This window comes from Phyllobates terribilis, unplaced genomic scaffold (genome assembly GCF_046119375.1).
Source record: "Phyllobates terribilis strain yellow unplaced genomic scaffold, ASM4611937v1 Scaffold_4__5_contigs__length_816908805, whole genome shotgun sequence".
Taxonomy (NCBI): domain Eukaryota; kingdom Metazoa; phylum Chordata; class Amphibia; order Anura; family Dendrobatidae; genus Phyllobates; species Phyllobates terribilis.
Window position 1 is genome coordinate 639,910,198 of NW_027362764.1, and position 144,179 is coordinate 640,054,376.

At 44.8% G+C, this 144,179-nt stretch overlaps 1 protein-coding gene across 6 annotated transcripts; it reads right to left on the reverse strand.

The window, feature by feature from the left end:
- Nucleotides 1-27,101: 27,101 nt before the first annotated feature.
- PDE7A (phosphodiesterase 7A) lies at nt 27,102-114,684 on the reverse strand. Of its 6 annotated transcripts, XM_073679373.1 has the most exons (15): nt 113,841-113,953; nt 75,414-75,451; nt 64,199-64,259; nt 60,221-60,253; nt 59,750-59,833; nt 49,174-49,325; nt 48,984-49,047; nt 46,936-47,031; nt 46,139-46,239; nt 42,389-42,520; nt 40,592-40,683; nt 37,800-37,944; nt 37,625-37,721; nt 37,077-37,157; nt 27,102-27,709 (listed from the first exon to the last, which is right to left on the reverse strand). In XM_073679373.1, exons 1-15 carry the CDS (start codon nt 113,866-113,868, stop codon nt 27,540-27,542), a joined length of 1,374 nt encoding a protein of 457 aa, XP_073535474.1. In that variant the 5' UTR covers nt 113,869-113,953; the 3' UTR covers nt 27,102-27,539. The 6 variants fall into 6 exon arrangements, with proteins under 6 accessions (XP_073535474.1, XP_073535470.1, XP_073535475.1 ...); XM_073679369.1 differs by lacking the exon at nt 75,414-75,451 and having other exon boundaries at nt 113,841-114,684; XM_073679374.1 differs by lacking the exon at nt 60,221-60,253 and having other exon boundaries at nt 113,841-113,952.
- Nucleotides 114,685-144,179: the final 29,495 nt, after the last annotated feature.

The following is a 144,179-nucleotide window of genomic DNA, read 5'->3' on the forward strand; positions in this document are numbered from 1 at the left end:
TTTTCCCCCACATATGGGGCATCAGTGTACTCAGGAGAAATTGTGCAACAAATTGTATGGTTCATTTTCTACTTTTACCCTTGTGAAAATGAAAAATTTGGAGCTAAAGCCTCATTTTTGTGGAAAAAAAAGTAAAATTTTCATTTTTCCTTCCATATTGCTTTAATTCCTGTGAAGCACCTGAAGGGTTAATAAACTTATTAAATGTGGTTTTGAGCACTTTGAGGGGTGCAGTATTTAAAATGGTGTCACTTTGATGTATTGTCATATAGGCCCCTCAAAGTCACTTCAAATCTGACGTGGTCCCTAAAATAATTGTTTTTGTAAATTGTGTTGGAAAAATGAGAAATTGCTGCTCAACTTTTAACCCCGCTAACATAAAAATTTGTAAAAAAAAAATAAAAAAAAAAAATGTTGTGGTAAATGTTATTAACCATTTGTGTGACATAACTATCTGGTTTAAGGGAATAAAAATTAATAGTTTGAAAATTGCAACGTTTTCGCCAAAAATCCAACATTTTCACAAAAAAACGCATAAGATATTGACTTTGTAAATTGTAAAATTTGGCCTGGTCAGAAGGTGAAAACAGGCTCCTGAGTGAAGGGGTTAAAGACAGTGCTGACAAATTCTCCATTACTTCACTGAAGTACTCTCGCACACCAGACCCATTCTGGCTATCCGGATAGGAAATGGCAGCAGTCCCATTATTGCTATGCTTTCTTGCATAGCTCACAAGCTGAGCATATATGACATTATCTAACTATACCAATTATATTTACAATACTACAAATGTGAGCACGCTTTGAGCATGTGCCACAGATGCTCCGCCCCCTCATATTAAAATGGTTGTAAGAAAGAAAAATCTATTTTAATCCTAAATTCTTTAAGCCAATGTAATAATCTAATCACGTTTCTAATACATTTTAATTAAAAATTCCCTACCATTCCCTCTACTTCATAAGTGATGACAGTTTCAGGGGCTGGGCTAGTCCCTGTTATACAGAGCATGCGTCAGTTGTCAATTCTGACAGTAAAGTCACACCAGTTATCTTCAATCAATTTGCAATTGTAAAAGTTCTTTGATTTAGATTTTTAGTAGATGCTGCCACTATGCAATATGTGACATCACTTGCGGTTGTCTTTGCTCTGCCTGCAAAATGCTGGGTGATCTTTCAATGCGCACTGACCAAGCACTCTGTGAAGATCTGAGGTTGTGGGTTGTAATAATCATCTAGGCCGGTTAACGTTGCAGCAATATTTTATTTCTTACATCCAAGGTTTTACAACTCCTCCAGATAAATGGACAAAATTCATTGCCTCCAGTCCACAAGATCCCCTCCCCTGGGTGGTAGTCCCACTGCCTCTGTACCAAGCGATACTCACGGTCTCTCAACTTTTGGTTGGCCCACAGATTTCGTATCTCCAGCCAGTATAGTCTGTATTCACATTCCACGCTCCTCCAGACAACAGATAAAACGATAGAAGCACGGGTATCCAGTAGCAATAGTTCTTAAGAAAATTCATAAAATCCAGACAACAGATCCCACAACTGTAGCATGTTTTTCCAGCCCAGTCGGCAACCGATCTCCAAACTCCATAGGCCATCCATCCATGGCTCCAGGACCTCAGCCTAGATTCTATCCCTTCGACATTATTCCACCAACTCCTGACTAAACATGTGGCTTCTTTTCCTCCCTCCCTGGGATCAACCCCTTGAATGGGTAGAAGTGTTCACCCCCTCCCCTTTAAACATTTGCTTTTAGCTGAAAGACTGAAGAATATTTCAGAAACCCTTCACCTGGGACTGCATGTGAGCCCCCTGTGGTGACAACTGCTTTGGGTCTACTTTCCCGATTCACACTATGGGATTAGTGGCTGTTCGAACAATGGCTTGAGGCCCCATAGATACTAACAAGATTAATGAAATGATGGCTTTCCTTGATTACCAATCTTGGGTTTGGCCTTATGTATGCATAAGATTCAGCCTGCATGTCTTCCTCTGCTTACTGTCACTGAATGGAAACATTTATAGGGCAGAACAGTGACTCAGTGGTTAGCACTGCAGCCTTGCAGATGTTGTCCTTGGTGGGATTTGAACCCAGCGCTGCAAGGAAATTGTATGTTCTCCCCGTTTTTGCGTGGGTTTCCTCTGGGTTCTCCGGTTTCCTCCCACACTCAAAAGGCATACTGATAGGGAATGTAGAGTGTGAGCCCCAATGGGGATAGTGGCCATAATGTCTGTAAAGAGCTGTGGAATTAATGGCGCTATTAGTGTGTAAAATAAATAAAAAATGTATTTCCTGAAGCTGAACGGACGAGCAAGCAAATGTCTCATAAAAACACAGCAATAGGATTGGCGTAACCAATGCTGGAAAAAGTCTTTTAGAACAAGGCCAGCTCCCCAAATGCTCTCTTCCCAACTCATTATTTCTGCTCAGAGTCAATGAGAGAGCGCACTGTCACTGCGCATATTGCATAGTAGTAGAATCTAAATCTAAGGAGAACTTTTACAATAGTAAATTGCTTAAAGACAGTTGGGGTGACAGTACCAGAGAAATAAACAAAAAAGACTTATCGTCACTTCCAAAACAGGGATGCTGAGGTAACACGAGGCTGCTCACACAGCTGTCCACCCTGTCTATCTGATCTAATACTGGAGATACCAGAGGTGCTGAGGTACGAAGAGGCTGCTCACGCTGCTGTCCACCCTGTCTATCTGATCTAATACTGGAGATACCAGAGGTGCTGAGGTACGAAGAGGCTGCTCACGCTGCTGTCCACCCTGTCTATCTGATCTAATACTGGAGATACCAGGTGTGCTGAGGTACGAAGAAGCTGCTCACGCTGCTGTCCATCCTGTCTATCTGATCTAATACTGGAGATACCAGGGGTGCTGAGGTAAGAAGAGGCTGCTCACGCTGCTGTCCACCCCGTCTATCTGATCTAATACTGGAGATACCAGAGGTGCTGAGGTACGAAGAAGCTGCTCACGCTGCTGTCCACCCTGTCTAGCTGATCTAATACTGGAGATACCAGGGGTGCTGAGGTACGAAGAAGCTGTTCACGCTGCTGTCCATCCTGTCTATCTGATCTAATACTGGAGATACCAGGGGTGCTGAGGTACGAAGAAGCTGCTCACGCTGCTGTCCACCCTGTCTATCTGATCTAATACTGGAGATACCAGAGGTGCTGAGGTACGAAGAAGCTGCTCACGCTGCTGTCCACCCTGTCTATCTGATCTAATACTGGAGATACCAGGGGTGCTGAGGTAAGAAGAGGCTGCTCACGCTGCTGTCCACCCCGTCTATCTGATCCAATACTGGAGATGAAATTCGGTCGCTGACACTGTGGTCCACTCTGCCTTTCTAAATTACAGTAAATGGTATTTGTATCATCAGGTGACTACAGTGGATGTCCTGTTAACATTTTAGGACATGTTTCTGTCAGCGTAACAAATAGATGGCAATTTTAATTCTATAGAGATTACCTCCCTAGAAAAACAAATTAAGATTTGCGAAAACTATTTAGGAATCCATTTATAATGACATTTCCTTTTTCTATTCAAGGAGAATCCCTTTAAAAAGTGCCGAGTTTTTTAATCTCATTTAGATCCTGTTTTTTTCCAGGAGTATTCCTTTTTTTCATAAATTCGTTAAGATTCCAAACATATGGGCCTTTTTATTTTGTGCTAATTTTTAGAATCTCTACCAGATGTGGCTCACAGGATTCTCTGGGGGCATGTATTTAGGCTGCTCTGTATTATCTTATGAGCACCGCCGCTTGGTAAAGCCCATAAAAAGTAGAACTAAACAAAAAGGCTTATAACTAGTGTTGAGCGATACCTTCCAATATCGGATCGGATTGGATCGGACCGATACCCAAAAAGTATCGGATATCGCCGATTCTGATACCGGAAACCAATGCAAGTCAATGGGACAGAAATATTGGAATGAAAATAAACCCTTTCTTTCCTTGTAGGTTAATTCTACATGAAGGAAAACAACTAAGAATAATGTAGAATGTATTGGGGGATGTGGGGGAGACAATAAAGGCATAGAGGTTTAGCCCAATCAAATGGAATAGCAGGAATTAATATTTTTTTTAAGACGTTCTGAGTTACGGAAATATTGACTATGTTAAGTATTTTTATATTTTGTCAGATATTTATGTTTCACTACTTCCATGCTCTTCACCTTCTTTTTTTACTTCTCCCACACTTTCTCCTTCATCATCCTCAGCATCAGCATCTTTTTCATCAACTTCTTCACCTTCTTCATCTTCTTCTTCTTCACCTTCTTCGTATTATTCTTTTTTTCTTTTACATTCTTCACATTCTTCTTATTCAACTATTATTCTTCTTCATATTCTACTTCTTCATCTTCTTCATATTCTTCTTCTTCATCATGTTCTTATTTGTGACAGGCATTCCTGTAGTTGTTATCTATAAAAGTTTGAACATTACACCTTTCGTTCTGCTTGTCACAAAAGATTTACAACAGGATTTGTCCGCGTTCAGTTTGGCCTGCAGCAGCAGGTCTTTTCCAGGGGCACCACGAGGAGGAACGGACTCACCCCCATACACTGCTTAGTCATCTTCTGCTTATAATTTAGATATTATCTTTTGCTCTGATTTTTAGTCTTATGCTTAATGTTCTTCCCCTTTTTGTTCTGCAGCTTCTTGTACTTCTGCTTCTTGGTTTTCTGTCTCTTGTTCTTCTGTATCTTGGTGGTTGTCTTCTTCTTCTTTGTCCTCTTGGTCAACTTCTTCAGGGTCATCTTCTTGGTGTTCTTCGGGGTGGTCTTCAGGGTCGTCGTCTTCAGGGTCGTCGTCTTCAGGGTCCTCGTGTTCAGGGTCGTCGTCTTCGGGGTCCTCGTCTTCTTCGGGGTGGTCTTCAGGGTCCTCGTGTTCAGGGTCGTCGTCTTCGGGGTCCTCGTCTTCTTCTGGGTCGTCTTCAGGGTCCTCGTCTTCAGGGTCGTCGTCTTCGGGGTCCTCGTCTTCTTCGGGTTCGTCTTCGGGGTCCTCGTCTTCTTCAGGTTGGTCTTCAGGGTCCTCGTCTTCAGGGTCCTCTTCAGGGTCCTAGCCTTCAGGGTCCTCGTCTTCAAGGTCCTCGTCAGGGAGATCCAGAGTGATTACCAAGAACCATTTCAAAAAGCTTGAACTTGGAAATGTAGCAGAAGGTACAAGAAGGCTGAGGAACTACCGAGGACCAGCTGATGGTACTGGAACCCGGATGGGTAGCAGAAGGTACAAGAGCCAATGGAACTACCGAGGACCAGCTGACGGTACTGGAACTCGGTTACTAAGCAGGAGGTACCTGTGCCAGAAAGCACTACCAAGGACCAGCAGACGTTGGTGGAACTTGGATACCGAGAAGGAGGCACCTAAGCCGAAGGCACTGCAGAGAACCAGCTGACGGTACTGGAACCCGGATGGGTAGTAGAAGGTACAAGAGCAAATGGAACTACCGAGGACCAGCTGACGGTACTGGAACCCAGATGGGTAGCAGAAGGTACAAGAGCCAATGGAACTACCGAAGACCAGCTGACGGTACTGGATCTCGGTTACTAAGCAGGAGGTACCTGTGCCAGAAATAACTACGAAGGACCAGCAGACGTTGGTGGAACTTGGATACCGAGATGGAGGCAACTAAGCCAAAGGCACTGCCGAGGACCAGCTAACGGTACTGGAACCCGGATGGGTAGCAGAAGGTACCCATGTAAAAATAAGTTTCAAGGCCGCGAGCCGGCCGCAGTTACCAAAACCCACAGTCCTACAGGGGGTGCTTGTCCTATTGGCATTATGGAACCAGCCTTCATTGCCAGATCCCGCAGCCCACATAGGAGTCACCTAAACTGCAGGCACCATAGAGTCGGCTAACCCGACCGCAAAACGACAGGACAACGCATTGGAGGCAAAGTGACGTTGACACTACCGGGAAACAGCTGGTGAACTGCAACCAGGCTGGGCAGGAGGGAGTACCCGTGCCAAAGACACTGCCGAGAACCAGCTGACGGTACTGGAACCCGGATGGGTAGCAGAAGGTACAAGAGCAAATGGAACTAACGAGGACCAGCTGACGGTACTGGAACTCTGTTACTAAGCAGGAGGTACCTGTGCCAGAAAGCACTACCAAGGACCAGCAGACGTTGGTGGAACTTGGATACCGAGAAGGAGGCACCTAAGCCAAAGGCACTGCCGAGAACCAGCTGACGGTACTGGAACCCGGATGGGTAGTAGAAGGTACAAGAGCAAATGGAACTACCGAGGACCAGCTGATGGTACTGGAACCCGGATGGGTAGCAGAAGGTACAAGAGCCAATGGAACTACCGAAGACCAGTTGACGGCACTGGAACTCGGTTACTAAGCAGGAGGTACCTGTGCCAGAAAGCACTACAAAGGACCAGCAGACATTGGTGGAACTTGGATACCGAGAAGGAGGCACCTAAGCCAAAGGCACTGCCGAGAACCAGCTGACTGTACTGGAACCCGGATGGGTAGCAGAAGGTACCCATGTAAAAAAAAGTTTCAAGGCCGCGAGCCGGCCGCAGTTACCAAAACCCACAGTCCTACAGGGGGTGCTTGTCCTATTGGCACTATGGAACCAGCCTTCATTGCCAGATCCCGCAGCCCACATAGGAGTCACCTAAACTGCAGGCACCATAGAGTCAGCTAACCCGACCGCAACACGACAGGACAACGCATTGGAGGCAAAGTGACGTTGACACTACCCTGAAACAGCTGGCGTGCTACAACCAGGCTGGGCAGGAGGGAGTACCCATGCCAAAGACACTGCCGAGAACCAGCTGACGGTACTGGAACCCGGATGGGTAGTAGAAGGTACAAGAGCAAATGGAACTAACGAGGACCAGCTGACGGTACTGGAACCCGGATGGGTAGCAGAAGGTACAAGAGCCAATGGAACTACCGAGGACCAGCTGACGGTACTGGAACTCGGTTACTAAGCAGGAGGTACCTGTGCCAGAAAGCACTACCAAGGACCAGCAGACGTTGGTGGAACTTGGATACCGAGAAGGAGGCACCTAAGCCAAAGGCACTGCCGAGAACCAGCTGACGGTACTGGAACACGGATGGGTAGCAGAAGGTACCCATGTAAAAAAAAGTTTCAAGGCCGCGAGCCGGCCGCAGTTACCAAAACCCACAGTCCTACAGGGGGTGCTTGTCCTATTGGCACTATGGAACCAGCCTTCATTGCCAGATCCCACAGCCCACATAGGAGTCACCTAAACTGCAGGCACCATAGAGTCGGCTAACCCGACCGCAACACGACAGGACAGCGCATTGGAGGCAAAGTGACGTTGACACTACCCTGAAACAGCTGGCGTGCTGCAACCAGACAGGGCAGGAGGGAGTACCCATGCCAAAGACACTGCCGAGAACCAGCTGACGGTACTGGAACCCGGATGGGTAGTAGAAGGTACAAGAGCAAATGGAACTAACGAGGACCAGCTGACAGTACTGAAACCCGGATGGGTAGCAGAAGGTACAAGAGCCAATGGAACTACCGAAGACCAGCTGACGGTACTGGAACTCGGTTACTAAGCAGGAGGTATCTGTGCCAGAAAGCGCTACCAAGGACCAGCAGACGTTGGTGGAACTTAGGTGCCTCCTTCTCGGTATCCAAGCCAAAGGCACTGCCGAGAACCAGCTGACGGTACTGGAACCCGGATGGGTAGCAGAAGGTACCCATGTAAAAAAAAGTTTTAAGGCAGCGAGCCAGCCGCAGTTACCAAAACCCACAGTCCTACAGGGGGTGCTTGTCCTATTGGCACAATGGAACCAGCCTTCATTGCCAGATCCCGCAGCCCACATAGGAGTCACCTAAACTGCAGGCACCATAGAGTCGGCTAACCCGACCGCAACACAACAGGGCAACGCATTGGAGGCAAAGTGACGTTGACACTACCCGGAAACAGCTGGCGTGCTGCAACCAGGCTGGGCAGGAGGGAGTACCCGTGCCAAAGACACTGCTGGGAAACAGCTGGCGGTGCTGGAACCTAGGGTAAATACTAAAAACAGAGTGGAGCCAGAGGCGTAATTGAAGCAACTTTAAAATCTGTAGTACAGTGGATGTGGACAAAGCAGGAGAATTTGCCGGACACACAGCTGGGGATCAGCTGACGTTACTGAACCCCAATAACACTGGAGCAAGCGTTGACTGTGCAGACGGCACTTCTGAGCAGCAACTAGCGGTATTGGAGCCCAGGGTAAATACTAATAACAGAGGAGCCAGAGGTGTAATTGGAGCAAGTTTTAAATCAGTAGTACAGTGGATGTGGACAAAGCAGGAGAATTTGCCGGACACACAGCTGGGGATCAGCTGACGGTACTGAACCCCAATAACACTGGAGCAAGCGTTGACTGTGCAGACGGCACTTCCGAGCGCCAACTGGCGGTGTTGGAGCTCAGGAATAATACTGAAAACAGAGGAGCCAGAGGTGTAATTGGAGCAACTTTAACATCTGTAGTAGTGAGAATGTGGACAGAGCAGGAGAAATTGCCGTCCGCACAGCAGGGGAACAGCTGACGTTACTGAACCCCAATAACACGGCAGCAAGTGTTGACTGTGCAGATGGCACTTCCGAGCGCCAACTGGCGGTGTTGGAGCTCAGGGATAATACTGAAAACAGAGGAGCCAGAGGTGTAATTGGAGCAACTTTAAAATCTGTAGTAGTGAGAATGAGGACAGAGCAGGAGAAATTGCCGTCCGCACAGCAGGGGAACAGCTGACGTTACTGAACCCCATTATCATGGCAGCAAGTGTTGACTGTGCAGACGGCACTTCCGAGCGCCAACTGGCGGTGTTGGAGCTCAGGGATAATACTGAAAACAGAGGAGCCAGAGGTGTAATTGGAGCAACTTTAAAATCTGTAGTAGTGAGAATGAGGACAGAGCAGGAGAAATTGCCGTCCGCACAGCAGGGGAACAGCTGACGTTACTGAACCCCAATAACACGGCAACAAGTGTTGACTGTGCAGACAGCACTTCTGAGCGCCAACTGGCGGTGTTGGAGCTCAGGGATTACAGTTCAGGTGGTAGAAACATGAACACAACAGGAGACCTGGATACTGTTGCCAACCAATTATTTATTCTGGAACAGGACTGGCAAATTCATGAGAGATCCAGGCCTTGTTCATTTTGAGAAAAGTAAGCCGGTCAACGTTATCGGAGGATAGTCGCATGCGGCGGTCTGTTTGTACACCACCTGCGGCACTAAAGACGCGTTCCGATAATACACTAGCAGCAGGACAAGCTAGCACCTCCAATGCATACTGACTAAGCTCTGGCCATGTATCCAGCTTACAGACCCAAAACTTGAAGGCAGAAGAGCCGTCTGGGAGTACACTGAGAGGGCAAGACATGTAGTCTGTCACCATCTGACGGAAACGTTGCCTCCTGCTGACTGGAGCCATCTGTGATGGTGTAGACATTTGTGGCGGTGGGGACACAAAACTTTGCCACATTTCGGCCATACTGGTCTTGCCTTGTGCTGAGGCGCTGCTTCTGCTCCCTCTTTGTGCAGAGCTTCCTCCACTGCCTCGACGCACTGAGCTGCTTTATAAAGCACTAGCAGCACTGCTCTCGGTTGGAATGGAGAACATGATGGAATGCACCAGTGCGTCTTGGTACTACCGCATTTTACGCTCCCGGTTCAATGGTGTTATGAGGCTTTGTAAGTTTTCCCGGTAGCGAGGATCTAGGAGGGTGGACACCCAATAATCAGCCGCGTTGAGAATGTGGGCAATGCGGCGGTCGTTTCTCAGGCACTGCAGCATGAAATCAACCATGTGCTGCAGACTGCCAACTGGCCAAGAAGCACTGTCCCCTGCTTGAGGCGTGATCTCTCCCTGCTCTGCATCACCCCACCCTCGCTCTAGATACTGACTACTAGAGCATTGTGTACCTCCCTCCTCTGGACTTTTGTCTTCCTCCTCATCCTCCTCACAAAGTGTCCCCTGCCTAGGCCTTTGTGAGGAACCACGTTGCGCAGACTGTAGAGAAGCAGATGGCATTTGTGACTCCTCATCCTCCACCTCTTCCAAAACCTCGTCCCTTAGTGCTTGCAGTGTTTTTTCAAGCAGGCAAATAAGGGGGATAGTCATGCTGACTAGTGCAACATCTGCACTCGCCATCCGCGTGGAATAATCGAAGGCACGCAAAACGTGGCAAATGTCCTTCATAGAGGCCCACTCAGTGGTGGTGAAGTGTGAACGGCGCGCACTGCGACTTGTTTGCGCCTCCTGCAGCTGGTACTCCATTACTGCTGTTCACACAACCTCTCCAACATATGTAACGTTGAATTCCACCTGGTGGGTAGGTCAAATATGATGCGATGTTCCGGAAGACGTAATCGGAGCTGCAATGCGTGATCTAGCGTTGCTGGAACGCCGCAAGTGAGCGCACTCTATGCGGACCTTGTGAAGCAGTGCATCAAGATCCGGATAGTCCCTCAAAAAACTCTGCACGACCAAGTTGAGCACATGTGCCAGACATGGGATGTGAGTGAGGTTGCCTAGGCCCAGAGCTGCCACCAGATTTCGGCCATTGTCACACTACCATGCCTGGCTGGAGATTCGCTGGCACAAACCACACGTCGCTCTGCTGCTTGATGGCATTCCAGAGCTCCTGCGCTGTGTGGCTTCGATTCCCCAAAGAAATTAATTTTAATACGGCCTGTTGACGTTTGGCCACGGCTGTGATCATATCGGTCATCATAACAGGTAACCATTCACGGGTCGATGTGGAGGTAGACCGTGATGGCTCCTGCAGCGCTGATTCAGAGGAACTGGAGTATGAGGAGGAGTCCATGTGTACAGACTAGATTCCTGCAATCTTTGGAGTTGGCAGAACACGTACAGCGCCACTCTCAAGATCTGTACCCGGCTCCACAACATTTACCCAATGGTCAGCGAGGGAAAGGTATCGTCCCTGTCCATGCTTACTGGTCCACGCATCGGTGGTCAGGTGGACCTTGCTACTGACGGCGTTTTGTAGCACATGTTTAATTTTTCCCTCCACATGATGTTGCAGGGCAGGGACGGCTTGCCTGCTGAAATAAAAGCGGCTGGGCACGTTGTATTGTGGGACTGCCAATGCCATAAAGTTACGGAAGGTGTCAGTCTCCACCAGCCTGAATGATAGCATTTCAAGGGCCAGTAGTTTAGCAATGCCAGCATTCAGAGCCTGTACTCGGGGGTGGTTTGCCGAGTATGGGTGCCTTTTCTCCCATGCCTGTGCTAACGATGGTTGTAGACTGGCCTGGGAGTGTGAGGATGACTGGGAAAGTGGTGCTGTGGGTGGAATTACACTGTGTCTCTGTACAACAGTGCCAGAGATTCTTCCATGGCGATCCTGTGGGGAAGCCGAACCAGCTGTGTGTGAGCTGGAGGAAGAGGCTACAACACGAGCTGAAGAGGTGGTAGGTGGCGCTGTAGGTTGGCCTAGGTCTTCAGTGTGTTTTTGTAACTCCACCATGTGCTTGGTCTGCACATGTTTCCACATATTTGTGGTATTGAGGTTGCTGACACTTTTCCCTCTTTTCACCTTCTGATTACACAGCTTGCATTTGACAAAGCAAATGTCATCTGCAACTGTGTCAAAAAAGGACCAGGCACTGCAAGTCTTGGGAGCGCCCGCTTTGGATTTTGGAAGAACCATGCTCCTAATGGGTGCCGAAGTGGAGGCTACAGGCAACCAAGTCTGCCCCCTCCCTCTCCCTCCTTTTTGGGCCATTCGGGGAATCTCTTCCTCAGAGCTGCTCCCACCACCTTCCTGTCCCTCACGCCATGATGGGTCAAGGACCTCATAATCTACACCACCCTCTTCAAACAACTGCTTCTCCTGGGTAGTCTCGACAGCACAGTACGCACCAGAAAGTGGCACCCGAGTCTCATCATCAGATGCGTACTGAGGTGTGCTGCTGACCATAGACACTGGCCCACCCGCCTCTTCAGATTCAGAGAGACAAAACGGTTGCGCATCACTGAATACTACCTCTTCTTCATATTCTCGAATTCTGCTTGGCTGGCCCCCTCTTTCCATGCCAAGAGATTCAGAGAACAGAAGTAGAGATGGCTCCTGTCCAGGGCTCTCTGACTGCCTGGGCAATTTTGCAGGTGGTGAAGAGACAGATGGGTGCTCTTCAGTGCTCAGGACCTGAGAGGATCTGGAACTAATTGAAGTCGATGCGTTAGCTGCCATCCATCCGACAACGGCTTCAATTTGGTCCTCCCGCAGCAGTGGGGTACTGCTAGCTCCTACAAAGCTGCGCATAAAGGACTGTTCCCTGGTAAAACTGGGGGATGCTGAGTCACTGGTGCCCGCAGCAGGCACAGAATCCCCACGTCCTCTCCCTGCAGGCACAGAATCCTCACGTCCTCTCCCTGCAGAAACTCCATGCCCACGACCACGACCACATGCCTTACTCCCTGCCTTCTTCATCTTGGTAGACTGATAAAGATAGGCAGAAAAGTACTAAGGGCTTAGTGTGCTTATTCCTGAACAGCTGCTAACAGGTATAAGAAACACTAATTTTATAAAGTGTGGACTAGACTTTAATATGAGCTAATGTGGCCTACACAACTGTAAAGTGGAGTGTTTGGTGAACTTTATTTAGGTTTTTTTTTTGTCACTAAAAGACACTGGATGTGCCCAAAGATGTAATACCGATAGTATCACAAACTTTTTGTAGCTATTACAATGTAGGAAGGTAACCTACAATGCAATAGATGAGGCTACAAAAAATAGGCTAATACTAATCTGGCTGGGGCTGCAGGGCACAATGCTGCAGAAAGGCTCCTCTAACTACTCCTATATAGTGTGTTTGGAACCAATTTAGCTGAATACGGATGGAACCACCACACTAATAGGAGAAATCAGGAAAAATTATGAATTGGCAAAAAAGGACAATGTATGAGGCAGTGACACACACTGAGTGCACTACAACCAGACGTGGCTGAAGCACACACTACAGGGTGAGCTGCACTCACACATACAGACCTTGCAGAAAGCGGTGAACAGCACAGAGAACTGTGCACTAGCACTGCAAGGCACAGCGATTTATAAAGTAGCTTGGGTAAAGCAGAATAGACCAAATAGGTAGCTAAAACTGTCCCTCAGAACAACAGCGTCCTATCCCTAACTGAATTCACAGCAGAGTGAGCTCAAAATGGCGGCGGTGGCTTTTATAGTGCATCATGACATCATTTCAGCAGCCAATCACAGCCATGCCATTAGTTAAGATGCCTACATGCCTAACAGGATGTGCCCACACTTCTTAGGATCCTCATTGGCTGAATAAAATGAAACTGGCTCATTGCATTATGGGAACTTCCGATTCCGGTATACGATATTGCAAAAGTATCGGAATTAAGTATCGGAATTCCGATACCACGAATATCGGCCGATACCCGATATTTCAGTATCGGAATGCTCAACACTACTTATAACTTTGAAACTGTATGGCGGATGTAGAAAAACAAACACCCCTCCCCCACACACAGTACGCATGGAAGCAGCAGGAATATAATGAGAGCTAAAAACTGGCAATTTTTCACTGAGTGATAGACCCTCTTTAAAGTGATCATATCTCAGCCTTAAAGATTGACACATTTTATAAAATGTCCTTTAGTCCATGTTATATTATGAAAATATTCTCTGCTGCTAGGTATCAGATTGTCTGTGTTGACTTTAATATTACTTCGCACAAAAGAAAAAAAAAAGCATATACAATACTGTTCAAATGTTTTAGGCAGGTGTGGGGAAAAAAATGCTGCAAAGTTAGAATGCTTTCAAAAAATAGAAGTGTTAATTTATTTTTATTAATTAGTAAAATGCAAAGTGAATGAACAAAAGAGATCTGAATCATATCAATACTTGCTTGACTGTCATTTGCCTTCAAATTACCATCAATTCTTCTCAGTACACTTGGACAAAGTTTTTGAAGGAAATCCGCATGGAGGTTGTTGTAAAAATCTTGGAGAACTAACCACAGATCTGTGGATGTAGGCCTGCACAAATACTTCTGTATTTTCGTGTAATTCAAGACAGACTTGAGAGATAAGTGCTCTGTGGAGCCATATAATCACTTCCAGGACTTATTGTCCTTCTTTATGCTGAAGATAGTTCTTAATGACATTGGCTGTGTGTTTGGGGTCTTTGTGACCAGGGCTGTGGAGTCTGAGTCAGTGTCCTGTTTGGTGGAGTCGGATTAAAATGAACAGACTCCTAAAATATATAATAAATGGGGTTCAGTAGTACAATGCAGGATGTCCTGTAAATGTTTTCATAAGAATTTGGGAAAGTTATGAAATGTCCTATAGAGGTCTTTTCTATTCCTGATCTAGGGATTTAAGCTTTTAGTGGAGATGAATCTGAGCTGCACTTTATGTACACGCTCAGTAGTGAGGCAGGGCTGTGGAGTTAGAGTTGTGAGTCAGGGAAATTGAGGAGTCTAAGTGGTTTGACTTACCGACTCCACAGCCCTGGTTGTGATGCTACGGAATAAATTTGGAGCCAATCAGAAGCCTCCCTGATGGTACTGCATGATGGATAGGTATTGGCTTGTTATTTCTCAGCATTGAGGACACCAAGAAATGGCCAATGTTGAGGACCATGAAAGTAGTTAGCCAAGGAAACTTAGTGCAGCAGAAGACACATCTGGTTTACTTCCCTTCTAAATCAGAATATGTCCAGCAGTGCCATCAACACCGAACAGGAAGCAACACCCACCTACTTTACAACAGTCTGACCAGAAGTGGTCTTCATGAAAGAATTGTGACCAAAAATCCATATTTTCAACATGGAAACAAGGTGACATTACTCAACTATACCTGAAACCATAGCTACCAGGGTTAGAAAAATGGCTGTCACAGAAGGCAGTGAATAATGAGTATCTGCAGAAAACAGTGAATGTGGTGGAGATGGAATACTTAAGGCTGGATATATACAAATGGATTTGGAGATTTTATTAGGATTGATGATGTCCTCAATGCAGAAAGACACTTATCCATCATGTAATAGCATCAGGGAGGTGACTGATTAGCTGTATGTTAGGGGTCCTTGTTCTGCTGCAGATTAACTTTGAAGCCAATGTCATTTACTCTTTTGCGCCAGACCCTGTTTTCACCTTCCTGTACAGGCCAATTTTTTCAATTCTGACCAGTGTCACTTTGAGGTAATAATTCTGGAACGCTTCAACGTATCACAGTGATTGAGATTTTTTTTTCATGACATATTGTATTTCATTATAGTGGTAAAATTTGTTCGATATAAACTTGTGTTTATTTTTGAAAATATCAGGAATTTGGTGAAAATTTCACAATTTTCAAACTTAACTCTCTGACTTAAGGGCCTAAAAATGTCACAAAAATAGTTAATAAATAATATTCCTACAGATGTACTTTACATTAGCACAATTTTTAAAACAATTTTTTGTTAGGAAGTTAGAAGGGTTATAAGTTGACCAGCGAGTTCTCATTTTTCCAACAAATTTTACAAAACCAATTTTTTAAAAGACATCACATTTTAAGTGACTGAGGGGCCAATATGACAGAAAATACCCAAAAGTGACACCATTCTAAAAACTGCACCCGTCAAGGTGCTCAATGTCACATTTAAGAAGTTGATTAACCCTTCAGGTGCGTCACAGGAATTAATGGAATGTGGAAGAGAAACAAATAAATAAAAATGAACGTTTTACCTTTTACCACAAAAGTGTTACTTTAGCCCTAAATTTTTCATTTTCCCAAGGGTAATAAGTTTGTTGTGCGATTTTTCCCCGAGTATGCAGATATCCCATATGTGGTGGAACACTACTGCTTGGGCGCCTGGCAGGGCTTGGAAGGGCAGGAGTGCCATTTGATTTTTGGAATGCAAAACTCTCTGGAATCGATAGACACCATGCCACGTTTGGAGAGCCCCTGAGGTGCCTAAACAGTGGAAACCTCCCACAAGTGACTCCATTTTGGAAACTAGACCCCTCAAGGAATTTATCTAGATGTGTGGTGAACACCTTGAGCCCTGGGTGCTTCACAGAAGTTGATAGTGTAGAGCCGTGAAAATAAAAAAATCAAACTTTCCTCAAAAATTATCTTTTAGCCTCAAATTTTTTATTTTCACAAGGGTAAGAGGGGAAAATGGATCATGAGAATTGTTGTTCAATTTCTCCTGAGGATGCTGAATTTTATAAAAAAAAAAAAAAAAAAAAAAACACATTCACACAAATATTTCAGCCCCAAATTTTTTATTTTCACAAGGGTAACAGGAGAAAATGCACCATAAAACTTGTGCGATATCTCCTGAGTACAATGATACCCCATATATGGTGGAAAACTAATGTTTAGGCGCATAGCATGGCTCAGACGGGAAGAAGCGATATTTTGGCTGGAATAGGTTGCGGACATCATGTCACATTTGAAGAGTCCCTGACATGCCAAAACAACAGAAACCCCCACAGATGACCTCCATTTTGTAAACTACACCTCAAGAAATTCATTTAGGGGAGTAGTGAGTATTTTTAACCCTCAGGCGATTCACAAACTTGTATAACATTGTGCTGAGTAAATGAAATACTACAATTTTTTTCCACTAAAATGTTGCTTTGATCCCAAGTTTGCAATTTTCACAAGTGGTAATAGGAGAAAACAAACAGTATAATTTGTTACACAATTTCTCCCGAGTACATCAATACCCCAAACGTGATCGAAAACTACTTCTGAGGCACAGTCCAAAGCTCAGAAGGGAAGGAGCGCCATATTAGAGTGCAGATTTTGCTGTTATGGTTTGCGGGTGCTATGTCACATTGGCAGAACCCCCTATAAGAGACCTCATTTTACAAACTACACCTCAATGAATTCATCTAGGGATGCACTGAAATTTATACCATTGGGCGGTGAAAAAAAATAATTAAATTTTTACCACAAAAACATTGTTTTAGCCCCAGATTTTACATTTTTACATGGGGCAATGGGTAAAAATGGTGCCAAAATGTTTCACACAAATATTTGCTAAACGTGGCAAAACCCCATATGTGGCTGTACAGTCCTGATTCGCCACATGGCGAGGTTCAGGAGGGAAGGGACGCTATTTGACTCCTGGAGACAAATTAATGAAGAATATTTTGAGGACTCTATATACAGAGCTCCTAAGTGCTAGAAGACCCTCCTCAAGTGACCCCATTTTGGAAATTACACCCAGTGACCAATACATTGTAGTGACCAGTACATTGTGCCCAGCTCATGCTTCTGGAGATACACACCCGTAAATTAGGTGGGCTCTCATTGCTACAGAAATGCCAAACATGTGGACGCTAGATGTGGTTTAGACATACTGGGGCTCAGAAGGAAGTGCAGCATTTGGATTCGGGAGTGCAGAATTTGCTGAATTTCTTTTGGGGGCCAAGAAATCATAGCACTTTTCCAGAACCTTTGTGCTACCAGTAACGTGGAAGCCCCCCTATATTTCCATTGACAGACGACGGACCTGAATGGGGAATTGCTCTTTTGTGGATTAAGTTTATCAGGAACATTTTACATAAAATTTGGGATCACATTTATCCTGCGCTCTACGCTGAGCACTTGCAACAGGGTTTCGGTCTAAATCTCTGAGTGACGTAATTCAGATGAAACCCCCAAGAGATCTGTCTATTCACTATAATGAGGCAGCAGAGTTACTCTGGACTCAGTCTGGCCTCTCTGTTCAGCGTTGTTCTTTTCAGAAGTGCACAAAACTGGGGGACCACACTTTTATGCACACTTCAAAAGACGGACACCGCTGGATCACAGGTCAGAAGGCGTCCAGTGCCTCCATCTACCCCATTATAGGGACTCTGCTGCCAGGGGGTCCATCTGAATGACGAATTTCAGAGATTTACACGGAAACAGCAGTATAAGCGCTCCGCGCAGAGCACAGGATAAATGTGACCCGTGCCATACTGCGATTTTTAGAAGAAAGAATGAACAAATCAACAGCAGGTGAAAAATTAGCTTTATTTTTTCTGCCATTCATGCGGTATAAGTGATATGATGATTCTTTGGGTTGTTGTGATAACAGCGATACCATATTTATATCGGGTTTTTATGTTTGGTTGCGGTCACACTAAAAAAATGATTTTGTTTTTGAAAAAAAAAAAAAAAATTTTTGCATCGCCATATTTTGAGAGCTATAATTTTTCCATATTTCGGCCAACAGTCATGTGATGGCTTGTTTTTTGAGGGACAAGTTGACGTTACTGTTGGTACAATTTTAGGTAACATGACTTTTTTGATCACTTTCTATTCAGATTTTTGGAAGGCAGAATGAAAAAAAAATCCTGAATTGCTGTTTTTTGATGTCGTTCCGCGTGTGGTAAAATTGATAAGGCAGCGTTATTCCTCGGTCAATACGATTACAGCGATACCACATTTATATTATTTTTTTATGTTTTGCCGCTTTATACATACACTATTTTATATAAAAAAAAAATATTGTTTTTGCATCGCTTTGTTCTGAGAGTTATACATTTTTTATTTCTCCACTGAGAGCTGCATGGCGGATTGTTTTTTGCAGGACAAGATGATGTTTTCAGCTGTACCATTTTTATTTCCATTTGACTTTTTGATTGCGTTTTATTCCACTTTGTTCGTCATTATAATGAAAAAAGACTAGATTACTTACCGGTAATCATGCTTTATGGAGTCCACGACAGCACCCACTTGAGAGAGGGGATCCGCCCATAGGGACAGGAAACCTACAGATAAAAAGGGGCGGTCCCCCTCGCCTCCTCAGTTTGTTTTACAGAGCATGAGAGGAACCGCTAAGTTAACAATCAACAATTACTATACCATATAAACACAACCACCACTAATAGTGAATCACACACAAGGTACACCAGAAGTCAGTGTTAAGTAAGGGAGGAAAGTGAGTGGGTGCTGTCATGGACTGCATAAAACACGATTACCGGTAAGTAATCTAGTCTTTTCTTCTCGCCACGACAGCACCCACTTGAGAGATTTTCAGAGAACCATCACTTGGGAGGGACCACCGTTTTGAAGACAGATTTCCCGGAAACCAAGCCAGAGGACAAGTCAAGTCTATGGTGGTTGTAAAAAGTGGATGGTGAAGACTATGTAGCTGCCTTACATATCAAGTCGATTGGGATGTGGTCCTTCTCAGCCCAGGAGGAAGCTATGGCCCATGCTGAATGGGCCCTCACGCCCTCTGGGGAACTTTCACCTTTCGCTGAGTAGGCCAGACATATGGCATCCCTGATCCATGGAGACAAGGTGCTCTTTGTAACTGCAGACCCCTTCCTGTGGCCCTGAAAGGACACAAACAGAGCCCTACTCTGCCTCCAGGACTGGGTTCTGTCTATGTAATGTAGGACTGACCTCCTTACGTCTAAAGTGTGAAACTTGTGTTCTTCAGGAGTAGAAGGGTCGAAAAAAAAAGGAAGAAAGATTTCCTGACTTCTATGAAACCTGGTAGCAACTTTAGGAAGGTAGGATGGATCAGGTTTAAAGGACTACCCTATCCGGAAAGGCCGACAGAAAAGAGGATCAATAGACAAAGCCTGAATATCACTAAGGCTGTGTGCCCACGATGCGTTTAAGAGTTTCCGCAGCAGCAAAAACGCTTAAAAAACGCATGGTAGAAGGTCTGCCATGTTCCCCAATGATAATCCGCATATGCTGTGCACATGCTGCGGAAATTTCCGCTGCGGATTATCATTGCGGAAAAAAACGCAGCACTACCAATTATTTTGCGGAAGTGCTGCGTTTTCGCCGCCATTGACTTGCATTAGAACGCATGTATTCCGCTTCACTAGATAAGCACATGCGGAATACATGCGTTCAATGTGCGGATGGTACCCAGATCTAGAGGAGAGGAGACTCTCCTCTGGACCCGGGTACCATAGAAACTGTAAAAAAAAAAAAAGAAAAAAAAGAAAAAATAAATATGACACTTTCCTTCTGACGGCCCCCGGTGCGCTCCTCCTCCCTTGCCGGTAGATCATGATTGACTGGAGGACCTGCGCTGACGTAGTCATGTGACGGGTCACGCGACGCTGACGTCGGCAGGTCCTTCAGTGTACCGCGATCTGCCGGCACTCAGCACCGAGCGAAGCAAGACTCCAGGGGCCATCGGAAGGTAAGTATAGATTTATTTTTTATTTTTTGACATTCTCTCGGGTCACACTAAATAAATCCATGCTGTTTGCATGGATTTATATAGTGTGACCAAGTTGACAAGCACTTTCCAAGTGATGCTAAAATCGCTTGGAAAGCGCTTGTCAACCCACATGCGAAGTGAAATGCATTTGAAGAACGCTTCACTTCCGCATGTTCCTGGCAGGAAAAACGCATGTACAATCCGCATGCGTTTTTTTCTGCCAGGGAGATGCAGAAACGCTCAGGAAAAATCCAGAGCATTTCTGCATCGTGGGCACATAGCCCAACTCTTCTGGCTGAAGTTAGCGCCACTAGCAGAGCTGTTTTTAAAGATAGACAGTTTAGAGAGGCTGACTCTAAAGGCTCAAATGGTGGACCTATGAGAGCCTCAAGGACAAGATTTAAGTCCCAGGGAGGAAAACGAGCTATGTGGACACGGGTGATACGCTCACATGCTGCGATGAAACGAGACACCCATCTATCACCTGCGATATTATAGCTGTATAATATTCCTTGAGCTCATGTGTGAACCTTCAGGGTGCTAACTGAAAGACCCAGATCTCGACCCTTCTGAAGAAACTCCAGAATGGTTTAGTATTGGCACCTCATTGGAGAAAGGGGCAGTATGAAATTCTAGGAATTTCCTCCACACTCTACTGTATAATCTGGTTGTGGAGTCTTTCCTACTTTGGAGTAAGGTGTTGATCAGGTTGTCTGAAAACCCTCTTAAAATTTTAACTGCCTCTTAAGTTCCACGCCGTCAAGTGGAGACCCCTCACCAGAGGATGACGGAATAGACCCCGAGATAGCAAGCCAGGACCTGATGGTAAGATCCAGGGGTCTGACAACGACATGGTTCTGAGCAATGAAAACCATGGTCTTCTGGGCCAAAAGGGGGCAATGAGGATTACCCTCGCTCCTTCCTCCCTGATAACTACTGGAAGCAGGTTCATCGGTGGAAACGCATAAGCGAGATGAAAGTCCCAAGGAGTCTGGAGAGAGTCGACCATATCCGGATGGTCTGCCATGTTCAGGGAGGCAAACCTCTTGACTTGCCTGTTGGCCCTGGTAGCAAACAGGTCTATCTCGGGAAGACCCCACAACTTCACTATTTTCCTGAAGATCAGGTGACAGAGGACCCACTCTCCTTGGTGGAGAGTATGGTGACTTAGGAAGTCATCTCTGGTATTGTCCACGCCTCTGATGTGAAGGGCTGAGAGAGAAGATGGGATTCCACCAACCCGAGGATCTCCACTGTAGTAGACATCAGAGTCCTTGATCGAGTTCTGCCTTGTCGATTGACTATGTGACGGACATGGCGTTTCGGACAGAATTCTGACGCGAGACCCCAACAGCTGTGGAAGAAAGTGATGCAATGCCTGTTTGATGGCTTTTAATTCTCTCAAGTTTCAGGAGTCCTCTGCTTCTTCTAATGACCATCGACCTTGGGCTAGGTTAGTCCCCAAATGGGCCCCCCATCCTACAGGACTAGCATCTGTCACTACTACTCTAGAGGGCTTAACTACCCACGGAACCCCGTGGAAAGATTATTCAGATCTAACCACCAGGACAGGGATCTGACTTACGAAATTTAGATGTAGACCCAGAAATGACTGAAGAGACCGTGGGACCAGTCTGGATATTTCCAGGTTGATTATCCAGCCCAGAGCCTGCAAGGATGAAACCGTGTTAGCCAGGCAATCTCCGCATTGTGCGGCAGGGCGTCCTACCACCAGAAAGTCATCTAGGTGCGGCACAACGAGTGTGTCCTGATGATGTAAATAGGCCATCACCTCTGATATTATCTTGAAGACACGGGGAGCCATAGAGAGGCCAAACGGCATTGCTTAGAATTGAAAATGGTAGAGATGTTCGTCCATGATGACTGCCATTCTGAAATACTGTTGATATTCTGTATGTATGGCCAGATGGTAATAAGTATCCTTTAGGTCTAGGACAGCCATGAAACATCTAGGAAATAAAAGCCTAAATTGTAGATCTTATAGACTCCATTTTGAAGGTATGGAAATGTAAAAAGGAGTTTAATTTATGATAGTTCTATAGGAACCATCTGGCTTAGAGACCAGGAACAAAGGGGAGTAGAACCCCCTTCCTTCCTGGTCTGCTGGAACTTCTATCAGGACATTTTTGGGTAACAGGCTCTGGATCTTAATGCAAGAGCTTGCTGTTGTCTGGGAGAGGATGGAGAAGTTACTATAAAGGAGTCCTGAGGGATCTGACGAAATTCCAGCTTTAATCCTGATGAAACTAGACTAAGAGTCCAAGCATTAGAGGTAATTTTCCCCCATTGTTGGTCAAAGAACTTTAGCCTGCCTCCCACCGGGATATCAGGTCTAGTGGAATTTTTTGCCGTTCTTTGAGGAGGATCCTCCAAACAGGGCCCCTTTTTGTTTTGTCTCCTTGGTCTCCCACCGGTCCCGGTCCTTGTAGGACTTTTTTTGACCAAACGGACCCCTTTTGAAGGCCCTCCAGTAGGATGGAACAGATGTGTTAGGGAACCCCTTTCTGCCGCTTTGGTTAGAATCTCATCCAGTACCTTGCCAAACAGGTACTCACTTTGAAATGGCAGTGCGGACAATTTGGATCTTGATTGTGAGTCCCCCTTCCAACCCTTTAGCCAAAGGGCACGACAAGCAGAGTTTGTAAGGCATGCTGATCTGGCTGCCAGCTGCAGGGAATCCGCCGAGGCATCTGCTAAGTAAGCAGAACCACCTCGTATCAACGGGATAGAGGACAACAACTTCTCCCTGGAAACCCAGTTATTGATCTGGTCTTCCAGCTGATCTACCCAGACCAACATAGATCTTGCTGTACATGTGGCAGATATGGCTGGTTTAAAGGCTCCCGTGCAGGCTTCCCATGAGCGTTTGAGCAGCATCGCTGCTTTACAATCTAATGGATCCAACAGTGGCCTAGAGTCTTCCACAGGCAAGGTAGAACGTTTGGAACTTTGGACCAGGTCACCAAATGCTCATCATTGAAGGGGTATTTCCTTTTAGAGGATAAAGGAAGGGAACCCCGTCTATCCTGTCTGTCCCATTCCCTTCGGACCAGATTCTTAATAGCTGTAATAACTGGAAAGGACCGTCTCCTTTTCTCAGAGAGTCCTGCAGACATAATATCCTGTGTTGACCCTGACGTATTCCTTACTGATTTGACTAGCTTATCCATGCTCTCTATGGGACTAGGAGATCTAGCCTGGTCACTATCTGAAGAGGAGGTAGAAGGGGAAACGTTTTTCGATTTTGACTTATGCTTCCCAGGGTGAACTACCTCCCTGGGTGAATGGAATTCCTCCCTAATCATGGCACGTATGTCTGTGGATTTAACTGACGACTCCTCCTGCAGTGTCTGGTCTATACAATGCCGACACCGCCACTTAGAATAAATATCAGGAAGGGGCTGCGAGCACAACGCACATTCCTTGTCTTTGAGATTTTTGGTTCTTTCAACCTAAAAAAGGGGGGTACACAAAGTAGGGGAATCAGCTTAATAGGTAGAGACTAATAACACTCACCCAGTGAAGCTTGTTAATGTGGTACTGGTTCTGGAGGTGGAAGCACAGAATGAGATGAAGGCGGACCAGATTTCTTATTCCGCTCACTCCCATCAGTGAAGTCACCTTCTTTGGAGCGTCCACTGCTGCTCTTAGATCTGCTCTGCATCTGCACATCCACCACAGGTGGGTGCACCTCTGAAGGCCCCTGAAGAGGACATCTTGTGGGCACAAACTCTGCAGCCAAAACACAGTTTTAACACTGCAGCCCGCCCTCTCCATGCCGGGGCACACCTCCCCGGCCCGCCCGAAAGCAGTATATAGCACTTCTGGGTTCATAACGCTAAATGGCCAGTGTGCATGCGCTGTGGCCGAAACCCAGACGTCCCGGCCACTGGAGGCGCAGGGCGGCTGATGCCGATGTCCGCACCCTGTGCCTCCTGGATGAGTGCAGCCTGTTCCTTTGCTGCACCGAGTTCCCACGAGTCAGGAAGGCCTACTGCGAATGCTGACTTCATGACATCCATTCTTCAGACGAGGGGAGAGTCTGTCAGCCAGGGCTCTCCCGACGCTGCATCGGATGTCCCAAACCCTGCCGAAACCACAGAGACAGCACAGAGGCTGATTGGACCCAGGTAAGCCTTCTTACTGCAGGTTCCCATAAGGACAGGAAACCAAACTGAGGATGCGATGGGGACTGTCCCTTTTTATCTGTAGGTATCCTGTCCATATGGGCGGATCCCCTCTCTCAAGTGGGTGCTGTCGTGGCGAGAAGAAAACATCGTTTTTTGCAGTTTTTTTTTTTTTTTTACGGTATGCACAGAAGGGTTAACTAGTGTGACAGTTTTATAGATCGGGTTTTTCTGGACGTGGCGATACCAAATGTGTACTTTTGATTTTACATAACTATACTTATTTATTGGTTTCATATTGTGATATTTTTTTTTTTATAGCTTTAAAACATTTTTAAACTTTTATTTTTTTACTTAGTCCCTGTATGCGATTTAAATTTGTATATTTCTGATCACTGGTCTCATGCATTGCAATACACATGCATTGCATGAGACCTGGCAGTTTTACACTGGCAGATCTCTTGTTAGACTCAGCTTCTGGCTGAGTCTAACAGGCCACCCATACATGGCAGACTCGGGAGGTCATCATGTGACCTACGGCTGCCATTACAACGCTCGGACCCCCATGTTAACATCATTGGAACCTGATCCAAACAGGTCCCGATGTCGTCACCTGTCAGAGCTATCGCTCTGCACTGGAATCGCAGCGCTTGCAGGACCCTGGGGGTTCTGAGCTTTGCGAGACTGCCGACAAACGCTGGCGCTGCACAGAGCCCAGGAAGAACAGACGTTTATGTACAGGGGGCGGTCAGGAAGCCGTTAAAAGGGAGTTTGTCAGCAGGATTTCACTCCTTAAACTATTTGTGTGTGCAAGTAGCTCTTTCAAAGACCTGTCCAGCAATACTTTTTTTTTTTATAGTAATTAACACTTCTATTTTTTAAAGCATTCTTACTTTGCAGCATTTTTTCCACACCAGCCTAATACTTTTGCATGTTACTGTATACAGAAGGGTATTAGAGACATGAATTAAAAAAAATTCAGTTTAAAGTAAATTTGTCCAATAGAGCTGGCCAGTAGTAGTTACAACTCACAAAATCATCAGCCTCATCCGATATATGCATCAAGAGATTAATGGCAGACTAGAATGTGATATTTTAAAAGTTAAAAACACAAAAAACTTTTTTTCATTTTTATTCATCAAAACTGAACAGCAACAGGCACGTATTAAAATGAGTATGGCAAAGCCGTGTACAAATGGCTTTACGCTTAAGCCGTCTCCCAAACAAATGTCTGTTGCAACAAACTGTAAACAGATGATAAACAGTCTTTAACAGCAATACCAAGGAAAATACAAATCAGCTAAAAAAGCACCATTTTTTTTTTCTTTTTTTTATCTAGATAACAGTTGTGCTCACTATACTTAAAACAAAAATTACAAAATAATGGAATGTTTAAGTTTAAAATTAGTCCTGGAACTGGTCCTAAAAACAACGTATCATACAACGAAATCTTACAAACTATTTCACTAAATAAAACAAAATCTAGGGGAGGAAATTAGTGTTGAGAAAGTATGTTCCGTCCGAGTAGTTACAGCTGCTCGGTGATATGGTTGAATCGCTCCCGTGTGCATGATTTGCGACTGTTTGAGTGTTTTAGTACATGTAAGGAATGTCTATTTCTTACACATTCCTCACATGTAATAAAGCTGTCAAACAGTCGCAAATCATGCACACGAGCGATTTAACCATATCACCGAGCAGCTGTAAATACTCGGAGATCGGCCCGAGCATACTCGGACAGAACATACGTGCTCAACACTAGAGGAAATAAAGAAAAAAATAATAAAAAAAAAAAAATCAAATAAAAACAATACACAACACGTTTGGTCACTTAGCTTTGTGCATAGATTAAGGCATTTTAGCAATTCGTTACATTTCACTCATCCTTTATCTGTGACAATTAGATAGGCCGTGGGATTGCAGAGCCGGACTATCTGCTTTTGTTGACCTACGACTCCCAATATCTATACAGGGCTGCTAAACATTAGGAAATTTGTCATCCAGCAAAAAGCCATAGTGCGCAGCTCTCCAAACCCGCGGTGCAGATGTGTAACCAATCGCATGCACACACTCACACGTACGCAATTCAGTCCTCTCATTCAAACTCACAGGCACGCTGCAGCAAAAGAGGCATTTGTACCCTTGTCCGAACAAAATTTTTTCCCTTCCCTCTTTATTTCAGATTGGCAAATACCCTGAGCTGAATATGGTGTTTTACAGAAATTCCACCCTTTCCGTGCAGTTCAAGTGTTCAGTAGTGGAAAAAAATTTAATAAAAATAACCCAGCATGCAATGCGTTTCACTATAGCCTAGCAAAACAAACCAGGAACAAAGTCCTTGCAATCTGCCATTAAAAAAAAAATAAAATAAAATGATGCTGCCAAATATTTCAACCATGGAGAGATTGAAGCCTGGCTGTATGCTAGTGAAGATATTGCAAAATGTGAAAAGTGAGTGGCGCTGTGAGGGAGAGGAAGGGTTGCAGTCAACATTTGTTCTCTTAAATAACCATACAAAAAAAAAATAAATCAAAAAATAAAAAAGATCCATTCAGTGGTTCCTTCACGACCATGCTTCAAGGCAAGCGTCAGTCAGTATCTTCAGTGTATTTGTAAACAGCATTTCTTGCCGAGGCAGCAGAGCAGTGCGGCACTTCACATTTCCAAACGAGAAGTCAACACAAAGTGGAAGTTAGGACATCAGTCTTCAAAGTCTGGCAAATTCCCAATAGTAGCTGGAAAAATAGTCTTCCAATTATTAAAAGAGAGGTTTCCTTTAAAGGATTTAAAAAAAAAAAAAAAAAAATTTAAAATAAAAAAGGGAAAAAAAAAACAAACAAAAAACCTGTGGCACATGAAAAGCTTCCTGCAGTTTTCAGTCATTGCTGTGCTTTGCATATTCAAGCTTTCAGAAAATTAAAACCCAACTGAGGTATGTGCATATTGCTCTATGTTCAGGCTGTGTATACAAGGGAAAAAAATTAAAGATTGACAAAAATGGGAGCGTGTTAAAGAAAACATTGGAGATAAAGAATGCTGGCATTTTTTTTTTTGTTTTTGTTTTACAACGTAACCTTGGCAATCAGGATAAATTCTCTCTCACCAAGACCTTTTCTGATCATTCGCTAAAAAACTCCACCAAAAAGCTGTTGCCATGCATGCTCTAGGTCATGGTGCGCAGTCTTCCTGAGGTTTAAAAAAAAAAGAAAGTACATATATAGGTCAGTCATCAAAGGCAGGGTCGGCCTCCTCACTACTGGACCGCTCCTGCAGCATTCCCTTCCAGCTGGCCTTATTTAGCCCCACGTGGCCCAGCATGGTCTGCGACAGCCTGGTGTTGCTGAATCTGGCCCACTCCACAAACAATGGCTCCACCAGGTAGGTGATGAAACCTGAGGACAGAAGAAAGCAGCATGAGATACGTAGGAAGAAAGATGGGCAAAATGTGATACGTAGGCAGCTGAATATTTTTTTTTATATTTTAAGCAAAAGTGCAAAGTAAGAATGATCTAAAAAGAAGTGTTAATAGTTTGTTCTTAGCAATAAAATGCAAAAGTGGATGAATAAAAGACTAATCTAAATTGAAATAATATTTGGTGTGATCACTGCTTGCCTTCAAAATAGCATTGATTCTTCTACAGTAGGTAAACCTCCCTAAAGTCCACGGTGTTGTAGGGCTATTGTTAGGTGTACGAGTAACCAATTATAATAAACAGATGAGAATGATCACCATTTTCATATGGAGGTTGAAAGTCATTAACTGAATCAGTTGTGTAGGAGGTTAAAACTGGGTGAGGAAAAGCCAAACTCTGGACGAGGAACTGTTTTCCACAACCTCACCTTTTGTAGCAGTTTTAAGCCCCTTAGACAGCGGTTTCTATTTCAGTTAATGACTGGGCTACGACTTACATATAAAAATGATGATCATTATCCCACATTTGGTATAACTGGTTACTCATACAGCTGACTATAATCATACAAAATCCATGACTTTGTGCAAGCGTGCCTAGAAGACTAGATCCCGTTTTGAAGGCAAAATGGTGGTCTCACCAAATATTGGTTCCTGTTTTTTTCCCCTTTGCATTTTATTAATTGATTGCAACAAAATTATCACCTGTATTTTTTAAAGCCTTCTTACTTTACATACAGACAGGACTGGGAAATGCTGCAAAGTAACTGGAGAACGGTGCAGTCTAAGGCTGTGTGCCCACGTAGCGTTTTTCAAGCGTATATGCTGCGGAATTTCCGCAGCGTAAACGCTTGAAAAACGCATGTATATCCGCACCCCATGGTCCCCAATGGCATTCCGCAATGTCAATGCCCATGCTGCGGATTTTTCCGCAGCGTATATGCTGCGGTCAAAAATCCGCAGCATGTTCATTAATTTTGCGGAAGCGCAGCGGAATCAATGTGCGGATGGTACCCAAGTCTGGATGAGAGGAGACTCTCATCCAGACCTGGGTACCAAAGAACCTGTAAAAAAAAAAAAGAATAAAATAAAGTTTATACTTATCTTCTGATGTTTTCCCTCCGTCGCGCTGTTGTCTGAAGGACCTGCCACGTCATCGAGTCATGTGACCCACCACATGACTCAATGACGTCACCGCAGGTCCTGCACACAACAGCGTGAGCCGCTCAAGACTCCGGACGGGGCAGAGAATGCATCAGAAGGTGAGTATAAAGTTTATTTTTTTAATTTTTACCATTCTGAACAAGTTGTCAAGCACTTTTCCAAGTGATGCTTGGAGAAGTGCTTGATAACCCGCATGCGGAAATGCATGCAAAGACGCCTCACAAACGCTTCTACCTGGCGGGAAAACCGCATGTAATATCCGCATGCGATTTTCCCGCCAGGGAGAAGCGTAAAAAATATGCTTCAGGTCCGCAACGTGGGCACATAGCCTAACAGTTCCATTGCACAGAAAAGAATCACAGCACTTTAAGCATTTCTATTTTTCAGTAATGCTTATACAAGTATGTATCAACCACTAAGGACTCTAAAATGTTAAATATTTTTCTATGTATTGGCTAATACGAAACAAAGATATATTTTATCTGTACACCAGTTTACAACAAGCGGTATTGTATCTTTCCTCTAGTATTTGGGGTTCTTGGGTAATGACTAGTGTTGAGCATTCCGATACTGAAATATCGGGTATCGGCCGATATTCACTGTATCGGAATTCCGATACTTAATTCCGATACTTTTATAATATCGAATACCGGAATCGGAAGTTCCCATAATGCCTGCGCTCTGCAGTGTCTCTGAAGGATGACAAGCTGGATGGCAGCGCTCAGCTGCGATCCAGCTTGTCATCAGAATGCCATCCCAGCGTGGGAGAATTCTCCTGATTGTTTAAAAGCCGGCGCGCGGTAAAAAGCCGCCGGCTTTTAAACAATCACGCAGCCCCATACTGCTTCCCCGCAGCCTCCCACCCCGATCCTCCGCTCCCCTCACCACCTCCCATCCCGATCGTAAATTAGGACCGGGCGGGGAGCGCAGCACCAAGGAGCGAAGGACCCGGGCGGGGAAGCCGGCAGTGAAAAGACTTCACCGCCGGCTTTCCCGTTCTGTGCTGCGCTTTCCCGCCGGTTATTTCAAATGAACAGCTGAGGTATCAGGTGATGCCGATCAGCTGTTCATTTGAAGTAGCCGCGGTGCCCTCAGAGGGTTCATGTGAGTTCATGCTTGACTGCATGAACTCACATCAACTTTCCCACGGCCGCACAGGTCAGCCTCACCTCCCGGACCCGTCATGATTAGTGTGTGCGGGGTGTGTGTGCGGGGTGTGTGTGCGGGTGTGTGTGCGGGGTGTGTGTGTGCGGGCAGACATAGGCCGATGTGACACTACTACTCCCATCGGCCTATGTCTGTCCCCCGTCCACTCCTGCCAGCAGGATCAGCTCGATGGGAGCAGTAGTTCCCATCAGCCTGATCCTGCTATTTAAATTGCCCTACTGTGTCCCCAATAAATGTTAAATACATGTCATTGGTGGCCAGTGGTTACCTAAAAGAAATTAGTTCATACATTACCTGTCCCCGCCGATCGCCACCTAAAATAAAGTAAAAAATAAAAAACTACACCTATACTCACCTAGACACCTAATTCCCCGAAGCCATCGATCTCCTGTAATAAAATATAAAATAATAAACCACAACCTTATCCTTACCCCTCCGTAGTAGTCCACGAGTGTCCCACGAAGATCTCCAGTTCAGAGCAGCCACATAGAATGTGACCGCTCTGAACCGCTGCCGCCGCTAGAATGACGGGGCCGTAAGGGTTCACCGGAGTTCAGGCAGCGCTGCTCCGGTTAGCTCCTTTACGGCACTGCTGTATCGTGAGAAATTCCCACGGTACAGCACTGCCGTAAAGGAGGTCTCCGGAGCTGCGCTGCCTGAATGCACTCCGGTGACCTCAGTCAGTGGCTCCCGCTGCCGGGAGCGGACGTGTTCCCGGCAGCGTGAGCTTACAGCAGCCATGCACAGCTGTCACCATCTCCAGATGTGACAGCTGTGCATGGGAGATCAGCGCAGGAACGTGGACAGGTAGCTATTTTTTTTTTAGTAAACTAAGAATTAAATAAAATGGTGTTTTATTTCAAATAAATTATTTTTTTCTGGGTGTAGTGTGTTTTTTCTTTTTAACACTTTGTAGGTTAGTAATGGGGGTGTCATATAGACGGCCATCATTACTAACCTGGGCTTCATGGCAGCTGGCGCTGACATGAACCCCACCACTATTACCCCCTGCCACCGCACCAGGGCAGCGTGGAAGAGCGAGGCTAAGTGCCAGAATTGGCGCATCCTATGGATGCGCCATTTCTGGGGCGGCTGACGGCTGGTGTTTCTAGCCTGGGAGGGGGCCAATATTCATGGCACCCTTCCTGAGCTATTAATATCAGCCCCCAGCTGTCTGCCTAGCCTTTGCTAGCTATTAAAATAGAGGGGACCCCACGTCATTTTTTTTTGGGGGGTCCCCCATTTTAATAGCTAGTAAAGGCTAGGTATTCAGCTGGGGGCTGATATTAGTAGCCTGGGAAGCTCCGTGGGTTTTACCCCCTTCCCAGGCTTCAAACATCTGCCCCAGCCGTCTGCTTAACCTCCGCTAGAGACTAAAATTATGGGGGATCCCACGCCATTTTTTTTTTAAATAAATCCTTTATTTTAACACTAAATGACATTTGAGGACTTAATAAAGATGCAGTCCCTAAATTATTATTTATTTTTTAATAAATTTTTCCCAAAACTTTTGACGTGGGCTTCGCCATATTTTTGTATGCCAGCCAGGTACAGCATCCAGCTTCTATGAACGCGCCATTTTCCGGGGCGGCCGCGGACTGCAATTTTCAGCGGGGGGGGGGGGGGGGGGGGAGGGCAAAAAGCTTGGGCCTCCCTGCGCTGCAGATTCCATCCCCCAGCTGCCTAGTTGTACCTGGCTGGACACAAAAATAGGGAGAAGCTCCACGTTTTTTTTTTTTTAATTATTTCATGAAATTCATGGAATAATTAAGAAAAAAAGGGCTTCCCTATATTGTTGTGTCCGGCTAGGTACAAATAGGCAGCTGGTGGTTGGGGGCAGCCCGTTCCTGCCTGCTGTACCTGGCTGGACACAAATATAGTGTGAAGCCCCACGTCAATTTTTTTTTAATTATTTCAGGAAATTCATGAAATAATTAAAAAAAAATTATGTGGGGCTTCGCCCTATAATTGTGTCCAGCCAGGTACAGCAGGCAGGAACGGGCTGCCCCCAACCACCAGCTGCCTATTTGTACCTAGCCGGACACAACAATATAGGGAAGCCCTTTTTTTCTTAATTATTCCATGAATTTCATGAAATAATTAAAAAAAAAAATGTGTGGCGCTTCGCCCTATTTTTGTGTCCAGCCAGGTACAACTAGGCAGCTGGGGGCTGGAATCTGCAGCGCAGGGAGACCCAAGCTTTCTGGGTCCCACCCGCTGCAAATTGCAGTCCGCAGCCGCCCCGGAAAATGGCGCGTTCATAGAAGCGCCATCTTCTGGCGCTGTACCCAACTCATCCAGGGCCCTGGTGCGGTGGCTCACTGGGTAATAAAGGGGTTAAGGCCAGCTTGGCATTATCAGCTGGCCCTAAGCCCGAAATTCATGGGGTCACGCCAATATTAGACATGACCGCCATGAATTTCTAGTAAAGTATTTAAAAAAAACACAAACACCCAGAAAAAAGTCCTTTAATTGAAATAAAGACACAATTCTTTATTGTTCTAAATTAAACCATACTTACCGCCACACCCATTCCAGCTGAAGCCAACGATCTCCTGCAATAAAAGTAAAATAATAAAGCAACCTCATCCTTACCTTTCCATGGTTCCCAGGACAGCTTCAGCTCTGCTACATCGAGATGACAGGCTGGACCGCAGCAGAACGCTGCCATCCAGCCTGTCATCCCGCGGACACTGAGAAGCGCAGGCATGCTTGCGCTCCTCAGTGTCTTTCTGTGACGTCATCCAGATGAGCCGAGGTCATGTCCAATGAACTCAGCTCACCTCATGCACGTCACTGACAGCGTGGGAAAATTCTCACGCTGAAGCGCTGAGTGCAGGAGAAATCTCCCACGCTGTCAGTGACGTACATGAGGTGAGCCGAGTTCATTGTCGGCTCATCTGGATGCCGTCACAGCCAGACACTGAGGAGTGGAAGTATGCCTGCGCTTCTCAGTGTCTGCGGGATGACAGGCTGGATGGCAGCGTTCTGCTGCGGTCCAGCCTGTCATCTCGATGTAGCAGAGCTGGAGCCGTCGTGGGAGCCATGGAAAGGTAAGGATGAGGTTGCTTTATTATTTTTCTTTTATTGCAGGAGATCGTTGGCTTCAGCTGGAATGGGCGTGATGGTAAGTATGGTTTAATTTAGAACAATAAAGAATTGTGTGTTTATTTCAATTAAAGGACTTTTTTCTGGGTGTTTGTGTTTTTTTTAAATACTTTACTAGAAATTCATGGTGGTCATGTCTAATATTGGCGTGACCCCATGAATTTCGGGCTTAGGGCCAGCTGATAATGCCAAGCTGGCCTTAACCCCTTTATTACCCAGTGAGCCACCGCATCAGGGCCCTGGATGAGTTGGGTACAGCGCCAGAAGATGGCGCTTCTATGAACGCGCCATTTTCCGGGGCGGCTGCGGACTGCAATTTGCAGCGGGTGGGGCCCAGAAAGCTTGGGCCTCCCTGCGCTGCAGATTCCAGCCCCCAGCTGCCTAGTTGTACCTGGCTGGACACAAAAATAGGGCGAAGCTCCACGTTTTTTTTTTTTTTAAATTCATGAAATTCATGGAATAATTCAGAAAAAAAGGGCTTCCCTATATTGTTGTGTCCGGCTAGGTACAAATAGGCTGCTGGTGGTTGGGGGCAGCCCGTTCCTGCCTGCTGTACCTGACTGGACACAAATATAGGGCGAAGCCCCACATCAATTTTTTTAAATTATTTCATGAATTTCCTGAAATGATTTAAAAAAAATTGACGTGGGGCTTCGCACTATATTTGTGTCCAGCCAGGTACAGCAGGCAGGAACGGGCTGCCCCCAACCACCAGCTGCCTATTTGTACCTGGTTGGACACAACAATATAGGGAAGCCCTTTTTTTCTTAATTATTTCATGAATTTCATGAAATAATTAAAAAAAAAAAATACGTGAAGCTTCTCCCTATTTTTGTGTCCAGCCAGGTACAACTAGGCAGCTGGGGGATGGAATCTGCAGCGCAGGGAGGCCCAAGCTTTCTGCCCCCCCCCCTCCCCCCGCTGAAAATTGCAGTGCGCAGCCACCCCGGAAAATGGCGCGTTCATAGAAGCTGGATGCTGTACCTGGCTGGCATACAAAAATATGGCGAAGCCCACGTCAAAAGTTTTGGGAAAAATTAATTAAAAAATAAATAATAATTTAGGGACTGCATCTTTATTAACTCCTCAAATGTCATTTAGTGTTAAAATAAAGGACTTATTTTAAAAAAAATTGATGTGGGGCTTCGCCCTATATTTGTGTCCAGCCAGGTACAGCAGGCAGGAACAGGCTGCCCCCAACCACCAGCTGCCTATTTGTACCTGGCCGGACACAACAATATAGGGAAGCCCTTTTTTAAAAAAATTATTTCATGAAATAATTAAAAAAAAATTGACGTGGGGCTTCGCACTATATTTGTGTCCAGCCAGGTACAGCAGGCAGGAATGGGCTGCCCCCAACCACCAGCTGCCTATTTGTACCTGGTTGGACACAACAATATAGGGAAGCCCTTTTTTTCTTAATTATTCCATGAATTTCATGAAATAATTTTAAAAAAAAATGCGTGGGGCTTCGCCCTATTTTTGTGCCCAGCCAGATACAACTAGGCAGCTGGGGGCTGGAATCCGCAGCGCAGGGAGACCCAAGCTTTCTGGGCCACCCCCGCTGCAAATTGCAGTCCGCAGCCGCCCCAGAAAATGGCGCGTTCATAGAAGCGCCATCTTCTGGCGCTGTACCCAACTCATCCAGGGCCCTGGTGCGGTGGCTCACTGGGTAATAAAGGGGTTAAGGCCAGCTTGGCATTATCAGCTGGCCCTAAGCCCAAAATTCATGGGGTCACGCCAATATTAGACATGACCACCATGAATTTCTAGTAAAGTATTTAAAAAAACACAACACCCAGAAAAAAGTCCTTTAATTGAAATAAACACACAATTCTTTATTGTTCTAAATTAAACCATACTTACCACCACGCCCATTCCAGCTGAAGCCAACGATCTCCTGCAATAAAAGTAAAATAATAAAGCAACCTCATCCTTACCTTTCCATGGCTCCCACGACAGCTTCAGCTCTGCTACATCGAGATGACAGGCTGGACCGCAGCAGAACGCTGCCATCCATCCTGTCATCCCGCAGACACTGAGAAGCGCAGGCATACTTCCACTCCTCAGTGTCTGGCTGTGACGGCATCCAGATGAGCCGAGGTCATGTCCAATGAACTCCGCTCACTTCATGTACGTCACTGACAGCGTGGGAAAATTCTCCTGCACTCAGCACTTCAGCGTGAGAATTTTCCCACGCTGTCAGTGACGTGCATGAGGTGAGCTGAGTTCATTGGACATGAACTCGGCTCATCTGGATGACGTCACAGAGAGACACTGAGGAGCGCAAGCATGCCTGCTCTTCTCAGTGTCTGCGGGATGACAGGCTGGATGGCAGCTTTCTGCTGCGGTCCAGCCTGTCATCTCGATGTAGCAGAGCTGGAGCCGTCGTGGGAGCCATGGAAAGGTAAGGATGAGGTTGCTTTATTATTTTTCTTTTATTGCAGGAGATCGTTGGCTTCAGCTGGAATGGGCGTGATGGTAAGTATGGTTTAATTTAGAACAATAAAGAATTGTGTCTTTATTTCAATTAAAGGACTTTACTCTGGGTGTTTGTGTTTTCTTTTAACTTTGACTATGGGGTTAGTAATGGGGGTGTCTTATAGACGCCTCTCCATTACTAACCTGGGCTTGATGTCAGCTGGCATTATAAGCTGACATCAACCCCAACCCTATTACCCCCTGCCACCGCACCAGGGCAGCGTGGAAGAGCGAGGCTAAGTGCCAGAATTGGCGCATCCTATGGATGCGCCATTTCTGGGGCGGCTGACGGCTGGTGTTTCTAGCCTGGGAGGGGGCCAATATTCATGGCACCCTTCCTGGGCTATTAATATCAGCCCCCAGCTGTCTGCCTAGCCTGTGCTAGCTATTAAATTAGGGGGGACCCCACGTCATTTTTTTGGGGGGGTCCCCCATTTTAATAGCTAGTAAAGGCTAGGTATTCAGCTGGGGGCTGATATTAGTAGCCTGGGAAGCTCCGTGGGTATTACCCCCTTCCCAGGCTTCAAACATTTGCCCCAGCTGTCTGCTTAACCTCCGCTAGAGCCTAAAATTAAGGGGAACCCCACGCCAATTTTTTTTTAAATAAATCCTTTATTTTAACACTAAATGACAAGTACAGTAATCAACACTGTCACTGTACTTCATATATATGTGACTGACATGTTTCTATCTATCTAATCTATGTGTGATTCTCTATTCCTTCTATTCTAAATTGTCGGGTACAGATGCTGAATTGCCGGCCGGCTTTCTTAAAGAGACGGTGCATGAAAACACTATTATTTTTTTAAATAAATCCTTTACACTAAATGACAAGTTCTGTAAGCAACACTGTCACTGTACTTCTTATATATGTGACTGACATGTTTCTATCTATCTAATCTATGTGTGAAGCTCTATTCTGTCTGTTATAAATTGTCGGGTACAGATGCTGAATTGCCGGCCGGCTTTTTTAAAGAGACGGTGCACGAAAACACTAATATTTTTTTTAATAAATCCTTTACACTAAATGACAAGTACAGTAAGCAACACTGTCACTGTACTTCATATATATGTGACTGACATGTTTCTATCTATCTAATCTATGTGTGAAGCTCTATTCTTTCTGTTGTAAATTGTCGGGTACCGGTGAATGCCGCTGATGAATTGCCGGCTTTTCATGTCATTCTACATTATTCTTAGTTGTTTTACTTCATGTAGAATTAACCTACAAGGAAAGAAAGGGTTTATTTTCATTCCGATATTTGTGTCCCATTGACTTGCATTGGTTTCCGGTATCGGAATCGGCGATATCCGATACTTTTTGGGTATCGGCCCGATCCAATCCGATACGATATTTCCTGATATCGGAAGGTATCGCTCAACACTAGTAATGACAACATCTGTTCAGTACATTCATGGCTTCTCCTTACCAATCTGAATGTTTGCTATGTTTGAGGAGTTACGATCGCACAGAGGACTGATATCCAGGTTGCACTTCCGCTCCACATCTCCTAAGAAAGAAAGACAAGCATGTTCATTTCCCAATGAAACACATAGTAATGATCTACACAACAATGTTCATTTTCTGGTACAAAGGACTTTATACTGCTCAGCAGACTAAAATAATACGAGCCCACCGATATCGGTGGGATCGGCCAACTGTAAAGTGTTGGGGCCTCCTGACTCTCCCCGACAGATGATCTTGTGGGAGACACATAGCAGATCCTTTCATTATCCTGGAGTCCGGTAGCAACCCTCCCACGGAGAACACAGCCGGCATCTACTGAGCATTGTGCAGGCTCAGTGCTGAGCGCACCCCATACACCCGCCCCACGTGCACGGCAGATGCTGGGAAGGGGTTAACAGCTATGCTCTGCCCCTATAATGCAAGGACGGGACAGGTCCACCGGAGCACCTGACATGAAAATTGCTTTCCTAAATTTCATTAAACCATCTTCAGCTTTAACCTTCATCTTACCTTGGTAGAAGAATTCTTCTGTTACTTTCTCACTCCACTGCTTGCTGAGCTCCCAAGTCCGACATGGGTTACAGATGTCTGCACACTTTAACGCCATCTATCAGAAAAGGAGGAGGATTAAAATGCAATCACAATGCAGGCAGTAACCAGGCATGGATGCCATTTGTGGCCTTACCTGCAGAATAAAATGCCGATGCCCAGCATTCTCCAGACATAAGTCGCCTCTGTCCAGGTGGGTCCTGAACTCTGACAGGTATTCATTTTGTCGACTAATGTCTGTAGCAAGAATAATTGATCCTAACTGGCTTTCCATGTGTTGCCTAAAACACAAAATAACCAAATGATTCTATGCACGGTCCACAAAATACCCCCACCCACAACAAAAATACACTACATCCACGCTGTGATCAGGCGAGGGCACCTATTAGGACCCCCAACTGTACTGTATAACCAGGCACTGCGTGTTTACTACCGCAGCTCAGCCGAATAAATGTAACGGTGTTACAGGGGATGTCTGAGCCTAGGACATCGGGGACTTATCCTACAGCTCCGCTCCTATAGTAGTCAGTAAGCTGCAGCCCTCGATGACCGCACTACAGTGCACAGGGCCGTCGCACACCACATACCATTTGCTTCTGAAAGTAATAATAGGTGCTGGGCGGTGGAAACCCGCTGATCATGAGCCCAGACTATCCCTTTATGCTGCAGTAACAGGCAAAGTCACACTCATACAGACATGGCTGCGCCTGGATATACAGGAACTTATTGTTATCTTTTATATAAGCATTTGATTTCACGAGTTTAATTTATTTATTTTTTTTTTTTAATTCCATGGAAGCAGGCTTGTAAAGCAATGTCTGACTTCCACTTGTTCATTTTCATAGATTTTTAATTCATTATTTCTTTTGTCAGATTCAAGTTATTTCTGTGACCATTGTGGGTTTTTCTTTCATTAAATGAGGGGTACCAACAATTTTGACTGTGTATCTGTGTTTTTTATAATATATATTATATACACAGACATACATAAGCACATAAATCTCTCTACACTGTGTTCCAAATTATTATGCAAATAATATTTTCTCAGATTTTCCCAAATTACCTATATGAATTGCAGTCATTGTAATTTTCCAGTCAAATAACTATTAGAGTACAATTGAAAGGTCTTTGTACAAACTGCCTATGATAACAGTATATTTAAAAAAAAAATAAAAAACTCAAACTGCACTCAAAATGCATGTTCCAAATTATTATGCACAGCAGAGTTTTCAACCTTTTCATTTTAATAAAGAACAAAAAAAGGTCATTTTTGAAATTCTAAGCATTAGCAGGTTATTACAAACTGAAATCAAACAGTTTTCAACTCAAAACTTTATTCTAGGTGATGTTACATTTGCACATAGGACCGCTTGTTCGAAAGGAGCTTCTGAACTCTCTCGTCCATTGAATTTGTCAGGTTTTGGATGGTTTCAATTGTTTTGCATGAGGACAGAATACCCTCCCAGAGCTGTAGCTTAGATGTGAACTGCCTCCCGCCATCATAGACACTCCTTTTGATGATGCTCCAGAGGTTCTCAATGGGGTTGAGGTCAGGGGAGCATGGGTGCCACACCATAAGTTTGTCCCCTTTTATGCCCATAGCCAGAGATGCAGATGTGTTATGTGCAGCATGAGACGGGGCATTATCATGCATGAAATGATCTCGATGGTCCAGATGGATGGAGTGGAGGGTGGCTGGTTGATGGACACCCCATGCAAACACGGCTGCGGCACCAACAAGGAGGAGGTGGAGTAATGTTTTGGGCTGGAATCATGGGGAGAGATTGTCGGCCCCTTTACGATCCCTGAAGGGGTAAAGATGAACTCCATAATGTATGTAGAGTTTCTCAAACAGCACTTCCTTCCATGGTTCAAGAAGAAGAACCGTGCATTCCGCAGCAAGATCATTTCATGCATGATAATGCCCCGTCTCATGCTGCACATAACACATCTGCATCTCTGGCTGCTATGGGCATAAAAGGGGACAAACTTATGGTGTGGCCCCCATGCTCCCCTGACCTCAACCCCATTGAGAACCTCTGGAGCATCATCAAAAGGAGTGTCTATGATGGCGGGAGGCAGTTCACATCTAAGCAACAGCTCTGGGAGGGTATTCTGTCCTCATGCAAAACAATTGAAGCAGAAACCATCCAAAACCTGACAAATTCAATGGACGAGAGAGTTCAGAAGCTCCTTTCAAACAAGCGGTCCTATGTGCAAATGTAACATCACCTAGAATAAAGTTTTGAGTTGAAAACTGTTTGATTTCAGTTTGTAATAACCTGCTAATGCTTAGAATTTCAAAAATGACCATTTTTTTGGTCTTTATTAAAATGAAAAGGTTGAAAACTCTGCTGTGCATAATAATTTGGAACATGCATTATGAGTGCACTTTGAGCTTTTTATTTTTTTAAAAATATACTGTTATCATAGGCAGTTTGTACAAAAACCTTTCAATTGTACTCTAATAGTTATTTGACTGGAAAATTACAATGACTGCAATTCATATAGGTAATTTGGGAAAATCTGAGAAAATATTATTTGCATAATAATTTGGAACACAGTGTATATACACATATAGATCTATCTCTCTATATACACACACATATAAAGGCTTCTCGCACCATTAAACCGTAAAAAATGGACAGCACTCTGATACACACGGACGGCATCAGAGTGCAGTTTTTGTTTTGCTTTTTTTCACAGAAAGAGCAAGTTTGAGCTGCAAATTGGATCACAAACAGACATGTCTATTTTTCTGTAGACAATTTTTTTCATTAAAAACAAAGCATGTTAACAGCACCTTAGAACATGTACCCATTATAGTGTATCTGACACACAGACATCTGAATGAAGCTTTACACATACTAATGCACACTTACTGGCACAAGACATGGCATTCTAAAGATAAGACACAGGATAACATACCTTTCCTCCAAAGTCATATGTGCAAACAAACCAGATTCCCGCAGCAAGCCCACTGCTGACCTCCAGTGGTGGTTTTCTAATACTGAGGTATTCTAGACAAGAACATAGAAACCATAAGCAGAGCTGGAAACAATCAGTATGCCAGGAATTAACACAGATACAGGTAGTTAGGGTCCAAGTCCCAAGTACAAGGGTCAGCATAAGAATATTCTTTAATTAGTAAGAACGATCATGAACTGAATGTTATGCTTTATAGACCAGGGAAAATCCATGACCTCCATTGTCCAATGTTCCTCACAGCAGCCATACATTTATCATTGGGATTATTGCATTTTGTGAGGAAAACCCCTCCAATGCCTCATAGAAGCCAACAGAAATAATTTCATTCTTGTATAGAAGCAGATTATTAGAGCTGCACTAAGCTGTAGGCTTTCTCAGCTCATTTTAATATGGTTATACATGTATTAAATGACAGCTTACAATGTATTTGCTTAAAGGGACACAAAACATAGAAAATGTCCTAAAGAAAAAACACAAAAAAACCCCCATAAAATTCCAGCTCTTCATCCCTTAATAGAAATCTGTCAGCAGGTTTTTGCTCCCTCATCTGAGAGCAGCCTAATGTAGGCAAAGAGAAGCTGAATCCAATGATGAATCCCTTAGACTACTGGGTGCAGCCGTTCTCACACAGCCCCCGCCTCCACCAGGCTCTGTATATACAATGTCCATAGACAGTGAGCAGCTGATCACATTAAGGGGCGGAGTTGGATTAGCAAGCGTGAGCCAGTTGTCTAAGCAATGATAATGTCCTGGTGATAAAACGTTGGTTGTAAGTAAACAGCAAACAGCCTGATAAGTGACATCTTGAATTCAGTGTTTTAATCCATACCTCATGCTGTCCTCAAATTACATAGCATAAACCCGCTGACAGATTCCCTTTGATCTTATTTTGTCTACTATTATAAATAAAACAGAAAGCTGAATTGGAATATTACCTTAAGTGTTTTTTCCGCACTGCAGATTGAAATCCACAGGAAGGATCCAGGACACGCGGGAGATGAAACAATGTGGTTTTATTATCGACGAATTTAGAAGTTTTTCAACTTCTCGCTCAGGATACAACTACAATGGGGCTGAGGAACCGCATAAAACCGCATTGCTTCATCTCCTATGTGATATGGATCCTTCCTGTAGAATTCCATCAGCAGCGCGGAAAAAACACTTAATATTCCAATTCAGCATCCTCCTTCTGTTTTGCGACCCGTGGATCAGCAGCAGCAGCTGACGTACCAAAGCTCTCAAATTGTTGTGGGTACACAAACCTAATAGGTGAGCCAGCACTCCCTACATATATGCCTGTTATAAAGTTAAAACCCTTTTACCCTTTTCTGCTCCCCAGCTCTTGTTGAATAAATAAAACTGAGAAATATATAAAGAAATCTTCCCAGGAGCTGAACCACATTCCCCTCTGGCCTCCTCACTGTCTTGTGTGTGGCCATAAGACAACTAGCTACAGAGGAAGACTCCATGCTGTGCCGCGTCTGTGGTAGGGCAAAGAGCTCATTGCCCCCTCAGCAATCCCATAGCCGAAAATACACACAGATCAGCGGGAGATTAACCCCTGCGTGTTCTGGAAGTATGCAGAATTTTCTGCGCGTTCCCAATTCAAAGAGTGAAAGTTTATCTCTTGTTCATCTTTCATTTCCAGTTTTAGGGTTTAGTATTCCTTTACTTTCTCAAACTGGCAACAATCTGGGGAGAATATGGCTTTACCACAAGAGAAATCTGTCCATTTACCTTGTATAAAGTTGCTAAGTAGTGGTTTGTGTTTATTAAAAAAGACTGATTCACACCGGGATGATCCAGATCGTGTGTTGCAGCTGCAATTAAACCCAACAGGACATCCCATGGAGTGAGAGACTTGGCAAGCTGAAAGAGAAGTAATGACAGATATTACAGCAATGCTCACTGCTCTGCTCACATCTCCACAACAAGAACTCATTTTTCTCCATTCTACTCTCACCTGTATGTAATATGCCGAGATGGAAATATTACAGTCTTACCTTGTACAGTGGCACACCAGCATATTGTGCCAGTGACCTGCAGCATACAGCCATTCACAGGAATAGTTACCTGTTCCCTGCAAAGCCACAATCCAGGGGACTAAATGTGGCACTAAATGTTGGCATATCCCAGCAACGTTAGTTTATGAGATGAGAATATTTCAAGACTAACTTTTTTGCTTTATATAATTATTGATCAGTCTTTGTAAAGTTCTGAATCTTTATAATATTTTCCATTATTTTGTTTTGCTTTCTTCTTTCTCAAAACACTATGCTCAAAATTCTGTTTTACTGCCTAGTTTATACTTATTTTTGGAAGCTGCTTTGAACTGCTGCTGCTGTAGCAATAATCCACACTAATTACAAATACTCTCACTCAGCATGGGATAGGAGCAGAGACGCTCACATAGTGAGTGGTTGCAAATAGTGAGTACCGATTCTTGACAGAGCAGCAGTTACAATCAGCTTCTGAAAGAGCACGATCTAGGCAGTAAGACATCAATAATTAAAGGCGTCATTCAGACATCAGTGATTTTTATAATACCCAAACACAGTCCTAAGTTTCATCAGTGTTTTGGAAAGGATTTTTATGACTGTTTGGTCAATGTTTCAGCGGTTTTCTAGTATGAGAAAAATAAAATTGTAAAGCTTCTCCTACCCATTGTAATGCTAATCACAGAGAGCACAAAGATGGCAGTGTGTGCTACCAGTAATTAACAGACCTATAGTCTTATAGGGGTAATTTTGATCAGCGAATAGTCAAAAACAGACAATTTTTTTTGTAGACGCATGGTACACAAAAAAAAAGCAGGTAAACATGTTTGTGTGAAGAGCTCCATATATTATAATGAGGTATGTGTTCTGTGAAAAGAGGGACAGAACACGTACGGTGATGTTCTGAATGAGACTCAACTGTAACAACACTTTAATTATTAAGGGACATGGGTCAGTTTTAGCGCATTTAGGCTTTAATTTAAACCACAGAGTATAGACCCCCCTCCCCCAAAAAAAACACACACATTCTGAGAATATTCAGAAATGCCAGAACATAATATGGATGAGTTTTTTTTCTTTTAAGCCGAGACCCCACTGATGCCTGTTCCAAGTGATACAAGCATTCTGTAAGAGACCTAACCTGAATGGTTCTAGATTTCTCAATACATGTCCTTAAAGAGCACAAGACCTCATTCCAACATACAAATAGTCATTAACCCCCTAAGGACCCTGGGATTTTCAGTTTTTGAATTTTCGTTTTTTGCTCCCCTTGTTCCCAGAGCCATAGAGTTTTTATTTTTTGGTCAATATGGCCGTGTGAGGGCTTATTTTTTGCAGGACGAGTTGTACTTTTGAATGGCATTACTGGTTTTACCATATCCTGTACGGGAAAACGGGAAAAAAAGTCCACGTGCGGTGAAATGGCAAAAAAAGTGCAATACCACAGATTTTTTTTTTTTTTTTTAAACTACGTTCACTGAATGCTAAAACTGACCTGCCATTCTTATTCTCCAGGTCATTACGAGCCTGTAGACACCAAAACATGTATAGAATCTTTTTTACTTAAGTGGTGAAAAAAAAAAAAAAAAAGTTTGCTTTAAAAAAAAAAAAAAAAAAAAAAAAAGGCGCCATTTTCCGAGACCTGTAGAGTCTCCATTTTTCGGGATCTGGGGCCAGGTGAGGGCTTATTTCTTGTGTGCCAAGCTGACATTTTTATTGATACCATTTTGGGGTAGATCCAATGTTTTGATCGCCTATTATTGCACTGTTGCGGCGACCAAAAACGTAATTCTGGCGTTTAGAATTGTTTTCTCATTACGCCGTTTACCGATCGGATTAATTATTTTTTTATATTGATAGATCGGGCGATTCTGAAAGCGGCGATACCAAATATGTGTATGTGGGTTGTTGTTTTTTATTATGATTTTATTTTGAATGGGGTGAAAGGGGGGTGATTTAAACTTTTATACAGTTTTTTTTAAATCTTAAAAAAAAAATATATATATATTATTATTATTTATTATTTATTTTTTTTTTTTTTTTTTTTTTACACTTTTTGCTTGCTTCTACAGTTTCCATAGGAGACTACAAGCAGAAACAGTCTGATCGCCTCTGCTGCATAGAGGTGATGAGCAGATCACCTCTATATAGCAGAAATGCTCCTGTGCTATGAGCGCCGACCACTAGGTGGCGCTTCTAGCGATCTTTACATGAAAATCACTGGGGTCTGCTGCAGACCCAGGGTTGTCATGCCCACCTATCAGTGACCCGCAATCACGTGACAGGGTCACCGATGGGCAGGGTAAGTGATGCGCTTCCGGCGCTGCGCTGTTAAATGCCGCTGTCAGAGATTGACAGCGGCATTTAACTGGTTAACAGCCGCGGGTGGATCGCGATTCCAGCCGCGGGTGGATCGCGATTCCACCCGCGGGTGGATCGCGATTCCACCCGCGGCTGTTTCCGGGCACATGTCAGCTGTAAGAATCAGCTGACATGTGGTCAGTTCAGTGCGGGCTCACCGCCGGAGCCCTCACTGAATCGGGGGTGATGGCCTGGGGCTTACTAATACGCCCCAGGCTTTAAAGAGGTTGTACACTACTATTTAAAATATGCCAAAGCATTTTTATGATGAAAAGCAACTTCTTTAACATTACCTCCCTCTGCCTTTTCTGTCTGTGAGTGGCGCTATCACTCTCCGCTCACAGGCATGACGTGACCCCCGGCTGCAGCCGGCTCTGACATCCGCTGACGTCACGACAAGTCCAGGCTGCAGCCGGGGGTCTCTGTCTTCCTGGTTCCACGGTGGCTGCTGGGTTCTGGGCAGGGTTACCCCCCCCCCGCGTCACACCCGGCATCCACCGCACGCTCTCCCTCTCCTCATTCATTGGCAAAGCGCGCGGTGGATGCTGAGTGTGATGTGGGGGGTAATCCTGCCCACAACCCAGCCGCCACTGTGGGGACCCCAGCGCTGAGTCACGCCTCAATAGACGGGACTTCAGCGCAGGGTCACGTGATGCCTGTGAGCGGCCACCGATAGCGCCGCTCACAGGCAGAAAAGGCAGAGGGAGGCAATTAGAAAGTTGCTTTTCATCATAAGAACGCTTTGGCATATTTTAAATAGTAGTGGACAACCCCTTTAATGAGAACCTTGTGGCCCTGAATGAATGGTCCTAGTTTGTAAAATGCCCAGTTTAGAGCACTTCAGGACCTGTATCCCGACTAATGCCCTAATTAATACCTCCAAAAATCACACCGATTTCAGAGGAGCAAAAGCCCATTCACAGTCATCACTCACAAAATCGGCATAACCGCTACTAAACCCAGAGTTACGTCAGAATGATGATGAAACTGGAGACCCCAGATTTATTAGGCAGCTGCAGGACAGGATGCTTCTCATACTGGCACTCTCACCTGATAACAAAAATATCATGTCCTCTAAAGTGATCAATCACCAGAGAAGAGCAGCTGGATGGTCAGAGGCTTTCCTTACCTTGGGTTCTCTTAAATAACAGTACATGGCCTGAGTCACATCAGCAGCGTGCACTGCATTGTGATAGGGGTTCTGACTATGGTAGTCTTCTTGAACCATAACTGCAAAAAAAAATGGAGAAAAGAATCCTTAGATCAGGAACAGAACAGACATTTATAGGACATTTCATAACTTTCCCAAATTCTTATGAAAACATTTACAGCACTTCTCGCATTGTACTACTGTACCAATTTATTATATATTTTAGGAGTCGGAGTCTATCCATTTGATACCGACCCCACCGGCCTGATGGCCACATGGTTTTTCAGTAGATAGGGCTAGAAAGGAAAACATGTAAATATTCCACATCCTTAAAAAGGGGTCCCCCCCACTTTCAAAAAACATGGTCCCAAATTCCATAGCAGGCATTCACCTTCCCGGGGTCCAGCACCAGCTCTCCACTTTTCCGTGTTTTGTGTCCTGGTTGCAGCAGTGATGTCACAACTACAGCGCACATCACCGCTGCAACCCTTCACGGAGCTCAGTGGCTCTGCTGTCGTACACGGCACAAGCTGCTGAGCTCCGTGATTGGCTGCAGTGGTGATTCACATTGTAGTCATGAGGTCACTGCAACAACAATTACACAGAGACCAGAGCTGCGGCAGAAATATACACACACATACATTTGTGGCCGCAATTTTTTGAAAGTCGAAAACCCAGAAGGGTTACACTATTTGTAGCATCCTGGGCTGTTGGCTGAAAACTCTAACTGGTGACATGCTTACCATATGTAGATCACCACAAGTTTCATAACTTACCTAGAAATCTACGCAGTTTCACCATATCCAGGTGAAAGTGATCTATTAGACCATTATGACTCAAGAGGTGAAAAGTTAAAGAAACCAGACTGTTTCCTAAAAACAAGTGCAATCATAAGTTAGTGTGTGGATCAGTAAAGGATGAATCAGTAACTAAAACAACATCATAAAGCAATAATGCAAGAAATGTCAACACCCCCAGCCAAAAAGAGTGGGAAATGTGGGAATGACAAGGTGTCTGAGTAGTGCACAACCCCTTTAATTCACTGTTTCCCCCAGTAAAATGTGAACATTTGTACTCCCCTCCGGTGTTGGCACTGGCTCTCCCGGGGCTTGTCTGACACTGTAATGTCACATGATCTCTGCGGCCAATCAGCGGCTGCTCCACTGACGGCTCCTTCGGACGCAACTGACATCCCGAGTAAGTGAGAGCCAGTGCCGACACCGGAGGGGAGTACAAATGTTCACATTTTACTGGGGGAAACATAATGATTGAATTAAAGGGGTTGTGCACTACTCAGACAACACCTTGTCATTCACGCATTTCCCACTCTTTTTTGACAACTGCTATTATTTTAACAGGGAAAGGAAGGGGGAATACATTGTGATTGAGAAGGGGTTGTCCGAGTAGTGGACCACCTCTTTAACACACCTGCACCCCAATGGTTCAGGTGTATGCACAAAGCTTTTTTTTTTGTTATTTTTTATTTTTTTTTAATTTTATTTACCGCTTTTTAATCACAGCCCCTCAACAGGCACAGTATGGCCAGTTTCCCACTTGAAATGCCTAATCATGCTTTTCTGTGCAAGTTCATCACCTGGCAAAAGCTCAGATTTGGAGCGGAAACACCGGTTTGAGCTGTGACCTTTTATACGGATATTTACAAATAAGACAATTTATTTTCACCACTATGTAAAAGGATCATCTATTTTAACCTCAGGCGATAAAGAGCTCAAACTCAGGCATCCTTATCCACTGGGGTTCACTTACTATACGGTAGTTCAGAAAAGCAATGGCTTTAGGAGGAACAGCAGTGGTTATCCTTATTGCTCAAAATGCAGCCTAGCCTTTGAAAATGAATGCCTATCATCCTACCAGTATCGCCCCCTTATATGAATCACTGTCCTTTCTATGAAAGAGGCCTTCTATGGTTTCTTTTTGTACATATGTAGGTCACAGAAAGATAAATAAAAGGATACAGTGATATCTGCGATCCAATGTTTTATTCCAGAGAAATCCACTATTTTTCTTAATATGTAAATCAGCTGTTATGATCCATTGGCCGGGAATAGATCTCCCCAAGAACTTGCCTCCAGATGTTACCAGTGTGATGTGTAATGACTGACAGTCTGCTCTCCTGATCTCACTGAAGAGCTTTGCCTGACTATAACTAACAAACACATTACAGCCGAGTTGAACCTTGTCTCATTACAAACACATTAGCAGTTGTCCTCTCACAGTGAGGTCACCTCTGCTGTACTGCTCTCCCCCATTCACTGGCTGCCTGTGAGATGGAAGCTGAAGCACTATGAGATGACAACTGCAGCTGCAAATGTGTGTGTGATCATAAAAGCTCAGTTCTGCTATACTGTGTAAGTTATAATCACACTCAGCTTTGCAGTGAGATCAGGAGAGCAGACTGTCAGTCATTCCATGTCTCACATTGGTAATGCTCCTTTTCATAGAAAAGAAGCTCTGGAGACAGATTCTCAGGGAGATTAGTGTATGGCCCATAGATCGTAACAGCTCATTACATATTAAGGAAAACATGGATTTCTCTGGAATAAAGACAATGGATCTCAGATATCAAGGTACCACTTTAATTTTCTATGACCTGCATGCCCATATAGACGGATTAAGAGGGTTGATCCTACTGGCAGATTCCCTTTAGGACTCAAAATTTAAAGTCATAGCATGTTACATGTATCCTTGGCAGCAAAAGGTTTAAAGAACCTCTAAGTAGGATATTGTTAAATTGCTGTTATGTTAACCCCAAAAATGAATTATTAGCAATCATACACATTTCACCATGACATTATTTCCTTACCATTAGTCAATCTATCAAAAAGAAAAATATCAAAATTCCAGTTCCCGACTTTTTCCAGCATACACTGAAAAGAGGAAAGAAGAATTAACCACCTGAGAGCCAGATCAGAGAGGGGACATAGGGGGTGTATGTTATAGGAGGGGCAGGGTCGTAACATACAGGAATTGGATAATTTAATGTTTGCACCTACCTTGGCTTGTCCATTGTAATCATCATCCAAGATGTACAATGAATTCTGTGCAGTGACACCCCGGAAAAATCGTGAAGACCTTAGGTACCGCTGAAAACTTAGCAACCTGCGGATGTTTCTTGCAGACAAGGAGAGTTCGATTTCGGAGTGTGCTGGATAGAAGAACAAAGTCTGATCAGACTGGATGCAATCACTGCAAATGGGTAGTAACAAAACGACTTAACTTTTCAGAAACTAGATATCAGCGCAAATCGTGAAATTACCAGGGTATTTATGTGCCGTTTAAAAGCACCACACTGCAGTGTTTTGTTTTTTTTACATTTCAGAACTGGAGTGGTGCTAGTAATCCAAGTTCCCTGGGCCTATACTGCCTGACAGAAGTTATGTCGCTTATCCATGTTATGTAAATAAAAGCTTATAACCGGACATTAAATTCATCCATTGGTTTTATAAATTACTCTTTTGAAAGCTGAAACCCTCCCAAATTTGGTTTAGGTTAAGAAAATAAATTGGCATCAATGCTGAAATATTGATCATTTAATGAACACCAAATGGTCAGATTTTGGCAAGACAAAAGTTGTCGCCTGGTCATATAATGCACCCAATCCTAGTTTACATCCTCACCAGTGCTCAGTAAATGATCGGTTAATTAGTGGGTGTGTATAAAACAAAACCCAGCACCCCAGACCTTCACTTGAACTGCAACTTGAGCTCTGACAACATGCCAAAAATCCACCCTGCGACCAAAGCCTTGATTATCAAGAGGCTGAAGACCAGATCCACTGCAGAGGTGGCTGGCACCTTTAATGTGCCTCAGCATCAAGTACAAAGAATTAAAAAAAGACTTGAAGAGACTGGAGATGTGTTTGACAAGCCCTGGTCCGGCAGACCCCGCAAGACAACTGCTCAGGAGGAACGTTTGTTGGTTAGAAAATCCAAAGCAAGCCCCTCTTCCACTGCAGCAGAGCTCCAACAGGCCTGGTCACCTCAAGTCCCTGTGTCAACTAGAACAGTTTGTAGGATTCTGTCTCGAGGTGGCCTCCATGGTCGAATCAGTGCCCAGAAGCCAGCACTAAACAAAAGGCAAATAAAAAAAACGTGTAGCATTTGCAAAGTCCCACAGCCTGCTAAACAGATGGACGCTGGAAAAGTGGCAGAAGGTGGATTTCTCTGATGAATCTTCAGTAGAATTACACCACAGCCGCCGCAAATACTGCAGGAGACCTACTGGAGCCCGTATGGATCCAAAATACACCCAGAAAACAGTTAAATGTGGTGGTGGAAAGATCATGGTCTGGGGTTACATTCAGTATGGCGGTGTGTGAAACATTTGCAAGGTGGAAGGCAATATCAATAGCCTAAAATATCAAGAAGTATTAGCTACCTCTTACATTCCAAATCATAAAAGGGGTTAAATTCTGCAGCAGGATGGTGCTCCAGCCCATACATCCATCTCTACAACCTCCAGGCAAAAAAGATCAAGGTGCTCAAGGACTGGCCAGCCCAGTCACCGGACATGAACATCACTGAGCATGTTTGGGGTAGGATGAAAGAGGAAGCTTGGAAGACAAAACCAAAGAATCTAGATGACCTCTGGGAGGCATGTAAGACTGCATTCATTGCTATTCCTGATGACTTCATTAATAAATTGTATGAATCATTGTTGAACCGCATGGATGCAGTCCTTCAAGCTCATGGAAGTCACACAAAATATTAAATATGACTAATAGCACCACAACTTCATTCACCAATGTTATGCAACATATATTTGTATTTTAAGATAATTATTTGTTTGAATATCACATTACTTTCTGTGGGCGACAAAACTTTTGTATTGCCAAAATCTGACCATTCTGTGTTCATTAAATGATCAATATTTCAGCATTGATGCCAGTTTATTTTCTTAACCTAAACCAAATTTGGGAGGGTTCCAGCTTTCAAAAGTGTAATTTATAAAACCAATGGGTGAATTTAACGTCAGGTTATAAGCTTTTATTTACATAACATGGATAAGCGACATAACTTCTGTCAGGGAGTGTAGTCTTATGCTTTCCAGCTGCCGTCTTCAGTTCTTCCCGATGTCGCTCTCGTTACACAGCACCATCTTGTGACTTCCAAGTGACCGGAAGTCAGAGGTAACTGTCACAAGCTCTCAATGTAATTCTATGAGAGCCTTATTCTGACTCGTTATAGGTTTACATTGGGTTGTGACTTATGGATCGCTACAGCAAACACTGCAGTGATCTGGCAGGTTACAAACTCAGGATCCAGCAAACCCATATAATAAAGATTTGCTGCATGAATATTTGGGCGAATTTTAATTCCTCTTTTTGTGGTTTTGCTTTTAATTTTAGTGTAGGGACTCGCAAGCATGGTGACCCTGGATGCAGGTGGCGAGCTTGCATATTTTGACCAAAATATCAACCAATACTAATAATCCATTTTTTCATGGTTTTAATAAAATTAAGTTGTAAAGTAAGAATTCTGCGAATGCTGGATATTACCGATCATCTATCATATGTACGATACAGACAGACCTGTAAAATTTTGCCTAGGCTGCACACAGACAGGAGTTGTGTAGAATTAGAAAAACTTTTCTTTAACTTCTGGATAGCTCTGCAGCTATTAATTAAAAGAGCGGTGAGAACCATTATGGCAGTTTAATATGAGAAAACACTATCCTTATAGTGAAACAGATTGGGAGATTCGGGATAGGTCACCTACAGTGCCTACGAGTAGTATTCAACCCCCTGCAGATTTAGCTGGTTTGATAAGATGCAAATAAGTTAGAGCCTTCAAACTGCAAACGAGAGTAGGTTTTATGAACAGAAGCATAAATCTTACAAACCAAAAAGTTATGTTGCTCAGTTGAATTTTATTAAATTTTAAACATAAAAGTGTGGGTCAATTATTATACAACCCCTATGTTTAATATTTTGTGGAATAACCCTTGTTTGCAATTACAGCTAATAATCGTCTTTTATAAGACCTGATCAGGCCGGCACAGGTCTGTGGTTATCTTGGCCCACTCCTCCATGCAGATCTTCTCCAAGTTATCTAGGTTCTTTGGGTGTCTCATGTGGACTTTATTCTTGAGCTCCTTCCACAAGTTTTCAATTGGGTTAAGGTCAGGAGACTGACTAGGCCACTCCAACACCTTGACTTTTTCCCTATTGAACCAGGCCTTGGTTTTCTTGGCTGTGTGCTTTGGGTCGTTGTATTGTTGGAAGATGAAATTACGACCCATCTTAAGATCCTTGATGGAGGAGCGGAGGTTCTTGGCCAAAATCTCCAGGTAGGCCGTGCTATCCATCTTCCGATGGATGCGGACCAGATGGCCAGGCCCCTTGGCAGAGAAACAGCCCCACAGCATGATGCTGCCACCACCATGCTTGACTGTAGGGATGGTATTCTTGGGGTCGTATGCAGTGCCATCCAGTCTCCAAACGTCACGTGTGTGGTTGGCACCAAAGATCTCGATCTTGGTCTCATCAGACCATAGAACCTTGAACCAGTCTGTCTCAGAGTCCTCCAAGTGATCATGAGCAAACTGTAGACGAGCCTTGACATGACGCTTTGAAAGTAAAGGTACCTTACGGGCTCGTCTGGAACGGAGACCATTGCGGTGGAGTACGTTACTTATGGTATTGACTGAAACCAAGGTCCCCACTGCCATGAGATCTTCCCGGAGCTCCTTCCTTGTTGTCCTTGGGTTAGCCTTGACTCTTTGGACAAGCCTGGCCTCGGCACGGGAGGACACTTTCAAAGGCTGTCCTGGCCGTGGAAGGCTAACAGTAGTTCCATAAGCCTTCCACTTACGGATGATGCTCCCAACAGACAGGTAGGCCCAACTCCTTGGAAAGGGTTTTGTACCCCTTGCCAGCCTTGTGACCCTCCACGATCTTGTCTCTGATGGCCTTGGAATGCTCCTTAGTCTTTCCCATGTTGACCATGTCTGAGTGCTGTTCACAAGTTTGGGGAGGGTCTTAAATAGTCAGAAAAGGCTGGCAAAAGAGATCTTTAATCCACACATGTGATGCTCATTATTCTTGGTGCCTGAACTACTTCTTAATACTTTAGGGGGACCAAACAGAATTCTTGTGGTTTGAGGGGTTGAATAATAAATGACACTCTGAATTAACTTTTTACGTTTTAAAAAAAAAAAAAAAAAAAATTTGCTGCAGTGCATTTCCCACTTCCAGGCTGATCTACAGTACAAATGTCACAATGCCAAGTTAATTCCGCATGTGTCAACCAGCTAAATCTGCAGGGGGTTGAATACTACTTGTAGGCACTGTACATGCAGAGGCAAGTGCTGTTGATGTGCATTCATACATAGGAAGTGGAAGTAGAAAATTAGCAGCTTTTCTCCAAGACTGGTGTTTTAAAAAGGAATCTGGGAGTAGGATCAACCCTCCTAAGCAGTCAATATGGGCATGTAGCTCACTGGATGCTAAATAAAAGGATACCTTGATATCTGTGATCTGATGTCTTATTCTAGATAAATCCACTTATTCCTTAATATGTAAATGAGCTGTTAAGATCTATGGGCTGGACACAGATCTCCCTGAGAGTCAGCCTCCATAGCTAATAATAAATTAAAGGGGGTGTTAACAGTGTGAGACATGTAATGACTGACAGTCTGTTCTCATCATATACAGCTCTGTACTAAGATGGGAACACAGCGCAGCAGAACTGAACTTTGTCTCAAAGTGCAGCTCTCCTCTCAGTTGTGATCAGACAGCTCTACAGCAGAGCTGACAGCACTAACAATTCTTTGCTTGCAGCTCCCAGCATTTAGAGTAGATAGATGGGCAGTACAGCTGAGCTAACAGCATTACAAGAGAAAAGCTGCAGATGTGTTTGTAATGAGACAAAGCTCAGCTCTGCTGTACGGTTTGTTGTAATCAAATCACACACAGTTCTGCAGTGAGAACAGGAGAGCAGTCATTACATGTCACACTGGTAACGCCTCCTTTCCTTTACAATAAGCTCTGGAGGCAGATTCTCAGGGAGATCTATGCCCGGCCCATATATCTTAGCAGCTCATTTACATATGCTAGTGAAATCCACGTTTTTAAGATACTGGATCGCAGATATCAAGGAATCATGTTATTCAGCTTTCTAGGATCTGAATACCCATATAGACAGCTTAGGAGAGTTGATCTAACAAATTCGTGGAAGACATTCCTGCCTGGCATCCAGCAGGGCTTCTTCCCACCTGATCAGGCAGGAGACCCTGGGACAACCCTTATAGAAGGATTTGCTGCTAATGTTGCGGTGCCAGATACCACATGATGCCTAGAAATCTCCCATCAAGCACAACATTAAGCAGGTAGTTTTAATGTTACTGCTGATTAGTGTATACAGTTAGGTCCATATATATTTGGACAGACAACATTTTTCTAATTTTGGTTCTAGACATTACCACAATGAATTTTAAACAAAACAATTCAGATGCAGTTGAAGTTCAGACTTTCAGCTTTCATTTGAGGGTATCCACATTAAAATTGGATGAAGGGTTTAGGAGTTTCAGCTCCTTAACATGTGCCACCCTGTTTTTAAAAAGGGACCAAAAGTAATTGGACAGATTAAATAATATGTTTATTTCTAGTACTTGGTTGAAAACCCTTTGTTGGCAATGACTGCCTGAAGTCTTGAACATCACCAAACGCTGTGTTTCCTCCTTTTTGATGCTCTGCCAGGCCTTCACTGTGGTGGTTTTCAGTTGCTGTTTGTTTGTGGGCCTTTCTGTCTGAAGTTTAGTCTTTAACAAGTGAAATGCATGCTCAATTGGGTTGAGATCAGGTGACTGACTTGGCCATTCAAGAATATTCCACTTCTTTGCTTCAATAAACTCCTGGGTTGCTTTGGCTTTATGTTTTGGGTCATTGTCCATCTGTAGTATGAAACGACGACCAATCAGTTTGGCTGCATTTGGCTGGATCTGAGCACACAGTATGGCTCGGAATACATCAGAATTTGTTCGTCTGCTTCTGTCCTGTGTCACATCATCAATAAACACTAGTGACCCAGTGCCACTGGCAGCCATGCATGCCCAAGCCATCACACTGCCTCCGCCGTGTTTTACAGATGATGTGGTATGCTTTGGATCATGAGCTGTACCACGCCTTCGCCATACTTTTCTCTTTCCATCATTCTGGTAGAGGTTGATCTTGGTTTCATCTGTCCAAAGAATGTTCTTCCAGAACTGTGCTGGCTTTTTTAGATGTTTTTTAGCAAAGTCCAGTCTAGGCTTTTTATTCTTGATGCTTATGAGTGGCTTGCACCGTGCAGTGAACCCTCTGTATTTACTTTCATGCAGTCTTCTCTTTATGGTAGATTTGGATATTGATACGCCTACCTCCTGGAGAGTGTTGTTCACTTGGTTGGCTGTTGTGAAGGGGTTTCTCTTCACCATGGAGATTATTCTGCGATCATCCACCACTGTTGTCTTCCGTGGGCGCCCAGGTCTTTTTGCATTGATGAGTTCACCAGTGCTTTCTTTCTCAGGATGTACCAAACTGTAGATTTTGCCCCTCCTAATATTGTAGCAATTTCTCGGATGGTTTTTTTCTGTTTTTTGCAGCTTAAGGATGGCTTGTTTCACCTGCATGGAGAGCTCCTTTGACCACATGTTTACTTCACAGCAAAATCTTCCAAACGCAAGCACCATACCTCAAATCAACTCCAGACCTTTTATCTGCTTAATTGAGAATGACATAACGAAGGAATTGCCCACACCTGTCCATGAAATAGCCTTGGAGTCAATTGTCCAATTACTTTTGGTCCCTTTAAAAACAGGGTGGCACATGTTAAGGAGCTGAAACTCCTAAACCCTTCATCCAATTTTAATGTGGATACCCTCAAATGAAAGCTGAAAGTCTGAACTTCAACTGCATCTGAATTCTTTGGTTTAAAATTCATTGTGGTAATGTCTAGAACCAAAATTAGAAAAATGTTGTCTCTGTCCAAATATATATGGACCTAACTGTCTGGCTGCAAGTTTCCTACACAACCGCAACTGATCACCATGGGATTTCAGAGGCAGAACTAATCACTCTGAAAAAACCTGCAAAGGCAGTGAAGTACTGAGCCCATAAACTAAAATTCAATAATGTTTATTTGGTATCAATATTAAAAGACATGTACATTAAAAATGGAGATCTACAACGTGAGTGCAGTAGATATGGTTGTATACCCAGCACTGCCTCATCCCATTCTATGTACCAACTATGACTTTGCTCTGCATTATACGGTACTTATTTATGTGTACCGCACCTTTACAAATAGAAATCTTATATCAACATGGTGTTACATGACTACTAGCTCCTAGGCACAGTGCACTTTCTAAAATAGCTTTTTTTCATACCGCTGGTGCTAAATGCCATAACCATTGGACTTTAAGGAAATTCCCTATTATCAAGGTGTGTATATAAAAAATATATATATATTTTTTTAAATCATGTTTACTAGTTATTATCTTTATTATCTGCAGTAGCACTTTAGTATAAACCCCTATTATTTTTTGGGGGCAGCTAAGTAACACTTGTTATAACTATTGGTCTGGGTCACCTCAGTAAAGCAGTTTCTCTGTATCCATCTCCATTTTTATGTATTTGTCTTTTAATATGGATACCAAATAAATATTGAATTTTATTTCATGGGCTCAGTACGTCGCTTCCTTTGTAAGTTTTTGAACTGCTCTTATTCTTGGCCAAAACTATTGGAATGTGTTAATCACTCTGCAAGTTGGAAATTTTATTTTTTTTAAAAAAAGCAAACAAAACAAGGGTTTGGAATTTATTAGACCTCTAATCTATTCTACTGCAGAGCAGCATTCACAATTCTGCATGATACAAAGACAATCTCCCCACATTTCAGGCTGGCCCGGTCTCCATACATAACACAGGAAAACGATGTTCAGAGGTGGACATACAACATGTGATAATATGCACCTTATATCAGAAAATGGCACATCGTAATAGCACAATGGCTTGCTTGTACAATCACAATACAAACATTCTAGAAGCTTAAAGTAATCTTTTCCGATAAGTCAATGACAATATGATGAATGCAAGATATCTGTGGTTATCCAGCCTGTGTGTTATATGAAGAAAAACAAATGTAACAATGGCGACACCTAGTGGTGAAAGACATTTCACAGCAAAAACAGAAGTAATAGAGGACAATGTGGGAAGTTTCTGAAACAAAACAAGCATTCCTTACCTATTAAATCCCATCACTCAGGACATCCCTACCAACCCCGCAGGGGTGACATCACGTCTATCATGCACATGACTGATACACAATCCGTGGCCTCAGTGTCCATTCTGGCAAGCATTACACCTGACTACTGCTGCAGCTCGGACATGAAATGACAGACGTGACCTCATCAATAAGATCAGCAGAGCAAAAAATGGGTTGACTAGGCAAGTACTGCTTATTTCATATTGAAATACATTTCCTACCCTTAGCCACAAACAACCTATTTAAAGAGAGAGTGTCAGCACAAAATGACTGTTCAAACCAAGTACGGGTACTTGGTGCACCCTTGGAGTGATCAAAAATTTAAGTGCACCTTCCCACCTTCTTGTTTTTCCTCCATCTCCACCCCCCTCCTTTAATTGACAGCACTCACTTTATAGAGAGAGAGAAGGGTGGAGATAGATGGAAAACAATAAGGTGGGAACTTGCACAGAAAGGTTTGGCCACTCCAAGAGTGCACAGAGCACCTGTACTTGGTTTGAACAGTCAGTCATTCTGTGCTGACAGACTCCCTTTCAATGGAAAAATATATAATTTACATATATTTGTGGTTACCTTAAAGAAGTTGTCCACTACTTCCTCTTCACGTTCAATTTGTACAAAGGAGGCAACAGTGACGCCAGCGAAGATTGGGTGCCTGGCTCACATGTCATAACAGCATGGGAGCCCCAGGACCACGATTGCCAACACCGCTAGAACGGCATCAGCTCGTGAATGGAGTATAGGCTTTATTTTATCGGGGCCAAACATTTAGATCAAAAAGAGGTTGTCCTAGTAGTGGACAACCCCTTTAAGTTAATAAAATTGCACTAAATTTCAGTCTACAATGTTCATTCTTTCATTTCCTTTTCAGACCTAGTTTGCAGCATGATTCAAGGCCAATTCAAATCTTTCTCTAGTGGGACTGACTCTCCCAGTAATATAGGCTGGATGTAAGCTTGTGTGTTTTTCTTGGGTGCTGCTGTATATTTTTTCTCATGTATAAGTTCAGCTTCTATCCTGCACTTATTTCCTTTGTATACGCTTTTCTCCTCATTTATTATGCTTGCTTAAATAGCGCCAGCATATTCCAAAGCGCTAAACAGATACAGTCACTGCTGTTCTCATTAGGGCTCACAATCTAAATTTCCTATCAGTATGTCTTTGGAGTGTGGGAGGAAACTGGAGCTCCCGAAGGAAACCCAAGAGGAGAACATACAAACTCCTTGCAGATGTTGTCCTTGGTGGGATTTAAACCCAGGACCCCAGTGCTGCAAATTTACTGTGCTAAACAACTTTAGATACTTTCCCCTCTCTCCACTGTACATGTGTACAACACCCTCTCTCTCCTGATATCTCTAACACTAAAGAAAGGGAGGGAAGATCAGACAGAACAGTCCACGCTGAGGAGAAGCTCTGAAAGATTTGAATATTTCATTCCCTTCAGCCTCCATCTTAATTCCTAACTTTTCACCCTACATGTTATTACGCCATACTCTATCAATCCCAGGTGTCATCAGCACAGCATAACCAGCTAGAGCCAGCACCTCTTCTGCCTACAGCGGAGTGAGTGTCATCATCCTTCCCTCTATATTGTAAGTATAGAGTCAGAAGGCGGAACTGTGATCTCATAAGCGCGTAAAAGGCACTGTGCAGTCATCATCATTATCTATGATATGAGCTTTTATCTTTTGACCTGCCCCTTGCAGCTGTGGAGAACTTAAAAAGGGGTTTTCTCATTGCTTCTGAGTGCACAGTTTTTCTGCCTCCTGGCTTCCTTGTTGCCAAGGAAGGAGCACTCCTGAAAATTGACAGATTGACCAGTGGCAAGTTTGTGCTGTTGGTGCAAACTGTGTTCTCTTATGCTGTAAGCAGAGGCGGCTTTGCCTTTGTAGCATTGGAGAAGCATAGAGGGCTGAAGCTTCTCGGATGCAATCATCTGGCCAGCTTCAGAGCAGTATGCACACCTCCAAAATATGAAGCCTTCAGGGAGAGCGTGCTCCTCGCCAAGGTAACTGCTCACTTCGAGACCCCGGGGTGACCAGTAAGCTGTACACCATTACATTAAAATTGCCTATATATTATGGAGAATGCAGAGGATTTTTATGAAAAGGTAAATTGCAAAGTTACTTGTTTTTATGAGTACTTAGCAATTTTATCCTTTTAAGAACTTAAGAGAATTCCCTTTAAAATGGCACAGTCCATGCAAGTGCATCTAAAACTAGAATGCCACTTTAACTATGGCAGGGCAGAGAGATCAATAGAGCAGAGATTTCAGGTTTAGGCAGCGTATTCCTGTAATGTGTGACATGACTTTAAAATTACTTACAGTGCAAAATACGGAAATCAATGTAAGGATGAGAGCCTCGTCTTTCTGATTCAAAGCCAGCTCTGCTTCTTACTCTGACATCTCCTGTAATAAAGATAATAAATGGTTAGGTGAGGATCAGGGCGACTCCTTGTACATGGCACCCACCCATCAGCATCTTACACAACTCCAACGTTTCCAAACATGCAACTGCATGCTCCTATAGAGTCAGACTATAGCCTGCGCAAACCAGGTCAAAGCATGTGCTAAGCATTCAGATGAGCCTGGACTGGACGTCCCACAGTATAATGTACGAGGGGCCCGACTGTGCCACAACAGGGTCACTTCCATTCATTAGCACCAGGCCTGCAGGGATGCCGACAAACAGGAGCGTCTGCGGAGTGTACAAGCCTCAGCCAGAGATGGCAGCCGGTCAGCTTATGTGCCCACTAATAGGAAAAATGGTGGATGGTCCCACTAGCAATTACTTACTTGCACTCAGCTGTTTGAAAATTACACAAGAGCCTATCAAAATACCAAAACTCAGGATTAACACATAATCATGGGAAATCATCCATTGCAGGTTGCCTTTGTCAAGCTTATTACAGATTAAATCCGAGACTGCTTTATAACACGAGATCTGTACTGCACATGTAATAAACTGACAGCAGCTAAATAAAAAAGGGACATGGGTGTAATCCTTTAACATGGCCTGGACCCCACATATACACGAATGTACAGTCAGACACAGCAGGTGACAAAAACATGTACCAATGTCAATGTGCAGGACAATCTACATCTGAAAGCAGTGTGGAGATCAAGAGATCAGGCATGCTGAAATTCAATATGTCCGGTCATAGTTTTCCTCTGAAACCAAATATCAAGCTTCCTCTTACACATTCCATTTGTATAAATCAGCTTTTAGTTTTCTGAAGGAAATGCCACGTGATTACAGCTCTGAAGGCTGCAGAATTGTTAATGCAGCTCTGGCCTGCAATACAGGACTGTAAAATTAAAAATTGATTTAGTAATCACTCAACAGACCCCATCCGTTCATTCAGAATTATAATTCATAAGATCATTATAATTAATAAGAGGTATGTCTGTCTGTCTGTCGGCCAGCAACAGCAATGAAATTATAAGGTGACGAGCACTCCACCGCACCCAATGCAGCCCAGGATGACCACATTTTGTGAGGAAGCTCCAACAACTGATCATTATTAGGCGCAGTCAGACGGAAGTATAACACGGACAACTATCACATTGCAGTGCTTGGACTGGCTGGCAGCTCTCCTGACCTGCACGTGACAGCGCGATGCATTTCTATGCAGCCGTCAGGTCAGGAGAGCTGCCGGCCAGTCCGAGCATTGCACGATAGTGGTCAATGCCATATGGCAGTCTGCGCTCTTAGCCTGGCCGCTGGTGCCCTCAGTGATAACTGTTGATTATCGGTGTGTGTGTAACATCCAGACCCAAGTAACCAGCTCATCTGCCTCTGGGGGTCCATATATTAAACAGTACACACTGAAGTAAAGGGGGCGACCATGAGGCTTCCAGGAGAGCAGCTAAACGGGGGATCCGGAATACAGGACAATTCTTTTAATGCTTTACATACATCAGCCTAGCAATTAAAGGGTTTGCCAGGTGAAAACAAGTTATCTATCCACAAGACTGGTGATAACTCACTAATCAGTCGGGGGTCAGAATACCGGGACCGGCAACAAATGGCAGAACAGGAACGTTATCCCCGTTAGAATGGAGGGCAGTGCACATAAAATGGATGGGGCAGTGGTCGGGTGTCCAACCTGCTGCGTCATTTTTTAACGGAGATAAAAAAAAAGTTCCCCATCGGGCATACAAAGTTCCCCGTTCTGACGATCGGTGCGGGCCCCAGCAGGTGGACACCCACTGATCAGCAAGTTATCACCAATTCTGTGGATAGGTGATATAGAGCCAAGAAAATAAAGTACAGCAAAGACCAGGTACAAAGATGTGATGATACAGTCTTAGGTATAACGTAAGGACCAGGTAATCACAAAAAATGAACACTTATTGTATGGGTATTGTGACGTTTGGGAAAAGAAGGATCGGGCATGATGAATTTCAAAGCTGAGCTTATGCTCTCCCTGAAAACAAGCTGCCGCCTTAGGTGTCTGGTGGTGGCCTTTTCCCCCCTTTTGCATTGAAAACACATATACACATCACACATCCAAACTGAATGTGCATGAGTATAAGGAAACCTGGAAGAACAGTGGTTGTCCAACAACACTGGACAATGTATGGGCAACTTTGGGCTTACTTTGCCTCCATAGGCTCCCCGACAACCATCTTTCCCTGGGTACAAGTGTGAACATACACATACTGCTCTACATTGCTTCAACTCCGCTTATAGTCTTCTAATTTATCCAATTGGTACAATATTCCCTCTAATACTCCCGGTAAGTTTCTGTTTCTTGTAACTCTCAGTAAATAGAAAACCTTAAAATAAATATAGAACTATAGAAACTGCTTATTGTGCACTTACAATAAAAACAAAAGGCAAAAATTCTTAGAGCCATCCCAACTCTCACACGACAGATTGTGTCAAGGGCAAGAAGAATTACAACACTTGTTCTTTTTGTTAACGATGGAATTAAGCCACTGCCAGGACTGCCCAGAGGCTTTCCCCTAGTCCCTACTGAGAACAGAGCAACATGTGTATGAGCTGGACACCACTCCGCACCGCTATCCAAGGTGCATGGGTACCTTTAAAGAGTCAAATCGCTACAAGAGATCCTACATGCGAAAAAGACGGAGCCAAATTGTGGTGCTTCAAAAGGTTTCAATTAGTTGCTAAAGACAGATGCCAAAAGGTGGCAATACATTAGATGTAGGCTAACCAAACTAGATGATATAGGAGGGACAGGCCAGCCATTCAAAGGGAATTTGCTAGGAGGATTTCAAACCCCAAACTATTTATATATGCATGTTCAAAGACAAGTCAGGCAATACCTTTAAATGGAAAATCTGTTCCTCAGTTATTGAGAAATCAGCACTTGAACTGATTGATGTACAAATAAGGCTGAAGAGCTACTTGTAGATCTGAAGCCTCTGTCACTCCAACTCTATTTCCCGCTCAGTGACACCTCTTCCTACTTGACTGACTGCTCCTTTACTTTAAGTCACACAATATAGAGGCTGTCAGTCAAGCAGGAGGAGGTGGCGCTAGGTGAGGAATAGAGCTGGAGTGACTCAGGCTTCTGATCTACAAAAACTGTAGGAGAAGAGTGGATTAAAATCTGCGCTGCTAGTGTAGTGTTCAGGTCATACGCGCCTTTATTTGAATGATGCGTCTATTTAAATCCACACTTGCTGGCTGTGCTTCCTCAGGACAAACCACAATGATGAAAAGTGTGTCACTTTGAAAAGCGTTGACCAATAAACCGCATTTCCACATATCTCGTCTCCTGCTCATCTCTGGACCGCTAGCAGCGCAGATTTTAATCTACTATTCTCCAGTTTTATACAGACCCTACTGCGATTCTGGTCTTTCCAGCTTCTCTTGCTGGGGCTGCTGATCTACAAATAGTCCTTCAGCCTTATTTGCATATCAGTTCAAATGCTGATTTCTCAGTAATGGAGGAAGGGACTGGCCATGTAAAGGTATTGCTGGACTTGTCTATGAAGGAGCTACATGCACATAAATAGTTAACAGAGTCCCAATAGTATGCCTCAGCGAGACCCTTCTTGGAAAGGATGAATCAGGCACGTTAGAGTTCATGTATAAATAGTATATAAAAGATACTCAAACTAATAGTCACAAATGTGGCCCTTTTTAAACAAACACACACACACACACACACACACACACACACACACACACACACACACACGAGCAGTGAATAGCTGGAGCAATCAAGTCACAAGACGGCAAGTCAACGCTCCTGAGAGGTGAAAGCAGTACAGCGGTGGAGAGGTAAACTGCCAAAGCTAAAGTGATGGGAGATCTGAAGGGCAAATAGAAGCTTTTTTACACTATATCAGAGCTAAAAAAAAAGTTTACCTTTAAAAGTACTGAATTCATGATACAGAAAACTACTGAAAGACTAAAAGTAAATCCTAAGGCCAAAACAAGAAATTACAAGGCTTGGCTCTTCTATAAATCCCCTAGACTTCATCGGCTATTGGTCTTTGTGATAACCAAGACATCTTATATAGATCATATAATATAATAAGCAATGTGGGAGAAAGGAGAGAATAGCAAAGCCTAAGAAGGAGTAAGGAGCAGGTGAGGTCAAAGGACCAAAAGACCTACAGCTGTTATTCAAGACACACACACACACACACACACATCAGATATTACTTTTACCCCAGAGATCATGTGAGTACATGCATGACAGATCCAACATCCAATGGCTGTAACACACACTTTATGCACGACAGTCAATATCATCTAGCATGCACTATACTGCAGTTCTCATATATACTTACCGAGCATACGAATGTACAAAGCAGTTTGGTCAGAGCTGTCATAGGAAATAGCCCCACGTCTCTGAAAACAAGAAAGACAAAAGAATGTTTTAATATTATGTAGGGGTCAGAGGAGAAAAAAAAAATCATTTTAGCAAAAAAATCAAGAAAACAAAAATATAGGAACATATGAAAATATTATTTTTACTGTAGCATAGCTGGAAAGGACAGGGTTAAATCCCAGCTCTGCAGGGTCTTGATTAGATACACCTGTAGGGTTTTACTAAGAACCAGAAAGTAGCTTCATGGAGTGGCAGTCTCCTGTAGGAGTGTCCGTCTGCTGGATGAAGCAGAGTTAGGTGTGCTGCTGGTGAGTGATCAGCCAAAATGTGAACTGTAGCTGTGAGAGAAATAAGCAGGGTCTCTCTCTGAATGGAGACTGCGCTAAGCAGTCTGTTTGTGAGAGCTGCAGAGAACCGGGTGGAAGATACAGCCTGTTCAACTCCGGGCACAGTTTGCACTTAATGCTTCTGTTTGGCGCTGGAAGCTCGGGCTGAAGGGGTTGCCGTAACTGGTGGGATTGTGCCTCTTCTATGTATGAAGTCTGCTCTGAGAGAAAGAAGTGTAATCTGTTTATGTGAGCCTACATGAATATAGGTGATCATAATTAAAAGGCACAGGCCGTGTGCAGAGCACCGCAAGTATCAGTGGTTGCTATGGACAATAGCCGTTTGACCGAGATGGGGATAGCTCAGCTGTGTATGAGTAGTCAGGGTCGGTTCTGTTTAGTTAAATCCCTAGCCTTGTCCAGGTGCTATGTTTAAGAGTTTCTTTTGGTGCTGTGCAACCTGTGAAAAGCAATAAAAACTGCATGTGTTTGTACCAAAACTGCATTGCCTGTGTGAATGCTACCTAAATGTTCCCATGCAGCGCCTACGTAGTCGTAGTGATGCAGGGAAGGGCCCAATAACCATAGACCTTCCCAGATTGATATCAGCTCTAGCTGTCTCCTTTACATTTGCTGGCTGTCAAAAATAAGGGGAACACCAGGTCAATTTTTTCATCTATTTTTTTATTTTATTAGGTTAATACATGTACAGTAATCACACATGCAAAGCACTAATTAGGTATCCGTGAGATATACATCTAACACCTAAACATCTGTCATTTCTATTCTGCATTCTATTCTGGTCCATGTCACACAGACGGCACACTGTCATCCGCGTGCGGTACGTATTGTCATCTGTGCTGTCGGGAAGAAAATGGACACGTCTATGTGTGGGGTCACACGGTTCGTATGAATACACGGACATGTGCGCAGCCCCATAGATTATAATAAGTGTGTGTGTGTAAAAATGTCCCTGGTACGTGTGAAAAACGATCACCACACCTACCGGAGACAATGACGTGTGAAGGGGGCCTTAGGCCTAATGCCCATCAGAGAGCATGAATCCCTACATTACATACAAATAGCTGACTAATTTCTGTCAAATCAGCAGAGTTTACACACAAATTTGTGAACAGACAGACCATGAAATTTAGTTGGGTGTTTGGCCTTTTGCACCCACAGATATTTTGCCAGTTTGTAACCTATTCTCCTCCTCGTCCATCCCCTATAATGAGGTTATACCCTATAGATGTGGTTTACACACTACAACCATTGTGATTAGCAGACAGGTTTTACAGTAGGTCAGGATCAGAACAATTGGCCATACAGGTCACACAGTATTGAGGGGAGTTAGTTTGCGTCACCTGCCTGGACTTGCTGAAGATCCACCTCATTTTGCATGTGACACTACTGTCCCTCAGCTGCTATCACACAAGTAGCCTTGCTTCCACCAATATTGACTGATTAGCCTTTTACATTACACATGGCACGCATCTCACCATTGCTCCGGTTTTGGCCAATGGAGCTATTGAAGCCTCATCAATGCAGATACACTCTTGTTGGTGTAGCCCAATGCTTTGACAATTGGCTGCCATGCTGGAGACGTCATTACCTCTAGAGCATGTGGTTATAAATATAAACCACCACATGGTGAAACATGTACAAGTCATTACTAACATTTAGATTTAAGTGGAGTTGACCTTTACTAGTTTATAATCAGTAGGACATGTGCCCTGTAACTACGGAGAAGAAATCTTTTTACCTCCGGGCTTTGAGCGCAATCTCATATTAAATCAAATGCCCTTTACTTAATCATCGGATTATCTCGAAGGCACAAACTTTTCACCTTTAGGAAGGAATGACCTTAAATCCAAAAACTTGACAAGACCTTATTTAACGTGACAGCTCTGGTGTCATTTAACACATTTTTTTATGGATTCTGGTTTGGTCAAGTGTTATTCACAAGGTGAGGAATATAAGCCATAGTCTTAAGGAATATAATGAGGAATAAAAGCCGTAGTCTCAGAAAACAAAAAGGAAGAATACAAACCATAGTCTCAAAAAGGAGGAATATAAACCATAGTCTCAGGTAATAATAGGAGGAATATAAACCATAGTCTCAGGTAATAATAGGAGGAATATAAACCATAGTCTCAGGTAATAATAGGAGGAATATAAACTATAGTCTCAGGTAATAATCTATATAAATAAAAATGTAAATGTTAGTTTGTTCAAAATCTTAAATCTCCCAAAGTTCTTCACCAATTACTTTGAAATTTTGCCACAATGTAGCATTCGAATACACGCATGTGTTTATATACACCAGCTGTTGGACGTAAAAGCAACACACGCTCTTTAGAAATCCAGATATGGATGGCTTCTCACATGGACTATTATATGTTGCATGTTCTAGAGTTGGCAAACCAGACAATCTCTAGATCTACACAGACAATGGAACAAAAAAAATATTGTATACCTACAAGCATTGTGAAATTAAATATTTTAGAAACGTGCGCCCTCTTTTCTTTTTCCATGTAACCAGACTGAACCACAGAAAAAAAAGGGTACAGATAGTAGGAGGAATAGAAAAAATAATCTCCAGGCTGCAGAAGACTCAAGTATAGGAACAAGACCTGAGCACCAAGATCTCTTACATGGAGGTCGGGAAGATGAGTTTTTGTTTCGTAAAATACAAATACAACTAAATAAGATTCATCTCTGACAGATTTTACTTTAAAATATTCCATCGAAAAAGTATTATCAGTAACTCGTCACAACTCTGTATAAAAGCCACACAAAGCAGAGCGTTCATGTCAAAATTGTCCTCCGAAGACTTAGAAACCTTCAGGACAAATGCCTGAGGGACTGAGCTATAAGATCTGGAGAACCAAATTCCTCCCATGACCAATGTGTAATAATACTAAAATCGAAACAAAATTATAAAGGTTTACAGGTCACCCTCATCTCCTCTATGGTGTAACTTTTCTCCTCCCCAAAAGGAAGTCAGTCACAGGCCGCTTCCTCCTACAATCCTGGTTTCTAGGAGCAGCAGCTCAATTTCAATACAGCCAAAAAGTCATCTTTGCTTGTTTAAAAGTTACTGCAAAACTTTTTTTTCCCCCAGAAAGGAGAGGGCTGTATGGTCAGACATCTGAATGGATTCAGTAAACAAAACAAACAAAAAAAGATGGTGGCTGAAAATATATATTTTTAAAAAGGTCTGCTAACCTAGATTTTGCTCCTCATGGAAGCATATATGCTGTGGCTTTCTAATGAATCAATTTCGGTACATGGGACTATATCTGAGTCAACCAAGTCAAGAAGTGGAGAGGAGCAGCGACACCATCCTCTCATCACTTGCATCTACTCTGTTCCTTTTGTGTCAATCAAAGGCAGTACAGTACAGCTGTCACTGGGACATTAACCTCCGCCTGCAAGTGATAAGAAAATACAAGTGGTAATTGAGTGTTATCTTTCTACAGTCTAGTGTGTTTGGCCACTTTAGGTCAACACACATGCAAATAAATAATAAAATATTAGTTTGCACAAGGATTACAATGACAACTCTTTTGCATATGCCCTACTAGGGCACATGATTGTCATTAATGAGGCTCCTTGCTCTTAAAAGTCCTACAGCCTTAAAGGGGTATTCCCATCTTCAAGATTCTGTCCCAATATCTAGTAGGTGTAATAACATTATCAAATTAGAACTACTATACTACATTTCTATGTCTCTTTCCTTATGTGCAGGGCATTGCAGTAGCTTAGGCATCTATGGTTACAACCACTCAGTGACAGTTAGCTAGTTGCTGTAACCATGGATACCCAAGCTACTGCAATGCCCTGCATATGAGGAAAGACATAAAAATGTAGTGTAGTTCTTCTGATTTGCTAATTGGAGAACAACTGCTGCTACTACTACTACTAATTGGGATACAATCTTGGAGATGGGAATACCGCTTTAAGTTACTAAACGGTAACTGATTTGTAGTATAACTGCACTTTCATGAAAAGCCAAAGTAAAAGCGCTTTCTTACTCCCTACAAATTAAAACTGCTTTTGGTGCACATTCTAGTCTAATATGCACAGGAACTTTCTGAAGTTATTCCTGCTTGGTAACTAGCCACTCACTCTTGAACTGGGTGGTTCTTCATTCTGACTGCACTATAGGTGTTGGAACCCCCCCCCCCCCTTCCCAACATGCAATACTCCTGCCATTGTTTAATGGCTTGCATGCCCTGTATTGTATAACCACCTCTCAGTTATGCCTGTTAGAGTTGCAAGAAGTGGGAGGGAGATAAAGAGCAGCCCCGACTTTTTGAAATCCGCCTGGGGTGTGTGAGTGGCAAAGAGGCACACTGCAGCTAAAGATGACAGTCATACAGATGACATATCAAGTTCACACACACATGGAATTATATACTTAACAAGAAAGTGTGAAACAACTGAAAATGTCTTATACTCTAGGTTCTTCAAAGTAGCCACCTTTAGCTTTGATGACTGCTTTGCACACTCTTGGCATTCTCTTGATGAGCTTCAAGAGGTAGTCACCGGAAATGGTCTTCCAACAATCTTGAAGGAGTTCCCAGAGATGCTTAGCACTTGTTGGCCCTTTTGCCTTCACTCTGCGCTCCAGCTCACCCCAAACCATCTCGATTGGGTTCAGGTCTGGTGACTGTGGAGGCCAGGTCATCTGGCGTAGCACCCCATCATTCTCTTTCTTGGTCAAATAGCCCTTACACAGCCTGGAGGTGTGTTTGAGGTCATTGTCCTGTTGAAAAATAAATGATGGTCCAACTAAATGCAAACCGGATGGAATAGCATGCCGCTGCAAGATGCTGTGGTAGCCATGCTGGTTCAGTATGCCTTCAATTTTGAATAAATTCCCAACAGTGTCACCAGCAAAGCACCCCCACACCATCACACCTCCTCCTCCATGTTTCACGGTGGGAACCAGGCATGTATAGTCCATCCGTTCACCTTTTCTGTGTCGCACAAAGACAAGGTGGTTGGAACCAAAGATCTCAAATTTGGACTCATCAGACCAAAGCACAGATTTCCACTGGTCTAATGTCCATTCCTTGTGTTCTTTAGCCCAAACAAGTCTCTTCTGCTCGTTGCCTGTCCTTAGCAGTGGTTTCCTAGCAGCTATTTTACCATGAAGGCCTGCTGCACAAAGTCTCCTCTTAACAGTTGTTGTAGAGATGTGTCTGCTGCTAGAACTCTGTGTGGCATTGACCTGGTCTCTAATCTGAGCTGCTGTTAACCTGCGATTTCTGAGGCTGGTGACTCGGATAAACTTATCCTCAGAAGCAGAGGTGACTCTTGGTCTTCCTTTCCTGGGGTGGTCCTCATGTGAGCCAGTTTCTTTGTAGCGCTTGATGGTTTTTGCAACTGCACTTGGGGACACTTTCAAAGTTTTCCCGATTTTTCGGACTGACTGACCTTCATTGTTTAAGGAATGATGGCCACTCGTTTTTCTTTACTTAGAATTTGTATTATGGCAAGAAAAAAGCAGCTAACAGTCTATTCAGTAGGACTATCAGCTGTGTATCCACCTGACTTCTGCACAACACAAGTGATGGTCCCAACCCCATTTATAAGGCAAGAAATCCCACTTATTAAACCTGACAGGGCACACCTGTGAAGTGAAAACCATTTCCGGTGACTACCTCTTGAAGCTCATCAAGAGAATGCCAAGAGTGTGCAAAACAGTCATCAAAGCAAAAGGTGGCTACTTTGAAGAACCTAGAATATAAGACATATTTTCAGCTGTTTCACACTTTTTTGTTAAGTATATAATTCCACATGTGTTAATTCATAGTTTTGATGCCTTCAGTGTGAATGTACAATTTTCATAGTCATGGAAATACAGAAAAATCTTTAAATGAGAAGGTATGTCCAAACTTTTGGTCTGTACTAATAAAATTATATATATATATATATATATATATATATATATATATATATATATATATATATATATATATATATATATATATATATATATATATTTTTTTTTTTTTTTGGGGGGGGGGGGGTTGGGGGGGTAAGACAACATCATTTTAAATAAAAGTGATTTATAGATTTCACATTTAGCACATTATCTATCAAATTAGACAAAGTTGTCTGAAAGTCAAGCGATCATTTTAAATTTCATGCCTGCGATGTGCCAACCGGTGCTATGCAGAGGCAGTAAACATATTCCATTACAGGATTTCACCGCCTGGTATCCTGAACATTAGTGTCACTATACTACCACCTTTCCTCATACAGAGCTTTAGCCGGGTGAGAACGCCTAGTAAACACACAAAGCCTTAGCTCTCTAACTTTATAACTTCTGTATACAGAGCACTCGGCACAGGATCTCTAGAAAAGCACAAGCTAATTCATAGGATCTTTTCCTTACAGTCACCCAGGGATATGCAGCCACTTCACAACAGCCAGCCATGCATCTGCCTACCTTAGAAGCGATCCACTTGATAAGTATCAGAGCTATTGACCAGAGTAATGCAATTCCCATCGAGTCACACAAAACACTGCATCATAGGCTGTTCTCGTACCTCGGGCAGCAGGAACAGGTTCTCGGGGAGCGCTAAGTGACAAGCAATCTGTGACATGAGCTTCCAGCAGCTGCACTAACACTGCAGTCACCTGATTACTGTGGGCACCGCCGTCTCACAGCACAGCAGAACCCAGGGGGCAGCAGCAGGAGCCAACACACAGTTAGGCTACCCCCACACCTTCAGTATTTGGTCAGTATTTTACATCAGTATTTGTAAGCCAAAATCAGGAGTGGAACAATCAGAGGATAAGTATAATAGAAACACGTCACCACTTCTGTATTTGTAAGCCAAAACCAAGAGTGCGTGAAAAATGCAGAAGTAAAATACTGACCAAATACTGAACGTGTGAACGTGGTCTTACAAGGAGACTAAAAATGACCCAGCACACATAACACCACATTATAGGCTGCCATACATAAGCGCGCGGTTCCCCGGCACTGCAGGCTGCCATTCACACACGCGCGCTTCCCCAGCACTATTGGCTGCCACACACACACACACTTCCCCAGCTCTATAGGCCGCCATTCACACACGTGCTTCCTCTGGGATCCCGGCTGCAGAATACTTTAGGTTAATAGAAACAAGCCAAGCAGTAGTCATCACACAATACTTTTGACTCCCCAGTTCCCTGAAAAGTCCACATCATTGCAAATACCCATAACAGGCAACATCACCCACAACACATGCAAGCGTTAAGTTGCCAAGTCGGAAGTGCACAGCTCCCATGCAGGAGAGGCATCCGGTATCGCACAAATATCTGGGAAACAAAACAGCCCAATCGGCTGGCTGCATCTTCCACCACTGAATTTTTGCCGACTTCTGGAGATGGGGGTGAATGTTGACCTTTTAGCACAATGTTCTTTTTAGGTCCAAAGTTTGGGTCCTAAATCTACAGTCACAAACAGCAAGAATACTGCACAGATTTCTTTGTGGTGCAGCATAATCTATTAACAGATATGCCTTAAGGCAGGGTTCCCCAACTCCAGTCCTCAAGGCCCACCAACAGGTCATGTTTTCAGGATTTCCTTAGTATTGCACAGGTGATGGAATTATTGCCTGTGCAGGTGATGCAATTATCACCTGTGTAATACTAAGGAAATCCTAAAAACATGACCTGTTGGTGGGCCTTGAGGACTGGAGTTGGGGAACCCTGCCTTAAGGCTATGTGCCCACGATGCAGAAATGCTGCATATTTTTTCCGCTTCTCCCTGGCAGGAAAAACGCATGCGGTTTTTACATGCGTTTTTCCCGCCAGGTAGAAGAGTTTGTCAAGCGTTTTTGCATGCGGGTTATCGAGCGCTTTTCCAAGCGATTTTAGCATCACTTGGAAAGTGCTTGACAACTTGGTCACACTATATAAATCCATGCAACCGGCATGGATTTATAGTAGTGTGACCAAGTTATTTATTTATTTTTTTTTAAACTAAGAATGGTAAAAAATAAAGACTATACTTACCTTCTGAAGTCCTCCCAGTGTTTTCTCTGCTGCGTCCGGCGTCTTGGGCGGCTCGCGGTGGAGTGAAGGACCTGTGGTGACGTCATTGAGTCATGTGACAGGTCACATGACACAATGACGTCATGGCAGGTCCTTCACAACACTGCAACCCATACAGCAGACCAGACGGAAGGGAGAAAACACTGAGAGGACATCGGAAGGCAAGTATAATCTTTATTTTTTATTTTAAATTCTTTTTTTTTACAGTTTCTATTGTACCTGGGTCTGGATGAGTCTTCTCTCCTCCTGACCTGGGTATCATCCGCACATTGAACCGTGTGATATCCGCTTGTGCACATGTAGTGATGCGGATGTCACGCGGTCCAATGCAAGTCAATGGCGGCGATTATGCTGCGTGTCCGCAAAATTAATGGACATGCTGTGTATTTTTCCACAATGATAATCCGCAGTGGAAATTTGCACAGCACATGCGGATTATCACTGGGGACCATGGGGCATGTATTACCAAGCGTTTTCTAAGCGTTTTCGCTGCGAAAATTCCGCGGCAAAAACGCTTGAAAAACTCATAGTGGGAACGCAGCCAAATGGCTGAAAAATTTAAAGGAGGAGAGGTCTGGGGAATTTTGTGTTTTCCCCAAAGGGTTGCAGAAGATGAGGATGAGAATATAAAATAAAATTAAAAAAAAACAAAAAAAAAACACCACACACCTCCCCTACTCATGCGGTCTCTCTGCCACTTCTAGTTTGTCGGCCGGCTGCGGCGGTGACATCACGCTTATTGTGCACGTTGCCGATGCAGCCAATCACCAGGTTCCACAGCTTTGCCCATGTAGACAACACAGCCGCTGAGTCCAGTGATTAGCTGCAGCGATGATGTGCACTGTAGTCGTGACATCACTGTCAACATAAAACGTACCATTTAGAATTAATGGAGAAGTCCACTACTGACAATCCCTGCGTAATCGCTACTGGGCCCCAAATTTATACTCCCTTTTCGCAGATGCACCGCACTTGGGACATTGGCGCGGCTATTCCCAGGGGGTCATGTGACAATATGGAATCACAAGACTGATGTGGCTGCTGATCTACTGGAACCATTACCATTTCGGCAGAGCAGTCGCAGCTCTGATAGAATTAAGATGAGCTGCAGCCAATCGGTATCTGCTGATTGTTGTGCTATGCGTCTGCTGCAGCTAATGTCACATGACCCACCAAGAATAGCAGAGCCGACATGACTTTAACAGCACTAGAGGGAGGCGAATGAGTTTTCTTTTTATTTCATGAGCAGTTAATGAGGGGTTGACCAGTAGAGATGAACAAACCTTTCAAGGTTCGGTTCTGTTTGGCGAACGTCCCGATGTTCTTCGAACATATCTGAAACCCATTGGGTTCAATGGGAGGCAAAACCAAAAGCATAGACAACAACTTTAGGGGGGGGGGGGGGGGGAGGACAGGAAAATCTGCCAAAACAGCTCAAATTAAGGGCAGACACCAGGAAAAGTGGCATCAATTGATCCAGAGTACAAATCGTATAATTGCGCAGCATGGATGCATGGGACAGGGCTTGGAGCAGCATTTCTAGCTTAAACATTGATCAGTGACAGGTACATGAGTGACAGGCATAGGCCTGGTGCACTGAGAGGTCTGTCAAATTCAGGTAACACACATGAAGGAGACCCAACATTTCCAAAAATTAGGGCAGACACCACTAATGTGGCAATTTCCCCAGAGTAGAAATAGTATAATGGGGCTCTGACACCTCTTCCACTACATGAAACCCACCAAATGGAGACCCAACCAGGAGTCTCCACATTTCAAGAAATTGTTAGTTTCATCAAGCAGCAGCAACAGCAGCAGGCACAGAAGCCATGAAAAAAGTGTCACAGACTGCAATAATGCGAGATCAACGCAGCACATTAAAAACTACAACATTGCCTAGTCTGTACAGTCTGCTATTGGGGTGCAAAAGTCATTAGAGATCCATGACTTGTTCATCTGGATGAAAGTTAGGCAGTCTACTCAAAAAAAAAAAACTGTCCGCCGCTCCTCTGACCTCTCTCCACCCCGCTCCACTATCCTAGCCAAAGTCCTAACAAGCATTAGTGGAGACGAGATCATTTACAGAACTTTGGTCGAATTTTGCAGATTGAGGAAAATGCTCGGGGATCCGAACATGAATCCGAGTGTGTAATGTTCGTGCCGACTGAGATTGGTGAACGTTTTCCAAACAAGTTCACTCATTTCTAGTGAATAGCAGTCTTAACAAGACAAGTATAAAAGTGAAAGGATGCGAATAAAAAATGTCATTACCAAATACAGTGTAAAACCTCATCCATCCTGGCAACACAGTGGTTTACAACATTTTCTTGCATAAGGTCAAATTTCCTTAGGTTTACTCTAAAGAAGTGTAGGAAAAGGTATTTTATCTGTGTGTCGTGTCACAACTGAATGTTAACAGTTCTACATGACTACAAGAAGATATTAATGAGCAATTACAATAATAATAAAAAAAAAATAATAATAAGAAAAGTATAAACTAGACTGACATATTTATCCACACTGGCAGAATAAAATCCAAGTATTGCAGAAAGCTTCAGGAGTCCCCAACTAACTGCAGGCACATCATGAAAGTTAATTCCAATCAAAATGCGCACACACACACACACACACACACACACACACACACACACACACACACACACAGCAAATTTGACATAATTTCACACAAAACCCCCCAAATAATGGTCTGGACTAAATTGTTGATACCTTTCCAAAACTGTGGGTAAACATCTTTGTTTCAAGCATGTGATGCTCATTCAAACTCACCTGTGGCAAGTAATAGGTGTGGGCAATATGAAAGTCACCTGAAACCAGATAAAAAGGGGAGAAGTTGACAATCTTTGCATTGTGTCTGTTTTGTCACTAAGCATGGAGAACAGAAAGAGGAGAAGAGAAGTGTGAGGATTTGAGAACCAAAATTGTTGAACAATAATCAACAATCTCAAGGTTACAAGTCCAGAGATCTTGATGTTCCTTTGTCCACAGTGCGCAACATAAAATCAAGAAATTTACAATCCATGGAACTATAGCTAATCTCCCTGGATGTGGACGGCAGAGAAAAATTGATGAAAGGTTGCAACACAGGATAGTCCAGATGGTGGATAAGCAGCCCCAATCAAGTTCCAAAGAAATTAAGCTGTCCTGCAGGCTTAGGGTGCATCAGTGTCAGAATGAACTATCCGTCAACATTTGAATGAAATGAGACGCTGCGGCAGGAAACCCAGGATGCTAACAGACATAAAAAGCTAGATTGCAGTTTGACAAATTGTACGTGAGTAAGCCAAAATCCTCCTGAGAAAGCGTCTAGTGGTGAGAAGAGTCATAGATCGAGCTTTTTTGGTAAAGCACATCATTCTACCGTTTACCAAAAATGAAATGAGGCCTACAAAGTAAAGAACATAGTACCTACAGTTACATATGGTGGAGGTTCAAAGTGGTTTTGGTGTTATTTTTGCTGCCTCTGGCACTGGGAGCCATGTTGGTGTGCAAGGCATCATGAAATCTGAAGCTTGCCAAAGGATTTTGGGTCACAATGTAGTGCCCAGTGTCAGAAAGCTGGGTTTACGTTCTAGGTCATGGGTCTTCCAGCAGGACAATGATCCCAGCATTCTTCAAGAAGCACCTAGAAATGGATGGAAACAAAGCGCTGGTGAATTCTGAAGTGGGCAGCAATGAGTCCGGATCTAAATCCCATTGAACACCTGTGGAGAGATCTTAAAATTGCTACTGGGAGAAGGCCCCTTCTAATATGAGAGACCTGGAGCAATTTTCAAAAGGAGAGTGGTCCAACATTCCAGTTGAGAGGTGCAAGAGGCCTGTTGATGGTTATAGGAAGCGATTGATTGCAGTTATTTATTCCAAAGGGTGTGCAACCAAATATGAAGCAAAGGGCGCCAACAGTTTTGTCCAGCCCAATTTTGGGGTTGTTTGTGAAATTATTTACAATTTGCGTTTTTTTTTGTGCTGTTCCAATGCACACAAAGAAAATAAACATTAGTATAACAAAACATGTGTAACTGTAATAATTTTCTGGGAGAAATACTTAATTTTCTGAAACCATTTCAAAAGGTGCCAAAACTTCGGCCATGACTGTATCTGTCAGGGACTCCCTCCAGCCACCAGGACACCTGTCAGACTTGGCACCAGCCTTAACGCTGCGTGTAGATCACTTGTCCAAATTAGGCCACCTCATCTGCATTGACATCAGTGCTTATAATTTTGGAATCCAAATAGACAGAAATAGCTCCTCCATTACAGAGCAGGGTATACAGACACCGTATCTGCAAGACCAGGAGTCAGAAGACATTACACCGACACATACAAGAACCTGACATGGGCTGATACCGGGATGTTTACATAGTAATAACAAGGGATCACTTTAGATCCAGTGGTCAGGCATTGCCTAATGTGCTGCTAGAGAGGAAGGATTCATTTATTGAACATATGGATACGTGTGAATACAGTAGACTGGAACCACTGGTCTGCACTTACATCAGATTTGTAGAATCTCTGACCTTCTATACCTACAACCCCTTCACCTATTGGGGTGCTTTCACACAAATATTTTTTTTCTTTTAGGACCATTTGCACGCAAGAAGCCATTAAAGTACTTTTAAAGCATATTTGCAATAGGGATCTCACCCAGAGGGGGGTTGAGAAGACTCTCTCATGCTTCTGTGCTTTCAGGAATCTGCTCCCTGCACTGTCAGACTTGTATGAAGGAGATTATGTTGTGCACCTTGGGGGTGGGGAGTCCTCTTATGATGACCCGAACTGAGCAAACTCTACCAGCTGATCGCCCACTATGAGGACAGAATGGAATAACGCCAAGGGCTGCTAGGGAGCATACTAAGAAGATAAAGGCTTGGTATTTATTGAATGCAGAATGGTTTTGTCATTTACATTTAGTAAAAACTATTTATTGCACATTTTCTGCTTGGTTAAAAGTATTCTTTATGGTGGCACAACCCCTTTAACTCATTCTGCAGCCGCTATGTACTGTGATGCATAACAGCGACAAAAGCCAAAATGGTTCACTTTTCAAAACTACATTTAATTGAACAAAAAAAAAAACACCCCAAAGAGATGTACATATACTGTTCCAACAAAGCTGACTGCATTTGGATTACTCCACCTCACATGAGTATAGTAGCACATGGTTACAAATGGTGAAAAGGTTGAAACATTTTATAAATCTTAAAATGTGATTTCTATCTATATGTCACTGAAAAGACTAAAAATTGTCAGTTAACATCAGAGTCATAATGCAAGGTTAATGTCCCCTATAGGACTTTATTCAGACTGAGAAAAACTGCCTGCGTATTGCTCCGCTACATCCAAGGTCTCCTGGAGGAGCCCTGGCAGGTCCTACATAAGGCATACTCGTCACCCCTCCCGGATTGTCCACGTGGCTCCCACAATGGAGGAGCATTTTAGACCATAAAATGGGCACTCATGTCTATGTGGAGCACAACAAAAAAAAAAAAAAAAAAAACTGCATCTAGGTACCAAGGTTCTTCCTAAAACATGTGGTAAATTAAAATGTACAGCTGCTGCCAAATGACCCCTCTCTCAGAATTTCTCCTCTTTCTATATGGAGAATGTAGCCCATAGACGTTAGATTCTAGGCAGTATCCGCTGACCTTTCTATGTGTTTGTATGGCCTGCCTTAGCTTTGCATAGTCGTCTAAGGTCCCTCACACGTCTGTCTAGTGACAGCTCGGATTCGTACAAGTGCGTTTTATTGCCAGCACAAGGTCTGTCTGAAGACTGGGACTACTGTGCTGTATATTTGCATATCAGGATCACACAATAAACCATACGGCAGATTACATCTTTGTTCCATCATTAGTGTTGGCGCTGTTGGGCCTGAGGAATGATTAACCAGTTATCGGGACAGTAGTAAGCACACTATTAGGTTGTAATATTTACCCTCAGTCATGGAGTAACAATAGGATGTGGCCTGTGATGACCTTGAGCACACAACCCTGCAGTAAGTCTACAGCGAATGTTTACCCTTATGAGCGAGGACAGGAGAAATCCTCATCTGTCAGCAGTCAAAGCAGCAGGAACTGTACGCAAGGCCAGGGGTTTGTTGGGACTTGCATTGCAACGGCTGCCATTCACCAGAAAGAGACATTCTGCCATTTACACACTACAGGTCACTTTCCTCTGAACTTTCTCGACATCGGGGCAGAGTTTGTAAAGCCTCCACATGGTAATGTAATGATCAGCAGATACTGCAACAAGCCGACGCGTGCAGGTCCGGCCACTCTCAGCCACTGCTACAAGGCGTCGTGCGCAGGTCCGGCCACTCTCAGCCACTGCTACAAGGCGTCGTGCGCAGGTCCGGCCACTCTCAGCCACTGCTACAAGGCGTCGTGCGCAGGTCCGGCCACTCTCAGCCACTGAACCAGTGACACGGAAGTGAATGCTACTCAAGGGAAAAAAGGTATTATCAAACATTGGTCATTACTAGTGCACTGGTTGAGTAGCGCTTCTAATTGCTCCCAAGTCCTACATCTGATCTGTGTAAATTAGGGACGTCTAGCTACAAGATGGGCCGAAAAAGACCACATACCCTGATGGTCTGATCTCATTTTCTGCAGTGTTTACCTTTTTTGAGGCGGCACAAAAACGCAGTCTACCTCCTCAAAAATGCAGACACTTGGAAAATTACATCAGAGACTATCGGCTCCATTAAAGTCAATGACCCAGTCAGCAGAATCCTGATTCCTGTTTTAAGGGGTTAAGTTGGGAGCCCTGATGGAGCCACTGACTAAATTATAAGCCAGGCTACACTGATCCTTAGGAGACGTTCAATGGCTCTAATAAACCCCTTTTATCAATACAGATTGCCTTCAAATATGAAATTATATTTAGTCTATAAAACAGAAACACACAGAATATATTGATAGACCGCAAAGTATCCTGTCCCCCTCATGCTGCTAACTAATCTGGACAGAAATTATATAAAACATGGGAAGCAGAGGCTGAATGTATGACGTAGCGTGTAATACGTCAATGGGATCATGTCAGATAAAAGCTCAGGGTCAGTTAACGCTAAACTCTAGCAAGTTAAAAGGGAATGTGTCATTAGAAAACACCATGTAAAAAAAAAAAAAAAAAAAAAAAAAAAAAAAAAAAAAAGTAATTTTAAACTCTTCTATAACACACACACACATATATATATATATATATATATATATATATATATATATATATATATATATATATATATATATATATATATATATATATATATATATATATATATATATATATATATATATATATATATATATATATATATATATATATATATATATATATATATATATATACACACACACACCCCCCAAAAGTTTGGACACGCCTCCTTTTAAAGATTTTTCTGTATTTTCATGACTATGAAAATTGTACATTCACACTGAAGGCATCAAAAATATGAATTAACACATGTGGAATTATATACTTAACAAAAAAGTGTGAAACAACTGAAAATATGTCTTATATTCTAGGTTCTTCAAAGTAGCCACCTTTTGCTTTGATGACTGCTTTGCACACTCTTGGCATTCTCTTGATGAGCTTCAAGAGGTAGTCACCGGAAATGGTTTTCACTTCACAGGTGTGCCCTGTCAGGTTTAATAAGTGGGATTTCTTGCCTTATAAATGGGGTTGGGACCATCGGTTGTGTTGTGCAGAAGTCTGGTGGATACACAGCTGATAGTCCTACTGAATAGACTGTTAGAATTTGTATTATGGCATCTCTACAACAACTGTTAAGAGGAGACTTTGTGCAGCAGGCCTTCATGGTAAAATAGCTGCTAGGAAACCACTGCTAAGGACAGGCAACAAGCAGAAGAGACTTGTTTGGGCTAAAGAACACAAGGAATGGACATTAGACCAGTGGAAATCTGTGCTTTGGTCTGATGAGTCCAAATTTGAGATCTTTGGTTCCAACCACCATGTCTTTGTGCGACTCAGAAAAGGTGAACGGATGGACTCTACATGCCTGGTTCCCAGCGTGAAGCATGGAGGAGGAGGTGTGCTGGTGTGGGGGTGCTTTGCTGGTGACACTGTTGGGGATTTATTCAAAATTGAAGGCATACTGAACCAGCATGGCTACCACAGCATCTTGCAGCGGCATGCTATTCCATCCGGTTTGCGTTTAGTTGGACCATCATTTATTTTTCAACAGGACAATGACCCCAAACACACCTCCAGGCTGTGTAAGGACTATTTGACCAAGAAAGAGAGTGATGGGGTGCTACGCCAGATGACCTGGCCTCCACAGTCACCAGACCTGAACCCAATCGAGATGGTTTGGGGTGAGCTGGACCGCAGAGTGAAGGCAAAAGGGCCAAAAAGTGCTAAGCATCTCTGGGAACTCCTTCAAGATTGTTGGAAGACCATTTCCGGTGACTACCTCTTGAAGCTCATCAAGAGAATGCCAAGAGTGTGCAAAGCAGTCATCCAAGCAAAAGGTGGCTACTTTGAAGAACCTAGAATATAAAGACATATTTTCAGTTGTTTCACACTTTTTTGCTAAGTATATAATTCCACATGTGTTAATTCATAGTTTTGATGCCTTCAGTGTGAATGTACAATTTTCATAGTCATGAAAATACAGAAAAATCTTTAAAAGGAGGCGTGTCCAAACTTTTGGTCTGTACTAAAATAGATAGATAGATAGATAGATAGATAGATAGATATACATACATACATACATACACACAGTCTTAAAATGTTCGACTGTCACTTAGGTCAACAGGTTCACACTTCCGGTTCTCATCACAGCCAGGGTTACAAGATAGATATATATCTTTAAGGCCATCTGAATTAGGCCTTACACCCAACATAGAACAATGGCATACTCCTAAATAAGAAATCAGTGTTACAGACCTACTGGTACACCAGCCATTTAAAGGGTTATTCCCAACGCTATAGGGACAAAAATAATACTTGATAAGACGGCCACGTTTCAGCTATGTACATTAGTGCAAATATCTGAGGCTCACTGTTGATAATGGGAGAAATATTAGTTTGCGTTTAACCCACTTAATTTTAGACCCCAGTTCTCCGCATCGATGGGGGTCCCAGTGGCTGAGCAAAAAGTGGCCATCTAATCCTGTGAATAACCCTCTACAGGAGCCAAAAGAGCTCTGGTATTGTGGGGTTAAACACAAGAGTATTTTCTCCCTTATCAACAGTGAGATATTTGCACTAGTAATGTACACAAGTGAAACATGTGGCCTTCTTATCAAATATTGGTTTTATCATTACAATAACATACAACTGCTCTTTTCTGGGAGAAGTTAAAGGGAACCTGGAACAACAAGCAGCACGAATCAGAGCCTGGCTGTGGGATTGCAGGTATTTCTGTCTTTCTCGGAAACCCTACAGAAAAAACATGGGTTAAGTCACTTTCCTTTTTTGTCTTAGTTGCTGTTTTTTGCTGCCAAATTAATCAAAGTTGGCATAAAGTCAAAAAATAGGCCTTCTTCCCATCTAACTTTTGGTGCCAAAAGTTGCAATTGATTAATTAAGTTAAAACATCTAGAATTGCTAAACTGCATCCACAAAGCGGAAATGAGAAAAGAATAAAAAAAATAAAAAGACGAGCAAATAGACTTGAAAAAAGGTGCAAATAGAATAATGAATTGGGTGTAACCAAAAAACAGGTGCAAGAGGAAATGATAAATCAGGGCCGTAGTCTGACAGATCTCTCCAACGCCTTCACAATCAACCGGTTTGGAGAGGGAAGAAGTTCTCAACAGTATTTTTAAGTTGCGCAGTCAGGCTCGGGCTCATGCTGCCTATAGTTCGGGCAGCATGACTCTAGTGACAGGTTCCCTTTAAAAAGAATCCTAGGTGAGCTCAAGGTATAAGCTCCCAAGACGGAGGCCTAACACCCAGCTCATGTACAATGGCGGACTCCGCACAAGTACCTTCTAGTAGGAGGTAGATGGCCTATATGGCAGAACACTGGCCAAGTCACCATAGGAAAGAGCATTACTACCACGTGACTCCTGCACAGACGACGTACCGCCTGTAATTCAAGAGAGACACACACGATATTTTCCACACGTGGAAAATAGTCTAGTTTAGATATGGCTATATATTTGTGTGCCTGCCATTGGGCCTCATTTAGATGTCTGATTTTCGCGTACGAGTGCTATTCGTGGTCTTCATGGACTGACAGCACTCGTACCTAAGTTTTTTGTGAGCCGAGTGACCGATGGAAAATCGCTTAAACAAGTTCAATTTTGGAAGGTCGGATCAAAATCGGCAATGCAAGTCAATGGGTAACAAAATAAAAAAGGCATCCAAGTGCAGTCGGATTTTTGCATACGGTTATATATAAAAAAAAAAAAAAGATATAAATAATAATATTATATTATTATTAATAATAATAACTCTCCATCTTCTTTCTAATTTCTTCTCTCCACATACGAGAACCCCTGACTAAACTCATTGTTCCGTTTTTCTCATATGCAAGAAAAGCGAACATCTGACTGAGGCCTTACGCTTAGTTTGTGGCCCTGCCCATCACAGAAATTACCTCTGCAGTCAATCACTGGCCACAGCGTTGATGTTTGCATGTAAGACATGTGACATCTATAGTGACATCTATCAGCTTGGATTATTTTACTGAATAGTTTGTGAATACCATAAATTGTAATAGGCTAGACAGACACCTGCACACGACACACGTCTACCCACTGGTGGATTTCACCACAAGCAAGAGTTCCTGAAACTATATACACACACACACACACACACACACACACACACACACACACACACACACAATATACTTATTCAAGGCACCAAACTCCATTTCACCACAAATTCCTCAGCAATAAAGAAAAGCCCACAAGCCATTCTAATGAGCCCTTTAGATTATCCTGAACCGTTCTGGGTAGGTTGCCAAGCTGGCGGAGCTCTACTGACGCACTTTTATTATTTCAAGGACAGGACAATAGAAAGAAACCAGAGAGGAAGAAACGTTGAGGAGCAGCAGATTATAGAGACGCAAGTACCGGCAGCGTTAACTCATCTGATTCCAGGGGGGGTTTTACACAAAGTTCGAAGGACCAAACAAGAGCGCATGAAAATAAGAAGCATATGCTGGAATTTGGCATCCACATAAAGCCATTGGAAGGCAAACAACTAATAAACTACAGAGAAAGCCGCAGTCAGCAGAAGATACCATCACATTTTAGGATAAGGCAATTCTGCCGCCAAATCCTTTGTTGTCCAGTACAGAAAGAGACAGAAAAAGTGTTTGCAAAAAAAAAAAAAAACGTTTTAGAGCTACCTACACATATTTCCATTTTCCTCCATCTCAAAAGAGTCAACTATGAACTCAACACTGCCAGCACTGAGGAACGGACGTCCTCCAAGATGCTTTTGCAATGCAAAGGGTGAAATCCACAACCAACTCATATGGATTTTGGTGTGCAATGGAGTCTCATGTGGACCCCCCCCCCAAACTCTAGAGTTAGAGACCATGGCTGCTTTTTGCACCATACCAAATTTTTGGGCTGCCTGTAGTAGTTAACCCACCCATACGACCTGGTTTGTGGAGGTTGTGGAGTCAGTAAGCCAAAACACCGACTCGGACTACTCAATTTCCCTGACTCCCCACTACTGAGCATGTACATAAAGTGCAGCACAGATTCATGTCAGCTAAAAGCCGAAATCCTTAGATCAGGAATAGGACAGACATTTATAGGGCATTTCATAACTTTCCCAAATTCTTATGAAAAAAATTCACAGCACATCCTGCATTATACTACTGTACCCAATTTATTATATATTTTAGGAGTCGGTCCATTTTATACCGACTCAAACTCCACAGCCCTGCATACCACATCTCATCTTTAAAAATTATGCCTGAGCTTACTGTCAGGAAAAGTTTCTAATAATTGTAAGAAACTTTCTTGATCCAGAGTTTTTTCTCTATACACAAATGAAAAAGAAGGACAGCAAAAAGTTAGGGAGTGTCGATCTGGCTTCAGCTTTACAGGTACAAAATGACTTTCACTACACAACATGTTCAGAAAGAGGAGAATTCCTTGGCACTGTCAAAGTCTTCCACCGGAGAGATTAGTGCAGACCGTTCTCAGGGCTGCTCATTTTATTTATTCAATCAACCGTAGATGGGTAATTTTTTTCTAATTTAGTTATTGTAATTCAACCGTGATTACAATAAGCCATAAATGAAAAACCTGGCCAGAAAGTCATGGGCCACACGTACAAGAAGTAGAGTTGATATTTTAGCCTACTTTGTGATTACAGCTCTCATATAGGCCAACATGTCATCATAGTTACAGATCACACACTAAGGCCACGGCCCCACTATCAGTATTCAAATCAGTATTATTTCTCAGGAGTGGGAGCCAAAACCAGGTGAGGAACAATCAGAGAAAAGGTATAATAGAAACAAGTCACCAATTCTGCATTTATCACCCACTCCTGGTTTTGTCTCCCACTCCTGAGAAACAATACTGACCAAATACTGATAGTGGGGCCGTGGCCTAAGCCTGCGTATAGTGATCCCGAAGTCCTACCGTCTTACGGGTAAACTACATTCACATAAATTAGTTCCTCATCCACACGCTGTTCATTTTTTAAAAACTGGCAGAAAGCGGATTTTTTTGGGCCAGTCATGAACAAACAGTTTTCAGTTCTATAACTTCTTAAAAGGGGACCTGTAATCTCCAGAAATGCCATTTATCTAGAGAGATCGTGGATATCAGCAGGTAAATCATGCCTGGTTGCCTTAATGGAGCAGCAGCTACAGGTAGAAAATGAAATTATACGCATTTTCCCTGCAGTTGCTCCTCCCTTCTAGTGATCACGGCATCGGTAATCATTTGGCACATTGACAGCTTGCTGTACACATACACTGCAGGGCATACTGTCAGTGTGTACGGGAGCGATTACAGCACCCACTGTATAGTGAGCAGTGACTATAAAAGCTCCCTGCACCGCCCCAATGACTGGACGCAAGCAACTGCGGAGAGAATATAACTTCATTTTCTCACTGTGGACAATACTCCAGTAAGGCAGCCAGGCATGGTTTATTCCCCATTTACCTGCAGATTATCCCTATATTTGCAGGTAAAAAGATTTTGTGCGAGGTGCCAGGTTACCTTTAAGACTCAAAACACCACTGTCATACAACTTGGTTTAAAGGGTAATGTAATAAAAGGTGAAGAAAACTAAAAAAGTGTTATTTTTTACCTTTTCCTGGCAAGTTTTACAACCCAGTTAACCCATTTCAGAGTGAGATTGATATATGCACCTCAAGGTCTCAAAATGAACTGGTTTCATCAATTGCAACATAAAAGTGTTGTAAAGACAATGCCAGACTAGAAACATCCCCATATAATAAGAGGTTCTCACCTAATCATCAGGTCTGAAACCTTTGTTTATTTCATCTCACATTTGGCTGTCGGTAGAGAAAGTAATACTGTTCTGAGTATGTGTTACACTTTATTGCACCATAACGATATCATTAGACGGTAAAGCAGTGGAAATTTCCAGCTTATAACCTTATACCCATCCCGCCTGTGTTTGGGTGTTGACAGATGTCAGTAATATGGTACGGCCTGTGGTCTATACGCTTGTTTTGCAGTTTTTTCTACGTTCCCTGCCAGAAATTGTCCAAATCAAGTTTCTGTATGAATTCCAAAACAAGTGTAATTACCAAGTCATTAAACCGTCAAAATAAGTAACATTTATTGCTGCAATCGCGCCAGTTGCCCAACAAGTCATGAAATGGCCCACAAGTCACAAATAAGTGTCCCACCCCTGGAACCTGCAACTAGATAGAGAAGGGGGCTCCACCAACCCAGGCCCACCAGCTGCCGCATCCAGACAGACTAAATGGAGAGGTGGCCGTGCATGTACAGCCATTCCTCCATTCATTCTCCACCTGAACGCAGTTACCGCATCAGGAGGTGGAGAAGGAATACCAGTTAAACGCCATATTTATCGTGACCGACACGGTTTTGTTTTTTATTTGTAGCACTGGTGAAGTTGAAAAAAAAATAAAATAAAACCTGTTAGACACCCTATCTAACTGCATCAAACTAACAGGGACATACAACTGAACCCTAGACTTCACGAATTTCTTTTGGTGGGGCCGGTCGCTCTGCCTCTAGTGTGTGTGTGTGCGCGTGTGTGTATATGAGATAGATAGAGATCTCTCTCTCTCTCTCTCTCTATATATATAAATAACACACACACACACACACACACACACACACACACACACACACACAGTACTTGGTACGGTTTTAACATTAATCGTTTTAGTGCACTTGTAATGGTATAGTATTTTCGGGCAATGCTTACTTTGATATACCAGTAACTACTTGTCACTTTGAAGGTTTTTTTGCAGCTAGGGACCAACTGAGGGGTCAGTGCTGGCCTCCACTACAGACAGAGCAGTGGAGAAACCCTTCTATTGCTACGATCCTCCTTTTAGGCAGATACAAAGACTAATGCCCCATGTTTCTCTAGTGTCCCCATCCCATAAGCATAGAACAAGTATGTCTAGTAGCGCGGGCTGCAGAACACTACCGGAGAAGATCTAGCTCTCCGCTTCTACGCACACTCAATGCTATGCGAATACACAAGTAATAATTACTAGGCACTAAATAAATATCTTCCTACTGGAGCTGTCAAGCAATGTATCAGGTCATAATGACATGTATGCTCCAATAACCACATATCCGGGAGAAGCAGGATTACAAAACAATTAGATTGTGAAAGCTCTCAAGAAATTTTTTTATTTTTTTTTGGGAACTAGCTATCCTTTATTATTTTAGTATTAAACTGAATATCATTAAGAAGAGCTCTTACTGTACTGTTTTCAAAAGGTTCCCTCCACCCTAGGACTGAAGGGCGACTAGATATTTATCACGTCCAGTCACCCTACCTGGTTCCCTCCGTTCACCTCCTTTGCTCAGATCGGCGTTACGTTCCTCCTGCTTCCAAGATGGCTGCAGCGGCGGCATGTACAACACATCTCCCCAACCTTCCTGTGGGATAAGAAAGGCAGGGGAGCAAGGTGTAGACTTTCCACCACTGCGGTGGCCATCTTGCAGGATTTGCTGCCATCATCTTCTCTGCCGGATACTACAATGTCTTGTGAAGAAGTCCATGCATCAAGAGTTCAGAGTAGGCTTTTTTTTGGGGGCGCAAGGGAGTCTTACACAATAAAAGGGAGGTGGTTTTATTGTTATTGACTGGTATCCATCATGTGAGCTAGAAGTAGGGTACAGATGAAAGGTGGATCGCTCATACCACCTTGAGAAAACAATATATTATTGCAAGCACTGCTTAAGTAACATTTTATACATAGAGCTCAATACCTGAAAATGCCAAGTTTTACAGATGATATTTGTACACTTTCTCTAATTGGTAGATTCTGAAGGACAACACGGAGCTCCATGTAACCAAGGCCGTCATAAAAATCATCTAAACTTCTCGAAGGTTACTTGAACATTGGCACCAAATCCAGGACTGGTACAGATCTGTTATAAAATTATCGCCATTTAGGTAATCAGCTTAACATAAGGATTGGGAGGGGGATGTGAACGGAAATTCACAAGTCTGCAGTCACACAGACTGCTGACTTATTTTGGACCGGGCAACCCCCTCAAAAGGAAATGCATCGTCAGAAAAAGACATTGCTTAAGTCAACTTTTTGTGTTACATATATTTTTAGGAAATGTTTGGTGATGTTTCCCCCCCCCCCCCCAATTGTAGGATCGATAATTCGGTTTAATAAAGATCATGTAGTTTTCACATTGGCCACTGGGACTTCAGGCTCCTACTTCCTGTCCTTATCAGAGGAAGGATTACAGTCAGAGGTAACACCTCTACACAGCCCATAACACAGGATCCACCAGTCACAGCTGCCCTGCTCTCCCTCCTGTCACAGTGACCTTAGCACATGCTCATTAGATGCTTCAATACAGAAGATAGGGGCGGGTTCTGTTTACTGTGGCTAATGTACATGTGGATCTCCTGAAACAAAAGGAAGTTTGTGTCTAAAAAACTCAGTGGTCAGTGTGTCAGTGACAGTTCTAATTTTTACAAAAATTGTGACATGGAAAAAAAAAAAAAAATTGCCACAAATTAAAATATGAAACTTTAATTTCAAAAGAATGAATATCTACCTCCTTCCCTCTTCAATTAATTATACGGTAACAGTTTGCCATCATCAGTAATATAAAAATCTGTATTCACTATAGACATTTTATCACAGAACTGAGTGAATGAAGCAGATTTCTTTGATGCGATATATTACAAAGTTTATTATCGTCATCTATACAATTTTTTTTTTTCCTTATAAAAATAAAATAAAAACGACAGCTCCTTATTAATCAATAAGTCATTTTCTGAATACACATTCCCTTTAGGGGAAAGAAAAGGAAAAAAAAAAAAAAAAGGATCAGGCATGTTGTATTTAAACATGCTTAATCCTTTAGTCTTGCAAAGATAAGCCAGCAGTGACTGACTGGTCACGGCTTATCTCCCTCTACCTACTGAAAGACACACAAGTTCAGACACACAGTGTGAACTTTTATGGATCCAGGAGCAATAGCAGTTGGCCAAACAAGGCTTTAACTAATAGCCATATTAAGTGAATGGCCACCTTTTCTCAGTAGTTGGACCTCTGGGAGCGCGTCAACTATGATGCAGGTTTCTAGCTCCTTTGCACATACAGAAGCATCTACAGAGACTGCTGGAAGCACAAAAGGAGAAAAGTCAGATTACCAATTAAGAGTCGAGATGCCTAAAATGATGGTTCATCTAGTAACAAAGAGAATGACGGCACTTCCACTACAAAAACTAGGTGTGAACAGGTGCTTACTAAGAGCAGCTACCTTTGTATGAACAAATAAAGTAGCACACTGTAACACTGAGTATATAGATGTGAAAGGTACACATGAATTGGCCAATTTATGCGCTAAGATTTCTCATTTATTTACAGCAGTAATGCTATTCATTTTCCATACTTCATATTTCATGCGCTAAAAAAATTTTTCAAAAAATTTTTCATTTTTCTATTTTTTACAGCAGTTATGCTATTCATATTTCATATTTCACATCTATATACTCAGTGTTACAGTGTGCTACTTTATTTGTTCATTAAAATGATGGTTCAGGCAGTGTAGGCACATTAATGAGTAACAATGAATAGGGCAAAAACACCCAAACTAAAAGTGATAATAGGAGAGGCCCTGGTACTGGCCAGCAGATATATCAAATGCATCCAATAGGCCCAGCCCCCTTATGGAAGCCTAAAGCTGTTTTTTTTGTATTTTTTTTTTTTAAATAGTGTGCAATTAATGGCATGTATTATGTAAATGCTATGCTTATGCAGCGGTATATGTTAGACAAGTAAGAAGACCTCTCTATATGCATGTCCAAAAAAATACGCTGTGAATGCAGCTCAATGCTGCACAGTACAATGAAATAAAAGTAAAAAATAGTTCAATATGTTGTATAGATAGATAATGGACTGCAGCTTAAAAAAAAAAAAAAATTACTAGAGGATTTGCTGATAACACATTAGTTTGTACATCACAGGATAACCTGCTCATAGCTGTGTCCTGCATTAGGCAAACAGCTGGTGTCTTCACCATCTTACACCACTTTACCCACCTTACGTTGAATTTGCCAATATTCTGTGAATGCAGGGTTAATGAGCTTCCAATTAGAAATGTCCCTGAGATCTCAATCTGCGCATGCTCCGGCGGCCATTTTGCCAAAGCACAGTGCAGGGCTATATACGGGATAGGGAACCTCACCTCTGCTCACCATCGACTTCTGAGGACGGGGCCACAGCATTGCCCAACTACCGCCACCAACCTCCTGTATCTGGGACCTTGATCCGACGCCACCCGCCCCCAGGTAAAATACCTTAAGACGCACCTCCTTTTTCCTCCAAAATTTGGGGGGGGGGGTGCATCTTATAATCAGCAAAATACAGTAGTTTCTTTCTAGGTATACAATTCAAATTTTATTATTTTGTTTATGTTGTAGCCAAATGTCTGTTTTGCGTACCTCATCACATAGGGCAGACATACAGTACTAGTCATACGGTTGGACACTCCTGTTCATGCAATGGTTTTCCTTGTTCTTATTAGAACGTGCTCATTGTAGATTCAGACTGAAGGCAACAAAACCACAAAAAAGAAGTGTGTGACAAAAACCAGAATGCATGTAAAACCTTAGATTCCCCAGACTACCTCCCTTTTACTCTGACAGCTTTATGCCCCCATGGCATTCTATCAAGCAGCTTCATTAGGTCGTCACCTGGAATGGCTTCCAAAGAATGTATGCTGCATCAAGAGTTCATTTGTGGCCTCGACATCCTTCTGAAACAGTGTGTTTGTACCAACACTACGTCTGCCAAACAGTTATATACAGTGCTGAGCCCTATTCCACAACTGTACTAAGCCAGAATATGGCAAGGACCACTCAATTACGAAAAAAAAACGACGGTCCATTATTTTAAGACATGAAGGTCAATAATCCAGAAAATTGCTAGAACCATGACTATGTTCTCATGTGCAGTCAAGGAAACCATCAATTGCTATGATGAAACTGACTCATGAGGAATGCCCAAAGAAAGGCAATGCCAAGAATTACCTCTGCTGCAGAGGAGAAGTTCAGTAGAGTTACCAGCCTCAGAAACTGCTAATTGACAGTATTTCAGAGAAAAAAAAAAAAAAAAAAAAAAAAGACTGAAAAGAAAAATCCAGCTTTATAAAAAGTTCAAGATTTCCAAAGCAGCTTAAAAATTATTAAAATCCATAATAAGTACAGCAATATGTGTTTCGAACGCTCATGGCGTTCTTTATCAGAGCTGTGAGGCTATGTGCCCACGATGCAGAAAATTTCTGCAGCATTTCTGCATCTCCCTGGCAGAAAACGCATGCGGATTGTACATGCATTTTTCCTGCGTAATACATGCGGATTCACATGTGTTTCCGCATGTGGATTGACAAGCGCTTTCAGAGCGATTTTAGCATCACTTTGAGAGTGCTTGACAACTAGGTTACACTATATAAATCCATGCAAACAGCATGGATTTATATAGTGTGACCGAATAGTTAAAAATAAAAAAAATAAACCTCGATACTTACCTTCCGATGGCCCGGCGTGTGTTGCTGCACTCCTTCCTGGCTGCCAGCTGATCGCTGCACTGAAAGACCTGCCGTCACATGACTAACATCAGCGCAGGTCCTTCTGTCTGCTGGCAAGCACAGGGAAGGAGATCAGGTGCCGTCGGATGGTGAATATAATCTTTATTTTTTATTTTATTCTTTTTTTTTTTTTTACAGTTTCTATGGTACCTGGGTGTGGAGGAGAGTCTCATCTTCTCCACACTCGGGCACCATCCGCACATTAGAATGCACCAATTACGTAAGTACAGATGCAGTCTTGCGGAATTGGCGCATTCTAATGCAAGTCAATGGCGGCGAAAACGCAGCGCTTTCGCAAAATTAATGGACATGCTGCGGATTTTTGAGCGCAGCATAAACGCTGCGGAAAAATCCGCAGCATGGGCATTGAAAGTGCGGAATTGCATAGGGGACCATGGCAGAAAGCTTACCATGCGTTTCCCAAACGTGTACGCTGAGGAAAATTCCGCAGCAAAAACGCATCGTGGGCACATAGCCTGAAATAAACAAGTGCACGGATATTTAAACCCACCCCCCTCCAATGGCACACAGATATTTGGATCACATGATACAAGCATTTGATTAACCCCAATGGTATGGGATGAAGGTGAAATAGCCAAAAAGTGCTCAGCACCTCTTAGGTTGTTTGTGCACGATCAGGAATTGCTTGCTGAGATTTCTGCAGCGTTTCTGAATCTTTTGGTAAGAAAGCGCTGCGGAAATTCCGCGCACTTTTGAGGCATGTAAAAGCAAAAAACACGCGCTTGCCTGCGGATTTGCCATGCGTTTTTTCCAATGCATTGTATAGTAAAAAAGCAGGCCAAAATGCACAGAGAATGGACATGCTGCTTCTTTTTCCGCACATTAAATTCTATAAGGAAAATTCCTAATCATGTGCACAGATCTTGCCAAAACGCATAGGAAATACTTGTGATAAGGTGTGCAATGCGTTTTTTGGGGCCCAAATCCGAGCGGATTTGCCGCAAAAAAAAAAAAAAAACACCGCGTGCACATAGCCTTAGAATACCTTCAAGACTGTTAGAAAGCCATTGCATGGACCGGTGTGTCCAAACTTATATATATATATATATATATATATATACACACATACATACATACATACATACACAGTGCCTACAAGTAGTATTCAACCCCCTGCAGATTTAGCTGGTTTGATAAGATGCAAATAAGTTAGAGCCTTCAAACTGCAAACGAGAGTAGGTTTTATGAACAGAAGCATAAATCTTACAAACCAAAAAGTTATGTTGCTCAGTTGAATTTTATTAAATTTTAAACATAAAAGTGTGGGTCAATTATTATACAACCCCTATGTTTAATATTTTGTGGAATAACCCTTGTTTGCAATTACAGCTAATAATCGTCTTTTATAAGACCTGATCAGGCCAGCACAGGTCTGTGGAGTTATCTTGGCCCACTCCTCCATGCAGATCTTCTCCAAGTTATCTAGGTTCTTTGGGTGTCTCATGTGGACTTTATTCTTGAGCTCCTTCCACAAGTTTTCAATTGGGTTAAGGTCAGGAGACTGACTAGGCCACTCCAACACCTTCACTTTTTCCCTCTTGAACCAGGCCTTGGTTTTCTTGGCTGTGTGCTTTGGGTTGTTGTCTTGTTGGAAGATGAAATTACGACCCATCTTAAGATCCTTGATGGAGGAGCGGAGGTTCTTGGCCAAAATCTCCAGGTAGGCCGTGCTATCCATCTTCCCATGGATGCGGACCAGATGGCCAGGCCCCTTGGCTGAGAAACAGCCCCACAGCATGATGCTGCCACCACCATGCTTGACTGTAGGGATGGTATTCTTGGGGTCGTATGCAGTGCCATCCAGTCTCCAAACGTCACGTGTGTGGTTGGCACCAAAGATCTCGATCTTGGTCTCATCAGACCATAGAACCTTGAACCAGTCTGTCTCAGAGTCCTCCAAGTGATCATGAGCAAACTGTAGACGAGCCTTGACATGACGCTTTGAAAGTAAAGGTACCTTACGGGCTCGTCTGGAATGGAGACCATTGCGGTGGAGTACGTTACTTATGGTATTGACTGAAACCAATGTCCCCACTGCCATGAGATCTTCCCGGAGCTCCTTCCTTGTTGTCCTTGGGTTAGCCTTGACTCGTCGGACAAGCCTGGCCTCGGCACGGGAGGACACTTTCAAAGGCTGTCCAGGCCGTGGAAGGCTAACAGTAGTTCCATAAGCCTTCCACTTACTGATGATGCTCCCAACAGTGGAGACAGGTAGGCCCAACTCTTTGGAAAGGGTTTTGTACCCCTTGCCAGCCTTTTGACCCTCCACGATCTTGTCTCTGATGGCCTTGGAATGCTCCTTCGTCTTTCCCATGTTGACCATGTCTGAGTGCTGTTCACAAGTTTGGGGAGGGTCTTAAATAGTCAGAAAAGGCTGGCAAAAGAGATCTTTAAGCCACACATGTGAAGCTCATTATTCTTGGTGCCTGAACTACTTCTTAATACTTTAGGGGGACCAAACAGAATTCTTGTGGTTTGAGGGGTTGAATAATAAATGACACTCTGAATTAACTTTTAACGTTTAAAAAAAAAAAAAACAAAAAAAAAACAAAAGACAAAATTTGCTGCAGTGCATTTCCCACTTCCAGGCTGATCTACAGTACAAATGTCACAATGCCAAGTTAATTCCGCATGTGTCAACCAGCTAAATCTGCAGGGGGTTGAATACTACTTGTAGGCACTGTATATATATTTTCGTCTTATCCCGTCTGTCCTGGAAATCCCGCGTCGCTCATTGGTTCGGCAGCGGCCAATCAGCGCCGCGGGATTTCTGAAAAAAAAAAAAAAAAGATGGCGGCCGTTAGCGGCTCATCCGCGGGACGGAGCTCAGCGGTGATGCAGCCGGGAGATGACCGGCGCGAGGCGCTCATCTCCCGGCCGGTAGCAGCGGAAGGACCCCGACCGCCGGCGCCGCTGACCTCCATGCGGAAGGGAGGACCGGGGAGCGGCGCTGCGGGTCGGGATACTTCTGTTGCGAGCGCCCGCTCATGTCCCGGGTTCTCGCTGCGGAAGTAGCCGCAGAGGCAGCGCCGCTCCCCGGTCCTCACCAAGACAATTGAATGATTGGTCGGGTCCGAAGACCGCGACCAATCACTGATCTTACCGCAAAAGTTAAACACCGCTGTGCTGATGGGCAGCATCCGAGACCAATCACCGATTTGGGCGCCACATTTAAATATCGGCCGCGACCAATCAGCACAGCGGTGTTTAAATATGGAGCCAAGATCGGTGATTGGTCGCCGACGCTGGGCGCGACCAATCAGCGATTTTTAACACAAATGTCCGGACCTTTGTAACACCATGCGGGTACTGTGGGGACATCAGCGGCTAGCGTGTCAAGGGAGGACAGGGGAGCGGCGCTGCGGGTCGGGATACTTCTGCTGCGAGCGCCCGCTCATGTCTCGGGTTCTCGCAGCGGAAGTATCCGCACAGGCAGCGCCGCTGACCTCCATGCGGCTAGGGTGTGAAGGGGGGGGGGGGGGGACCGGGGAGCGGAGCTGACATCCAATTGGTCGCGGCCGCTATTTAAATGTGCCGCACAAATCAGTGATTGGTTGCGGTCTTGGCCCGCGACCAATCACTGATCTTACCGCAAAAGTTAAACACCGCTGTGCTGATGGGCAGCGTCCGCGACCAATCACCGATTTGGGCGCCACATTTAAATAGCGTCTGTGACCAATCAGCGATTTTGAACACAAATGTACAGAGCTTAGTAACACCATGCGGCTACTGTCAGGAGATCAGCGGCTAGGGTGTCAAGGGAGGACCGGGGAGCGGCGCTGCGGGTCGGGATACTTCTGCTGCGATTGGACGCTCATCTCCCAGCTGCTCGCAGCGGAAGTATCCCCGCACAGGCAGCGGCACTGACATCCATGCGGAAGGAAGGACCGGGGAGCGGCGCTGCGAGTCGGGATACTTCTGCTGCGAGCAGTCGCTCATCTCCCGGCTTATCGCAGCGGAAGTAGCCGCACAGGCAGCGGCGCTCCCCACCAATACGATTCGCTGATTGGTCGGGTGCGGAGACCGCGACCAATCAGTGATCTTGGCGCAAAATTTAAACAACGCTGTGCTGATTGGTCGCGGCCGCTATTTAAATGTGGTGGCCAAATCGGTGATTGGTCGCTGCCCGCGACCAATCACCGATTTGGCCACCACATTTAAATAGCGGCCGCGACCAATCACAGATTTGTGCGCCACATTTAAACACTGCTGTGCTGATTGGTCGCGTCTGGCGTCCGCGACCAATCAGCGAGATTGGCGCCAAATGTAAACAACGCTCTGCTGATTGGTCGCGCTTGCTGGCCGCAACCAATCAGCATTATTGGCGCCAATTTTAAGCCACGCTCTGCTGATTAGTTGCGACCGCCGGCCGTGACCAATCTGCGATATAGGCGCCAAATTTTAACACCGCTTTGCTGATTGAAACCCGGTCGGCCACATACATATTCTAGAATACCCGATGCATTAGAATCGGGCCACCATCTAGTACTATATAATAAGCAGATGTCAACCGGCAACCCTGGCACACCAGCCTAACTAAAGAACTGCGAAGGGCCTCCAGGGTTGCTGAGCATAGATGGAAAAGGTCCCACTCCAATGAGCACTTCATCGTATTTAAAACAGTCCCTCACTACCTTCAAGTCCACACTCACTGCAGCAAAACAAATATACTTATCTCATATCCTCCCTGTCTCACAAACCTAAACAGCTATTCAACACCTTCAATTCTCCCAGCGTCTCCTCCCTCTCAGCCGAAGACTTTGCCTCAAGGCCCCGTCACACATAACGAGATCGCTAGTGAGATCGTTAGTGCGTCACGGTTTTGGGATCGCTGGAGAGCTGTCAAACATGCAGAACTTCCCAACGATTTTGGCCGCCCCAGCGATCTAACTAACGATCTCGGCGGTCGTTGGGACGCTTTCACACAGCAGCTATTTCAACGATACACACCGTGATAGGGACTGTACTGTGTCACAAAGGCGTGCATAAAATCACTTCCACGCCCCCTCATCTCCGATTGGTGGACGCTACTGCGTTCTGATTGGGCGGCCTTGGTTTAACATCGCTGCTGCGTCTCTGGTCAGACGGGAACACTGGTGTGTGCATTGTTCCTGTACAGATGTCCATATATTTGTGTGTGTGTGTGTGTGTGTGTGTGTGTGTGTGTGTGTGTGTGTGTGTGTGTGTGTGTGTGTGTGTGTGTGTGTGTGTGTGTGTGTATTATATATACACACACACACACACACACACACTTGCTGCAGTGACTACTGCTACTACTGAAAGAATGAGACACAAAGCTTTTGCATAGTAGAACACACAGTTTATTAGACACATCAGTACAGAAATGTCAGTAGTGTAGAAACATGAGTAGCTGCCCACTATAGGTTCTGATGCTGCCAAGGAACAGCACCAGGACCGTTAAAATACTGGCAGTAGTTGTCGCGGCAGGTCTTCGCATCATGGTTGTTTCTGCCATGTCCCACTGGTTGAAGGTCAGAAATTGCAGGATCGTTTGCACGCCATTCACCGAGCTCCACAGAGTCCACGAAGCCAGGCGGACAGTACGTAATTGCATCACGTCGACGAAGAAAGTTGTGAGGCGTGCAACAGGCCAAAACAACAGAGTCTATTGATTTAAGCTTGCTAATTGGCGTGTGAAAAATTCTGAAGCGGTTAGCCAGGACAGCGTGTCAGAAAACGTGCTGTGTGGGTGTGTGTGCACGAGACCCCTAAAATATCTGCCCATGCAAAAGCATATTATTTATATATTATATTATATTATATATAGTACAGACCAAAAGTTTGGACACACCTTCTCATTTAAAGATTTTTCTGTATTTTCATGACTATGAAAATTGTACATTCACACTGAAGGCATCAAAACTATGAATTAACACATGTGGAATTATATACTTAACAAAAAAGTGTGAAACAACTGAAAATATGTCTTATATTCTAGGTTCTTCAAAGTAGCCACCTTTTGCTTTGATGACTGCTTTGCACACTCTTGGCATTCTCTTGATGAGCTTCAAGAGGTAGTCACCGGAAATGGTTTTCACTTCACAGGTGTGCGCTGTCAGGTTTAATAAGTGGGATTTCTTGCCTTATAAATGGGGTTGGGACCATCAGTTGTGTTGTGCAGAAGTCAGGTGGATACACAGTTGATAGTCCTACTGAATAGAATTTTAGAATTTGTATTATGGCAAGAAAAAAGCAACTAAGTAAAGAAAAACGAGTGGCCATCATTACTTTAAGAAATGAAGGTCAGTCAGTCCGAAAAATTGGGAAAACTTTGAAAGTGTCCCCAAGTGCAGTTGCAAAAACAGTCAAGCGCTACAAAGAAACTGGCTCACATGAGGACCGCCCCAGGAAAGGAAGACCAAGAGTCACCTCTGCTTCTGAGGATAAGTTTATCCGAGTTACCAGCCTCAGAAATTGCAGGTTAACAGCAGCTCAGATTAGAGACCAGGTCAATGCCACACAGAGTTCTAGCAGCAGACGCATCTCTACAACAACTGTTAAGAGGAGACTTTGTGCAGCAGGCCTTCATGGTAAAATAGCTGCTAGGAAACCACTGCCAAGGACAGGCAACAAGCAGAAGAGACTTGTTTGGGCTAAAGAACACAAGGAATGGACATTAGACCAGTGAAAATCTGTACTCTGGTCTGATGAGTCCAAATTTGAGATCTTTGGTTCCAACCACCGTGTCTTTGTGCGACGCAGAAAAGGTGAACGGATGGACTCTACATGCCTGGTTCCCACCGTGAAGCATGGAGGAGGAGGTGTGATGGTGTGGGGGTGCGTTGCTGGTGACACTCTTGGGGATTTATTCAAAATTGAAGGCATACTGAACCAGCATGGCTACCACAGCATCTTGCAGCGGCATGCTATTCCATCCGGTTTGCGTTTAGTTGGACCATCATTTATTTTTCAACAGGACAATGACCCCAAACACACCTCCAGGCTGTGTAAGGGCTATTTGACCAAAAAGGAGAGTGATGGGGTGCTACGCCAGATGACCTGGCCTCCACAGTCACCAGACCTGAACCCAGTAGAGATGGTTTGGGGTGAGCTGGACCGCAGAGTGAAGGCAAAAGGGCCAATAAGTGCTAAGCATCTCTGGGAACTCCTTCAAGATTGTTGGAAGCCCATTTCCGGTGACTACCTCTTGAAGCTCATCAAGAGAATGCCAAGAGTGTGCAAAGCAGTCATCAAAGCAAAAGGTGGCTACTTTGAAGAACCTAGAATATAAGACATATTTTCAGTTGTTTCACACAGTATATAATTCCACATGTGTTAATTCATAGTTTTGATGCCTTCAGTGTGAATGTACAATTTTCATAGTCATGAAAATACAGAAAAATCTTTAAATGAGAAGGTGTGTCCAAACTTTTGGTCTGTACTAATATATATATATATATATATATATATATATATATATATATATATATATATATATATATATATATATATATATATATATATATATATATATATATATACACACACACACATACATACATACATACATATATATATATATACACACACACACAGATAGAAGCCAAGCCCTCCCTCCCTGAAGAGCAATGCTAACAGATAATTGGTAGATGTCCTATAAATGAATTAAAAATGGAAACTCATTTGAGACCCCAAACAATACCTACCTCACTAAAGATGTCTGATTTCTTCAAAGTGGAGTCACAGCCGGAGAACGCTGGTGGGATCAGAAAAACAAAGATGCAGTAGCGACCACCAATCGGGAACGAGGGGCACGGAAAAGTCCAATTTATGCACGACTACGTGTCTCAGTTCTGAATCGTTAACGAGGTCATTGATAAGGTGTCAAATACAGGGATGCACACTGCCCAGCGGGAGCGCAACAACTAAGGAAGCTTTGTAACGATCAGCGTTCTCACAGCAGGGGCCTGATCGTTGCTACCTGTCAGACATAACGAGATCACTAGCGATCTCGTTATGTGCGACAGGGCCTTTATTCTTCAAGCAGAAGATTGTATGATGGTGTCAAAGCTTTTGCCTAAAGTCCCCACAGCCCCTCCTCACATCTACTCAATCATCCTCCTCCAAAACCCAACTTCTCCACCATTACGGAAGATCAATTTTCCTCTTTACTCTCCAAGTCACACCTCACCACCTGTGACCTTGACCCAATCCCGTCCCATCTCATCCACAACCTTACCACCATCTTCATCCCAAACCTAACCCACCTCTTCAACCTGTCACTTACAACTGGTGGCATGTTTGAAGCATGAAGGGATGACTCGATCACACCAGTCCTCAAAAAGCCCTCCCTTGACCCATCCTCTGTGTCTAGCTATCGTCCCATATCACTTCTCCCCTATGCCTCAAAACTACTGGAACAACATGTCCATTTTTAACTGTCCTCCCACCTCTCCTCCTGCTCCCACTTTGACCGCCTACAATCTGGCTTCCGACCGCACCATTCTACTGAAACTGCCCTGACTAAAGTCACCAACGACCTAGTAACCGCCAAATCCAAGCGGCACTAATCTGTCCTCCTCCTGGACCTGTCATCTGCCTTCGACACAGCGAACCATTCCCTCTTACTACAGACTCATCTCTCGGCATCACAGACTCGGCCCAATCTTGGAACTCCTCATACCTAACAGAGAGGACCTTCAGTCTCCTACTCACACACACACCACCTCCTCATCATCTTGCCCCTATGTCGGTGTCCTCCAAGTTCCAGTTCTAGGGCCCCTGCTCTTCTCCATCTACACCCCGAGCCTGAGACAGCTCATAGTCTCACCTCTATGCTGATGACACACAGATCTACCTTTCTGGACCAGATATCTCCTCCCTACTAACCAAAATCCTACAAATGTCTGCCCGCTATTTCATCCTTCTCTGCTAGATTTCTAAAACTTAACATGGATAAAACAGAATTCATCATCTTTCCACCATCTCATTCATCCCCTCCCCCAATCTGACCCATCTATCAACATCAATGGCTATCCACTCTCCCCAGTCCCGCAAGCTCGCTGCCTTGGGGTCTTGGGGTAACCCTGGACTCTGATCTCTCCTTCAAACCACATATCCAAGCCCTTTCCACTTCCTGCCGACGCCAACTTAAAAATATCTCCCGGATCCGCACATTCCTCAACCACAAATCTGAAAAAACATTAGTGCACGCCCTCATCATCTCCCGCCTTGACTACTGCAACCTCCTGCTCTGTGTCCTCCCTTCCTATATATCCTAAACTCTGCTGCCCGACTAATCCACCTGCCCCCCACCCCCCCATGCTCTAGCTTCTCCTTTCTGCCAATCCCTTCCCTGGCTCCCTATTGCTCAGAGACTCCAGTTCAAAACCCTAACCATGGCATACAAAGCCATTCACAACCTGTCTCCTCCTTATATCTCTGACCTAGTCTCCCGGTACTTCCCTACACGCAACCTCAGATCCTCACAAGATCTCTTTCTCTACTCCCCTCTTCACACAATCGCATACAAGATTTCTCCCAGAGATATGGAAGGGGGGGGGGGGTGCACAGAACTCTCTACCCCAACATACCAGACTCTCGCCTACTGTGGAAACCTTCAAAAAGGAACCTGAAGACCCACCTCTTCCAACAAGCCTACAACCAGCAGTAACCACCGCCCCACCATACCGCTACATGACCAGCTCTATATTCACCCACTCCTTGTAGACTGAGCCCTCGCGGGCAAGGTCCTCGCTCCTCCTTTACCAGTCCCCACGTTTTGTTCAAGATTATTGTAATAGTTTTTGCTATGTATACCCTTTTTCACATGTAAAGCGCCATGGAATAAATGGTGCTATAATAAATAATGTCATTGTATAATTGTATAATCACAGGCAAATGTGAGGCAGATGACTGGGACATTTACAGACGTTTCTGCAGCCATTCTAACTCGGGTAAATATACGGTATGCCTGGTCTGTCTGACTACAGCATGTCCCGTTAGATCATACAACTATGCTCCTATAGCTCTCCTATTGTGTGCTGATGACATCAATGGTATCCACGCAGTCATTCAGAAGAAAAGACAAAATAACACGTGCAGACGGGGGGGGGGGGGGATGGGGCATTTTAGCACATTTCTGCCAACATTTTGCTCTCTCTATACTTGATGTTTTTCATTTTCAATGAAGAGAGGGATGTTAAAATAGAGCTTGCGTCAGCAATCAGGAAAACTCTGTACCAGAGACACCGGCGTCCTCCCCCACAATGATGTACTTCAGAGTTTCTTTCTTACAGAAGCTTATTAATTATACATTTCACAACCTCAGAACTGGATTTTAAAACGTGTATTCGCTCTTACTGCTCTGACTTATGTTCATCTGTGGGATAAGAATATTATAAGCTGTGAGCAATCAGGTGCTGACAAAACACTAGGGGTAACAACACCCCTTTACAATCATACTCAATCTTTTGCCCGTAAAAAAAAAAAAAAGCAGTTGCCCAAAGAAAGAGCTAAACGATAGTCAACTTAGCACATCTATTACACCAAGTTCAAAGTTATTCTGCAAATGCTATTTTTTCGCTTATGTTCTTAAGTGGTCAATGCAAATGAGTCAGTATAATGTTCAAATCATGAATTGTTAGAGTATTTTCAAACTTTATTGGACAAATCTTTCAATGATTAAGGTTTTTTTTTTTTTCAAAAAAACAACTCAAAATGCACTGTTAGGCTGCGTGCCCACTATGCGTTTTTTGCGGCGTAATTTCTGCCGAAAAAAAACGCTTGGTAATACATGCCCCATGTTCCCCAATGATAATCCGCATGTGCTGTGCACATGCTGCGGATTATCATTGCAGAAAAATATGCAGCATGTCCATTAATTTTGCGGACACACAGTGTAATTGCTGCCATTGACTTGCATTGAACCGCATAATATCCGTATAAGCACATTTGCACAAGCGGATATTATACGATTCTATGTGCAGATGGTAACCGGGTCTGGAGAAGAGGAGACTCTCATCCAGACTCAGGTACCAAGAATTTAAAATAAAAAATAAAAGATTATACTTACTTTCCGAAGTCCCCCGGTCTCCTTAGTGATGCATCAGGTCTGTTGTATGGGTCGCAGTGGTGTGAAAGGACCTGCCATGACGTCATTTAGTCATGCGACAGGTCACGCGACCGCCGACGTCCGTGGTCGCGTGACCTGTCGCATGACTAAATGACGTCATGGCAGGTCCTTTCACAACACCGCGACCCATACAACAGACCGGACGTGGCGGAGAAAACACCGGGGGCCATCAGAAGGCAAGTATAATCTTTATTTTTTATCATTCTTATTTCTTTATTTTTTAAACTATTACTTGGTTACACTGTATAAATCCATGCTGGTTGCATGGATTTATATAGTGTGACCAAGTTGTCAAGCACTTTCCAAGTGATGCTAAAATCGCTTGGAAAAGCGCTTGATAACCCGCATGCAGAAATGCATGCAAAAACACATGTAAAATCCGCATGCAAGCAGAAAAAATGTGCAGCATTTCTGCATCGTGGGCACTTAGCCTTACAAATTATTAAGCTCAGAGTTTCTAAATATTTTATAGGTTGTAAAGAACTGAAAATGGTCATTTGTTGAATTTGCAGCATTAAAAAGGTCACATTTACTGAAATCAAAAGTATCTTAACAGGCCAAGTTACATGTTAACATAGGACCCCTTCTTTTAGATCATCTTCACAATTCTGAACTGTCTCCCACCCTCCTAGATCTTTTGCTTGAGGATACTTCAAAGGTTCTCAATAGGGTTGAGGTGAGGGGAGGATGGTGGCCACCCATGAGTAATAACAGTACGACGATCACGCTTACTTTTTTTGTGAAATATCTAGTGTTTTTATACAGACTACAGGATAACGTAAAGGAGACAGTAAGTTGGGGAGTTGCGGCAGCTCCGTGGTGGTGAGGAATCAGCTGGGTCATTGAAGGTTTTAACTTTCAAGTTCCGTCTGAAAGTTCCAAATGTGGCAGATAAACCTGATGTGTTGGGGCACAGAATTCCAGAAGATGGGGGACACTATGGAGAAATCTCGGAGGTGATTGGGTGAGGAACGTTCGAGTGTGGAGAAGACAAGGAGGTCTTGGGAAGACCAGAGAGTACATATGTAGAAGAATCTGGAGATTAATACGGATAATAAAATATTAGGCAGAATGAGACAAAGATATTGAATGGTGATAAAAAAAAAAAAAAAAAAAAAAAAGGGGCACAGCAGAAAGCAATTGCTCATGAATCCCCAATGTAGCGATTCCCCTTCTAGATCCCGATTAAGGAAAACAAAAAAATAATAATGGATGTAGTGTCCTGTGACACTATAGTCTACAATAATAGAGGTTGCCCTCAAACATGTATAATAAGTAGAAAGTGGTGTAATTTGTCCTCGCCCAATCCTCAGGTGCAACCCTTACTGAAGCGCTGTCTTCTGGTCTGCAACAAATAGCGAAAGTTTGTTCTACATGCACGGTTATAAATAATGTGATCAATTGGAACGCTGACCTGCCTTTCCCGTTTTATCTTTATTTGATCTAGAGACTGACTTAACTGGGATGTACCGTTTCAGGTTACTCAATTCTTCAACAAGAAAAGTTAAGAAATAATCGTTTAGGAACAGGTGACAGCCAAATATGTTCCTAGAGAGTATCCAGAGGGTCTCCAATTGTAGAATATTTCAGTTAGACACATTATAAACTCTGGTTTACTAAATATAACACAAACCGCAGAAGCCCCGCATAGTATCTGAAAGCAATGAACTTGCGTGAAACTTTATTACATCATTTACTGGAATGTGTGACGCTCCGAGAGTGGATCCTGCGTTCAAGAAACAACTTGTTCAGTATCAATATTAGGATCAACTTACCCATAAAGGAGATTTCCCATAGAAGACATTTACAGCATATTACTAGGTGTAAGCCAGCAACACATGAATAGCCCATGACTGGTCTCAATGATCATAGGCCAAGTGAAAGCCACTGACTGCCCATGGTGGTCACATGCATTTGGTTGGAATGGCAAGACAGTCAGGGAGTTCAAAGACCAATACGACCACCAGACATAGGGAAACTGCCAGTGGAAAATTAATTTTATCGTTTTAAATGCACTCCCTGCTTTGCTTCCACTTATAAAAACACTATAAAAAGGGGAATTTGTCATCAGCTCCAACAGCTCAAAGACGCTGATGGTATATAGAGACGTGTAAAATACCCCAGATGATGGTGATGCCATGGGCATTGCACATGAAAGGGTCACATCCTGGACACTCATTAAGCCAAGGGTATTAAAACATGGATTTCTCAGTCATGCAACCTGCATGATCATCATCCCGAGGTACGCTTTCAGTGACACCCCTTCTCCACATAGAGATCACGGACTCATGATAAAACATGCCACCCAAAGCTTACGGTGAATTCAATTATTTCAGTAGTTTGTACAGAAAAGTAAAGCAAAAAGTTAAATTATCTTCTGTTTTAAGAGGAGTGAAGAAATGCTACCAAGGCTTCATTCAGACATTTTCACCTACGTGTCCCAGCCATGTATTTCACGGATAGAACAAGTACCCATTAGTCTATAGGGCTGTTCAAATATCTACCAAAAAAAAAAAAAAAAGTCCATTTTGGATTGATCTTGCCCATTCAAATCAATGAGCCGGAGAAGAAAAACAAAAAAAGGGACATTTAAATGAGGCCATTTGCCCAATATCTTAAAAATATTCCCAATCTAGGTTTCCATTTGAAATGATCTGATGTACCGCAGATTTACAAGAGCGAAGGAAACAAGAGGTACACTTTAGCATGACAGTCTATTCACTTTGCAAACAAACATCCCCCCCCCCCCCAATTTATTTTCTCATTCTTTCCAAATGCATGGCACCTTCTCTACAGAGCTAAAAAAAAGCCATATAGATTCAATTATCACTTTCTTTCGCTAAAGATGATTACACTGACCAGCCAGTGGAACTAAAGGACCGCCGTTCGGTAAATATCTCTTGGTCGGTGTTAGTTTCTTAGCTTGTTTACACAGGCAGAAAAAAAAAAATATAGATTTCACCCAATGAAAGAGCGCTTTACTCGTTCATCAGGTGATCGGCAGCCTGTTTACACTGAAAGATTATCTTAAGAACACACGTTCATGATAGTCTTTCAGTTTGTCATTTGGACCAACACACAAACGGACCACTGGACTATTCTCCATCTGCAAATTCTTCATGATCAGCAACTGGATCTTATCCAAAAAGTCCAGCATGTAATCACAAAAAGTCAGGTCGGCCAGAGAAGTGAAGACTATTCTTTCAAAGCATCTCGATGGACAATGCCACTAGATAATAATTACATTTCTGAAAAGTGACCAACTGATCCCTGCCGAGGCCTTTCGTCTGCTCAGGACTTTCATTGACGGGAAGCAGATCTGTTTAACATGAACTACAGCACCTGACAAAAACAAAAAAAAAAAAAAAAAATCCATCATGGCAGATTAACGGCACGGAAAGACAAAAGTTTACCGATTACTGTAGAAGTACCGTAAATGAAACACCATCTTCTACAGCCTCCATGGAATACTTCACTTTTTTTTTTTTTTTTTATATAAAGAAATTTGGGATTTTGTGGCAGATCTTAGGATAACCAGCAGCAAATTTGTCAAGGTGGATTTTGGCTTCCTTATTGAACTCAATAGGGAAAATGAACAATAGATGAGTAGCGGATCTGCACCAAAATTGGAAAGGTAGATTAAAACTCCCCATCCCAGGTTAATTTTAGTGAGTAGACCACCAAGATTTTTCCCACAACCGAGTGGATACAGTTAAATGAAAAAGTTTGGGCACCCCTATTAATCTTAAGCTTATTGTTTTATAAAAATTGGTATTTTTGCAACAGCTATTTCAGTTTGATATATGTAATAACTGTTGGACACAGTAATGTTTCGGCCTTGAAATGAGGTTTATTGTACTAACAGAAAATGTGCAATCTGCATTCAAACAAAATTTGACAGGTGCATAAGTATGGGCACCTCACCAGAAAAGTGACATTAATATGTAGCTTTTAATGAGTTCCTGGATGAAGGTATTTTTGACCATTCCTCTTTACAAAACAATTCCAGTTCAGTTAAGTTTGATGGTCGCCGAGCATGGACAGCCCTCTTCAAATGATCCCACACATGTTCAATGATATTCAGGTCTGGGGACTGGGATGGCCATTCCAGAACATTGTAATTGTTCCTCTGCATGAATGCCTGAGTAGATTTGGAGCGGTGTTTTGGATCATTGTCTTGCTGAAAGATCCATCCCCTGCGTAACTTCAACTTTATCACTGATTCTTGAACATTGTCAAGAATCTGCTGATACTGAGTGGAATCCATGCGTCCCTCAACTTTAACAAGATTCCCAGTGCCGGCATTGGCCACACAGCCCCAAAGCATGATGGAACCGCCACCAAATTTTACTGTGGGTAGCAAGTGTTTTTCTTGGAATGCTGTGTTTTTTGCCACCATGCATAACGCCTTTTTGTATGACCAAACAACTCAATCTTGGTTTCATCAGTCCACAGGACCTTCTTCCAAAAAGAAACTGGCTTCTCCAAATGTGCTTTTGCATACCTCAGCCGACTCTGTTTGTGGCGTGCTTGCAGAAACGGCTTTTTCGCATCACTCTCCCATACAGCTTCTCCTTGTGCAAAATGCGTTGTATAGTTGACCCATGCACAGTGACACCATCTGCAGCAAGTTGATGCTGCAGCTCTCTGAAGGTGGTCTGAGGATTGTCCTTGACTGATCTCACCATTCTTCTTCTCTGCCTTTCTGATGTTTTTCTTGGCCTGCCACTTCTGGCCTTAACAAGAACTGTCCCTGTGTTCTTCCATTTCCTTACTATGTTCCTCACAGTGGAAACTGACAGGTTAAATCTGAGACAGCCTTTTGTATCCTTCCCCTGAACAACTATGTTGAATAATCTTTGTTTTCAGATCATTTGACAGTTGTTTTGAGGAGCCCATGATGCCACTCTTCAGAGGAGATTCAAACAGGAGAACAACTTGCAAGTGGCCACTTTAAGTAGCTTTTCTCATGATTGCATACACCTGGCTATGAAGTTCAAAGCTCAATGAGATTACAAAACCAAAAAAAGTGCTTTAGTAGGTCAGTAAAAAGTAGGTAGGAGTATTTAAAACAAGAAAATGATAAGGGTGCCCATACTTATGCACCTGTCAAATTTTGTTTGAATGCAGATTGCACATTTTCTGTTAGTACAATAAACCTCATTTCAAGGCAGAAACATTACTGTGTCCAACAGTTATTACATATATCAAACTGAAATAGCTGTTGCAAAAACACCAATTTTTATAAAACATTAAGCTTAAGATTAATAGGGGCGCCCAAACTTTTTCATATAACTGTATATCATTTGGTAAAGTCGAATCTACTTTGCTGATATTGTAAAATGCTGCAGATTTTCCACCCAGAAAAACCACAGTATGCCCATCCCACTAAAAACATGCTTTTTATTTTTTTTTTTTTACTTTCAGCTTTAAACCAGCCATACCAAGATCACCTACTGCTCCGACTTCTAAATGTACCAATATATGAATAATGTTACAAATCTGGTGGAAAACCTCCTGATCTATAAACTATTTTCTGAACTTTGATAACCATCAGCTGCTTGATTACTGCGAAGAAAAAATATATATTAGTGATAACCCCCCTGATCATAGCAAAGATTGATCCGCAGAAAGTTGATGTGGAGTAAAGAAAATTCTGAGTATTTTCAACAGTATGAATAGTTTTACAATGTGAAAAAGTGGCCAGATGTGGTCCTCCATTGCTGATAAAAGTATTGTGAGCATATGGATCTAGAAGTACACCCAGCTATGAGCTGTCACAGACTGTGCCCATGTGTGAACTGCAGCTACTATTTACCATTATGCTTATGAAAGAAACTGAAATGAGCAATTATTTACACAGCGAGAAGTGTAACGTTACATCTACAGAAGTGACACAGCCCATGGCACCCTCCTCCTGCATGCCAGCCATCGCAGATCCTTCACCAGCGACCCAGGAGTAGAGTCTAGCACCCATTCAGGACCGAATCAGCGCAGGGTGATCAGAGCCTCTCCTGCCATAGGCTGTGTGCCCACGTAGCATTTTTCAAGCGTATATGCTGCGGAATTTCCGCAGCGTAAACGCTTGAAAAACGCATGTATATCCGCACCCCATGGTCCCCAATGGGATTCCGCAAGTTCTATGCACATGCTGCGGATTTTTCCGCAGCGTTTATGCCGCGTTCAAAAATCCGCAGCATGTCATTTAATTTTGCGTTTCCGCAAGCGGAATTGCCTTAGTCCAATGCATAAAAAACGCAAGGCAATTCCGCATGTGGAAAACGCGTGATAAACGCGCGAAAAATGCGCGATAAACGCGTGCGGAATTCCGCATGCGTTTTTCCGGGAGAGGACTTGCATTTATGCAGCAGAAATTTTCTGCTTCATAAATGCAACGTGGGCACATAGCCATAGGCACAACACAAAAGAATAGATCTTCTGCTTGTATACAGGACATATCACTGGTACCATTTTCCTCCTCTAAAACACCCAAGTAGCTCAGTTCTCACCGCTTCAGTTTTAAAGGATCCATGATGCATTTGCCAGATCTCTTATAATTAATCTGCATGCATTTTCTAACCGCGACGACTTTTGTTCCTAATTGAATACAATACCGAAGCACACTAACCCATTCTGACAGTCAAAAGAAGCACTCCCATTAGACTCCCACAGCAGATTGCACATGCATGGATGTGGCAGTTTTTATAACATCTCTATAAAAAAAAAAATAATAATAATAAAAAAAAAAAAAAAAAAAAAGTAGTTTTAAATGAGGTTGGTTCAGGGCCTATTCATATGATAAGTGATTCATTTCAGAATGACAAGGGGGGGGCAGCTCTGACAACTGCCACCCCCACCTATCACCTGTTTGCAGGTCGTGGAGTAGCTACATATTCTGGAGTTGCCAATCTTGGGTTCTGCAGAGCTCCTACAGAAGTGAATGGGAGCAGAGCTTCAGCACCAAGAACGTCACAGCACAGTGTCCAGAGCGGTATTCTTCCAGCTCCATACAGTGTGTATGCCCACCAGCCGCAGGACCTACAAACAGCTAATCGATGGGGGGGGGGGTTGGGGGGGCGCGATTGTCGACCCTCACCCATCTGATAGAGACTAGAGACCAGAACATGACAAGCCCATTGAAAAACACACTCCGTCTCATTTGAGGAGGCAATGTAAAGTGTCCGGCCAAACGCCGATCCAATGAGTAAGAGGAAATACTGCCCAAACCAGGTATATGGCTTTACGACTAAAGAAAATGGTGCCTAAAGCAAGATACTTATATGCATCTTTACACATTTGTTAACATCAACTTTACAATAGCAAACCCCCTTTAATATGGGCGAGTGATTAAGATGCATGTCATTTTTTATTCCTCTTTGTTGGGACTTGACTCCTTTTCCATTGCCTCACAAAATTGGGACTGGAACCAATGCTGAAGAGGGGAATAAAGAAAAGCTTTACAATGCTCTTCCTGGCTGAATCCGATCCAAGTCGTAAAAAGAGAAAAAAAAAAAAAAAAAAACACCAAACACTTCTACACGGTTTACTTGCCAAATGATTAAAATGTAACCGAGTTTTGTGAGAAGATGACAGCTGAGCAAACAGCCAGGACATGTGCTGGTTTTTTCATTTTATGTAATTAGCACACAGGGACTCTTAGGCTATGTTCACACGTCCAGTAATCATCCATTAGGACGGATCAAGCAGCAATACGTTGACAAAAATAAATAATTAAGGCAGACATAAAGGCTATATGATTTCTACTGGATCCGTTTTTTTGGTCAACATTGAAGTCATTGTAAAATGGATCCACTAAGCCATCTGTTTTTTCTCCCATTTGAAAAGGATCCGTTTTTTTTTTTTGCTTAATAGATCAGTTTAAGGCCTCTTTCACACAGTGTTTCCAGTATGAGTGGTGACAGTTTCCACATGTATCCGGAGACACTGACACACACAGACCCATTCAAATGAATGGGTCTGCACACGTCAGTGTGTTTCCACGGACCGTGTGCTCCACATGCTGACATGTCCGTTTTTTTTTTTTTTTACGGATGCACGGTCCTCAAATTGATCCACACGGATGACATCCATGTGTCATGTACCGATGCCAGGGAATCAGCGCTACAGTTAGCACTGTTACCAAGCGCCGGGTGCTCAACGCTGCCCTCATTATGGTTCCCTGCCGGCGTTGAGATCAGCACCAACGGGAACAATGATGTGTAGTAGTGTCTGCTCAGGCAGTGACCCTGTGTAAAAACAAGAATAAAATCTATATACTCACCTGTCCGGAGATGTCCCCCGCAGTAATCCTCTGACGCCGAGGAGAGGGAGCCGCTCCAGTGAGCGGCTCCGAAGCTTCCTCAGCGAGTGTCAGGACACTGCTCCCAAGCTCAGCTCCGGGGCCCGCTCGCTAGAGCGGCTCATTCTCCCCGATGTTAGCGGATTACAGCAGAGGACATCTCCGAACAGGTGAGTATATCGATTTTATTCTTACACGGGGACACTGCGGGAGCAGACACTACTACCCTCATCATTGTCCCTGCTGGTGCTGATCACAGTGCCAGCAGGGAACCATGATGAGGGAAGGGTTCAGCACCCGGCACTTCGGAACATCGCTAACTGTAGCGCTGATTCCCAGGCGCCAGTCCGTGTGATCCTAATACGGCACACTGTTGCCACACACGGACATCTCTGGTACCGGAAATATACGGACGTGTGAAACCGGCCTTAAATGAATGACTACTTGAAAGTTCACTAGTAGTGTACGTGAAATATTTAGTTTTCCATCTCCAGTAAGCAAAAAAAAACATGGATCCTTTTCAATGGGGAGAAAAACGGATTGCCATTTAAAGGATCCATTTTCCATAGACTTCAATGGAAAAAAAAAAAAAAAAAGGATCCAGTTTAAATCTGTTTTTTTTTTTCAGGCAGACAAAAAAAGTTGCGTCTGCATAACTTATCAACAGATTGCTGCTGATTAAAAGAGGATTATGGGATATGTGAACTTAGCCTTACACTACGGAATCAAACAGGAAAGTTTATTAACAAATTAGTTAAAATAGTGAATATACCAAGAGGACAAAAGCCAAGGAAATTAAAAGCTATATTACATAACCTATAACCAGATAAGGCACTGGTAAGCAACTAAACATTTAGGCCCCCGATCAGCAGTGTTCAATAGATGGGATCCAGGTCTGGAGACTTTCTCTGATCTCAGTGGAGGAGGAGAGAGGTGTACAGACCCACAGACCATCTACTGAGCACATCTGCACCTTGGTTTCAGCGATCAGGGGGGAATCTCAGGACATGGATTTCCACAAATACACTACTGAACAAGGGCTAGCAAATATTAAAAATTTATAGATAGCCAATAATCATTGCACAATGAGGGGCAGCACTGTGGCCCTGGGTATGTTCACCCCGTGTTTGCAGGAGCTTCTTCCACACTCCAAAGACATACTGATAGATGTTTGAAATTGTGAGCCCCAATGGGGACAGCAATGATTAAGTCTAAAGCGCTGCGGTATGTGATGGTGACATAAGCAAAGAACAACAACGATGAGGTTCCTAATAATATGGTCTGTTTTCCAATCTCTGCTTGCTGTCAGCACAATGCCAGCCAGACATGACGCCTCACAGCTGTGTGTATCTAGTCAGTATATATTATATACAGGCACTATAGTGTTCACTCCCACCCATCATATCCTCACACACTATGAACAGCGTCACAGGAAGCCATTTATGTGTTTTTTGGCTGTGGCAAGAAGCTGAAGTCCCCAGAGGTCATTTATATAGGTAGAGGACTGACAGGCCATGCTCTGATCACTGGTAAAACATGGCCAGCTACCCTCAATGGCTCATTTGGTTGGCACTTGTCCTCCGGACTGCCCCATACACATACATGCTCAGTATGCCGGAGCGTTCATGTGTCTGTCGGTGGCTCATCTCTATAAACAAAAAGATTGGCTGTTAAAATGTGACATGCCCGACCCTGCTCTCCCCAACATCATCCACTAGGAAAAGACGTGCAGGCCAATACACATGGTGTTTGGACAGATGACAGTACTGTAATGTGTTGGGGGGACTAATCCCCCAGTGAAGCCAGACAACCGATCAATCCACTGAGCTGGACGCCATCCCCCAGTCCTCTACTTGGTACCAGCCTGGCTGCGGGATGGTGCCACATACAATGAGAACCCAGCAGAGTCCTCCTGCCCGGTCAGGTAGTGACACATTGGGTTACCCTTTGGCTTGGAGTAATGGTGGACACACAGAAGTGGCTAAACCTGTATGACCAGCCAAATTCAGGAATCTGGTGGCCACGCAGCCAAAAAAAAGGTTACAGTAACAGGAGAGGACGGCTCGCACTTATGAGATGAATGAATAGAGGTGATGCGAATCGATTTGCACGTCCCCCATCTGTGGGGGCAGGATGGGAATACAGAGAGCTGACTCCTTCCAGACGGCATTGATTGCGCGGCCGGACACAGCGTCAATGTTGCGGTGAGACGCACACGTGACGTCATGCCAGGCCGGCTAATCAGAAGAAAAGCCGCTTATGTCGTCAGGTAAGAGGTGGCTCTCGGATCCCATCCAGAGGTGACGGTCGTCGCCGGTGGACCCCTCTAGATCCATAAACAGCAATTTCCTAAACATTTTAAGTAATGGAAACAGCATTCCACGCCCGCGACTCACAGAGTTACGAGGTCAGGGGGATACAAGACCCCACCTGCGCACTGCTATAACGGGCAGGTTATAACCTTGCTGAGTGCTTCCGCTGCAGGGAGACGGACAGTCGTCAGTGGGCTGCCAGTATGGGGGCGGCTGCCATCTTACCTGGGAGAGCTGCCTGGGGTTGGGACATCCGAACAGCGCGGAGCTGGAGCTGAAGCTGATGGCACCGCGGCGGCTCAGGACGTGCTTGGGGACCGGCCGGTCCAGGGGCAGCACCGGCAGCTGGTAACATACTTCCATTGAACAACTGCCTCAGGGCTGGGGGCAAATCACCAGGATAAAGGCGAGCAGAGGGGGCACAGGTGAGGCTGCGGGTCACACTGCGGCCTCCATCATCACCAGTCACTGCGGGGTCCTCACAGAGAAGAGCGCTGTGGCCCCTCCGGGCCCCTGGGGACAGTAGCCGGGCTCCCGGGAGCCGCCCGGGGCTGGCGCTGATGAGAGCTGGCGGGATGCGGGCAGCGGCGGTGTCTTCTCCTCCCTCCGTGCGGGCTCCGCATTCCCATCTTCCCCGCCGTGTCACCGCTGCATGTCCACGGCCGGAGGCGGGTGAGACACAGGCCGCGAAGGGGCCTCCCCGGGCTGTGGAGCGCCGGTGACTGCTTCCCCCGGAGCGGCTCACGGGCGCTGCGGCAATGCACCGGCTGCTCCTGCGGCGGAGGCTTTGTGTGCGCTCACAGTCAGCGGGCTGCCCACCTTCATCCCCCTCTGCCGGGGTCTCCTGCTCTCTCCCACATGCCGCAGCGGAGAAAAACCAGAGGGGAAAAGAGAAAGGAAAAACAAAAGGGGGAAAAAGAAACAAAAAACTCCCTCCGTCCCCGATGATCCCGCCTCTCAGCAGGTGCCCATACCGCCGGCTGCCGCGGCCACCGCACTACAGGCTGCCTTCCAGGGGCTTAAAGGACACTTGATGACATCATGGTCATGTGACCAGGCTCAACAGTGACGCCATCACAACCACGTGATCTCATGTAGGCGGGAGAATTGAATGGCCGAGAATAGCTATGTGAGGAGAAGGCTGCGCCGTGCGGTCCTGCAGCTGCGGCACACACTGACCACGTGATCCCTGCAGCCAATCAGCGGCCGTTATTGCTCTCCCTGCGGAGGAACCTCGGAACCGTAATGCTCGGTCCGAAACCTGCATTAATCCTGACTGTCCTGTTATGGAAGAATCTAATGTCTTTTCTAATACACTTTGATTAAAAAATCCTTACTGTTCCCTCCATCTGCTTTATTTTATTATTTCCTACTTCCGTTTTGATGACGCTTTGAGAATTCCCAGTGCATGCTGGGATAATCAAACAAGACTTCATCAGAGGACAGTCACTGCCACAGCTTCTGTGCCCCTCAGAGCCGTAACTACAACCGGGGCAGCCGGGGCACTGCCCTGGGGCCCCAACCACCCAAGGGGCCCCAACTGATGGTAAAAAATTGTATTTTAATACTTTAATTTCTCATAAAATACCCAGCTCCTATATTCCTGTCAGACAATGTCACCCGGAGGACAGGAGAGACTATCATTTCAATAATTTCCAGGAGCTCTGCCAGCTGTCAATGAATGGAATCTTGCACTGGCCTGGAGAGTCTCATAGCACAAGATTAGTAACAATATGTTAGTCTGGAGATCACAGAGAGTTGGCAAGGCCGGCACAGTGCACACTGACTAAGGCTATGTGCCCACGATGCAGAAATGAAGCAGAAAATTTCTGCAGCGTTTCTGCATGTTCTTGGCAGTCAAAAATGCTTGCGGATTTTACACGCGTTTTTGCAGCGTTTTTACATGCGGATTTGACTTGCGTTTTTCAAGTGCATTGGGACCTCAAATCCGCATGTAAAAACCCGTGTAGAATCCGCTTGCAGAAACGCACAAATAATAGACATGCTGCGGATTTTTCCGCAAGGAAAATCCGCTGCGGAAAATTCTACAGCATGGGCACAGAACATGCAGATTTTCATTGGGGATCATGGGGCACGGATTACCAAGCGTTTTCAAAGCGTTTCTGCAGCGGAAATTCCGCATCAAAAACGCATAGTGGGCACACAGCCTTACAAACTCTCAGCATCATTGAGAGGAGACAGTCTCAGCAGACACAAATATCTCTGTGACAAACTGTGAGAAGCCCTGCTATTTAATAAACATATACAGTTATTTGAAAATTGTGCAATATTTGGAATTATTCACCTTATTCATTTTCCAAACATATTTGACTCACCCCCTGGGCCGTGGGGCACCCGGAACCGGGCTTCTATGCGATGCTGGGGGTAGTAGTGGCAACCCGATCCCGTGGCTCAGGGTGGTCAGACCAAATTGTGGCAGTCTATTTATCAGTGTTTTGAATGTCCGACTACGCCACCCGTGGACCGCGGCCAGGGATGACCGCCGCTGCAAGGCAGACCGCTGAGGCTGGTGTTGGTGTGCAGCATAGGGATAGGATAACTCCCCACGGGAAGAGTGTAGCCTCAGGGCAGTGTAGGTGAATACTGGGGGTGATAGTGCAGGCCGCTATAGTAAGAATTCAGAGTCCGCTTCAAACAGTCCAGGGTCTTTATTGCAGATGTTATTACTGACCCAACAGGAGTACCGGTTAGGAGTGGGCCTGGGTATCTGAGAGCATTCGGACGAGCCCCACTGGTCAGGGTGAGTGTGTAGGCCTACCGTTCTCTCTATGCTCTTTCTGACTACCCCCCTCTTCGTGGTGTAATAGCCCACGTCCCTGAGCTGGCCGTGTACTTCTCGCCTGTATGGCTTGCGACTCGGGCCTTAGGTACCTTTTGCTTTCTCCTGCTGTACTGGTCCCTTTGTGTGGCGGAGCCTCCAGGCTTCTTAGGCCAAGGGACCTGAAATCCCTCGCGGGTTGGTTCCCTGCTGCTGGGCTTGCAACCCTGACAGCCTCAGACCCCAATGTCCGGTTGTGTGCTTCTCTCAGCCAGGACCGGCTCTCGTCGCCTCTGTCCCTGGCTTGCAGTCTCTCCTCTGCCTCACGGACTCCTCAGCTGCTGCTGACCTGTCCCTTCCTCTAAGGAACCCTTCTGGTCACTTCAGAAGTGGGTTCTGGTCTCTCTAACCCTGCCCCAGTTACAGCTTTTATAGGGGCAGCCTGCTCCCCCTACTGGCCTGGGACAGGAGGTGCTGCATGCTAATGGTCCCTGACCAGGGAACCTCCCTCCTGCTCTCAGACACAGCCTTTAATATTTGTGGCATCCAGGCCTGGGGTGACACATATTCACTGAATATTTAACTTCTAAAACTTGCATCATAAACAACAAAATCTATTAAGGGTCTTGTGGAACATGGTGAAGCCTGTGTGTTGTATACAACAATGCGTAGCAGGCTTCACCACGTTCCGCACAACCTCTAGTTATTGAAATGTTAAGGGGCCCCACTATGAAGTTTTGCCGCTGGGCCCCGAAGTTTATAGTTACGGCACTGCTGGATGCCAATGCAGCTGAAAGCAATGATGAGAGAAGGAGCTTTAGCTGATGCTCCATCCCTCATTATTCTCCTTCGGCAACTGACTTCTCAGCGCAGCGGGCACGATAATGTCACTATATGGCACCTGCTGCAGAGACCGGAGCAGCAATGGAAAAAGGAGGAGAGGTGAGTATTGTATTTATTTATTTAAATCAATGAGAACATTGTGGAGGCTGTAATGCTGTATAGAGGACTATGGGGTGTGCATTATACTGTATGGAGGACTATGAGGTGTGCATTATACTGTATAGAGGACTGTGGGGTGTGTATTATACTGTATAGAGGACTGTGGGGTGTGCATTATACTGTATAGAGGACTGTGGGGTGTGCATTATACTGTATGGAAGACTGAGGTGTGCATTATACTGTATAGAGGACTGTGGGGTGTGCATTATACTGTATAGAGGACTGTGGGGTGTGCATTATACTGTATAGAGGACTGTGGGGTGTGCATTATACTGTATGGAAGACTATGAGGTGTGCATTATACTGTATAGAGGACTGTAGGGTGTGCATTATACCGTATAGAGGACTATCAAGCAATGCATGATAATTAATAATAAGAAGAGCCTCCAGTATTTATTATGTGTGTAGAAATAGTGGAATTCATATATTTAATATTTGTGGAGTGCTGTTGCAGATTGTTTGGATATATACATTTGTGTTATAGTGTATTTTCATCTGCAAATGAATTTAATATTATAGGTAGTGCTGGCCAAAATCTATATTTTTCTGCAACAAAAGTAGGAATGTCTTGTACATAGTGCCATACGGATATTATCCCCCATAAATAATAGTGCAGTACAAAATGACGCTCCTTAAATTGCGTCATTCAGATAGTGCCCCCTGTTACTGTATTTCTAGCACCCCCTAAATGATGTTACACAGTACCCCAAAAAATATTAGTGGAACACAGATAATTCCCCTGAAGATGGCGCAATTCACATAATGCCCCAAAGATAGCACCTTACAAAGCTTGCTTCTTGTTTTTCATAGACCAGTTCTTAAAATCATCTCCCCAGGAGCATACACATACAGGAGAGGAATTTCCAAAATCCACTATCAAGTATGAAAGTGACAATCTTTATTGCTAAATAGTCATTAAAAAGATTTTTTCATTATCAAATAATCACAAAATCCTCAGGATCATTTGAAAGAGGGAAAGGATGAAACAGACAAAAGAATCAGCACAAAGGGACACATATAATAATTCCATATAAAGTTTGGTCTCAGTTCCTATGGGTGATATTGCCTATGATGAGAAGGTGACTAGTGGCATGGAGATAATAATTCAAATGATCTCTAGTAACAATAATCATGTAGATCAATCAAGTCATCTTGAAAATAGAGCGTTCAAACCCTCAACAAAACAATAACCAAATGGTTCACGTCAAATAAGCATGCTGTAACTGATCCAGACCATTGAACTTACCCATAGGAATAGTCACTGAATTTGGTCCCGTGCTGTATGTGACGCTGTATGTGACACCCCGACGCGCGTTTCGCACACTGAATGCTTTCTCATCACACTCCCCTTGAGAAAGCATTCAGTGTGCGAAATGTTTTGATGTGAACCATTTGGTTATTGTTTTGATCTACATGATTATTGTTACTAGAGATCATTTGAATTATTATCTCCATGCCACTAGTCACCAAACTTTATATGGAATTATTATATGTGTCCCTTTGTGCTGATTCTTTTGTCTGTTTCATCCTTTCCCTCTTTCAAATGATCCTGAGGATTTTGTGATTATTTGATAATGAAAAAATCTTTTTAATGACTATTTATCAATAAAGATTGTCACTTTTATACTTGCTAGTGGATTTTGGAAATTCTTTTCCAAGTTTAGGTTCTATGATTGAGGATTCACTACACAGTCTTGTCTATGCAAAATTTAATGGGGAGATATGACTTATCTATCTCCAGCCAGTATATATTACTTATATCTTTGGAATAGTTTCTTGTACATACAGGAGAGGGTAAGAACAGTATATGGACCCTTTGCAGACCAATAGTTTATCATAATCTGCAATTCCACCTCTTATGAAGGTGGAAGTGGCCCCCTCCTCTCTAGGACCCCTGTGCGACTGCACAGGTTGCACCAATGGTGTGTCTGCCTCTACATCTCCCTCTCATTATAACTAGAAAGTCAAATTGTGCAGCATCTCAGTAATAGGTGGTGAAGAGGCCTGCAGACACCACTTGGCAAAACAATAAGACAGGCAAATATGTTTGAGCAAACAGTGATAATCCGTAGACATTACATTCTGCCATAACGAATGTGTTTTTATTATGGGCAGCTTCAGAAGGAAGAGAGGAAGTGTGACACCCCAGGGGTCTGGTTGCCATAGTGATAGAGATATTACGTCTGAGAGCAGGTGGGAGGTCTCTTGGTCAGTAATCCTATGCATGCCACACCTCCTGCCCAGTCCTGGGAGGGGAAGAACTTCCCCTGTATAAACCTGGGGCTGAGGCAGGGTTAGTGAGTAGAGAAGAAGTAGAGACAGAGAAAAGAAGCAAATATAGGAACAGAACATCAGGAGCTCTGTGGGAGCAGTGTTACAAGGAGTCAGGGGCTGGCAGCTGCAGAGCTCGCCCTGACTGAGAAGATTTCTTACCGGACCCGGAGTCCGAGGCTGTGGGGACTAACTCCTACCCAGCAGCAGAATCCGTCAGGCAGGGGATTCCATGTCCTCTGGCCAAGAAACCCGAAGGCCCCGAGTCACCGGCCATACGGGTGAGCACCACACGGTACACTGAGGGACGTGGGCTACTTATACCCGCCTCTAGCAAGGTAGCCAGAAGAGTACAGTTAGTTTGGGAGGCCTACAACTCCGCCTAGCCAGGGGAGATCCCATCTGCTCAAGGACTGACCAGGCCCCAATCGCTAGCCAGTACTCCGGGAGGGTCTATCTTTGTCACCAGTAAAGACCCTGAACTACACCGTACCGTCTCCGAGTGGTTCCTGCTACCCCCATCATCCACGTCGGCTGCCCTGAGGCCATACCCCTCCCGTTGGGGGTTATACTATCACGCTGCACAATCCTACCACCGGCCTCAGCGGTCTGCCCTGAAGCAACAGCTCCTTAGCTGTACTCAACGGGTGGCGTAGTCGTCCAACATCTACCGCTGATACATCGCCGCTCAGTTTGACTCCCTGGGCACGGACCGGGTCACCGCCACGAGACTACAACCCTCAACAGATCCGGCTCCGGGTAAGCTCCCGCGTGCTCAACGCAGCGCGACACAGGCCCAGGGGCGCGTCAACTTTTGGCGTAGTCGGCAGGATTTCGTGCCCGCAACCACCGGGTACTGCGTGCCTGAAAAAGACTGTTCAAACTTACCTGTGGTGAAGATTCCCGCCATCCGGCGCCATCTTCAGCCTTCTTCCCGCCATCGGTGAAGATTCCCGCCATCCGGCGCCATTTTCAGCCTTCTTCCCGCCTTCCGTGGAGTTTTCCCGCCGTTGGACGCCATCTTGAAGACGTCGCGCGGGAAGAAGAGGGGCGTGGACTCCGAAAGCGCGCGAGAACTGAAGCCCCGCCTCACGTCCGGACGTCGCGTAAGGTCCTGGAAGGAGCCCAGCAGACGCCGACGTCACAGGAGCGCGACGGAAGGTCCTCAACCCTGACGATCTACTGCGGAGCCGCGGCCTACGGAAGAGGATCATCGCAAGGTAGGCCACGGTCCACTAGGGGGGAGGAGGATGTCGGATACGGAGGAGAGCTTCACTGCCTCAACCCCCGCCAGCGCCACCGCTGCTGCAGTCATGCCTTTCACCATGCCCTATATCCCGGGAGCGGCCTGGCTACCCCAGTACTCAGGGGAGTCACATACCCTGCATGACTTTAGAGAAAAGCTGGATAGCCTCTTCCAGGTGTACCCCCTCACAGAAGAGCAAAAAGTGAGCATCCTGGTGGCCCAATTAACTGGGGCAGCCCGAAGGGAGGTAAAGTCCTGGCCACCTGGGGGGAGGACTGTCGCAGGGATACTAACCCGGCTGAGGGACACCTTTGATACCCGCACCTCAGCCGAGATCAAGCTTAGATTCTACGGGTGCAAGCAGCGAGCACACGAGAGTATAAGGGACTATGCCCTGAACCTACAAGAGGCCCTGAGAGCCATTAAGCAGACCGACCCTGACGGCGTGGGAGACGAGGACAGGCTGTTGACTGAACAATTTATAGAGGGTTTATATTGCAATGCCCACCGAACCCAGTTGCGGGCAATGGCCTTACAGGACCCTCATCTGGGATTTGCACAGTTCAAGGACAGAGCCATCCGGGTGCTCCGAGAACCGGCACCAGGTGGCGTTGTGACCCACAGATGCCCCACTACCACTTACCACCAGGAGGCGGCACCCTTGTCGGCAGGGCCTGTGGGAGCTGATGCGCAGGCTTTGAACAATGACCCGGCTCCAGACCTGCACCATCAGGTCCAAGAGCTAGCTAAAAGCGTTGCTGCGCTAACCCGAACTGTGCAGTCTTTACAGGTTTCCACTCCAGGGAAGATCCAGCTGGCATCCGGACCGGAGGACATCCCGTGGCGTCGACCAAGGAGGACCCCACCGGCCAGAGGGAGACCCAGCGACCGATACAACGAGGAAGGACGACCCATCTGCCGCCGCTGCAATCAACCCGGACATATGGCAAGGTACTGTCCTTTAAACTGACACAACCTGGGGTAGAGGGCCAACCCCCAGGAAAAAGATCACCAGGCCCATCGAACTGGCGCGACAAATATGTGGGAGGACGTCCAGTCTTACCCGTGGTACTGGATGGCATTCCTATGAGTGCCCTACTGGACACCGGGTCACAGGTCACCACCATCCCGTACGTGCTCTTCAAGCAGTACTGGAATGACTCGGATATCACCCGCTACCCTGACGACGACTTGAGTATCATCGCCAGCAATGGTCAGCCCGTGCCACAGATTGGATTTAAAGAGGTGACCATTAAAATCGGTAGAGTCGAACTGGCAGCACAGGGACTGATCATTGTAGACATTGACAAACACGAGAGTCACCCAAAGATAACTCTAGGAACTAATGTAATTGAAAATTGTCTTGCAGAGGTGATTTTCCTTTTACAGCAGGTTGCCAAGAACGCCAGCTCCGGCGAGCAGCGAGTGCTCCAAAAAGAGATCCGGGCACTGATGCGACGGCAACAGGTGGAACTCTCCGGCGGTGAGATTGGTAGCGTGAGAATGTGTGACCCTTTCCCTATTGCCATGCCCCCGAAAAGTGAAATGATGATTTGGTGCCGGGCAGCTATTGGTCTGAGAGGTAGAGATTACCAGGCAATGGTAGAACCAGTTTACTCAGACAGTAGGCCCACCATCTTGACAGCACGGGGGGTGGTTAATGTACGCCATGGGAGGGTGCCCGTTCGCATAATCAATATCGGGAAGAGGGAAGTGTACCTGCCCCGGTATGCCACGCTAGCCAAATTATATACCATTAACCAAAATGCTATACAATCTGTGGAACCCTTGCCTCCATCTCACCCGGAGGAAGGTAACGGCTCTAAGAAAACAATGGAGGACTGGTGTCAGCAACTACATTTGGGTACTGACTCCACTCCCTCACACCAGAAACAGGGAGTCTATCGGGTGGTTCAAGAGTACGAGAGAGTGTTTAGTAAACACCCGTTAGACTTCGGGCGAGTCAAGGGGGTAGAACACCACATCCCCACGGGAGACCATCCTCCCATAAAAGAGAGGTATCGACCCGTACCCCCTGCACACTACCAACACGCCAAGGGGATGCTTAGAGACGTGAAGGAGGCTGGGGTGATCAGGGATAGCTGTAGCCCCTGGGCAGCTCCACTAGTCTTAGTCAAAAAGAAAGACAACACCATGAGGATGTGTGTAGATTACCGGAAAATCAACCGTATCACACACAAGGATGCGTACCCCTTACCAAGGATAGAGGAGTCTTTGGCTGCTTTAAGATCTGCTAACTTCTTCTCTACCTTGGATCTCACTAGTGGGTACTGGCAGGTTCCTGTAGCAGAGGCGGACCGGGAGAAGACCGCATTCACCACCCCGATGGGACTTAGCGAGTTTACCTGTATGCCGTTCGGACTCTGCAACGCACCAGGAACCTTCCAACGATTAATGGAGTGTTGTCTGGGCCATGTTAGAACCTTGCTGTTAGGTTTTTTTTCCTTTGCTGGTCACATGACCTTGTTGGCCTATTTAATCCTGCTCCGCCCTTCTGGCTTTGCTGGACTTCATTGTATATCTACTTTCTAGCTAGCCTGTGCTCTGTGTCTTGCTCTGTTAGTTTGCTTGGTCTACTGACCTCTATGTTCTATATATTTTGTTTGTTCGTCTGTCTGCTACTATTTCTGTTAGGAGGTGTCCCATATTCCTCCCAGTCCTTAGTACTTGTAGGGATTCCCTCCCCACATCTATAGGTCTTCGTACAGACTAGCTTAGGACTTTAGCAGGTCTGATCGCAGGATCAGGTCCCCTGTTACATCGTAGGGATTCAGCTGAGTTCTATTGTAGGGACAGATCTCCTCTCTTTCCTTAGCTCTGGTAGCAGAACATAACAGGCCACAGAAACTTCGAGACGGTCCTGTTGTACCTGGACGATGTCATCGTATATTCTAAGACTTATGAGGACCACCTGAAACACCTGGCGGAAGTGTTCGAAGCTCTGGCAAGCTACGGCCTAAAGGTGAAACCCTCCAAGTGTCACCTCCTGAAACCAAAGGTGCAGTACTTGGGACACGTGGTGAGCGCTGACGGAGTGGCTCCCGACCCTGATAAGATCACCGCAATTAAGGAATGGCCAAGTCCCTCCAGTGTAAAGGAAGTGCGGCAGTTCCTCGGGTTGGTAGGCTACTACCGCAGGTTCATCCCCGGTTTCACCAAAAAGGCAGCTCCTATGCAGGACCTCCTGATAGGCCAGTCCCGGAAGGCCAAGAACCAGAAGCCGCCCTTCAGATGGGAGAAGTTGGAAGAAGAGTCCTTCCGCCAGCTGAAGATGGCCCTCACGGGGGATGAAATCCTGGCGTACCCGGATTACAGCCAGCCCTTTATCCTCTACACCGACGCAAGTAACATCGGGCTAGGAGCCGTGTTGTCCCAGATCCAGCAGGGGAAGGAGCGAGTAATCGCTTACGCCAGCCGAAAACTGCGACCCACCGAAAGAAACCCTGAGAATTACAGCTCATTTAAGCTAGAGTTCCTGGCAGTGGTGTGGGCAGTCACCGAACGCTTTAAGCACTACCTCGCTTCTTCCCGGTTCGTCGTGTACACGGATAACAACCCGTTGACACACCTGGACACGGCAAGACTCGGTGCCCTAGAGCAGAGATGGATGGCCCGCCTGTCCAACTACGAGTTCACCATCAAATACCGGGCAGGACGCTCCAATACCAACGCGGATGCCCTGTCCAGGATGCCAAACCTACCGGACGTAGGAGAAGATCCAGAGGGACTGGAAGAAGTCGAACTCCCCGCGTTTCACCGTCATGGGACTATCCAGTATTCCCATCGGGTAAGGAGTAAGCAAGGCGCTACGCTTAACCCCTTACCTCACTACAACTGGGCGGAAGCGCAAGACAGTGACCCTGCCGTCCGGCTGGTGAAGGAGATGCTGACTCGGCCAGAGGCTCGCCTTGACCCAGACGCTCCGGAGGAAGCCAAGCAACTGTGGGCAGAAAAGAGTAGACTGTTCCTTTACAAGGGGAAGTTGTGCCGCAGGATGGTTAACTCCCGGACGCATGAACTAATCTGGCAAGTAGTGGTGCCACGACGAGACGCAGCCATGGTGATGGAGGCATACCACGATGGAGCTGGGCATTTCGGATGGAAGAAGCTGGAGTTCCTGCTGCGCGGGCGGTTCCATTGGGTAGGCATGAGGGGAACCATCGAGAGGTGGTGCAGAGACTGTGGCCCGTGCAACCTGAGGAGGAAGGACCGTGCCAGCCAGAAGACTCCCCTGCAGTCCATCGTCACCCGGCAGCCGTTGGAACTGGTAGCCTTGGATCATGTAAAACTGACCCCAAGCAGAAGTGGCTACGTCTACGCGTTAACCATCGTGGATCATTACTCCCGGTTCTTGGTTGTCATCCCCGTCAAGGACTTAACGGCTCAAACAGCAGCTAGAGCCTTCCAGCAGCACTTCTGCCGTCCACACGGGTACCCGGACCAAGTGCTGACGGACCAGGGACCTGCCTTTGAAGCGGAGGTCTTCCAGGAATTCTGCAATCTGTATGGCTGCCGGAAGATAAGGACGACACCCTATCATCCGCAAACTAATGGACTTTGTGAGAAAATGAACCAGGTGGTAATGGATCTTCTGAAAACGTTGCCCCTGGAAGAACGCAGTCTGTGGCCTGAGAAGCTGCCCGATCTGGTGGACCTATACAACCACATCCCGGTAGGTTCCACCAACTGTACCCCGGCTTACCTAATGAGGGCGAGACCTGGTAAGTTACCTGTTGACCTGGAAATGGGAGTCCTGACACCCGAGGACACTTCACCAGAAGCAGACTGGGACACAGAGAGGCAGCAGCAGTACCGGAAAGTACAGGAGAGCGTGGAGCGAAGTCTCTGTCAGGCTAGGGAGAGACAAGAGAAAACTTACAACCAGTATGCTCCCGCTGTTCCCCTGGTGCCCGGAGAGCAGGTCTTGAAGAGGAAAAGACGGCTCCACAAGTTGGACGACCAGTGGGAGAAGGACCCGTACACCGTACTGCCCTCAAGCCACGAGAACCCGAAGGTCTGTACCATCAGTAAAGACGGAGGGGAGACCACAGCCATTGTATCCCGGGATCACCTGAAGAAGTGTCCTGAACAGCTACGGAACCCTGAAGAGGAACAAGAAGACCATCGACCCGTAGAGGAAAGGGAAGATATGGTTAGTACTGTGCTCGGAGACTTCCCTCGGTCTTGGACTCAGGTCAATGGTGCAGTTGTGGTACCCGTACTCACCTTCCTCCAACCAGCATCCCAAGCACCTACGGAGCAACAGGTAGAGCTGGAAGAACAGCCGGTCCAGGAGGCAGAAGACCCCACACCAGCAGATCAGGAGGATCAACCCTCTGCTTGCAGTGAGCCTGCCATATCCCTAGTGAGCCAAAGGGCCCATAGACAGCTGCCCAATTTACCCTTGACAGCTCCTACACCCTGTAGTTCAGGGCCAGACAGTCAGCTCCGTAGGTCCACTAGGGCCACTAGAGGCCAGTTACCCGCACGTTGGAGGATTTGAAGTGTATAAATTGTTTTATTTGTGGTTACCTGTTTTTCTTGTTGCTTGTGTATAATTATGTGTTTCTAGTTGTTTATAGGAGTCTTTGGTGGATTTACCGGGAATCCTGTGTACATAGTTGGAGCGTAACCCAGGACGGACTAAAGACTGTTAAGGACTCGGGGCAGGACAGACCCCTACCTGGTTACGTCTCCCTGTTTTGGTGAAATGGACACCTTGCTTTCTTCAAAGACTGCACCCGGTTACGGACATGCCGTGACCACCTTTATGTGTTTCTTTATTGTAGTGTTATATCTTGTTATGTTTTTCTAAAATATGTTTAGTCCCGGAGTACTAAATTTCACTAGGGGGGAATGTGACACCCCAGGGGTCTGGTTGCCACAGTGATAGAGATATTACGTCTGAGAGCAGGTGGGAGGTCTCTTGGTCAGGAATCCTATGCATGCCACACCTCCTGCACAGTCCTGGGAGGGGAAGAACTTCCCCTATATAAAACTGGGGCCGAGGCAGGGTTAGTGAGTAGAGAAGAAGTAGAGACAGAGAAAAGAAGCAAATATAGGAACAGAACATCAGGAGCTCTGTGGGAGCAGTGTTACAAGGAGTCAGGGGCTGGCAGCTGCAGAGCTCGCCCTGACTGAGAAGATTTCTTACCGGACCCGGAGTCCGAGGCTGTGGGGACTAACTCCTACCCAGCAGCAGAATCCGTCAGGCAGGGGATTCCAGGTCCTCTGGCCAAGAAACCCGAAGGCCCCGAGTCACCGGCCATACGGGTGAGCACCACACGGTACACTGAGGGACGTGGGCTACTTATACCCGCCTCTAGCAAGGTAGCCAGAAGAGTACAGTTAGTTTGGCCAGGGGAGATCCCATCTGCTCAAGGACTGACCAGGCCCCAATCGCTAGCCAGTACTCCGGGAGGGTCTATCTTTGTCACCAGTAAAGACCCTGAACTACACCGTACCGTCTCCGAGTGGTTCCTGCTACCCCCATCATCCACGTCGGCTGCCCTGAGGCCATACCCCTCCCGTTGGGGGTTATACTATCACGCTGCACAATCCTACCACCGGCCTCAGCGGTCTGCCCTGCAGCAGCAGCTCCTTAGCTGTACTCAACGGGTGGCGTAGTCGTCCAACATCTACCGCTGATACATCGCCGCTCAGTTTGACTCCCTGGGCACGGACCGGGTCACCGCCACGAGACTACAACCCTCAACAGATCCGGCTCCAGGTAAGCTCCCGCGTGCGCAACGCAGCGCGACACAGGCCCAGGGGCGCGTCAGAAGCACAGAAGAATTACTTATACATGTTTTCTATTCAGAAAACTAAAACCTTTCAACCATACAACATGCTTTCCGTTTTCTGCAGCCTTCCAATAAGGCTGTGTGCCCACTATGCGTTTTTTAAGCGTTTCCGCAGCGGCAATTCCGCTGCAGAAACACTTAAAAAATGCTTGGTAGAAGGTCTGCCATGTTCCCCAATGATAATCCGCATGTGCTGTGCACATGCTTCAGAAATTTCCGCTGCGGATTATCATTGCGGAAAAATCCGCAGCACTACCAATTATTTTGCGGAAGCAAGGTGTTTTCGCCACCATTGACTTGCATTGGAGCACATGTAATCCGCATCACTGCATCTGTACATGCGGAATCCAAGCGTTTCAATGTGCGGATGGTACCCGGGTTTGGAGAAGAGGAGACTCTCCTCCGGACCCGGGTACCATAGTGCCTGTTAAATAGAGAATAAAATAAAAAATATACATTATACTTACCTTCTGATGGCCCCCGGTGTCCTTAGTGATGTGTCTTGGCTTGCCGGCAGCTCACGATGGTCTAAAAAGGACCTGCCATGACGTCATTTAGTCATGTGACGGGTCACGCTACCACTGACGTCGGCAGGTCCTTTAGTCTACCGCGAGCTGCTGGCAAGCCAGGACGCATCGGATAAAGACTCCGGGGGCCATCAGAAGGTAAGTATAGAGTTATTTTTTTTATTTTTTACCATTCTTTCGGTCACAGTATATAAATCCATGCCATTTGCATGGATTTATAGTGTGACCAAGTTGTCAAGCACTTTTCCAAGTGATGCTAAAATCGCTTGGAAAGCACTTGACAACCCGCATGTGGAAATGCATGTGAAGAACACTTCACATAAGCTTGTCTCTGGGAGGAAAAATGCATGTACAATCCGCATGTACAATCCACATGCTTTTTTTCTGCCAGGGAGATGCAGAAAGACTCAGGAATAAATCCGGACCATTTCTGCATCGTGGGCACATAGCCTAAAGGCAGTTTATGTACAATAGACAGCATTAGAGCAGATGACAGATAAGAATACCTGAATTCTCAAACATATGTTGAAACCTGTTAGATCTTGCTGCTTTCTTGCTGTAATTGACCATGTAATGAGCCGTGTGGGATTGGAAAACTCAAGTAAAGAAGAAGAAAAAAAAGAGAGATGAAATGTCTTTTACTTTAAATATAAAGAATATAGATCTTATCACATATTAGATTGATGGTGTTCACATCTGCAGTTCTATAATAATTTTTTTCTTTTGCAGTGTTCACCATATGGTACAATTGACACATTCGTTTTATTCTTCAGGTTAGTACCACTATGGCGGTACCCAGGGCTGGACTGGAACTGAAACTCAGCCCTGACATTTGGGAGCACACAGGCCCACCCGGCGCGTGGTGATTGTGAAATATTTTCATCACTTGTGGGTTATGGCTGATTTGGGTGTATGTCAAATTTATTAAATAAAAATTGCTGTAACCTGCACTTTATCATCGACAGACAAGCTGAATTGACGTAATGTAGAATATAAATTTCCTTCCAGGAAAATGTTAATTTCTTTCAACTGGAGGGACGGACATATTTGTAATATAGGGTTCCATGATCCCAAGAACTCTGTTTGATAGTACCAGAAAAGTGAATGAGACGTTTGAAACCTCATGGAAAAGCAGCTTATTTTTTCCTTTGAAGCAGTTTCATGTCTGCAGCGTCTTATTTTTGAGCATTTTTGCAGCGTTTTTCACCCATTTTAAAGAACGGGAAAAAATATCATAAAAACTGCAGCAATATCAATGCGATTTTTCTGCCAAGAGACACGATTGTGGTGCAGAAATGTCTGCAGCAAATACTTATTGTGTTCACATATGTCAGGGATCACCTACACAGGGAGAAGACACTGGGGAGATCACGCGATATCTCACCGTGCCATCACACTGTCAGTATTTCGTCCAGAATCGCGAGCACGCGATCCAGACTACTCGCTACGTGGATATCGGCAAGCGACCAGTGATAGTATGGCGTCACACCTCTGGGTTCCAAAGCCTGGAATCCGTGTTTACGCCCTCTGTACTGTCACTGTCAGCTTCACGATAGCCGAATTATTATTATTCTCTGCCACCACCGGCCAAGTTTGAAATATAATACAGGCCTGGCCAGATGCCTGCGTTTTGGTAGCGTATATGGCTTCGGGGAAGGGAACGATTACAGAACAAAAGAAACAGAACTATTACATTTTATATTTAATCCAAAAGGGAGGCAGTGTTTAAGAAAAAATATATACAAGGATGTTACAAAGGAGACTTTAAAAATACATAAGCAGTTAAAAAAATAAAACAGAATAAAAGGAGAAACTTACATTATGAAGACCGCTGCGATGATTCAATATAGGTGGAGGGGAGACGCTCCGTTTACTGTTATCGAACAGGATCCTCCGCTATGATAGATATATACTCCTGGGCAAAGAACACGGCTTCAGCCTCAACAAACTATTTTATGCTGATGGGAGAGACCCCCCTCTGATGACATCATAGGGCCTGGGCTCCACCCTTCAGATTTGTATTAAAAAGATGTTTTTTTAGATAATTCATCGCACATTGATCCCAGAAGCCCAAAAGTGATATCATATTTTCTATTGTGATTTTACCTTCATGTAGAGACCACACATCGCATAGCTGCAGTCAGCTATTCTGGTGTTTTTGCGCTACAGCTCCCTGATTTTGCTTACAGCCCTGGAAAACTATGGATACATTCCTGGGCTGGTTCGGTCACTAAAAATATGGGTCCCGTTATTGTCAGACGCATGGAACATACAATATTTCATATCTCTTTTCGTAGTCGGATTGTCTGGAGGTTTCTGTTAAACTCTCTTTGAAGCTTGGGAAAGCAACTTTCCCAGTTACACGCGAATTAGTGCAACCCTGCCAGTAATTACCCCCTGCCTCTTCCAGGGACAAGATACTTGCTTCTAAATGAAGTTATAACACTTCTTGGCTGGCAATTGTTTGTGTAAGGCCTTACTCATGACTGTGTTAGTTGGGGGTTTGTGCTGAGCAAAAGGGGACAGCTTGGTACTGACAAGTGGTGAGGGGAATAAGGGAGGGGGGTGAATATCTATGTCAGGCAAATATGGAAGAACATTTTCCTGACATTTATATTTCCCTGACAACATACCTGTGCCCTATCATTTCCAGCAAACATTGCAGACTATGGACTGTTATCTTTACTAGATACTAACTTCAGCAATTATCTTGGGCAGGAGAAAGGTGCATTTACACTGGCCGACTGCAGCTGACACTGGCCGACTTTAACGGCTGTGGTCAGCCAGGGTAAATGCACCTTAAAGAGAACCTGTCAGCAAGTAAAGTCCTGTCTGTAATGGCGCCATACTACTGATCACATTGATATCTTTGGTGAAGAAATCCACTTTGTTGTCCTTCTTTGATGGAAAAAAGAGAAGGAAAACCAGCTTCCAAAAATAGCAAAATTTATTGAAGTAAATCCACGCAGTTAAAAAAGTTCATGTCATGTCCGGGAATCTCACATAGGAAAAAATAGGCATTTTTTTCCTATGTGAGATTTCCCGACATGACATGAACTTTTTTAACTGCGTGGATTTACTTCAATAATTTTTGCTATTTTTGGAAGCTGATTTTCCTTCTCTTTTTTTCCATTTAAACATGTGCGGCCACACGTATCCTTGCTTCCTTGCACCAAGAGCCTACAGCAATCAGGTGAGCTGATCATTTCTTTTTCTTTTTGTGTTGTTCTTCTTTGATCACCATGTGAAGTTTTCTGCAAATGAGATTTCGGTGCACAGGGGCAGGACTGGTCAGTTTTCCATACACTTCATTGTTAAAAAAACGGATCCAGTTAAAACCAGTTTTTTTAAGCTGGACAAAACTTTTTTGTTAACAGATTGCTGCTGGATCCGTTCTAACTGATGATTACTGGATGTATGAACGTAGACTTACTTTTAGGGAGTCTTGCTTTTTCTGCCTTTGGGCCATGTATGGTCTTATCTCCTCACTGTTTGGACTTTCTAAGCTCAGTCTAGAAGTCATTAGACTCAATATATTTTTAAAAGAATGGTTACAATACGTCTAAGAATAGATGTGACAGCCATCCTTCCCTTTCTTTTTTGCTTATATTTTATGTTATATAGAGTTCCTCAGTAAATTTATATGTCATCCCCTGTTACCTTTTTCATCTCTCCCTACAAGTATGTCTTGTAGTGATGGGCGAACCTGAACAATAAAGTTCGGGGTCTGTACCGAACACCTAGTGTCCGTGCATGGACCCTGAATATGGACTTCCTCATGAAGTCCGAGTTACTGTTTGGGTTCGGCGTGGAGACCCCTGTATTTCTGACAGCCAGCCAACACAAAGCTGACAGCTGGGGGTTGCAGCCCGCAGCTGTCAGCTTTACCTGCTCAGGTTATCAAAAATAGAGGGGAACCCACACCATTTTTTTTAATGTATTTATTTATTGCACAGGTGCCGACTGATGAATACTTTCATCAGCCTCTCCTACTGTCACTGCTATCAGTGAGACCTGGCATATTCTGATGAGGGTAGTACTCTCCTCAGTCGATGCCTGTGACCGGCGGTAACGTTTTTACTGCCAGTCAGAGCTGCTGGCTCACATGCTGTCACCTGACAGCGTGTATTCCGCAGTGCTCAGAACGGCGGTAATGATCTTACCGAATATCAGAGCCTGTGTTTCCCGCGCTGTCACGCAGATGACAGCGTGGGAAACAATGGATGTTCGGGCCCCCCATTCATCTGAATGGGGTTTGAGTTTGGCTACCTTTCTGGTACCCAAACCAAACTTTATTTAAATGTTCGGCTGAACCCGCCGGACCCGAAAATCCACTGGTTCGCCCATCACAAATCATAACCCCTCTATGAAGATAATTATAATATCCTTAATATTTGCTTTCCTGTGCTCCACACTGCCACACGAGATACTTAATAGTCTGTTTGGGCAGTGTGGGCTGCAGTAAGCGGCAGAGATGTAAGCATTAAAGGGAATCTGTCAGCCGGTTTTTGCTATGTAATCTGATGACACCATGAGGTATGGCTTAAAACACTGAACTCAACGATGTGTCACATGTCCAGCTGTGTGCTGTTGTTTACTTAGACTGAAGCTTTAATTATGTTGTGCTTAACATTGCTGTGACTAACTGTTTTTTTGAGCCCTGGTCCGACTCCGCCCCCTTTTGTGGATAAGCACCTCACTGTCTATAGCTATGTACACTGAGAGCCTGGTGTGGGTGGGGTTAGCTGTGGTGTGGGCGGGGGAAGCTTTCTCAGCTCTGCAGCATTGCTAAATCTAAAACCTCTGTGTAACGGGTCTGGGAGGCGGAACCTCTGAGCTACTATACAAGGGGGCGGTCCTTGTAAGGGAGCGGGTGGCGACCAGGGAAGACGGGCAGGCAGTCACAGCAGGTGACCGGGACAGTCTCTGAGTGAACGGGCTGGAGGTCACGGCAAGTGACCGGGGCAGTCTCTGGATGAACGGGCAGGAGGTCACGGCAAGTGACCGGGGCAGTCTCTAGATGAACGGGCAGGAGGTCACGGCAAGTGACCGGGGCAGTCTCTGGATGAACGGGCAGGAGGTCACGGCAAGTGACCAGGGCAGTCTCTGGATGAACGGGCAGGAGGTCACGGCAAGTGACTGGGGCAGTCTCTGGGTAAAGGGTAGGTACGACCTGTGATGGCAGAGCCTCCAGGTAGGCTAGCAGGCAGATGGTTGATGTGTGCTCCCAGGTGAGCAAGCGAGAGTCTCTGGAATGGCAGGTGGTCACAGCACGTGACGGCGGAGCCTCCAGGTAGGCTAGCAGGCAGGTAACAGGTGTGCGCTCCCAGGTGAGCGGGCAGGAGTCTCTGGAATGGCAGGTGGTCACAGCACGTGACGGCGGAGCCTCCAGGTAGGCTAGCAGGCAGGTAGCAGATGTGCGCTCCCAGGTGAGCGGGCAAGCTGGTCCATAGACAGACTGACAGGAGTTGGAGGGCAGACCGTCGGACCTCAGGCTAGCAGGCAGGTAGCAGAGGAGCGCTCCCAGGTGAGCGGGCAAGCTGGTCCTTAGACAGACTGACAGGAGTCGGTAGGCAGACCGTCGGACCTCAGGCTAGCAGGCAGGTAAGCAGAATATCAGGCAGGAATCGGACAGCAAACTGGCAGGAATCTGGCAGGTAACTGGCAACGGGACCTGAGGGCTGAAGCAGAGTAGTGAACAGTGCAATAACATTGCTCGGGCACCTCCATTTTGGAGGAGGTGCCTTATATATGGTGAAGTCCTCCGGCCATTGGCCGGGGACTCCTTAGGACGGCGCGCGCGGCCCCTTTAAGAGGGAGGGAGCGCGCGCGCCCTAAGCACAGTGGCCGGGAAGGAGCGCGCGCCGCCAGCAGAGCGGGAGGAGGACGCCGGGCTCGGAGCAGAGGGGTGAGGGGAACAGCGTCCTTGCCTAGCAGAGGGCAGGGACGCCGGCGCTACAGTACCCCCCCCCCCTTTAGGCCCCCCCTTTTTTAGGCCAGAGAGAAATTTAGCTAGGATGAGAGGGGCATGGATGTTCTCCCGGGGCTCCCACGTTCTCTCTTCAGGACCAAACCCCTTCCAATCTACTAGAAAAAAGGTCTTCCCTCTTACCCTTTTGGTGGCCAGAATGTTCTCTACCTCAAATTCGTTTTCAGCGGAAACCGGAGCAGGAGGCGTACCTGTAGACTTGGAAAAAGAGTTAAGTACCACAGGTTTGAGGAGAGATACATGGAAGGAGTTAGGGATCCGCAAGTTGGCCGGGAGTTTCAATTTATAGGCCACCGGGTTGATCTGACTGATGACCTCCAGAGGACCGATGAACCGAGGCCCTAACTTATAGGAAGGAATCTTGAGCCGGACATACTTGGACGAGAGCCAGACCTTATCCCCTGGACGGAATTGAGGAGGATCCAGACGTTTTTTGTCAGCATGTCTTTTCATACGCTCGGATGACAGAAGGAGTGCGGATCGGGTACTCTCCCATATGGAGGAAAATTTGTTAACAAGAGATTCCGCAGCCGGATTGTCCACCGAGGTGGAGACGGGAAATGGGATCCGAGGATGCTGACCGAAGACAACAAAAAGCGGGGATTTGGAGGAAGATTCGCTCTCGTGATTGTTGTAAGAAAATTCGGCCCATGGCAGGAGATCCACCCAGTCTGAATGGTGGGCATTAACTGGTCAGGTTCTGATTGATCCGCTCCACTTGACCATTAGACTGTGGGTGGTAAGCGGAGGAGAAGTCCAGGGTGACGTCTAGCAGTTTACAAGTGGCTCTCCAGAAGCGTGAGGTGAACTGTACCCCACGATCCGACACGATGTGGAGGGGCAGGCCATGAAGACGGAAGATGTGGCGGATAAAGTCTTTAGCCAGCTCGGGTGCAGACGGGAGGCCTGGCAGGGGAACGAAATGAGCCATCTTGGAAAAGCGGTCAGCGACCACCCAAATGACCGTACAACCGGCAGAGACGGGGAGATCAGTTATAAAGTCCATTGCTATATGCTGCCAGGGGGCAGCAGGTACTGGGAGCGGAAGGAGGCGACCGGCTGGCAGATGTCTCGGAACCTTGTTACGGGCGCAGGACACACAGGCAGAAACAAAGTCTATTACGTCCTTGTGCAGGGTAGGCCACCAGTAGTGCCGGGTAATAAGCTGGAGGGTCTTTTTCTGACCGGCGTGGCCAGCTAGTTTAGACGAGTGGCCCCAGTGTAGGATCTTCTCCCGATCAGGTACTGATACGAACGTCTTACCGGGAGGGAGACGATTTAGACTCACGGGAGCCACCTGCATTACTCTGGCGGGATCGATGATGTGTTTCGGTTCCTCCTCGAGATCAGACACCAGAAAGGATCGGGACAAGGCGTCCGCCTTGATGTTTTTGTCAGCCGGGCGAAAATGAAGAATAAAATCAAAGCGAGCAAAGAACAAGGACCACCGAGCTTGGCGCGGGTTAAGTCTCTGGGCATGCTGGAGGTAAGCCAAGTTCTTGTGGTCAGTGTAAATTATTACCGGGTGAAGAGCCCCTTTGAGCAGGTAACGTCACTCCTCCAATGCCAGCTTGATGGCCAATAACTCTCGATCTCCTATGGAATAGTTGCGCTCAGAAGAGGAGCAGAGTTTGGAGAAGAAGCCACAAGTTACCATTCTCCCGGAAGATGATTTTTGGGTAAGTACCGCTCCGGCTCCAGAGGAGGAGGCGTCAACCTCCAGGAAGAACTGCTTGTTGCCATCTGGGCGATGCAGCACCGGGGCGGAAGAGAAGGCCTGTTTTAAGGAAAGAAAGGCCTCCTCTGCTTCGGGCGGCCACTCTCTGGGATTAGTGCCCTTACGGGTGAGCGCGGAAATTGGGGCAGTCCGGGAAGAGAAGTGCGGAATGAAGAGGCGGTAGTAGTTGGCGAAGCCCAGGAACCGCTGAATGGCCTTCAGCCCCTCCGGTCGGGGCCTTTTCTCGATGGCAGACAGTTTCTCTGGATCCATTCGAAGGCCGGTCTGAGAAATAATGTAGCCCAAAAACGGAAGCGAGGTCTGCTCAAAGAGGCACTTCTCATATTTAGCGAAGAGGTGATTCTGCCTGAGCCTGAGCAGGACCTGACAAACGTCTCTCCGGTGAGTCTGGAGATCCGGAGAGAAGACCAAGATGTCGTCCAGGTACACCACTACGCAGGAGTAGAGAAGGTCCCGGAAGATGTCATTGACCAACTCTTGAAAGACGGCAGGAGCGTTACAGAGACCAAAGGGCATTACCAGATATTCATAGTGGCCGTCCCGGGTGTTGAATGCAGTCTTCCATTCATCCCCTTGACGGATACGGACCAGGTTGTACGCCCCACGGAGGTCCAGCTTGGTGAAGATTCTAGCCCCCCTCAGACGATCAAACAATTCTGGAATGAGCGGAAGGGGGTACTTATTCTTCACCGTCATCTGGTTAAGGCCTCTATAGTCTATACAGGGACGGAGAGAGCCGTCCTTCTTTTTTATGAAAAAGAAGCCTGCTCCCGCCGGGGAGGTAGATTTCCGGATGAATCCCCTGGCCAAATTCTCCTCAATATATTCGGACATCGACCGGGTCTCAGCAGCGGACAATGGGTAAATACGCCCACGGGGAGGCGTAGTACCGGGTAACAGGTCGATAGGACAGTCGTATGGTCTATGAGGGGGTAATGTCTCTGCCTCTTTTTTATTAAAGACATCAGCAAATGACCAATAGGGAATCGGAAGTCCAGGTAGATTAGTTGGGGTAGGAGAAGGACGGACGGGATGAACAGGAACCAAACAAGTCTTATGACAGTCCTGTCCCCAGCGAAGGACTTCTCCGGTCGGCCAGTCAAGCACGGGTGCATGTCTCTGGAGCCAAGGTAGACCTAGTAAGAGGGCGTGAGAGAGTCCAGGCAGAACATGAAAAGAGATGCTCTCAGAATGCAGCATTCCCAACTGCAGAGTTACGGATTCGGTGATGAGTTGGATGGGACGTGGTAAGAGGCCCCCATCCACAGCAGCGACAGATAATGGTATAGCCAGAGGTTTGGTGGGAATGCGGTATTTTTCTACCAGGGCCTGTGAAATAAGATTCCCGGCCGCTCCAGAGTCAAGTTGGGCTAGTTCGAAATAACGATTCTCCCCGCAGATAATTGAGACTGACAGCAGCAGAGATGGAGAGGATTTATCCTTGTCTAGGTCGACCTCCCTGAGCGAACCTAGACACAGGCGTTTCCCGACTTCTCCGGGCAGGTACGGATCCGGTGCTCCTTACTGCCACAGTAGAAGCAGCTCCCCTCGGCACGGCGTAAGTCCTGACGGGTTTTGACCATCTTGGTCTGGTCGACCTGCATAGGCTCAGGAGAGTGTACCTGGGGAGAAACGGAGGGAGTGACGGATTTCGGAAAAGTAGGAGCTAGACGTGGAAACCTCCTCTCACGGGTGACTTCTTTGGCACGCTCCTGGAACCGTAGGTCAATCCGGGTGGCAAGAGTTATTAGGTCATCGAGAGTGGTAGGAATGTCTCGACCGGCAAGTTCATCTTTAATACGGCCGGACAGACCCTCCCAGAAGACAGATACCAGAGCGTCGTTATCCCAGGCCAGCTCCGAGGCAAGGGTACGGAACCGTATGGCATATTGGCCCACGGTGAGACTTCCCTGACGGAGGCGTAGCAGAGATGATGCGGATGAGGTCTTCCGTCCAGGTTCGTCGAAGACTTTCCGGAAAGCCGTGAGAAAGGCAGGCAAGTCGGACACCAGGGGGTCTCCTCTCTCCCATAGAGGATTTAGCCAGGCCAGGGCCTCCCCGGTGAGATGGGACATGATGAAGGCAATTTTGGCCCGGTCGGAGTTAAACTGGTGGGACAGGAGTTCAAAGTGCAGGGTGCACTGATTTATAAAGCCCCGAGCCTGAGCGGAGTCGCCTCCGAAGCGAGGAGGTGCGGAAAGCCGGGGTCCGGGGTAGGATACCATAGTATTGGTGGGCAGCGGAGCTGCCGGATTGCGAGTCATGGCTCTGGCGGTGGTTGCTGGTGGAGCAGTCAGAGTGTCCAGGCGAGTATTGACATTCCGCAGATGACCCAGGATGGACTCCTGTTGAGACCTCTGACGGGACAGTTCATGACACAGGTCCGAGAGTGAGGGAGCTTGGGTGCCACCGGGTTCCATGGCCCGAGCAAACTGTAACGGGTCTGGGAGGCGGAACCTCTGAGCTACTATACAAGGGGGCGGTCCTTGTAAGGGAGCGGGTGGCGACCAGGGAAGACGGGCAGGCAGTCACAGCAGGTGACCGGGACAGTCTCTGAGTGAACGGGCTGGAGGTCACGGCAAGTGACCGGGGCAGTCTCTGGATGAACGGGCAGGAGGTCACGGCAAGTGACCGGGGCAGTCTCTGGATGAACGGGCAGGAGGTCACGGCAAGTGACCGGGGCAGTCTCTGGATGAACGGGCAGGAGGTCACGGCAAGTGACCGGGGCAGTCTCTGGATGAACGGGCAGGAGGTCACGGCAAGTGACCGGGGCAGTCTCTGGGTAAAGGGTGGGTACGACCTGTGATGGCAGAGCCTCCAGGTAGGCTAGCAGGCAGATGGTTGATGTGTGCTCCCAGGTGAGCAAGCGAGAGTCTCTGGAATGGCAGGTGGTCACAGCACGTGACGGCGGAGCCTCCAGGTAGGCTAGCAGGCAGGTAACAGGTGTGCGCTCCCAGGTGAGCGGGCAGGAGTCTCTGGAATGGCAGGTGGTCACAGCACGTGACGGCGGAGCCTCCAGGTAGGCTAGCAGGCAGGTAGCAGATGTGCGCTCCCAGGTGAGCGGGCAAGCTAGTCCATAGACAGACTGACAGGAGTTGGAGGGCAGACTGTCGGACCTCAGGCTAGTAGGCAGGTAGCAGAGGAGCGCTCCCAGGTGAGCGGGCAAGCTGGTCCTTATACAGACTGACAGGAGTCGGTAGGCAGACCGTCGGACCTCAGGCTAGCAGGCAGGTAAGCAGAATATCAGGCAGGAATCGGACAGCAAACTGGCAGGAATCTGGCAGGTAACTGGCAACGGGACCTGAGGGCTGAAGCAGAGTAGTGAACAGTGCAACAACATTGCTCGGGCACCTCCATTTTGGAGGAGGTGCCTTATATATGGTGAAGTCCTCTGGCCATTGGCCGGGGACTCCTTAGGACGGCGCGCGCGGCCCCTTTAAGAGGGAGGGAGCGCGCGCGCGCGCCCTAAGCACAGTGGCCAGGAAGGAGCGCGCGCTGCCAGCAGAGCGGGAGGAGGACGCCGGGCTCGGAGCAGAGGGGTGAGGGGAACAGCGTCCCTGCCTAGCAGAGGGCAGGGACGCCGGCGCTACACTCTGATTATATCACAACTGCTGCACCCAGTAAACTAAGTGATACATTGTTGGATTTAGCTTCTATTTTCCTACATTATGTTGCTCTCAGATGAAATGGCAAAAAACTGCTGACAGATTCCCTTTAAGTAAAAATGATTTAACTACGCAGCTGTTCTGAATCTAAAAGTAGTGGATCAAGGCGATAAATATCAGAGATAGATCCAGCTCACCCACATTGAACTAGTCAGTGAATCCTCAGCTCAGATGAAAAATCACTCCTGCTTGGTGGTAGCAATAGGAAAAGATAGGGATATCCAGCCGGTTTTTGGATAAAAAATTTCAAAACAATTTTATTAGCAGAATTCAATAAAAACAGAACATTCCCAGTACTATAGAAAAAAAAAACGTGAGACCTTTTCCAAAATATTCTGTTTTTATTCTGTTCTACAAATAAATATTAACATTTTTTATCCAAAAAACCTCCTGGATATCCCTACCTTTTCCAATGGCTCAAGGCACCCCCCCCCCCCCAAACTGCATATGTTGATTATTAACCTCTGACATTATAATATTACAAAAGGATCTAGAAAAGATTCCTGCAAGGGCAAACGCATGGCAAATGATATTTAATGGTAATATATGTAGAGTACTGCACCACAACGGGAGTAATCGTACTGCTGCATATACACTGTAGATTAAATGTAAATATAATAGAGATTACAGAACAGGAGAAGGACTTGGGTATTCTGGTTACAAGTAAGCTTAACAGCAGTACTCAATGTCAAGCCGCAGCTGCAAAAGTAAACAATATTTTAGGGTAAAAAGAGAGATAAAATCCTGTGATCCAAATGTATTACCCCTCTATAAATCCCTTGTAAGGCCACATATTGGACATTGAATCCAATTTGGGCTCCACTTTTTAAAAAAAAATTTGGAATTTAGAGTCAGTTCAAAGGCAGAAACTAGATTATTACATTATTACAAGATCTCATTTACATGTATAAATAAATAAATAAATAAATGTGGTTAATGCATAGTACTGGCACATGACTTATCACTTTCTAGGACCTTACAAAGGGCAATGGAACATTTGTTCCACACAGAGGAAAGTAAATTTTGGCAGCGAAATAGAAAAGGGTTCTTTACAGTTAGAGCAGTCAGAATGTGGAATGACGACCACAAGAGGTAGTAACTGCAGGCACTATAGCAGCATTCAAAAAAGGTCTGGATATTTTTTTAACAAAACATGACATTGTGAATTATAAATAATCTAGCAATAGAAAATGTATAACATTGAAGATAGTTTGAACTTTATGGTCCTAGGTCTTTTTTCAACCTATACAACTAAGTAACTATATAGAATGAAATGTTTGAAATGCAATTCCCTGTAATATTATTTTACAAGTAATTTCCTCTTGATTTTTTTCTTTGTAAAGTGCCAGTTAAAAACTCTGTCTCTGGATCTAAAAAGTGCAAAACACTCCTGAAAGACTTGCCCATTTAATCTGTAATCTGTATGTTTTATGGAGCCTAAGGGAAGCCATAATGATAAGGCGCCTGCTTGGTAAGAAGTGCATTAATTTGACTCTATAATGAAAATAAATTACCAATGATGAAAGGATTAATACTTGGGCCCTGCATCAGTAATAGCCCATGTACTAACCATGACAACTGTTATGAGGTCATAAACAAGTGTCATAAAGAAGATTCCATAAAAGAAGTGTGCGCTGCCATGATCAGTGCCATTACTGATGCACCTGAGGACCTTGAGCTTGACAACCCTACGTAATGTGCCAACCTTGGTGTAATTTGGAGGTTCTAGCAGGGAAAGGGGTTGTCTGCTTTAGACGCCCCTAGGGCATGGGAAAGTGACAGATGGGTGTCCCCAGAACAGGATTACCTTCTGTTACCCTCTACAAATAGCTGCTCTCCTTTGGGAGTTCATGGACAGATCTATGACTTTAATAGGTGATAAATTGGGAGGGGGAGGAGGAAGGGGGAGGGGATATTTATCCTATTAGGGGTTATCCATAACGAACAATCCTTTTAACCCAGTGTCCAACTTCTTGAGACTTGGACCTGGATCTGTAAGGGAGAAATGGTTCATCCACCTGGGCAATCAGATCAACCAATTTCGTTCTAGCAGTCAATGTGGTGACAGATATCGCAGCCAGATCTCTCCCACATCCCCTTTAACACATTTATAGTCTATATTTGTTATGCCATTCTCTGTAAATCTGGTAAAATGTACAAATTGTAAAATTCTGAAGTTACATCTGTTATATAATCGGCACTAACTCTCTAAGCCCAAGGGAAGGGCAGCCCTCCAGCCATGGTTCCCTAGAGGTTTCCTCCACAGGGGGTTTTCCTCTCCTGAGTGCTGGAGGTTGACTCTTCATGAGTCGGGGGTTGTGCCATTTTCGGTGTCCTAAATTTAAATAAAGTTGAGAATGTTTGACACCTAACTGCAATGCTTCGTGCATTTATTTTCTGTGCTTCTGTCTGATTCGTTTTGTTTAGGATTCGTGGTCCATCACTTAATAACTGAGTGATACATCTGGACAGCTACAGGCTGCAGCTTTTCCCCAGAGGTTGCCCCTGCTCTGGGAAGTATGATGGAGCAGAAAATACAAGCATTACAGCACAGCACCTGCAAGTGTGCATTCATCCTCAGAATAATGATTTTATTACATTATTACAAGCAGCTTCCAATGGGAGAGAATATGTGGTCTGAATTATGGGGGTTCTCCAGCTAAAAAACAAAGAAACAACTAAATATTTTGATACAGCCTCTTGAAGAATACTAGGTAATATAGGGGTGTCCTTTGCCCGTGATCCTCGTGGTCAGTGTGGCTACAAGGAACATGCCTTGCTCATGCCTCCGGAAGGCTGTTATGCCCTGCAGTACCTGGAGTGACAGACAATCCACGGATATGAATAAGCGCTGTATAATAAATCCATTCTGTGGTGGTGCTAAAGGACAACTGAACGGTATCACTGATTTCCTGATCGTCCTCTGGCAGTAAATGATGTTTTTTTCCACCTTAATCGAGATTAACATAATATGTAGACAGCGACCCCGATTCCAGTGATGTGTCACTGGGCTGCTTGCTGTAGTTCTTATAAAATTACTGTTTTATCAGCAGGAGATTATCACTACAGGACTAGTAAATCTGCTGTCTTGAAGTCTTCTATACTCAAGAGCTCAGCTTTCTGTGTACTTACGCAGAAAGCTGCCAATCAGTGGTGTGGTAGGGTTTTACAGAGCTCAGCATTCAGAGAACTGCTAGAGGCTCAGTGGTTAGCACTTCAGCATTGCAGCACTGGGGTCCTGGGTTCAAATCCCACCAAGGAAAACATCTGCAAGGAGTTTGTATGTTCTCCCCGTGTTTGCGTGGGTTTCCTCCGGGTACTCCGGTTTCCTCCCACACTCCAAAGACACACTGATAGGGAATCTAGATTGTAAGATGGTGACAGTGCCGATAATGTCTGTAAAGCGCTGTGGAATTAATGGCGCTATATAAGTGAGTAAAATAAATCTAGAGTGTGTACCCCAATGGGGACAGTAATGATGTCTGTAAAGTGCTGTGAAATTAATGGCGCTATATAAGTGAGTAAAATAAATACAAAATCTGCAGTGGATAAAACAGGGATTTTATCGAAACTGCAGCAAGCAGCCCAATAAGTGAAACATCACTGGAATCAGGGTCTCTGCCCTTACATCACGCTGCTCTCAGATGAAGTGGCAAAAACCTGGTGATAGATTTCCTTTAATGCTCAATAATGCTCAACAAAGACTAATCATCTTCTGGAATATTTTGAATATTTTATGTTCCTCTGCCTCTTTTAACCCATGGCAAAAATTATGTAATCAAGATCCAGAGAATGTTTACCAGCTACCTCAAATAACTGAAATTAAAATACATTTTAATTTTTTACAAATCAAGTGGAGAAAACAAATTATGAGATCTCTTTGAAATGTGCAATATTAAAATAATTACTTACCGTTGTGTAACACTGCAAATCAGCCTGAAGTTAAAGGCTCAGGTAGATGTAGCAGCATCCACGGGAAGCCAATACCTCACTCCTGGATTAAGAGGAGGACTCCAACCCCATCTGCAGCCTGGAGGACTGATATCTCTTTATATACTCTGTGTAGGGGAGTGTCGTTTAGATTTCATGTATTACGGGAAACTAGGGATTATATCGTGATGTAAACATTGTGGCAGTAGGGGCTCCATTGTCTCTGGATCAGAACGGCGCCAAGACAAGGAATTGCTAACAAGTTAAACTTTTAAATGTATCTGCATCCTCAGAACATGGATTTAGTTGCAAACTATAGAAAACATTGACATTGGCCCCCCGATCCCCGACTTATATTGTCACAGAGTTTTTAATAACGTTTTTCTATCTCCAGAATTTCATATAAAAACTTCCAGGCTTTATTTAGTTCACCAATTTAAGTCCAAAATAGGAAAACAGATGCATTGGTTACTGTGATCAAGACCATAGGGAGCCTCTGCCATAGCATAGCTAAGTCCTGACTCCTACTACCGGGTTCTTTCTTTCTCAGACCTACCGTATATACTCGAGTATAAGCCGACCCGCATATAAGC

Excerpts from the sequence above, each read along its gene's own strand:
- PDE7A (XM_073679369.1), bottom strand. The coding sequence starts at position 113,978 with ATGGAAGTATGTTACCAGCTGCCGGTGCTGCCCCTGGACCGGCCGGTC. Across the intron at positions 42,521-46,138 it reads GTTATTTAAGAGAACCCAAG|CTTGCCAAGTCTCTCACTCC; the intron begins GTAAGGAAAGCC and ends CTTCTCTTTCAG. Across the intron at positions 37,158-37,624 it reads AGAAGAATTCTTCTACCAAG|GAGATGTGGAGCGGAAGTGC; the intron begins GTAAGATGAAGG and ends TTTCTTTCTTAG.